This window comes from Denticeps clupeoides, chromosome 18 (genome assembly GCF_900700375.1).
Source record: "Denticeps clupeoides chromosome 18, fDenClu1.1, whole genome shotgun sequence".
Lineage (NCBI taxonomy): Eukaryota > Metazoa > Chordata > Actinopteri > Clupeiformes > Denticipitidae > Denticeps > Denticeps clupeoides.
This window is the reverse complement of record NC_041724.1, coordinates 13,884,061-14,028,239: the sequence shown is the minus strand read 5'-3', so window position 1 is coordinate 14,028,239 and position 144,179 is coordinate 13,884,061. Positions and strand designations below refer to the sequence as shown.

Genomic DNA, 144,179 nt, shown 5'->3' with positions numbered 1-144,179 from the left:
TCTATGGGTGGTTCTACATCAAGAGCCACTTAAACACAAAACAAATGCATTCAAAATTGTTAAGGATTTGATTCTTTCTTGGAGAAAATACACTGCTCACAAATTAAGGGAACACAGAAATAAGACATCCTACATCTGAATGAATGAAATATTCTTATTAAATACTTCTTTACATAGTTGAATGTGCTAACTACAAAATCACACAAAAATTATCGATGAAAATCAAATTTATCAACCCATGAAGCTCTGGATTTGGAGTCACACTCAAAATTAAAGTGGCAAAACAAACTATGGGCTGATGTAATGTCCTTAAAATAAGTAAAAATGAGGCCCAGTAATGAGGCCTTCACGTGCCTCTATGACCTCCCTACAATGACTGGACATGCTCCTGTTTAGGTGACGGATGGTCTCCTGAGGGATCTCCTCCCAGACCTGGTCTAAAGAATCCGCCAACTCCTGCACAGTCTGTGATGCAACGTGGTGTTGGTAGATGAAGCGAGATATGATGTCCCAGATGTGCACATGGGGTCTGAAGATCTCATCTCGGTAGTTAATGGCAGTCAAGCTACATCTGGCGAGCACATGGAGGGTTGTGCGCCCCCCTAAAGAAATGCCACCCCACACCACTACTGACCCACTGCCACACTGGTCATGCTGGAGGATGTTGCAGGCATCAGAATGTTCTCCATGGCGTCTCCAGACTGTCACATGTCACATGTGCTCTGTGTGAACCTGGTTTCATCTGTGAAGAGCACAGGGCGCCAGTGGCGAATTTGCCAATCTTGTTGTTCTTTGGCAAATGCCAAACATGCTGCACAGTGTTGGGCTGTAAGCAAAACCCCAATCTATGGACATCGGGCCCTCATACCACCCTTGTGGAGTCTGTTTCTGACCATTTGAGCAGAGCAGAGAGGCCTGCTGGAGGTCATTTTGCAGGGCTCTGGCAGAGGTCCTCCTGTTCCTCCTTGCACAAAGGTGGAGGTAGCGGTCCTGCTGCTGGGTTGCCCTTCTACTGCCTCCTCCATGTCTTCTGATGTACTGGCCTGTTTCCTGGTAGTGCCTTCATGTTCTGGACTCTACACAAACCTTCTTGCCATAGCTTGCATTGATATACCTAACACTTGAACACTTCCTAACATATCCTAACACTTAAACACTTTTGTTAAAACTGCATATCATATCATGTATGACTGTGTATGTGACAAATAAAATTTGAATTTGATCCTGAACGAGCTGCACTACCTGAGCCACTTATGTCAGTTGTAGACTCCATTTCATGCTACCATGGAGTCTCTTAGCTATTTCACTAAAGCCTTCATTTTAGAAGACAACGTGGGTACCTGCTGAGGCACGTACACAAAACTTGTTGAGTCTTATTAACCTTTCAACAATAGTGGTGAAGCACATTCTACTTTGTAGGGATGTCACATATATTTACATTGAAAGGACTTAATGTTTATTAAGTAAAAGAGAAGTGATTGTCATTGTGATACACTGCAACACAGCACATGTGCACACAACTAAATGTGTCCTTTGCTTTTAACCCATCACCGTTGGTGAGCAGTAGGCAGCCATGAAAGGCGCCTGGGGAGAAGTGTGTGGGGACAGTGCTTTGCTCAGTTGCACCTTGGCGGATCGGAATTCGAGATTCGATATTATGATAAAAATACATTGAAAAGAACAGTTTCATACCTGAATGTGGAAGATACTCTCAACCTGTGAACTGGCAGTGCAATTCTGACTGTCTGATTGCAATTTGACCAAATGTAAAAGTAATGTTTGCATTCTGCAAGCACACTACATAATTTCAAAATTTAAATGTACTAACAGTTATACATGTCATTATCAAAATAGGTGTAGTGTGTGGACTTAGTGTAGAGATTTTTTTAGAAGACAATGTGGGGACATAGTGGGGGAGGTGCAGCACTCTCATCCTGAGTCTTGTGAATCTTTCATAAACATTTGTGATACACAATACTTTATGGGGACTTCACATATATCATGCACATTGCACATTGTGGGGACTTAACGTATATTGTAATTAAAATACATAAAAAAGAGCAGTTTCATACCTGAATGTGGAAGATACTGTCATGCTGTGGACGGTCTGTGCAATGCTGATTGTCTTCAGAGGCACCATCTGATTTGGGGCAGTTACTGGCTTGGTTCATACCCTTTATTGTCTCCTATAATGAACAAAACAGTCAGCCATTAGACCAAACATAAAAGATATGTTGCCATTCTACAACCACACTACATATTTTCAATGTTTAAATGTACTAACAGTTATACATGTCATTAAAATAATTAATTTTGTTACAAAATCCTAATAGATCAAAATAGGTGTAGTGTGTGGACTTAGTGTAGAAATGTTTTTTTAGAAGACAATGTGGGGACATAGTGGGGGAGGTGCAGCACTTCTCATCCTGAGTCTTGTGAATCTTTCATAAACATTTGTGATACACAATACGTCATGGGGACTTCACATATATCATGCACAGTGCACATTGTGGGGACTTAACGTATATGGTAATTAAAATACATAAAAAAAGAGCAGTTTCATACCTGAATGTGGAAGATACTGTCATGCTGTGAACTGTCTGTGCAATGCTGATTGTCTTCAGAGGCACCATCTGATTTGGGGCAGTTACTGACTTGGTTCGTACCCTTTATTGTCTCCTATAATGAACAAAACAGTCAGCCATTAGACCAAACATAAAAGATACGTTGCCATTCTACAACCACACTACATATTTTCAATGTTTAAACGTACTAACAGTTATACATGTCATTAAAATAATTAATTTTGTTACAAAATCCTAATAGATCAAAATAGGTGTAGTGTGTGGACTTAGTGTAGAGATTTTTTTTTAGAAGACAATGTGGGGACATAGTGGGGGAGGTGCAGCACTTCTCATCCTGAGTCTTGTGAATCTTTCATAAACATTTGTGATACACAATACTTTATGGGGACTTCACATATATCATGCACATTGCACATTGTGGGGACTTAACGTATATTGTAATTAAAATACATAAAAAACAGCAGTTTCATACCTGAATGTGGAAGATACTGTCATGCTGTGAACTGTCTGTGCAATGCTGATTGTCTTCAGAGGCACCATCTGATTTGGGGCAGTTACTGGCTTGGTTCATACCCTTTATTGTCTCCTATAATGAACAAAACAGTCAGCCATTAGACCAAACATAAAAGATATGTTGCCATTCTACAACCACACTACATATTTTCAATGTTTTAAATGTACTAACAGTTATACATGTCATTAAAATAATTTATTTTGTTACAAAATCCTAATAGATCAAAATAGGTGTAGTGTGTGGACTTAGTGTAGAGATTTTTTTTTAGAAGACAATGTGGGGACATTGTGGGGGAGGTGCAGCACTTCTCATCCTGAGTCTTGTGAATCTTTCATAAACATTTGTGATACACAATACTTTATGGGGACTTCACATATATCTTGCACATTGCACATTGTGGGGACTTAACGTATATTGTAATTAAAATACATAAAAAAGAGCAGTTTCATACCTGAATGTGGAAGATACTGTCATGCTGTGGACTGTCTGTGCAATGCTGATTGTCTTCAGAGGCACCATCTGATTTGGGGCAGTTACTGGCTTGGTTCATACCCTTTATTGTCTCCTATAATGAACAAAACAGTCAGCCATTAGACCAAACATAAAAGATATGTTGCCATTCTACAACCACACTACATATTTTCAATGTTTTAAATGTACTAACAGTTATACATGTCATTAAAATAATTAATTTTGTTACAAAATCCTAATAGATCAAAATAGGTGTAGTGTGTGGACTTAGTGTAGAGATTTTTTTTTAGAAGACAATGTGGGGACATTGTGGGGGAGGTGCAGCACTTCTCATCCTGAGTCTTGTGAATCTTTCATAAACATTTGTGATACACAATACTTTATGGGGACTTCACATATATCATGCACATTGCACATTGTGGGGACTTAACGTATATTGTAATTAAAATACATAAAAAAGAGCAGTTTCATACCTGAATGTGGAAGATACTGTCATGCTGTGGACTGTCTGTGCAATGCTGATTGTCTTCAGAGGCACCATCTGATTTGGGGCAGTTACTGGCTTGGTTCATACCCTTTATTGTCTCCTATAATGAACAAAACAGTCAGCCATTAGACCAAACATAAAAGATATGTTGCCATTCTACAACCACACTACATATGTTCAATGTTTAAATGTACTAACAGTTATACATGTCATTAAAATAATTAATTTTGTTACAAAATCCTAATAGATCAAAATAGGTGTAGTGTGTGGACTTAGTGTAGAAATTTTTTTTAGAAGACAATGTGGGGACATAGTGGGGGAGGTGCAGCACTTCTCATCCTGAGTCTTGTGAATCTTTCATAAACATTTGTGATACACAATACGTCATGGGGACTTCACATATATCATGCACATTGCACATTGTGGGGACTTAACGTATATGGTAATTAAAATACATAAAAAAAGAGCAGTTTCATACCTGAATGTGGAAGATACTGTCATGCTGTGAACTGTCTGTGCAATGCTGATTGTCTTCAGAGGCACCATCTGATTTGGGGCAGTTACTGGCTTGGTTCGTACCACTTATTGTCTCCTAAAATGAACAAAACAGTCAGCCATTAATCCAAACATAAAAGATACGTTGCCATTCTACAATCACACTACATATTTTCAATGTTTAAATGTACTAAGAGTTGTACATGTGTTACAAAATCCTAATAGATCAAAATAGGTGTAGTGTGTGGACTTAGTATAGAGATTTAATTTTAGAAGACAATGTGGGGACATAGTGGGGGAGGTGCAGCACTTCTCATCCTGAGTCTTGTGAATCTTTCAAAAAGATTTGTGATACACAATAGTTCATGGGGACTTCACATATATCATGCACATTGCACAGTGTGGGGACTTAACGTATATTATATTAAAATTACATTTTAAAAAGAAGTATCATACCTGAATGTGGAAAGTCTCAACCTGTGAACAGTCTGTGGAATGCTGAATGTCTTCAGAGGTACCATCTGATTTGGGGAAGATATTAGCTCTGTCTACACCACTTATTGTCTCCTGGAATGAACAAAACAGCCAACAATTAGACCAAATATGAAAGTTATGTTTGCATAACTTTAAAATGCACACTCTCATTCTAAAAGTATGGATAATATCGGGTAATTAAACAGTAGTTTTATACCTGATTGTTGAGGGTGCAGTTATCCAATGAACTTTGGGTGTAATGTAGATCCTTTTCAGAGGCGTTTTCTGACCTGGGACAGTTACTGGCTCCTTCCATTCCACTTCTTTCTTCCTGAAATTATCAAAGGAATCCCCAATAAGTCCCCAAATACTGGTAAAAGATAAAAAAGCTGAACAGTGTCAGGTTGCAAAAGCATTTTTAAATAAATACAGATGCAGAGAATATGCTTAAGTAGGTATAGTGATGATGCATCTTCAGTGAAATAAACAAAACAACCACAATTCTCTAGATTCAATATTTGTTACAGAATTCGAATGCAGGACCAGGGCTGCAAACATATGAAAAGCCCAGTAAACCAATAACAGTAAAATGGATGCGAGCATGTGTGAATTATTCTGATTGTTAAAACTTTATGAACAAACATAATATTACAATTAATTAATACTAAAATCTTAATTTATATAAATATCAGATTTCAAAATATCTTTTACAATTCTTACCTGATTCCTCCAAGGACAATCAGCATGGCCATAATTATATCTAATCTCGTCTCCAGGTGTTATGTCTTTTAAGGCAAAAAGGCACAAATGAGGCTTTCCTTCCACCATGATTCTTTTCATTTTGCAGTTGGGGTTAATGTGATCATCATTAACCAGTCTTCCAAGGGTGCCATCATCCCTTGCAGCATCAATACTGAATTTGAATAAAGAGAATAGTTATTAAATGCAAAATTATACTATTGTTAGTTTGTATTACTTAATTTTATATTATCAATATAATATATAAATTGTTAAACAATTTTTTGTGATCTTGTGATGACACAACTGATATATGCAGACATTATAAATCTACTTCAAATAGCTGAACAAATAAACATTTTTTTTTTTGTATTTCTGGAAAATATTCAGACCTGAGCAGGAACCATGCATGAGCTGCTATCTTAACTATTAGAAGCCAACTGTAAATAAGTCAATATAGTATGGCATGTTTACAATAAGTACCTTAAATGCTGACAGACAAATGATGAAATAATTCTGTTCCATCAGAAGAAAACAACCATATTACCCACAATCCCTGTGTGTCTGAGCGACGTTATGTAACCCATTTTGACTCCACATCTGACTTGAAAAAATTAATAATACACATTTAAAGCTGTTATGGGCGGTTTAGCGATGATAAATGATCTAAATGCTCCCCATGCTGTGCAACTCCACACAAGACACGAGTTCCCACATGTGGCAACAAAACTAGAATACTAATAAAAAACTAATACTAGTTTTAGCAGCGAGTTTTCAAATATATTTTTTAAATATTTAATACAGTTATACATCAAAACAAAGGAAAATATATAAATCCATTTGTACTCACGTCCAGAATTTTCCATGCCAGATGAAATCGAACATAAATCCTTTTAGGGAGTTGTGGTAAATTCGCCGTCTTCGTTTACTTTCTTCTGGATCGATAAGGTCTCCTCTGTACTCCAGTATGAAATCTCCTTTGAAAATATCTGACTCGGCAAACACTCCCCTGCCTAATTTGTGAATCACAACCCACATTCATACCTACTTTCCCTCATAGTAATTAGTTTAAGATAATATATCTGCTTTGCTCACCTTTATAGGAATTGATGTATTTAACATCAAGCCCTGCTTTATCACGGCAGGTGGTGATGTGAAAAATGGCATTGTTTATTGGGCTTTGTCGCCTCCGAGCCATTTTTCTTAGCACATTATTTCTCTTACTGCTTAGTGAAAACGTCTATGGAAGATATAGTAATAATTGTAATTTTAAATATCCATAAATAACAGAAACTAGCATGTGCTAACTAAGCTAGTACCATTTAACTAGCTAGCATTGTCATAGCTTTTCTTACTAAAACACTTTACTATTGAAAGAAATATTATTTACCCCTAACACAATGTGTATCATAAAAGTATGAATCTTTAAATGATTTTTTTCTTGCAGTTAAAGTTAGCTTACATAGATCTGGATGGTGCTATAGCTCAGCAAACTCAGTCTTGCTAACTGAGGCACTTATTAACAATTAGCTCTCTCATTGGTTTCTGATGGTCCGTGACGTCATCAAGACGAGCCAATAAGAGTTCAGCATTGCTGTACCACGTGTTACTGTGTGTATCTGCAATTGCAATTACCCTCTTCAACCCTAGTTGGCGTGTACACACTGTGAGCAATTCCAGGCACACACATACACAATGCTTTTCAAGAAAATGTCCATCTTGGGGACTTTGGAGATATTAAAGGGGTAGGCTTATTTTGATGAAATATACATGCTAGCATGGTTAACTTTGTGGGGACTTGGTTTTTGGTCCCCACGATGACACACGTCCCCACCTTATTGGTGTGCAGTCAGGTCAATGTCCACATATTGGTAGGTTTACAAACACACACACACACACACACACACACACACACAGTCGTTTGTTTTTATATGTTCTTTTTGAAGATAGCTATGTGGCTGTTATATTACAAAATGTGTCTCTACATTTACAACACTTGTAACAAGACTTTTAACTCTTCCCCTAAGCTTAACATCAGACGCCAGTCTCTTTCAATAATCTTAAATCTTTACATATTTCATAGCGGGGGCAAGAAATGTCAGGTTTTTAACATTATAAGGTGTTTTTGAAATACGTATTTGTGTTGACTAATGCAATGGCACCCAATGTGTGTTGTAATGAGGGTTTTAATACTGAATAAGCTGAGTTGTCTTATATACAAGGTCTGCATACTGTATACAGGGCAGTAGGGCTAATTTGAAACACAGACACAATCTAATATACACACATTATATCTTAGCTACTTCTGATTGGACAGGAGTGGAATCCTAGCCCACTAATTAATCTAGCTAATTCCAGCTCTTTTTATTTATTACAGTGCTGAGGAAACGCTCGATCAGCAACACACTATTTACTTACTGAAACGATTTGCCTTCTACACACATGCAACCATGTACTGTGAGGTTATTGAGCTTCTTACACTGGCTCTACTGAAAGGCAGCAGGGAGACTGGTGAGTTTTGAAATAAGGTGAAATCTAGAAAGCCTAGTAGCAAAGACTACTAGGCTTTTTTTTTTACTTTCAGCATATCCACCTATTCACTGCAGGGCCTGTATAGGATGTACAATAAAACGCCAAATTAGTCCTGAAGGAGCTGTCATGAAAAAGCATTGAATCCATACTGACGTTGGATGCTAGAACCTATTTGCAAACTAAAATGGACTAGTGCATCAGGGGACAGACAAAGCTGATGAAATGGCTTTTGTGATTTGAAGCTGAATCCTCAACCATATGGGTAAACTTCCTTCAACATTGAATTAATAACTTTTGTTAACTGGGATGCTCTGAGAGCATCTGCCAAGAAAAAAAAAAGTGAGACGAGAGGCACAGACAAGGTTGCCAGCAAACAAAAGGCAGGCCCTTCCAGCAGATGCTGCCAAATGTTTGCTTCCTGAGGACCTTCTTCAGCACTTATGGCCAAGAATGGTGAAGGAAGGAACAGTGAGGAGAATGAAAAGAGAGTTGAGGTGAGCAGTAGATAATGATGGACTGGCCATCTGTCACCTTGAAATAGTTTGGGCCGACACACTTTGATTTGGGGTAAAAGCAAAGGAGTAAAATTGACCATAATGCCTGAAAGACATTACATGTCCTGCACTGTGGATATTCCAACATGCCCTGCGCATTGCTGTGACGTACAGTTATACACATCATGCTTTCCCAAAGTGCCACTTATTTCTTTCCATTTTTCTCAATTCCTATGCTACGTCCTGGGGGTGCCAGGGAAGATGGGACATAACATATGATTGTTACATGTGACACAGAAAGTGTGTACTAGGCCTAATGCATTCCAAAAGAAATAAGAATCAAACAGTAATTACATGGAACGACAGGAATAAAGCTATACAATAACAGTAAGATAAACCACCGAAAAATGAAAACACCCAAAACAATAACTCAAAACCTCACAGACCTCACAAAATTCCACAGAAAAGATCAAACAAAAGACAGCTTCAACTCAAACATTTGGCCTCCTAGTAAAAACAGTAACACTAGGCCAAAACTTCAGGCCTCAACCCCAAGGTCAGCACCCAGATAAAATGCACATACCACCCACCAAGGTCCCTCACTCATATCTACACGAACGGGAAGGAGAGGTGTTTTTCCAGTCAAGCGTATCCAGAGCTTCTCCATCCCCTTTTCTGTGACCTTTCACCATCCTTATATACATCAGGCTGGGTGGTGTTGACCTGCAGAGTCGAGCCCAGGAACAAGGAAGTGACGACACTTCAGGAACTTCTTATAAATCTATTTTTTAAGTGAAGAGATTGTGATACACAGCAGCTCAGCACACGGTGCGCACAGTGAAATTTGTCCACTGCATTTATCCCATCACCCTGAGTGAGCAGTAGGCAGCCATGAGAGGCGCCCGGGGAGCAGTGTGTGGGGACGGTTGCAGTTGCACCTCAGTGGCACCTTGGCGGATCGGGAAAATTTCATTAATCCATTTGCACAAGTAGAAACAGAGAAGTGATTAGAAATGTGAAGGCGATCTGCAGTCATACACATATGCAGTCACACACATAAGTCCCCATATTTGTAAGGAAAAATAGTTTGCCTGTGCATCCACTACCAATAGCAGATTAACACAAAACCATCCCAGATAACCACTTCTCACAGTCACTCACAGAACGAAAGCACTGCAGGGCCCGTCCATGGGTGATGACGACGTCTTAAAACTCATTGTCACGGGTGGGCTGGACATGGCATGAAGGAGGACGCATTCGCATGATCACAGGACAGGGGTTTAATACGAACTTCACGAGACAAGGGAACATTGACACGCACAATGACCCGACGGTGAACAGACACGAACAGGATAGTTTTATACAATTATATAAATAGACACCAGGTGAACACGATCAGGGAACATTACACAGGACGAACATGAAACTCCGGTCCGGACCCCGGATCCGGAGTCAACCCCTGCCGGTCCGGATCATGACAGTACTCCCCCCTAAAAGCACTACCACCTGGGAGTGCCCACAAAACGGTCCATGAAAGGGGGGAGAAGTCCATAAGGACGAGTGGCGGTTGTCCTGCACCGGCGGCGTCAGGCCCGGGCCAAAGCACGGCTCGTCCGTGGGGGACCGGCGTCCTGTCCGCCGTCCGCAGGCACCGTCACTCCGGTCAGTCTCCGGTACGCCCCGCTGGAAAGTTTGCCGCCTCCCTCGTCTCGGTTAACGCCGGGAGCACCTGAACTGCGCGACCGGTCTCCTCGACCCCACGGTAGCTTTCGTAGGCCGCCGAGAGTCTGTCACGCTTGGGGAACTGATTAAAAAACCTGACATGGATCATGGCGGGGAACTGGCGATTACCGGAGGTGCGTCGCTGGAATCCGGACGAGACGGCGGCGTCGGGGGACGTCCATTCATGGAACCTTGGACATGGATCTGTGGGGCAGACGTCCTCCCGACCATCCACGGTTCCCTGGATCTCAGCGGGCGTAGATCAGCTGCGTCCGGACCTGCGTCCCTGCCGGTCCGGATCATGACACTCATCTTAAAGCCACAGACGCAGCAGGAAGCAGGTAGCTGTTTTTTCTGCTCAAAATAAATCACCTGGTTACATACAGTAAAGGCCAAAGGTTTGAACACACCTTCTCATTCAATGTGTTTTCTTTATTTTCATGACCATTTACATTGGTAGATTCTCACTGAACTAACACAATGACCTCATTTGGACTAGAATGAGCCCTTATATGGAAGTCCTACAAATGTAAATAATGGATGTTCAGAAGGCTAAAAAAAACAATTCATATGGCGTTCACAGTCTTAGTCTGCACCTTCAAAGGACCAACAGTGGATCTGTAAAGATGATCTGAAAATGACGTCGCTTCAACATGTCTTTTGGCACTGGATCCAATTTCTTGGACCAAAAAAAAACATTGTGTAAAAGTTGAAAATTGGTCTTACTGTAGACTGACAGACACAATTTAGACATGATCTGGACATCCATAAGATATCTAATGTTTAGTGGGACTTCCTTAGGGTGGTCAGACTACATGTTCCACTAGTTTAACCTGTTTTTTCTGCAATCTAAGTTTGTTTTCAATTTGCACTCAATATATGCACTCAATGGACTCAGTAAAGCCAATTATGTATTATTGACTATAGACAAAATTAATTTCAAAGATGACTGACATCTTTCAGTTAGAATTCTCAGTTTGACTTGTATGCTTTTTTAATTTTATTTAAATGCATAAGCTAGCTAACTTGTTGTAATATCAGTTGTTGTAATAACTAGTTGGCTTCCCTGATAAAGTAAAAAACATTCATCGTTTTCTACTCAAATGAGGTCAGTAACCTGATTTGAGTGAGCTGTAAAGTAAACCCTCAGGGACAGATCTCAATCAGAAGTCCTACTTCAATGACACGTTCGAAACGTTCTGATTTGGTTGTATTATAATGGGGACACTGACAGGATTCATTTTTCTGGAATGTTTATTAACATTTTTGATTAATTATTATGATGTGACTTCTTTCAGAACTAAACCAAAATTTCCCAAAATATACAATGCTGCCATGGACATTTCAGCCAGGGAATTTGGGATCGAAAGTTGTTGTGGTTAACCGCAGCCTTATCTTGCTTTTTTTTTTACATTAGCTTGTTTGCTGGGTTTGTGTGTTTAATAATATATCAAGATATAATAATGTAACATGAAATAAAAGCGAAAATAATATTTCTAACGTTTCCTCATGTCCCATCATGACATCCCTCTAATGTCTTAAAAACATTCGACAATGTCCTCCCCAAAGGCGAAGTGAATGGAGAAGGAACGCTACAAAAAGACGTTTGGAGGACATTTAGAGGAAGTTTGATTTGCTGGGTACATCTGTAAGAAAGTTTAATTTAAAATATTTATCACGCTCCCTGTGTTTAGTATGCAATGATACGTCTATCTGGAAATCTGGTTAAAGAGCACGACTCTTTTGGGAAAATTGGGATGAGTTCTACCAAAGCCCTTTGTGGTGAGCGCACTCATTTCGAATGAGCACCAAGGCCTTAATATTGGCCAGCCTGGGTCAAAATGTCAAGGCCATTTTATTTATTTATCTTTTTTTTTTTAAGTCCACAAGTCCAGCTTTGGTGCCTACAGGCACGTAGCACATTGCAGACCACGTGTCCCACCGTCACGTTGATAAAAAAAAAAACCTACAAGCTCAGCGACTGTGACCTTGTGATTGGTATTGACTGTATAGAAACATCCACAGCCGCCTTCAGCGAGACGCGCAGAGCGGAATAAATTAGCCCCAGGTAGGAGGCACCCCACACCACGCGTTTTTTATTACGAAAAAGTAATAAGGTCTGATGTTTAATCACGGACGGCAGAGTGAAACTTTAATGAGCGCAGATCTGTGAGGGTTGAGGTTACCTTCAGCTGGATGGAGGTGAGTCAAGAAGATGCCTGAAAAGTGAAATGATTTCTGATGTTTTCATTGAATATGCAAACAGGAAATAAGCGAGGAAATACAAAAAATATATATATATATACATATGTAGTCCTTTCATTTTTTTAAAACATTCTTCAGTCGGACAGTCGGGAAATTGGTTCTTTGATGCTTTCCTCGTTCTGGAGTGGATTTGCGCTGCTTGGACTAATTAAGATTTCAGAGCCGAGGGAAGGACGGTCTCTTTCCCCACACTCTGTGTTTTTCTTACAAAATGTTTCGAGGTTGCATTTGATTCCCTCTGCTGAGAAATGAGAACTACAAAGCTCTTATTTTTATTTTATCCTCTCTGTTGTTGACATTGTGTTTTTCATACCGTGTCCTACATAAAATAATGGCACACAAACCTGTGCACAAACAATCAAATAAATAAGTTCATGAAACAAATCCATATATATATATATATATATATGTATATGTATGTATGTATGTATGTATGTATGTATGTATGTGTATATATATATATATACACATATGTATATATATATGGGCATAGATTTGGGCCACCAAGTGAAAAGAGAGAGGCAGTTCCCACGTGATGAATGTGTGCTGGGTGGTGTCTCTCTCCAGGGTTCCTGCTCCTCCGACGCCTGCTCAGGACTGGTGATCCTCCGAAAGAGCTCGGGGCACGAAAGCACACAGTTCAGCTTGTGCTGGTCAGATGGCTTGAATGCAGGGTCTCCTTTTATCTGAGCTGGCGCCCGACGCCGCCAGTCCACGGCCGTGGTGCCGGAATGGTGGAGCTGCATACAGGCAGATTTATGCCTCACGAGCAGCTTGATGGACTGATCTTTTTTTAAAAGATGATCTGATTTAGCTTTCGTCGCCAAAGGTCAACACCACCTTTTTTTCTAATTTGTGACAAATGTTCACTTGGACTCAATGATTTGATAAGTGGCCAAAGGTCACTGTGACGTGGCGTTCTCGTGGCTCAAAGGTCACCTCTGGTTTTTGGCATTACGAGTATAATTTCCACAGTAACAGCAGCAGGTATGCGAGGTATGTTACTGTACCCCTTGATATGTCTATGTTGATGTTGCACTTGATCTATAAAGATCTCACAATGCACTTTCTATCTAAAACAAAAAGTTCTGTAAATCATATATATTCTACATGCGAATGTGAGAGCGAACTGGTTTTACCCTACCGCATTCTGTTAAAATCTGCAGTTGAGTAAATGTGCATGAACTTTTTTTTTTTTCTTCTTTCTCACCACCCACCTCTCTGCTGTCCCTGCTGATCCGAAGCGAAAAGACGTACGTGGCCTTCGCTTCGCACTCCTGTCAGGTGTCTCCTCGACAAGAACGCAGAGAAGCAGGTTCTCTTCAGTCTAACGATGATTTATTTAGCCTTTACACCTCCACCAAATAACTTTATTTCTAAGCCCGTAAACATAAATCAATGGCGTTACCCTTTATCTTCCCTGTGCGGTATTGGGCGCGAGGAGGTCAGTTTGTAATATTTCTGCTGTCATTGCTTAATAGGCATTTAATGAAGATGCATGCAAGCCCCTCTGCTTAATAAGACGACAGACTGGTGTTATGTTATTTGGGAGACGTTGTGAAGGTGCCGCTCGACTGGACTGGGTTGGGGGGGTTGTTGAGATGCCAAGCCCCTCATTACAGTGCCGCATCATTTCATTTTCATTTCCCTCATCATCGCTCCAGAGGCCTCCCTTTGCCCGAGCCTGCGCCCGCTGACCTATAGAAGCCCGGCGCGCCCTCGGCAGATCAGACCTGAGCGACAGGCAACGGCCGAGAGTCCATCACGCCAAGCCACCTGCGACACCTCTACAGCGGCGAGGCAAGATAAAGCCATAAATCAGCCGACAGCCGACACGGCCGTACGAGGACGGGTCAGATTAAAGGACGAAACAGAAGCGCATGTGAACTGTGACGACAGCTGGACATTTGTTTTTTGGGGGACCATTACCCACCCCGGTCCCGGCCTCACCTGTGTGACATGGGTGATGTACCGCTCGCCGCATTCGAGACAAATGGTACGTTGCGACTCTGTGACATTGCAGCGGTCCTCGGTGAGAAATGACGTGCCACATCATTAGGGCCGGTGGCCGCGCAGTCTTCTTGACTCATTACGCCGCTTGCCGCGTCTCGCCGTGTTGCCGTGAGCCCCATTGACGTTCATTTCACAAGCAGCGAGATGAAGCGGCTGATATTACCCCGAGAAACCGCTCGCTATCGACCCGTTACTATCGTCCCTTCATTAATTACGACTTTTTTTCTTCCTGCTCATTGGTTTTATTTCGTTATTTGCCTGAGCCCCGCCCCCTCAGCCGCCCACACGTGACTGCTCAGCCCATCTCAGGGCTGCCAATTACCTTCCAGCCCACCTCCATGACCTCAACGGCCGGAGTGTGAAGGAAGAGCCCGCTTCCTGTGAGAGGCGAGGTGGCCGGGCCATCTGCCTCTCCGCCGCCGCCAGGCTAACGGAGCCTACACCTCTACCGGGGACCCATTCCCACCATTTCCCTCGCCTGTTCTCGTCAAGCATCCTTTTTTTCCCCCCCTCCACCGTCTTCTCAGAAGAAACAGAGGAAGGAAGAGTGCTGACCCTAGAGGAAATGAAATCTCCCCTCACCACGCACCTCCGCACGCACACATAAATTACCCCTGAACTCGATTTGCTACTCTCTGCGGCTCAGAAGACCTCATGTGCACAGAATTGCCAAAAGACTTAAGAAAGAAGAAAAAAAAAAAAAACTTTGCGCCCAGGGAGACGCTCGTCTTCTGCAGTTACAATAAAAAAGTGGAAATAATGACATTAAAGCCACAGGATGGTGAGAGTCGATCGGCCCCCTCCTCCCTACCGCGGTGTGCAGAGCTCACGCTGGGCAGAGGCCACCGCCATTGTGTGGAAAAGACACTGAAGCAATTAAACGAGTGAGTGCAAGTGGTCCACAGCGTGAAGCTGGAGGCCTCGCCTCTCTTCTCTCTCTCTCTTCCACTGGTCAAGAGAGAGGGATGTGTGAAGCTCTGACGGGTCACAGAGATCAGGCCGGATTAGCAGCCTTAGTGTCCCAGGACTCCCACAATGACTTCCTTAGGGCCCTGCTTGGCAGGAAATACAGAAAAGAGAAAAGCTAAGTAGCACAACAGAACAGCACAAAGGTTTAAATGAATCTCACAAAGAAGCTCAAATAAGGCCACTGATCCGCACACAAAGCACTGATACATGATATATTTCTGTGTATAATTATTATACAATTAGTCTGGTAATAAGGTTTAGAATTGGTTTCTTGTCCTCTTATACATATATGACATTTATAGGCATTATATGTTGAAAAGATCATTTAAAAGCTGTAGTTATTTGTCCAACATATACATGTAAATAGAATTAAAACAGATCATAATCATAATGCAGATGGGAATACATTAAAAGTGTGACGAGATATCGCACCATGAGATCTCACAATATTTAATGTGGGGAAATTCTGGTCAGGTGTAAAATTGTCTTAAGAAGTAGCATCCAGCAGCAGCAAACATAAAATTCCAGCATCACTTGGCTTTGTGCTCCAAACCTCTGTCAAAGGTTGTACAGATCCTTAAAAAGGCAGAAAGCATGACCACCGTACATGCTTGGTGCAGAGGTGCATAGAGATATAGAGATAAATGGTACATGTTGCACTGCAAACATAGCTAACTGTCAGATAACAACTTTTCGAAAATCTCATTTCGTTCTCATTAACTCAGGACGTCTCGTCGCACCTCTACAATACACTTGACTTGGTTTATACCTGTGAAAGGTAGCAAGGTACATATATAATGCAGAAGTGTTGTCTTCGATAGACACATATATATTTTAATTTTAAGTAATATATATTTACATTCGGAATGCATTTAAACTATTAGTAGACTTTTATTAACATAAATCTTGTGTGTGTGTGTGTGTGTGTGTGTGTGTGTGTGTGTGTGTGTGTGTGTGTGCGTGTGTGTGCTAGGGGGTTGTATTATATGGACTTCGTATTCGGCTGTTCAGCAAAGCTCAACTGCACTGATTTGGGCTTGTTAGCCTGACATTTCGTTCTGAACCAGGCCTGCTAATTGACAACAAGACAACAAAGAAAACATTCATGATAGAATTTGTGGTGTTGGATTCTGTGAGCATGCACACGTTCTTGTTAAAAACACATCTAAAAAAGCGAAACAATCTAATCAAGGCACTTCAGATTAGAAAAGGAGCAGAGAAAGATCTCCAGAGCGCCACAGCACATCAAGGCAAAGAAATATGTGTCCAGAACAATAAAAAGAATGATGCATAAAAGCTAAAATAATAAAAAGAGAAACAGTTCTCTGTATGAGTGTCTAAAAAGTACATGCGGTAGCGCTATCTGAATTGTTTTCGTCCAGAGAAATTACGTCGCGCAGAAAATGGCCCAAACTTTTAAGCCCCTCCACGCCTGTAAGTGGCGCTGTAACTCCCCAGCCTTGTGTCTTGTTTCACGTCTAGTTCTCCTCCGTGGCATGTTAAACTGCCAGAACACATCGTGGTTCTCCAGCAATGTCTCTTCATTAGAAATGTGCACCATGGAGAAGATTTCTTGCAGTTGCTTTATGAGGTTTATCCGCCACTGTTGTGTATGTTACTCGTTCTAGGTCAGGTGAGGCGCTTCGAAGCCGCTTTCAGACCGAACGCGGAATGTGCTATGCTTTGCTCTGAAACTCGTTGTTTCCTATGACTTGTATGGCACAGGATTGGTTTTTGCACATCGCACCACTCGGCGGTCTTGTGTGCAAAGCCCACGGCTCCCTTTGGGTGATGGGTTAAAAGCAGAGGACACATTTCGTTGTGTGCACCATGTGCTGTGCTGCAGTGTATCACGATGACAATCACTTCACTTTTCACTTTAAAAAGGTCTGAAAGGGGCTTTACTTTACATAGCTGAGCTGCCTCGAGTTGAGTTGGTGTTGAGGTGAAACTGAGGACTGAGCTGGTGCTGGTTTTCTGTTGCGGGAATCGGCAGCTTTCACTTTCCCAAGTCATCCGTCAGAAAATAGCCGCTCTGGGGCTCCGTCTCCAGAACTGAGCTGTCACAACCGTCTTCAGCTCATCAAAATATACGTCTATCTCATTTTGAGTGGAAATACACTGATGGAAAAGCTTTGTTGTTTAAACAGAAAGTGAAATGGAAATGCCTTATGCACTGAACTGAAGCCGCTTTGTGCTATAGATGTGTGCTTTTGGCCATCATGCCATATTTTTCATTTACTGAAACATAAGTTCTGCTTCGTCCCTCATGCAATGTGGCATGACAGGAAAATACAAGTGAATCATTTTATTTATTTATAATTAATTTTATTTATTTATTTTTTTAATTCCCATTACATGTTAATTAAAATATAAGCTACCACCTGATGGGAACCGTGCAATAGGCTCCAGATTCCTCATGGCTTCAGGTAAAATGATAAAACGTTATTTAGTAATCAGGCAAAGTCGCCGCTGGCATGTTGATTCCTACGTTTCATTAGTTCTAACTCCTAATGAAACATGTTAGGTACATGAAGCGTAGCTTTAGAATTCACCAGCAGGCCTGTCCTGTCCTGACCATTGTTATAATACCATCATTATGTTATGAGTTATTCTAACATCAAGCTTACACTCAAAACCTACATAGCTATCTTATTTTATTCATCTATTTCTTTTAAGGCAATTAAAGTTTTTTTATAATGTATAATGTATGTTATAATTGACCAAACAGGATTGCAGGCTGCCTCATATCAGTCAGGTCACCTGATCATCTGTTTTAATACATTATGAAATATTTACTCCTTTATTTCATCATCTTTATACATTTATCCACAGACCCTTTAGCACGATGTCCTTCACATGAAAGAGTCTCAGCTGCAGAATTATGCTTTGCTATTTGCGCATAACAGCGAGCGAACGCTGATTTTTTTGTGTCAGCACAATACCTTAACTTTAATTCATTATTAGTCAGGCACAGAGTGACCAATCAGAATCCTCGTAAATTATACGGCCGAAAAATGACCTCTGTTTGAAATGTTTACATCTAATATTTCACCCAATTGACTAATGCGGTTTTTTTTTTCTCTCCAGACAATTACTGCCTGAAGTCCAGACACGGCGCAGCCATAGGCGTGAGTTCTATCCTGTCAGCGCTGTTACTCGGGACGCCCACTCTTCACCCAAACCTGAATAACTTATGGAGATGACTGCGGCTATGGAGCAAATACAACAGCACAATCTGCCTCACATTGAATAAATGTCCAAAAGAAAAAATTGAGCTATTTTTTGCAAACACTGGTCTTACTGACTGGTAATAAAATTAGATTTTCCAATCACTTTTCTTTCCCATCAGCTGAATTTTGACATTTTCTACGTGTGCTAGCCATAAGCCATGGGGGCAGTGGTGGCCTTGTGGGTAAAGAAACGGATCCATTGTTGGTTCGAATCCCGAGCCACCAAGGTGCCGTCCTTTCATGGCTGCCCACTGTTCACCAAGGGTGATGGTTAAAAGCAGAGGACACATTTCGTTGTGTCGCTGTGTGCTGTGCTGCAGTGTTTCACAATGGCAATCACTTCACTTTCTTCAAATGCACATGGATCAAATGATTTCTATTAAAACTAAAACAATTTTACAATTTTTAAAATATAGTAAAAAAATAAACACCGTTTAAATACTATATTCATATACAGGAAAAGAGAAAGAGACAGTCCACTGGTCATTAATCCTCAGCTAGGCATCCTCCTTCCTTAGGCTTACTACCCCCTTTCATGTCTTCCCGGTCGGAGATTGGGAACGCGGTGGGGGACAGCGGATCTTCTGGAATACCAATTGGCCTCACCGGGGGAGGTGGAGCGGCCGATCTTGATTATAGATTTAGTTTCAAATGTCTTTCCATGTCTCCTTCCGCTTTTACTTTTCTCTGTTTTACTGTTGCGCCTTCAAATGCCGTTGATGCCAGAGAAAATCAGCGTTGATGGTGTGAACCGAAATGTTTGGGTCACAACAGAACATACCAAGCAACAAAGTCTCCTACGATGTGCACATGTTCTACATACATGATGAGGAATGAGTGCTAGCAGAGGTTAAATGACCAAAAAAGAACAGAGTATAATTATCTATTTGGGTTTAATCTCTCTGAACTCTGAACTCCATTTCACCTAAAATGTGTCCGACACTCATCTGGTTCTCCGCACGTGATTCTCACCCCTTGAAGCTTGTTGTTGGACTATAAGGTGGACTATATGCAAACTACACTGCCCTGCCGACAGATTTAATTAAGTTGATTTACTACAGTGATTTTATTAAAATGTGAGATTTTAATCTTAAACCATTCAGTTGAGTCATAAAATAATCTGGATATCAGATTATACCTCCCACGATTGTCCAGAGGGGTCAGATTATTGACCTCTGTCGAGCAAATAAAACAGCTCAAGTGACTTGGCAGCGAACGATGTAACACGATTGCTACCAAGCAGGTGTGTGGCCAGGAGAAAGCCACTTGTCTTCCAGAGAAATGAAAGGAGGTCAAGGGGGAAAATCAGGGAAAATAGAAAAGATAATGAAGCGATGCTCCCATCCTGTATACTAGCCTGTGGAGGCACTTTTAGGCTCTGGGGTTTGCTTCAGTCGGTCAGGTCTGGGTTCAGCAATATTATGTGGCAATAAAATAAACATAAGGGCAATTTTCTTGAAAATGAAACCAAAATGCTAAACAATTATATTTGCACTTTATATGCTGTAATACTTAACATCATTTAATTTCAATGCATTTAATAAACTGAAGGTTTTGCAGACATCTGAAACACTGTTACCTCTCACAAAGTAACATGTTTTACTAATTTTGATGAAAATCAAAGTTATTATCATAATCACACATTTGAGGTTCAGTTTACATATGAAAGTGAAAATTTAAAATTAAGTGATTGTCATTGTGAAACACTGCACAGCACACAAGGAAATGTACTTTTAGCCATCACCCTTGGTGTGGGGGGTGGTGCTTTGCTCCGTGGCACCTCGAGTCTCGAACCGGCAACCTTTTGATTTCGGGTCCGTTTCCTTACCCGTTAGGCCACCACTGCCCCATATATGCTATTGTAAAACTGGGGAGAGTAAAAAACTCTCTCTTTCTCTACACACAAAAGCACTGTATTCAAATCACTCCAACTTGATGTTACCTGGCAGAAAGAGGCGTGGCACAATAGAGGTTAAAAGATGAACAGTTTCTAATTTATTAACACCAGTAAATTATTATTGCAGTTACATGTGAATATTGTATGTAAAAAGGTACCAACGTTACAGAGAAAACCGAAATGAAAGACAGGAGGAAAAGATAAAAAAGGACAGCACAGCCTAAACCAAGTTTCAGAGACATCACCTGGTCCAGGAGAAAAATGGGAGGAGAGAAAAAATAAACCCCTTCCCCACATGTGAACAGATCTTTATACACCTGGCCTTCAGGAAGCTGTCACATACCAATCAGAACCTGTTGTTTCTGACGTCACGCCCCCGGTGCCCCCCGTCTGGGGAAGACAAAGATAGTGGGCGGTCCCGACGGCCGGCACCTCACATGTTTGGCTCGGGGGAGGGCCGGCAAATGTTGCAATGCCGTTCGAGGCATGCAAAAACGGAGGTTCTCCAGGCACGGAATCTCCATGCACAACAAAGGCACAGAAATGTCATGGCTCCGCGACGTCCCATCTTACACTATATTCAATTGTGAATCAGGCTTAATTTAAAAATTTGAACAAAGTCCCACGTTTTAACTGTTGACTATCAGCTGTGGTGTAGATTTTAGACCAGTGACGTTGTTCTGTGCATCACGTCCCGTGCATCGCACCATCTTGGTAATTTTAGTTTACATTTAGCATATTGGTATTTCATAAATATTATTTGATTGAAGTTTTGCACACCCAATTTACATTGAAATTGTGTATACAGTACACTAAGACCGACATTTGGTGCTGTCTGACTGCTTATAGAGTTCGCAGACTTGTTTTAACAAGCGAGACTAGTTTTCTGTGTCACGTGCATCACATGGCAAGTTTACAAACTGCTTGTATGGCTTATGTCATAACTTTATTTTGAACTACCCTGTAGTAAAGCACAACGAGTACTACATGCATGTCCCACTTGTTCATAGTTCAGACCACTAGTTATGGGGATAAAGTAACTTTTGTTATCCAAATAACCCATGCATCACATAAAGAATCATCCATACCACCACAAAAGTAGTACAATTATGGACTAGAGTTGAGTCTATATGATTGGTTTGTGTGCTTTGGGCAGTCAAAAAGCTCATCTGGCTGTCACCCCTGGGTTGGGGAACATGGTGTGAGGTAGCCACACAGTTCTTCAACCAGAATTGAGCAGGCAGCAGATTGAATAAAAAAGGGGAATTGGATGGATTTATGTGCCGTCAACATGCGATTTAGCTTCTCAGTTTCGTCACATTGTGGTCAAGGAACAATTTTCAACGACAATTGAGAATCTGTGGCAGCACTTTATGTTTCATATTTCATTTGTTTCAAACTGCATGGCACAGGCATTTTTCTAAATGACAGGATTCATTGTGACTAAACAGTTCAGGAAAGCATCGCATCGGCTTTACCTCTGCTGTGAGGATATTAATTCCACTCAATATTATGTACATTTGCATTGTCCACATGCGTATTTATAGGAGCTTAATGAAGGGTTCACATGCTGTTCTTGCCGAGGACGTTTTAAGGCTTCCGGAAGAGTGCAGGCGCTGGAGAGATTAGCCCGACAGCGGGGCCAGATTGTTGTGCGCCCCCCTAAACTGTCGTTTATTTAACCCAACAGGAGAGCGGTGGGCTCCCGTGCCCACGACTATCGGCTCAGGTAATGAGGACGTTCTCTCCGGCGCTTCACTTCAAACGTGAAAGGGTTCATTTCAAATGCGTCTGAAGGCTGGCGACGGTGCCCGTCCTCAGCCGGTTCCCACGACAACTGAGGTCTGACTTTTCTCTCCTGACGCCTCGCAAGAATAGCTTTGTTGTTACCATGCAGAGGCTGGAGCCGCGGTGCTGCGGAGCAGGTCACACTTATTGGCTGTAATGCAGCGAAGCAGGTTGATAAAGCCACAGCGGCGCAGGGGGAGCGGCGGGGCAGTGGTCAAGCTAAGGGACGACGGCGGGAGATCAATGCCCATCACCGCAGCTTCCCCCTGTCACTCACTGGTCAGTGATTTTCTTTACCCCCCACCCCCACCCCCACCCCAACCAGCCACACCTCCTGTCCCATCTCTCTCTCTCTCTCTCTCTCTCTCTCTCTCTCTATGGGCCATACGTCAGTTCAGCGTCCGGCACCTGCATTCAGAACAGCAACAGTGCCCCCTGTTGGCCAGACACGGCCCACCCCGACGTCTCACGGTCCCTCCTGTGCCCTTTTCCTTTTAACATCGATTCGTACCACCCCCACCCACCCCACCCAGAAGTTGGACCGAGCTCCGGCTCGCCATTACACTCCAGACTCGTTACTCACGCCGAGTCGTCCCGGCAGCTCGGGAGATTCGGCGCGAAATGGCACTTCAGTACGAGCGCCCGGGGAGGGAGGGTCATTATCTGCTCCGATCACAAGGAATGACAAAAGTCGATAGAAACAACCCCTGTTATTTCGGATCTGGGGAGGAAGGGGGTGTGCGTGCGTGTGAGTGAATAAAAAAAATGATTTTTAAAAACCGCTGTGCCCTTCCCCGTCTCGGCGGCCTGGGAGCCGGAAGAGATGCCTGACGGCCATGATGGACGGGAACATCTGGCCGGGCCGCCACTTTTATTTATTCATCTCCCCGTCCCCGGCATCTGTTTAAAAAAGGAGACGGTGACGGAGGGTGTCTCGGAGGCGACGTGGCTAAACGCTCGGCTCCGATGTTGTCGGATCTCTAAACGGACCCGCTAATCTCGTTCAATCGCAGCGTGCGGCGGCGTTCAGCTTCATTTGGAATAATTAGGGCTCAGCGTAAATGCGCCCATAATAACATCAAAGCCGCAGTTTTTCTTTTTCTTTTTTTTTTACCTCCCATGAGTGAACGTACACAGCAGCTGCTTGTCCCTCTTCCAGCGACACCCCAAGATAATTGTTAATTATCGGAACCATTTTTTTTATTTTATTTATTTTTTTACTCTTCATTGTGTGGCAATTTTAATTAGACCACAAAACGTCAGCATCCCTCTCACAAAAGATGAATGTGGTTCGGATAAAATTCCCCCCAAAGTTCCCGAGAAGCTGTCCCTAATTCCACCGAGCGGCTTTGATTTCCCTCCCCGAGTGACGGCGTCAGAGGCCCGGCGTTTACATCCGGAATAAACATGAAAGTGTGTTTCCGATGCACACGCATGCGCCCGGACGTCATTTTCTAATCCAGTAAAGCACGGAGGAGTGTCCACGCCCCATTATTATTACTATTATTTCTGCTGCCCACGTCCCTCCTGCGTGAACGGAGGGCCACGCCCGCCTCACGTGCAGAAAAAGAAATAAATGGCACACTCAGAAATGTATGTATTCCGTGCCGAGTGACATCCCATAATTCACGGCGGTGGCTTGCCGCCGGGCCGCCGGCGTGATTGGCGCGGAGGGGCCGCCGAGCTTTTTACTGCAGTTGCTGGTGATAATCAGGAGTCAGTGATGGAGGTGATGAACGGCTCCCTTTAATAGGTTTTATGAGTTCACCGGCGGCCGCCTTCCGCTGCCGGCATTCATCTCCCTTCGGAAAGGCCACAAATGGCCTTAAATTAATAAGCAGACGGAAGCCGGGCCGAGGAGGATAGGCGGACAGCTCTTTCTTTTTCTGTGTGTGTGTGTGTGTGTGTGTGTGTGTGTTCATCCGGCTGAAACGACACGAGAAGCTTGTGCAAACAGCATGTGGCCATGCATTTGTATGGGCCGCTTTCAGCCCACCCCATGTTTGTCCCTCTGCCCGTGGCAACGGGCGTCAGGTCCGCTGACACATCACACCAGCCCACACCCATCCCGAGTGACAGGCGGCCGCGAACCCACGAACCGGCGAGAGCGCGGCCGTTGTCTTATCTCGGCAGTGCAGGTTTCCAACAGCGTCCTTCTTTTTTCTATATTAGACTCACAGACGTTTACATTTTGACTAAGCGACTTTCACCCGATTGTCTGTGGCGCATTAAAACCTTTGATAAAGGTGGCTAATGGAGAGATTAGTTGTGTCAGAATTGGAAATCTATCATCGTTTTTGATTTGGTAGTGGACTTGGTCTCCAGATGAGTACAACCGAACAACGTCCAATGACCATGAGCTAAGAAACTGAAGTTCCCCTTCAGGAACCTCTCATGCAGTATTCTGTAAAATAATTTGGAAAGTGAAGTGATTGTCATTGTGAAACACTGCAGCACAGCACACGGTGCACGCAACAAAATGTGTCCTCTGATTCTAACCATCACCCTTGGTGAGCAGTGGGCAGCCATGACAGGCGCCCGAGGAGCAGTGTGTGGGGACGGTGCCTTGCTCAGTGGCACCTTGCCGGATTGGGATTCAAACAGACAACCTTCTGAATATGTGGCCACTTCCTTAACCCCCTTAAGCCCAAAGGCGTGGTGATGGAACGCAGTGGTAAATATGCTCTTGTCTCAGCTTTTTTGGAATGAGTTTCACGCATCATATTCAAAATGAGTGAAGATTTGTAAAAAAACTATAAAGTTTTTCAGTTTGATCATCCGATATCTAGTTTTTTTTCTAATGTATTCAATTCAACCGATGTATTCTGTATTTATCTGTTTTACACAACGTCCCAGCATCACTGGGTTTTGGGTTGAAATCATTTCTCTCTGTTGGAATTTCTTTTTTGTTTCAGCCCACAATCTTCTGAAAAGCCATTAAAAACACACGCAGCTGCCAAAATCCTTGTGTTATTGCAGCGATACGCTCAGATGTATTGACAGGAGGGGGTTTGAAAGGACCAGGAGGAAGAAGTAGGTAGCGTGAGAGCTGTCACTCACCTCAGAAATGGATGCTGCATAGCGGGCTCTTTAGCTGCAGAGCAGTCCGTGACCCTGCTGACCCCAGTAAAAGTTTTGACGGCCCCTGAAATGGGCAAGTGAGCATCAGAGCCGGAGCGAGTGGGGGTGATATGGGGATGAAAGGTGTGCTTTTTTTCATCCAGGCAATGCACTCTGCTTTCCTGCAAAAAAAATATTCGAGAACAATTACAGGAAGTAAAAAGAATTCAAGGAGTTCACCCGACCTCCAGACCTCAGGTTGAAGGGCCGATATCATAATTTTATAGGATTTAAAAGCTCTGCTCCTAACATTTTCATATCAGATACAAAGTGAAGTGAAGTGATTGGCATTTCGAAACACTGCAAAACGGCACACAGTGACACAACAAAATGTGTCCCAGGCTTTTAACCATCACCCTTGGTGCGCAGTGGGCAGCCATGACAGGCGCCTGGGGAGCAGTGTGTGTGGGGACGGCACATTGATCAAGGGGACCGCTGTGGCACATTGGTGGTTTGGAATTCGAACTGGCAACCTTCTGATTACGTGTCCGCATCTTCCCCATCTGACCTAATGGGGCAGTGGTTGGCCAAGGTGCCACTGAGGAGCCACATAGCAAAGCACCGTCCCCACACACTGCTCCTCGGGTGCCTGTCATGTCTGCCCACTGCTCACCAAGGGTGATGGTTAAAAGCAGAGGACACATTTCACTGTGTACACCGTGTGCTGTGTATCACAATGACAATTTTCACTCATTTTCACTACTTTGACTTATAAGAAAGATCACAGCTATTGGGGAGGTACAATGTTCATGTAGTGGCTCCTTGTCTATTAGAAATCTTTAAATACCAGATTGGCCAGATTACTTTGAGTTTTCAGAATATGTCTCAGAAAAGCATTGTCCTTTATCATTTAAATTCTTCTAAATGATGTTAACTATGATACTTAGAACCAAGAACCAAGGGGGGGTCACCGCTATTTGGGGTCGTCTTATATTCAGGCCCGTACGGTATGCCCCGCTTGCGAACCATGTGTGCGCCAAGCAAAAATCTTCAGTCTGCTCTCGTTTTTTTTTTTTTTTTTTTTTTTTTGCCGTGTTTGTTTGCTTCTTCTCTGCTGCCGGCGTTCGCCGGTGCACACCGCATACCTGCGCGCCGGAACTTGCTGCACAGCTGTTGAGGAGGGTTATGAATGATTTATTTATTATAGCCAATTAAAGCTCCAGCAACAAGCACACTTCGACGGGAACGTTAAAATCAACACAGAGGCGGCCGAGAAATAAAGAGCTCCGGAAAAGATGGAAGACGACCGGCCCTTTGTAATGAATAAAGTAGTCTTTGCTCTTTCAGCCAGTGGAACGAAAAAAGAAATAAAAAAAGAAATTCCTTTTTCTCGTCTCGACACTTGTCCCTTTCTTCTCCCGTGCAATAAATGTGATTTTAAGTTTCTTTTCAATCCCTGCATCTCGGAAACAGACCTGCGTCAGGCTTGGGTTCCGGGGCACAAATCGATTTGCCTCACTCAGTTGTGTGCCGGTTTAAGGCGTTGTGGGCTGTAGCTTAGCGGCTGGGGAGCCTTGATTGTGTGGCATTTGTGGGGCTCGTGAGGGACTGGCACACTGCGTTGTTTGGGAATGTGGATTCGGGCGCGGCTGGAAATGCTTCACACCTTCCTGATAGGGATGAATGGTGGCCGCCAGGGTCTGTCCACGAGGAAGTGGGGGCAAAAAGAAGAGTGTGAGTGCCACTGTAAACACTGTATTTAATTAATAAAGCAAATTCATGCATAAACCTGGGAGTTGTTTTTTAAGCGATGTATAGAATAAAATATTCAAAAAGCCCGGCCCGAGGTGGCAGAATCCCTATGTCCATTATTAATTTGGAGGCAGTGGTGGCCTAGCGGTTAAGGAAGCGGCCTCGTAATCAGAAGGTTGCCGGTTCGAATCCCGATCGAGTCCCCCGCCTGTCATGGCTGCCCACTGCTCACTCAGGGTGATGGGTTAAATGCAGTGCATCACATGTGACAATCACTTTTAACAAATTTGATGCTTCGTAATGTACCGCTGACTTAAAATGTGTTTTTTAGCGGAAGCACCTTGCACCGAGCTTGCAAAACAGGCCCAAGAAACTTCTGGTGGAACATCACTTCGGATCATCATTTATCATTTCAGATCCAGTTTCACCTGATTATAGTGCTCGTGTAGCACTTTGGGATTTATGTAACTGTTCAGCGCGGCTCAGTCGGATAAGTGTCTGTCTGGAAAACTTACCCAAGTGTGATTTGAAAGTCATTACTAAATTTAAGCCGACGAGCACCCCCGTCCGGGGAGAGGGGTCTGGGGAGGAGATTCATTTCATCCAAAAAAACACACCACAGTCCAGATTCCAGCCCGGCGCATCTGGAAAGATTCCGGCGCGACAGCCCGTCATTGCGGAAGCGCCATTAGCTGGGAGAGTGAAGGCCCCGTCCTCTCTGAGATCTTCCACCCACAGCCAGAGGTGGGGGGGGGAAAACAAAAAAACAAACGATTGTACACGCGCACCTTTCACATTCCGAATGTCAGGAAGTTTCCGAGACGCCGTGGGGCCATTAATCCCTCAGACTATTTATTAAATGTCACTCTTGTCTTGTATGCCATAATAGGCATTTTATTTCTCTCTCTCTTCCTCCGTCTATTTTTTTTTTTTTTTTTTTTTTTTGCTTTAGCGAGCCGTTTGGCAGGACCTCTTTGTCGGCCGCTCAAGCGGAGCATGAAGTGGTAAAGATTTGTCATGTGGCCGCGACGAGAGTGGCCCGCGTGCGCGCGCGGCGCGATGATTTATAGGGCTTATTTCTGAGAGTGGGAAAGTGGAATTAATCATGCTCCCACCTGACGCCGCTGCTCAGATGTGATCGATGACGGCCTGTCGGCGGGAGACAGCGAGCTATCCGTGCCGCCGCTCGTCTATCCGTGCCGCCCCACTATCCCGGCCTGACCAGGATCCCCGCCACCGTCCCGGGCCTGGCCGCAGCCCCGCCCCACTGACCAACAGGAGGTTCGAAACGGGCCGAGATCTTACGACTCTGGGCTTCTTTTGCTCGTGTAAGTTTCAAATCATCCAGGATGACAGACAAGTGTGAGGGAGAGCTGTCAATCATTGGGCTCCTCCCATTTTGAACTAATTCCACACCAAGAAACAGTTAATCGGCAAGCGGTTGGGGTGGTAGTAGCCTAGCGGGTAACACACTCGCCTATGAACCAGAAGACCCAGGTTCAAATCCCACTTACTACCATTGTGTCCCTGAGCAAGACACTTAACCCTAAGTTGCTCCAGGGGGGGACTGTCCCTGTAACTACTGGTTGTAAGTCGCTCTGGATAAGGGCGTCTGGTAAATGCCATAAATGGAAATGTAACGTCCTGCAGAATCTCCACGTTTTGGGCTGCTTTTCAGTTTCATGGCCATATTGAAGAGTCGAATGGGTCGGCTGTGTGGCATGGCGGAGAAATACGACCCCCGCAGTAAAAGCATGCGCCGTTCCGGCCAGCGTTCCAGCCCAGATCATTTCTGTTGCCGCTCACTAAATGCCAGGCTGGTCATTTAGGGCTCTGGCAATAATGTAGACATTAGTGTCGTTTGATTGAAAAATCCTTTATTTCTTTCCTTTCCTGGCGCTTTTAAAATGCTGCGTATGAAAAACAACTCGACGTTGGCGACGCTGCCAGCGCCTCATCCTCTGCCATGCAAAAAAATATATAAATAATCCTGGTCCCGGACAACGGGGTAATTAATACTGATGCTTAGCAGGTCCGTCTCAACGCTCCCCCTCAATCTAATTTTCGTTTCCACAGCAATTTGTAAATGACTGCAAAAAAAAAAAAAAAAATTGACGCATCATTTAACACTGTACGTCCCTGCCACAATACCCATCATCCCCTCGGCATAAATCTCTCGCGGTGGCTCCCTGCTATCTACCCCCTCTCCACCACCACCACCACCACCACCTTCCCCGGCCTCCTCTTCGGCGCTTATCAGCAATTGTGTGCTTTGCACAAAACATTTAGGTGTAATTGTACAGCGGCTAATTTAAATGTCACCGCAGCGAACGCCTTTGCCCACGTTGCACCAGCGCTACATGCCGCTAAGTGGGAAGCATTTGTTTCACGTAGCGCTGCGCTGACATTTAAAAAAAAAAGAAAAAAGAAACGAGGGTGTGGTGATATGTGACTTTTTCGCGCCGTTGAAGTGTCATTTATTTGCGGCCTTAACAATGGGCCTTGCTGGCCCGACCACTCCTCAAACACAAATCCCTTTTTGCTTTCCCCAAGGGGTCTGATGCTTGCCGGGGTTTTCTTGGTCTCGTATGGAATACACACACACACACACACCCACACACACACTTCAGATACACGTCGCCTGTTGTCATCATTCTACATTTCTTCAAATGCATCTGAAAAAGTGGAGTCGTCTTACATTTGTAGTCTTGGCAAAATAATGTACTACCATCTATAGAGGGCGCCAAACGCAATACCTAAAAAGTGTTTTAAGTTGTCCTGAGAAGAGTGAAAGTGATTATTATTGTCATTGTGATGCACAGCAGAGCAGAGCACGCCACACAGTGAGTCCCCATCGCCTTTGGTGAGCTGTGGTCAGCCATGAAACAAGCAGTCTGTGGGGACGGTACCTTGCTCAAGGGCATCAAGTGGTTTGGGATTTGGACCCGCAACCTTCCGATCATGGGGCTGCTTCCTTACCCGCTGGGCCACTGCTACCCCCTTTTTGTTCTTTTGAAAGTACAGAAGGTGAAGAACTATATAGTCTTAGCGTTGTCACCTGTCACCAAGGCTGTCAAAAACAGAGCTGTGCCATAGCGACATTTCAATTGCTTTCCTATGCCACTGGAATATGTATATAGTTCATATCAATTTTGCAGGTTTTCTTCGGTTCCTTTCTGTCAGTTTCAGTCATCATTCTCTATCTGGTCCACATTTAAAAAACACATTCGAAAATCAATTAATACACTCAAAAGGTACCAATTTGTTTGTGTCTAATTTCAGTTGAGTAAAGAATGTTTACATTTAACAGAATGTAGGTGAAATTATTTGTAAAAATGGGGCAGTGGTGTCCAAGCGGTTAAGGAAGTGACCCCGTAATCAGAAGGTTGCCTGTCCGAATCCCAATACATCAAGGTGCCACTGGGGTACCACTGAGCAAAGCTCTGTCCCCACACTCTGCTCCCTGAGCGTCTGTCATGGCTGCCCACTGCTCACTCAGGGTGATAGGTTAAATGCAGAGGACACATTTCACTGTGTTCACCGCGTGCTGTGCTGCTGTGTATCACAATGACAATCACTTCACTTTAATTTACTTTTGGCATAACTTCATTGTTATTAAGCAACTCCTCCTCAGGAAAAATGTTTTATAATTTTCAATTCTCACCTTGAATGAAGCTTTAATATCGAAGCTTTAAGATGCCTTCTTGTCGTGGGGCACAGAAAAAGCCCATTGCAGTCTTGCACAAGCCATGCTGGGTACTGGTGAAAGCAAAGTCTCAGTTGCCCACCTTCCAATAAACAGGATGCTGAATTTACCCAGAATTCTCAAAATTTGAAGTAACATGAACTGAATGACTGTGTTTTACTCAGCTAGAATATTTCTTTTTATTTTGTTATGTAAAAATATCTAGTGTATATTATTTCTATAAATCAAAATTGTTGCCTGAAATTTTACATCACCATACGATTTAATTAACATAATGCAAAATGGAATTAAAAATGAAATGACATGTTGCTGAAATTATGTTTTCACACATCTGGAATGGTGTCAACATTTTATTTACTATCATTCCTCAGTGTCCCATAATGCAAAGCAATAAAGAGAGAGCTGTGAATAGCGAGTAATTTAGTGCAGCGAGTTGGTGGCTTACAGCTAAATAACGGTTAATGTCTGGCCTGAAAATTAATGAGGCATCGCTACCGTCTGAGCACAGCCTCCTGCCACAGTGGAGCCGGGCGCCGCGACCCAACTGCAGCAGGGGCGCTGTCATGTACAGATGACACGTATGACGGATGTAGCCTGACAAAAGCGAGCAGGTAAAAGAAAATACAATTAGCAGCCTCGCTGGATTGTGCCTGTGACCATTTATTTTGGCTGTCTTGCAGCATTCCAGGCTGTGGCTAAGCATTTATGACACTAATTTTGACGTTTTAAAGCCAGTTGTCTGTCTGACATGTACATCTGTTTCACCCAAATGACACCCTCCTCCATCACGTCCATGAAAAGCTCTCAATAACTACAGCGGCGGATCTAGAGATGTCTTTTTTTCATGGGGTGATGGGAGGTTCTAGCAGGGGGGCGGAGGTTAGCGGCCAGAAATTCTGCTTTCCCTTCACTCCGGGTTCAGATACACACATATACATACACAGCGGGCCAAAAAAGTGTCTGGCAGCCACTGTATGTGCAAGTTGTCCTACTTCAAAAGATGAGAGTCATCCGGCCCAACAGCCCATCATTACGGAAGCACCATTAGCTTCCACCACACATGATTCCACCATCAAAGGTACATTTCAACAGTGAGAAAAATTCCATCAAAACCTCATTGTATGATTTTTATAGAATTTCTTGTATAATGTGCAGAAAATAAGTATTTAGCACCTAGAAAAAAGTGAAGATTTTGATCTTCATATACCTGTTACGTCTTCTTTAAGATGCCCTTCTATCCTTCACTCATTACCTGTATTAATTGCCTGTTTGAAGAGGTTATCTGTATAAAAGACACCTGTCCACACCTTCAAACCAACAGACACCAACCTCCACCATGGCCAAGACCAGAGAGCCGTCTTAGGCTGCCAGGAAACCTGCACAAGGCTGGGATGAGCCAATTTACAACAGACAAGCAACTTGGTGAGAAGAGATCAACTGTTTGAGCAATTATTAGAAAATGGAACGACTGACAGTCTCCCTCGACCTGGGGCTCCATGCAAGATCTCACCTTGTGGGGTACAAATGATTTTGAGAACGCTGAGGAGATTCGGACCAGCAACCTTCTGATTAGGGTGCCGCTTCCTTATCCACTAGGCCACCACTGCCCCAACATTATTAAATGTTGACAAAAGGCAAGGTGATGGAACACAGTGGTAAATATGCTCTTGTCTAAGCTTTTTTGGAATGTGTTTCATGCATCAAATGCAAAATGAATGAAGATTTGCAAAAAAATCCTACAAAGTTTATCAGTTTAAACAAATTATATCTTGTCTTTCTAATGTATTCAATTGAATATAGGTTGTAAAGGACTTCCAAACCGATTTTTTTTATTTGATTTACACAACGTCCCAACTTAATTGGACTTTGGGTTGAACTAATTTCTCTGTGTTAGAAATGGAGAGAAGCTTCCTAATCCTAATAGTATTTCATAGGTGGAAGTACGCTGTCCCGGAAATATTTTGGATATGTGCATAATCAGATCAGCATCAGATCACACCCAAAAAATGAAAATTTACTCCATATCTATTGCAATTACGTTTTTCTTTTTTTACATAGTTAATGACATTACTAAATTATTATTATAACAAGAAAAACTAGACGCTTATCATGTTTCATGAGACTCCCGTACTGTATTCCATCAAAAACAATGATGCTTTCGCTTGGGCAAACACCAGGCCCCCCCCCAAAAAAAAAAAAAAAAGATCAACTAAACAGGTGATGGTCGTGCCTGCAGGAGGACAAATAAATACAAATACGAGGTGGGAAGCGGAGGGGGGAAGTCTGCCGACTTTGCTGACAGGTCTCAGCAGGCGTTGGCTGTTGTCCAACGCCAGTGATTCCTTCCAATCAATTTATTGCAGGAAGAAATATCTGACAGGAGATGCTGCAGAGGCGAGGGAAGGGTGGGTGGGGGTGGGGGGGGGTGGGGGGTGGGGGGGGTGGTGGGGGGGGGGGTGTGGACGCAGCGGGGAAGAGAAAGAGAAGGAAACGGAGTCACGTATTGATCACGTCGCGGCTGTAACACACACTCCTCAAGCCGCAAGCTTCCGCTGACAATGACGGCCACAGTTTCTCCCCTCGCTTCTCTTATTTGTTTATTTATTTATTTGCTTATTTATTCATTTATTTACTTATTTATTCATCCTGCGTTTTTTGAGCTAGTCCTAGCTAAGGGTCAGTGGCAGAGGACAAGGCTCCACGCTCTGAAAGCAAAAGAGTCTCGGTGGACCACTAACTGAGGCGGGTCAGAGCGGGCGCCAAGCGTGGGCGTGCACCTACTATGGATCTACAGAGTGCAGTCAAGCCTCAGCGGAGCTATTTGTGACCAGAGAAAGCGAACAAGAGCGAGTAAGGACCTGAAGAAAGAAAGGAAGTCTGCAGAGGAAAAAAGAGGTGTCAGAACAAGATGACAACTCACAAAAGCCTTTCTGCCCGTGTTTGGGACCAGAGTGCTGCTGTACAATGTGAGCAGTACACATAAAAGATCGTTTGTATGAATGGCTGCTGAGAAGGCGGACGTGTAAAGGTCACAGTGATTGTTGAATTTTAAGTCTGCAAAATGAAAGTCTTTTCCCATTTAAGGACTTGCTGGGCATGACCAGCTGCAACGAGCCCATTTCAGTGACTAAATGTTTTGTCCACAAAGTCTTTAAATGTATGCTTCGTGAAAAATCATTTCCATTTAACTGAATTTACCACCGGTGAACTCAAGTCAAGTTGTCAAAGCGTCTCGAGGATGATCAGTGATCATCTTCGTTTTTTACAAATTAAAAAAAATGTCTGAGAGCATATTCCTACGTTGCTGTTATGGACCATTGGACAGTGATGGCCAGAGCCGGCCCATGGCATAGGCAACAGGGGACACCACAGACTGAGGAAGTTAATTAATGTGACTTGATATGAAAAGAACAAGTCAACATAAATGTCCCTGCTTAGCAAAACCTATTAAGTAGTAGTAATAATAATAATAATAATAATAATAATAATAATAATAATAATGCATAACTTTCCATTTTTTTAATTTGTTGTCTTGTTTTTTTCTGTCTAAAATATTACATCATATTTCATTATAGTTATCGTCAAATGACCAGCAGTTACGCTGGTGGTGTCCAGTCATGGGACCTTGGCAGCCTAGGGGTTAAGGAAGCGGCCTTAAAACCGGAGGGTTCGAATCCCGAACTGCCAAGATGCCACTGATTTTTGTACAAGAAATCTATACTGAAGTCGATTTTACGACGGACTGTAATGTAAGCTGTAGTGTAACAAGAGGTGGAGGAAAGTGATGGGGTGTGAATACTTTCACAGCACCTGCTCTGCAGATGACAGTAACTCAGACGAATGCGGGAGCCTCTGCCCCTAAAGGTAATCACAGTCAGACACGGACGTGCTCCGGTCCGGACACCCCGGGGCAGCGCTTTTAATCATGAATACAGGGCGTTATTTATTCATGGCTTGTTTTACGCCACAAGCCGGCATCTTAAAACACGAAGGCCTCCGAGGTGAGTTCTAAACAACTTCAGTCGTTACGGCTTTTATCATTGCTGTGCGCTGTGGCGGGCGAGGTGGACATCACCGGCTGGGTGACCTTGATCCAGAATAAGCCGGGATTGGTAAAATAAAGTCCCGATGAATAGGCAGGGGAGCAATTTTGAAAGAAAAGTGGCCCCTCTCCGCCGGTTCCTACCTAATCACCCACTTTCTTCCCTTCTGTCGCGTCCTGCGTCCGCCCTGTTCCCCCTGTCCACACCAGCCAAAGATGGCAGCGGCGCAGCGGAGCTTGCAGTGGGTCTGGACGCATGGCCTGCTCCCGCACGTCTCAGTCTGAGGACCAGGAGGATAATAATGCCCGGACTGTGGGAGTCGTACATGTCGTGAAAAAATAATTGCTGCTTTTCCAAGAGCGCAACCCTAATTGGCCTCCCTGTTGGTTGTGAAGGTACTTGAAGTGGAGAGAGCGTGTAGCGTGGCGCCATTGGAGCCCCGCTCTTAACGTCTGGGGGATCTTTCACAGCCCTTCAGCCAAACGTTAACCCTCTCCCGCCGCCCCGGGTAATTTGACCGTTTCCAATCTGACCACTCATTACCACAGAGACAGTCACTCTACGGACAAAAGAAAGAGAGCTGCGTTTAAGGCTAAAATGTACGCGCATTTTCGTATAGGCCCCCCCCTCGAAATACTGTAAACTAGACTAGATATCAGCCTAGGGGTTTGATAGCTCCTGGCAGAATATGTTGAGTTCCAAACCAGACTTAATCTGCTTCAGATTATCATTAACAGGCCCTATTATGACTGTGGCAGACTCGATGCAGTGTGGCTTGTATCGAAAACCCATCACAATTAGTGATTACTTAACTACCTGGAGTTGAAGAAAACCTGGTCTAGCTAGATGAAGCTGATTATGCAGTTAGGACAAGCGGGCAAGCTAGTTTGCAGTTACTTTAGGAAGAAGTCTGACTACCTAAAAAAAACTAATAAAACAAAAGCAACAAATGGCCCCTAGTAAAGGCCAGATGTAATAATATTATCGAATGTGATGAGATTAAATAAGTTGAAAACATATGTATAATTATGTACTGCATATAGAAATGTTTCATACCAGCAAACAGCCACTCAAATCAACTTTATTGCAATAAATTCCTTAGAAATATATAGACGAGCTACTGCGGAAACCGAATATTTGATTGTGAATGAAGCAACTTCCTGAATATTTGTTGGATCATCAAGTGCACAAACAAAATGAGCTCGCACACTCTCAAATAATTTTACATGTCGTGTTTATTCGACACATAAGCAGTGTCTCAAAGTTCTTATCCAACAGATGGTTTCATTAAAGAAATGTGGATGCCAATACTGAAAATACGGTTGTTTTCAGGGCTGGCTGGGACAGCATTATTGGATGAATAGTCAGGATGAATAGTTTCTTGTTTGTATTGTCATTAGATAATCTTTTTTTTGCCAATATCTATATATTAAAGTATTTGAATCGCCATGCAGAAGATGTAATTTAATTACTTTACACACTCTTTTTTTACCATGTCTGTAATCTTGTGTTATACTGTATAGTTTTTAAATGTTAAAAAATCAGATGAATGCTCAGAAATATGAGGTTTCTGCTGTCATGTTTAGTTCTGCTCTGTGTTCACTCACATTTAGCCTAGAGGGCATCAGTTTTGTTCTATATGTTCCTGTTGTGCCCAGTGTTCAAGATCTACGCTCCTTACGTTAACTTATCTTACATGGCGTTTTTTTATAAACAGAAGGTTGGAGGTGCATTGGCCTAAAATGAAAAAAGGCTGGTAAAAATATTAACATGACGATAGATGCATGTATACAGTGAGCATGTCTTGTTGTTTTTAAATGATGGACTAATAAGGACTGCAAGTGTTATGGAGTCATAGATCATGTCCCAATAATACACTGAATCCATAATCCTTGCATGTATACAATTTTTTTTTATGCATTCAAGGGCTAGTTTTCCAAAAGCATATGAATGAAATAAAACTACCATCATAACCAGGTCTCGGCTACTGTTGTTTTGTACCCATACCCACTCATTTATTGTGTCATTGTGTGGGAATGTGACACAATGCTGATTCTGATGTTAGTAAAGCAAAAGATGGCTGGTGGCCTTGGAATATGGTTCTGTATCATTTTCAGTATAAACATGTACACAGCCCTTCTCATCTCCCCTGTTCTCTGTGATCTTCAGTCCAGGACCCCTTACCACGGCAGTTATGACCCTATATTGCACTGACACTATTGCACTGACACTAAGGAAACCTTATTTCGCATCACAGTGCACTTTTAAATACCAGAATTCAGGATGACATCAAGACCCCCCTGGACTTGACTCAACTGACAGAATGTTCACAGGTTCTCAGCCCCATCAGCCCAGGTGTTAAGGGCTACAGACAGGACGTGAAGGAAAAGAGATTATACAGCAGCATCACTGTCCGTCCAAACACACCTCCTTCAAATCTCCCTCATCACCCTTACCAGGGTTAAACTGTCTCACTGGTCTCATTCGTCTTCTCTTCCTGGCCCCTGGGTTCAGATTCTGTCTACCGCTAACAGCCAATTTACCAATGCAAGTACATTTGGGCAGGTAATCAATTGTTTCAATTATTGAGGACAGTTTTCCATATCAACCTTTTTTCACTATAATGCAAAAAAAAAAAATGCGGATGAGCCTGTCTTTGTCCTGTCTCCATACGTCCGCCCAGCATCAGGTTCCTTTGGATAAAACCACTGAAGAGTCCAGAGTCACAACTGGTCTTGCTTTACTGCACAGGCCCGCCATTACTTATTTACTGTGCCGCAAAAAAAAAAAGCCGCTGTTTTAACCCAGGCGGTCCGGCCCATCCAAAAGCAATACGGCGTTCAATTTCCCCGCAGCGCCTCGCTGCAATTTCCTATTTGCATTGCACTTTGAAGCTGTTATGAAGTTGTATTGCATTGTTTTCCTGCTTTTGGTCCGACTGGCATTCCGACTTTGATTGAATTGTGACTGAGATTACCAGTCTGAACAACGCTTCCATTGAGTGCTTTTTGATTTATGTAGACGTATAGCCAATTTGATGTTGCAGTTTATTTTTTTTTTACTTTTAATGCTTGCTCCTGTGTGCAAGCATTGTTTAAATATTCAAATGGAGCTCCTGCGAGGCGTGGTTTACATTAATTGGCTTTGTATTGGCGGAAGGAATTGATTGCTTATTACCACGGGGGAAAAAAGTCAATTTTCTGCAGGAAAAGTGGCAGGAATTGGACTAAATGCAATAACCTCACCTCCATCCAGTGTTTCGGAGGTTTAAAAAATGCCTTTTTTTTTATAAACTGGCTGGCGGGACTGAATTCAGAGTTTATTTTCGGTGGCCATTATGGATCTGTGTGCCGAGTTTCCCACCCGCTTGCTGTTGTAACACCACTACCACCACTCTCCCTCTCTCAGTGTGGCAGCAGCATTTTATGATTTACTCAAATTAGATTAAATGCCATTAGCCCGCAGATGATATACGGCCGGCCGCTTATGAAAATCAATCACCGTGATCACTTTCTTAATCCCGCTTTCATTTTTTTTTTCTTTGAGTAGCTCCAGGTGAGCCCTTTCTTGACAAGCCATAGATTTCCCTTCTCAGACGCTCCGCAGAAAATAAAGGCCGCACCCGAGAGAGGTAACGCAATTCTCACACGTGATTGGATTAATCGCACCATCCTCGCAAACCGAAGTCTTATTTAAAAGGCGTTCAGGTTACACGATGTTGCCAGGTGGAGGGGAAATAAAATAAAGGAAATAAATATAAAAACTTCCGCCTCCAGTTGGATGAGGTTGGAGATTTCGTGTCATTTGAAAGGTCAGCGCCCGAGTCTTCTTTGCTGCGGGGGCTTGAAAATGACCCTCCTTATCAAATGTTAATGTCGCCGGCCCCTTACACAGCGCCGGGTTTTCTACGTGCTTTGAAGCAAGCAATTTCATTTGCATGCAAAGCGCCGGGCCTAATTGTGTATTGCTTTTTGCGTAAAGATCCTTCGGTATCCGTCCACTGCATGAAGTAGCGAGCAAGATGTCTGCGGAAAGTCTTTTTTTTTTTTTTACCCCCTCCTTCTGTACTGTCAATACAGACTCTTTCAAAGAGGCTCAAGGCCCCCTGTGGCTTTATGTGGGACCACATTCACGGAGCCGATCAAGGCTCCATCGGGTCAAAGATGTAGGTGGTCGTCTATCAGCCTGAGGCCGCTGCCGATTCGTCCGAGCGAATCGTGAATACCTCTAGCAACTCATGTGGGTTCAATTCAGAGCGTAGAAACACGGGTTTTCGATTGGTACGGGTTTCGCCGATGACTGACTAGTCCCTTAATCGGGGCTCGACCTTTGTCTCGTGCACTGATTGCTGCGAGGGACCACAAGAGGACAAAAGCCGCCTGTCTCTCTGTCGCACTGGTTTATGTCGGGAATAAAACTGAGCATGGATGCAAATTTGACTGTCCTTGAAATGCACGATGAAATAAAAATAATGAAGGCCTTCTAAAACTAAATGCACAGTAAGGGCTGCATGGCCCACTTTGTATTTCTGTGAGGTCCCCAACCTGACAGACAATTATCTCGCCAAGCGCATCATACGTCTCGTCCACCGGGCCCCTGCAGAACGTGCCGAAAACGTTCGCATTTAGACTTCCTGGAGCCACACAGTTGTCCTAAATGCAATGCAGGGTTTTGCCTCGTGCTTACGTGAGAGGATGGCGCCTTAGAGAAGGATGAGCAGGGTGCTGTAAGCTGGGTTTATTCTGCAGGTCACAGTGCCCCCTGCTGTTCACTGTGGGTAGGTGTGAGGTTTTTTTTTTTTTTTTTTTGGTTTGTTTTTTCTTTTCAGTTGTCCTGAGCTCTGACTAATTCATGAAAGCCCTTATGCACAAACGGCCTCCGAAAGGCCACTTCGGTTCTATAAAGTCGCCATCATAATGCAGGGAGGCACAAGTCACATGTCTGGACCGCAAATGACATTACGACGTCGCCACAGTATGGAAATGCCAGAGCTGTGTTTCCCAGACGCTGCGGCGGAGAAATGATGTCGAAATGCCACGCTGCTTCTAATTTTGATGTTCCCCGGAGTGACTCTCCCCGCAGAACCCAAGAAAAGGCCTTGGCCTTTTTATTAGCGTTTTCACAAACACAATGTCTGCGTTTATTTTTCCTCGGAACAGACGGAAAGCGGAAACTGAACAGCTCCCCTCAGACAGGTATGGATTTCTTGTCAGATGGTAAATATCCAGGCCGGAGAAGTGAATCTCCGCCATAATTTATGCAGGAGCTTTCGATCTTAATTGGAAATCATGCGTACGCGGGATTCCTGCCGCAAACTTCTCTCAGGGGTTAGCGAGGTGAAGATGTAACCCTCGATCCACCACTCATGTCCTGAACACAATAAACGCATATACACACACACACACACACACACACACACGCACACAATGAACAGCTTAAACTGACATACCTGACTCTCCTCGATTGCTCCTGTCCCGGAGAATAAATGATCCACGGGCGCATCCGCAGCGGGCCGTCAGAGTTAGCTTGGCGGTGTTGGCTGGTGTTTAAATTGCATTTTGGTAAAAAGGGGCACACTCCTGCTGCACGCGGCCCCGCCTGTCAGCTCGCCTTCACGTACGGAATCCCGACATATCGATCCGGGACCCCAAAGTGGCGTGGTATCCTCCGTGGGCAAAAATACGTTCGAATCGCGGCAGGCCTGATCAATGAGGGGCTTTCAACATTTAACAGGGCGTGTCTGCTTGTGGATGTGTGTGTTTTGTGTGTGTCCTGGTGCCAAGATTGGCATTATGCATACAATAGATGTTTATCTGAGAAATCTGTTCACTTCATCATGAAATCAGAACGTGAAACCCAGTGGTGGTGGCCCAGTGGTTAAAGAAGCCAATGAGGGCCCATCGAGGAAGATGCTGTCCCAAAACACTGCTCCCCGGGTGCCTTTCATGGCTGCTTACTGCTCACTAAGGGTGATGGGTTAAACATTTAGCTGTGTTCACCGTGTGATAAGTGTTGGAAAAAGAAGTGTTATGGCGTCATGTATCATGTCACAACTGTTAAATATTCAACTATGCTATGCTGTGTATCACTAGACCATCACTTTCACATTTCAGTTTTAAAGCAATGGCTTGTTGCTTTGAAGAGCCCTAAATTAGGAAACATTCCTCTTTGTGTACATGTTTTTTTTTTTTTTTTTTTTTTTGTATTTGCCATTTAACCTCACATTTTATTTTATAGCTTTGAGACTAGTTTTTTTCTACAATCCAAGCTACCGTACCGTGGATCACGTAGTGTACATTGTTACATGTTTTCATGTACATTGTTACATTGTTACAAGCAATTTAAAATAAACATAAAATAAAATCATAACATAAAAACATTAAATAAAAAAACACAGTACATGACTCTTCGTGATGCTCCGTACCCTGCTCATGTAAACTGTTATAAACTAATTGAGGTTTCCAGCTGAAAATGTAATTTCCAGATGACCAGTAGAAAGCCACCAGCAGAGGTCACTGTAGTGATGTTCCAGATGTATTAGTGAAAGTAAAGTGATTGCTCAGTGGCACCTCAGTGGCACCTTGGCGCATCGGGATTCAAACCGGCAACCTTATGATTACGGGGCCGCTTCCTTAGCCGCTAGGCCACCACTGCCCCATTATTATTGTTTTTATTGATATTTTTTATTGATGTTTTTATCATTGTAGATGTAATCATAATCATCATTTCACTGCACTCAGTACATTCAAGCATGGACGACAGAACAGTCAGTAACATTGTTGTATAAAGAAGAGTACAAGGCAGCTGGTTACAGTTCACATTTTTAAGATGAATCGTGAGGAAGTAGTTCTTGAGTTTCTGTCAGACTCGATGTCAGAGCCGGGTTCCAGTTTGAGGTAAAATAGACATGGATCTCTGCAGGTGCAGACCATACCAACCTTCTGAATGGCTTCATGTCCAGAGCATCAACATACCGTCACTGCGATTGCATGTTTAGAGCGCTGAAGAAGCTCACATGAGACACGGTGTCTGCCATTATAACACTAATGTGGTACGGCTATTGAGAATACTGGTTGCGGTATGAAGGTTCAATAAAGTTAAAAACACCAGGAGGTCGGGCAGAAACACCACGAAGAACACGCACAGCAAAACCAGTGAAGTGCAGTAGAACCTGGATATTTGAGGCCTTCACTGGGACAGTGGTGTCCGGTGGTTAAGGAACCAGACTCTGAACCAAATGGATCAGATCCCGAACCGTCAAGGTCTGAGGTCCCCTTGAGCAAAGTACTGTCCCCACACACATTTGCTCTCCAAGCGCCATTCATTGCTGCCGACTGCTCACTAAGATGATGGGTTAAATGCAGAGGACACATTTTGTTGTGTCACCATGTGCTGTGCTTCACAATGACAAAAAACTAGCACTTTCAGGGCCATGGCGTAGAAGACCAATGGGGCCATGGGACCATGTGGCCATGTGTATACACGTTCACCACTGGCCTGGTGACGGACGTGTTGACAGAGAGCGAAATCGAGCGCCTGCCTGTCCGGCTCCTGCCGCCTGTCCACAGGCGGTTGTTAACTCTTGATCTGTGGCTCTTCATCCTCTTTATGAGTCGACCCCAGTGCCTCATCCACAGGCAACCTCCCAGTCCTCCCGACCAGCAGACGGAGAGCGTGGAATCCAGGAATCCTCCCGGGAACGTTCCCTTAATCATGCAGGATGAAGCTGCCGCATTGGCCGCATTGGCCGCATTAGCGCTGCATCCAGACGCTTTGGGCTGCCGACGCAGCTCATCAGCATTCTGTGGCACTGAGCCGTTCTCGTGGCAAATTTCGGAATGAAATTGGGGCCACGACCATTCACTGCCCTTAAACCCTCCCACGGCCAGTGGAATATCATTCATTTAACCTTTACTGCACCGGGGCAAATCCAGGTGAGATGCCATAGTCTCTTCTGCTCGCCATGGTGTAACGGGGCTGAGGTTTAGGGACCCCAAAGGGGAGATCCCTTGTTCTGCAGTCACCTGGGAACAAAAGTTCAGGATTTCCTGCCCCTTGCTGGCCAGCTATGGAAAATACTCAACACACAAGACAGAGCGAACCAGAACATAACAGGGACTGTTGTGTGAAAAGTAAATCATCTGCTGAAAAAGGAGCAAGAAGACATGAACAACCCTGAACATCTAAAAACATCTTATTTTATTTCCATTGCTCCTCTCTTGGATGTGTAGGGTGGTAGTAGCCTAGTGGGTAACACACTCGCCTATGAACCAGAAGACCCTGGTTCAAATCCCGCTTACTACCATTCTGTCCCTGAGCAAGACGCTTAACCCTGAGTTGCTCCAGGGGGGGACTGTCCCTGTAACTACTGATTGTAAGACGCTCTGGATGAGGGCGTATGATAAATGCTGTAAATGTAAATGGACCTCCGAATGAAACCTTGTATTCCTGCACCAAGGTGATGCTGATGTTTCCAACAAGACACCCAAAAAGACAGAACCCTTCAGATTTTCAAATTTGACAGCAGATTCCCATTTATGTATTAATATATTTGGGTTATTGACGTTTTGTGGTGTGTTACAGCATCACAGTGGAATTCCATTTTACTTACTGTGATGTATCGAAAGATGTGTTAAGCAGTAAATGTCAAGTGTATTTTTTGCAAGCCCCCATCAATAAAGCTGCTATTGATTCAGAGAGGCGTTTTATTATTTTTTTTCCCCTTTGCCCGCTGACTGTTTTCATGCATGCGTATTAATCTTACTCCAGGTTTTCACGTAGCCGCCATAGATCATTTCAAACTGTGTTCGGCCTGGTAAATAGTCACAGCCCTTTCTGTTGAATTAGCGCCTTTGGGGTCCAGATTTTCTGAGGATTAATGTCCGCTTGCGCCTGAATTAGCAATCAATCGCACAGCTGCCATGTAGGACATGCAACAGCCTAACTGATCGCCTAACTGATGAAATTAGATCCCATTTATTTTCCTCCGGCCGTCCCGGGCGAGGACCGGGGAAAGAAAGAAAAACAAAAAAATGAAATAAAGAGCAGGCGCAGCGAGGACCGAAAATGACAGCAAATGAGAAGTAGGCGTCAGGAGCAGCGTGGGTCCATTTTCATCGCGCCCAGCAAGAGCACGAAAAGGGGGGATAACAACCCACCCCCAACCTGGCTCCACATGCTGCGAGAGCCAGAAAGATTCCTCGTATGTCCGGTCACATACCCGCTCAGGGCCGATGACGCGCCGCCCTCTCGCTGACGGCCACCAGAGATGGAGATGACCCGTCTACCGGATGACCGTGTGTTACGGAGCCCCGTTGTTGTGCTGGGTGACTTGCAAGGTGACAGGCCAGCACTGTCACACTCCCGAGATCCAAATACTCTTGCATCCAGCAGTTGACAAAACTGCTACAGCAATGTCATCACATCACACTGTACTTTTGTAAAAGATTGTTGAGCCAAAAAAAAAAAAGTGAAGTTATTGTCACATGTGATACACAGCAGCACAGCACACAGTGCACACAGTGAAATTTGCCCTCTGCATTTAACCCATCACCCTGAGTGAGCAGTGGGCAGCCATGACAGGCGCCCGGGGAGCAGTGTGTGGGGACTCTGCTTTGCTCAGTGGCACCTCAGTGGCCCCTTGGCGGATAATGAATCCCCATTAACCAATAGGAAGGCTACTTACCCAAAATCTTCTTAGCCAGTCATGACTTCTGCCTTAAAACCAGCTATCTGATGCTACTTTGCTGCTCATTGAGGCCAGAGCTAAACGAATATTTCAGAGAAATGACTTACAAGCGGAGGTCGTTTGCAATGCATTTGTTTTGCCTTGAGCAAAGTCGACCGAGAGGTGACACGATTTAGGTACACAAGGCTAGATGCTGTTCATCCAAATAGTTTCAGCATGAGTTCAAACTAAGGAACAAGCATTGTGCTGAGACTCATTTTAAACTGGGTCCAGGAAACACATTACTGCTTTGCTTTCATAAGAGCACGTGGGACAACATGCAAATCTACAAAACGATAGCTTCATCAGAAGATCATGAAAGTGATGGCAAAGCCGTCAAGGAGCCCTAACCCCCACAATCTGCTCCCCGTGGGCCTTTCATGGCTGCCCACTGCTCACTAAGGACTATGGGTTAAATGCAGAGTCTCACCATGTGCTGTGTATCACAGTGGCTAAACCAATCCCTTCCATAATATGGAGTACAAAAAGGTGTATTCAGTTAGAAGGATTTCTTCAAATCTGAATTGGATTATTAGTCCATCCAACCTGAAGGGTTGACTAGCATTTTATAATTTGCACCATGATGTTCTTGAATTTAACTGTAGTTTGTAGTTACACTGTGTGATTTGAGCCCAGGCACAGTATTGGGAGTAAAGTGGTGAAAACGAAGTGATGTGCAATGTGCAATTAAGAATAAATACTCAAGTTTGTCACATCAGATTGGACTGACTTTGTGATTTCCATTGGTTCCCTAACTATTCCTTTTCAGTGGGCCATGTTTTAACCTTTTTAAATCTTTTTAAGAAATATGGCTGCAAGACCAAATGAGTGAATAGTCATGGTTTGTATCATTACACCTAAAGGGAAAACTGAAATAGGGTCCAATGACACAATCTTGTTCAAAAGTCTTTATTCTTATTACATAATTAACATTTAACACTTTGGGTAAGTAGCCTACAGCCAGAAGACCACGACCCCACTTACTATCATTGTGACCCCGAGTGAGACACCTGACCCTGATAAATGCCAAAAACGAAAATGTAAAATCCTGGTTTATGTGCTGAATTTTTTTTACCTGAAATGTGGTGTTTGAGACAGGTTTGCCAGGACCGAATTAAACTGATTCAAGTTTCCATTTTGAGAGGCTCTGTTTGTACATGTCAGTACTGGCACACCAGTGTCATGTGTACACGAGTCCACTGTTTGCCAAATGAACGGCTCCACATGGCTGATGTCAGTTTCACACAAGGTTTCAGGCAAAGGATGCTCAGAAAGGCTTTGCTGTATGTCTTTTTTTCTAGCATTGTATTGGCTATTGTATAGTATGTTTTATTGTATTGTATTTTTAATTAAGTATGTGGTTGATGCAGGTTCTCTTGTGACTTGCGTGAATATTTGTACATGTCAGTCCTAACACTGTCATGTGTTAGGTTAAAAATGATATTATGTGTAAGCATCGGCTCAGCTAAAAAAAAGCCTGCTGTATTTTTCTTAAATTTCATTTTTGGCAAATGACAGTTGGAATATATTTTGAAAAATGTTTGTTAGGGCTGATGGGAAATAAAACTGACACAATATAATAAAAAGGTACTGTGTCCATTGCACTGCATAAAACATGCCAGATTTCTGCAGTGTGTGTAAGGCTGCATTATGCAAAGATAGGTAGTAAAATCATATTATGTGTCAGGGTTTTTTATATCCTTAATGGATAATGCTCAAGTGCTCATTATGGGATGGTTTATTGGGGAAAATGAACGCATTACAGTGGAGCAGAACTAAATCAGTACATACCAGCTGATGAAGCACATTCGGCGCTAATTGTTATAATTGTCATTTTCATGAGTAGTCATTGAGCTTTATGTCCTGCACTGAACACTTTAATTGTAACACTCATCTGTGTTCTTGAAATGTTTATCTGTATGTTTATGGCTCCCTGGGCTGTTCTCCCTCTAACAAAGAGGAATTCTAACATCTCAGGTTACTCACTGTTTGCCTCTTGATTGCTTTCTGCTTAATTAATTTTTAATAAAAATTAATAAGAAAGCCTCTCTATCAGAGAGCTTAGGTTATTGAAAGGCAGGTTTAAGCAAGGCAACAATTAAAAAACTGACAAATCACCTTTACATTATAATTATTAATGGTCATATGCATAATATGTTTGCATATTTATCATTTATTTGCTTCCAATGTATTTTGACATGCAATAACTCCATGTCCCTCCAGAGGGCGTTTAACCAGCTTTCTGAACCACTGATTATGAAATTGTGCTTCTTAACATTATTGGCAGAGTTCATCTGGTCACAGGCACAGTTTGCAGAGACCAACCAGCACCAAGCTGACTGCTTCACACCCTCATTACATTATATATCATTACATATGTCATGACATTGTATATCATTTGTTAATTAAGTTGGTTGAAAATCAAAGCAGGCAGTTATTTCTGGGATAATATGTCATGCACCTGTGTGTTTGTCCCCATAAACCATGAATGCATATCTTGAATATGTCTATTCAAAATTGAAAATAAGGACAAATTTACAATAAAAAGAGGAGCTTTATATAGTAAATTTTTGGACCAAATGATGAAACTTTTTTTGGCTAGACGGTTTGTCTGCAGTACTCAAGGCGTCCATCTGGTGGGGTCAGATGACTTCACAAAAACTTGTTCTGACCTACTTTTGCTGTCTGGAACATTGTGTTCTCTTCAGCGTCTCCTACTCACATGCAAACAGACGTTCCTGTTTGTTTTGAAGCAGAAACAAGTGCCTTTCAAGCACAAAACTTTCTCGCTCGTGATCAAATATGCATGTATATGCAGACAGAGGTACTGTATAATAAATGATTTTCTGGAATTCCTTCTCTGCTGTGCCAAGCCAGGAAATGTGCCACTTATCAAATGAAGAATGTATTTGTGCAAGTGTGCAGTAAACAAACTACGACCTTTGTCCTGCTGTTGACCCCTCTAACCTGGTACAAATCATAACCGAGCCGCATAACATGAAGGTCAAAGACGAATTAATTACACCAAATTCTTTCACAATCTAGAGCAAATAGTGGAGATGTGTAACTGAGTGACCTGCTTCTGGATCCAAAAAGAATAATCTGAGCCGCTATCATGGGCAACTCTGCCAGGCCCGCGAATCTGTTGAGCCATCAGATGGTTGCGTGCGTGCAGAACGGCGCTTGGAAAACGGTGCGTGCCGAGGCACCGTCTGCACTGGGAACGCGCCAGGAATGACAGTCCTGAGCCGATGAGGACGCACAGAAGCGTGTCATTCTGGAGAGATCATGCATGATCTTTCTGCAGAGAGCGGTGTGAAACAACAGATCAGCGCATTGGGATATCTAACGTCTAGGTCAAGTACCTGGGGTCCACATTGACCCCGGCTCTTCTCTTTTCATCTTATATGTCCTTGTCAAGTGAAATGAATAAAAGCCTTAATAATAACATTCATCAAATAATCACTCACTTTCCATAACCTTCTGTCTAGGGTCGTGGGTGCCGGAGACTATGCCGCGTCCTAGGGCTTAAGAGCAAGAATTCACCTTGAGTGGGATGGCAAGGACATGGCAGGGAGTGTATGCAGGCTTGGAGGTGTGAGGCTGCTGCTCTTATCAAACACAATTTACTTGCTTATTTCTGATGACCGCATAACTACAAATGCGGTGGTGAGAGTAACACACCTGCAACCCTATTATGGATTTTTATTTTTTTTTTTATTATGTTATTGTACACTCCATTTTTTGGCAGTGAAACTGTCACTTAATTTAAACATTATGGGACATTGGGATAAATTGTCTCTGTGCAGCGGTTTTTATTTATTTATTTATTTATTTCTGAATGTGCCTGTTGTGTTGTTAATGTCAGAAATTAAACATAAGGAAAGAACTTCCTGTTCAAGTGGGGTTTTTTTTTGGTAAACCGCAGTAAGAACCCATCATATTGCGCAAGGGGGAGAGATTAAGACTTCAAACATGACCTTCTGGTAGATGGATACACTGCCTGGACCATTATTGAGTGTCGAGATGCGAACTCCTCACCCATGCAAACTTCGTTTAATGCAGAGCATGACGACGGTCATGTGATCACACTTCCCATGGAATCCGCGGAGCGGATGACGCCGTCGTCACACCAACAACAGCCGTGGCACGGTCAGAATAGCGCTTATTACACTGGTCACCAGTATTTCCATTCCTCACATAGCTCTTCTAGGACAGTGGTCCGTTGTCATCATGGATAAGTGCGGGTTTCCAGGAATGAAAGAATGACAACAAACAAATAATGAGCAAAGATTTGTGTTTGTAGAAATTCTACTTTTTTTTTTATTCATTTTTAAAAAAAATTTTAAGTAAGCCTCTGAAGCTAAGGGAAAAATAAAGGAGAGGGCTGCTGCTGTTGGTGTTATTGTGGCCGCGCTCAGAGAGTGGGCAGGCAGGCCTTGAGTTGCCCCCGCGTGTTTTATTTTTGATGCTCGGTGGCGAGAACTACTTCCCTCAGACGGCCAGGGACACAATGTTCTGAACGTCGCTGCTTTCGCTTCTCGCCGAGTGCACGCAAGGCGGTGAGGTTCAGCGGCGTGCAGAGAAGCTCCTTCCTGTGTCACCGCGCTCCGCCGCGTCACGCCAAGAGGCACGCTGAGATCTTTTTACCGGTCGTGTTTCATCGTTTTCCTTCACACTGGGTGCCAGAATCTCCTTTTGCGACACATATGCGCGGCCCTTATGACGACTGCAACGAGTCCATGCTTTTCTTGCATTGCCCAGAATAAATGTCCTTTCAGATGATGCCCCTCCAAAACTAAGACCCCTGCTGAAAACAAATACAAACCCTTAAAGAACCATAAGGACCCTTCTTCAGGTAGGTTGAGCATGCAACAGATGCCAGAACAGAGTTGGCGTTGATTCTTACAGTTTTGAATGGTCCAGTTTAGAAGCAATTGGCCAGTAAACATTGGTCATAATGTTTATGGTTTGAGGGCACCAAGGTGGACTTGACGTTTTTTTTTTTTTTTTTTGGTGATCTGAACCCAATTTCGTGCGCCCCAAGATTCGGGCTAGGGTCACACAATGCATGACCTTTCACCACTGACTGGTCTGCTGGGTCACCATAATAACATCATGTAGCGAAAAAACCATCAACGCTGTAGCTTGACTCAATTTTTACACGCTATTTACGCGCTACAATTCAGCGAGAATCTATGACCACATTCACGAAGGCGGTCAACCGCTAACTTGCCGTTTGTCTTGAAACCGTGTAGTGGGAACCAGGCTGCAGTGAGGTCACCGCCGGGTTGGTCTCACAGATTGAGACGTAAACAAGCGTCGCTGTTGGGATGCCGACGCACGCTGAATGCTTACTACAGACCCGTGGTTCCCCTCCTGGAACGCCACCCACCGCAGACCTGGATCCAGTTTCTGGTCTGCTGTTTTCAAATCTGTCCCAGAACACAGGTTTATATAACTCGCCGCTATATTTACCCTTTAAAATTCCACGATAATTATCCAGCACGCGTGAGGCAAAACATCGTATCAAACGGCCTCGGCCGCAACTTTTCTCTTCATTCTGAACGTTATTTTTGTCTGTTTTAATGAGCGCTGAAGACCTACAGAGATGGAAATGGACTGGAACCTGGAACGTCTTAGCAAATAACACATCAAACAAGGAGGTCAGAACCTCTGGCAGAGTTCCGGATGAAACACGATGTACCTAAACACGCGCGTGCCTTAAAAAGCAGCCCAGCTTCCTTAACTACTGTGCACGGCACAAACACCCACGGCGGCGCCACTGAGCTCACGGTGGGAGTTTGAGGAAACCCTCGTTGTCCTGAGGTGACCTGGAACATTTACGCTTGGGCGCAGACTTCAGCAAAAAGCTGCTGCTCACTTCGCTGGACATGTGCATTACGGTTACGGTGTTCCTTGGCGCTCACACCCTATAAAACAGTATTTTGAGACGAAAAAGCTTAATTTGCAGTAGTTTCTCGGTGCCGAACACAAGCCTGGGTAAACGGGGAGGGTCGCGTCAGGATCCTGCCAGACCATCTGATCAGCTGACCCCTAACCGTAGCAGCCAAAGGCAGAAGAAGATACATATCCCGACTAGTTTAACCCACACCGTAAAACGTTGGGAAAACTTTAACGTTTCAGGCAATTGCAAAGTGTTTTTAAGTTGTCTCAACTTAATGTAGTCTTAATAAAGTCTTTACAACTACGTGAGCGTGAAGTTGAGAATAGTTTAAAATGCTTCACAGCCAATCTTTTTTTCTGAAATGTAGGACTTGTTTCATCATTACTTTTAAAGATGGACTGTTGTTCTGGAGACCCACCAGGCTAGTCAGGGGTGACAGACCGACCAAGGCAGAAAGTTGTGTATTGTGAACTTTTTAAAAACCCTTCATGCATTGTACATTACAGAGTAGGACAACTAATCCCTCCTCCAGAACTCACAAATTCACATTCCCATTCACCCATAGCACACTGACCTAAACAAACAAAATAAATTACTATATTTTTCACATAGCTGTAATTCCAGGGCTATAACAATAATAAAAAATAATGTCAGAGTTCAGATTTCTAGGCCAGCCTCTCTAAGCATTTGTTTCTAAAGTTTCCAAATGAGCGACAGTTTGGTTCCCAGAGACCAGTGTGGCTTCAGTTTCGATCAATGCATGTTCCAGACATTTTTATACATTTTTTTTTATACTTGTTTGGGGATCACCCCTGGAATGCTCCTGCTTGCAGTTCAAAAAGAGAGCAGAACGTTCTCAGAACGGCAGTTTCAGAACGTTTGCTGCTAAAGCGTGGAGCGTGTCAGGTGCATCAGCCGTCTGGCTGGTGTTTGTGCTGTTTTCGCTGTATTCCAGGGCTGGGAGTGCGAGTGCCGGAGCCGAGGAGAACTGGTTGACCTTGCACATGAGGTCGTGTGATCTGCGGAGAGCACGGAGAGAGTTGTGCAATCCTTAAAAAATATGAACAAACACTGGCTGCACAGCATCTCCAGACGGAGTGTGAAATCTGATATTTGTGCAGGCACTCATGTTTTGGCAGCACAAAGGCCTTGGCGCCGTGGAGCACGGTGCGCGCAATGAGACGCCCGTGATTGGTCTTAATACCCGTTTACCTCATATCAATCAACCGGTCAATCAATCAATTTGTATTTATTCCGCACTTGTGCCGACAGTGACGAGGAAAAACTCCCTGAAGGCTAAGAAAGGGGAAGCCATCCTCCTCGGGTCAGCATTAGATTACCCTGGGTTGTTATACCGCATTCTTTTCTTTTTTTTTTTTTGGTTAGCCCTTCATGGATCGTTGTCTTTTTTTATTCTATGCAAAGGACCACGTTCACGTGCCGCTGACTCCGGCGGTGCGTGGCGGCGTACGTGTCTGGCCGCCTGTCCGCCTGCATCGCACACAGCCCTTATTTAATGGTTTTTGAAGGCTCGACTGAAGATTCTGTTTCTTCTGCAGTTCCACTGGTCTCCAGGAAACGTGCACTTTAATCCAAATTGGCTGAGCATCACAATGTATAATGTGTTGAAAATTACTCAGAATGGAATTAGGTGCAAAATACATGTATTTTAAAGAATGCAATTTATCTTGATTAAACAAGCCATGAAAGCATCCCTCTTTAGAATAAAAAAGTTTACTTGCAGTTTAGGTGCAGATACATTACATTTTACATTAATTTTTTTAATGTAATTGTTGTTTTTTGAATGCATTTATTTATTTATTTTTGATGCAAAGTGTGCTACAGTACTCATTTACTACATTATTACCCATTAACAACTTCTGCTTTCTGTTATAAAGCACAGCAAGTTTCTTGTCAGCTGAAGATTGCTGATTGACAGCCGTTACAGACTATCGACTGCATTTCTTTCTGTTTTTATGTCGCCTGAAGTTGCACGTTTGGCCTTTTGAAGAAAGGCACACGCAGAAGTCTGTGTTCAGTCAGATCTTATGCAAATGTCCCCGCAGGGAGAGGCATGCGATGGTGGCGCCGCCCTGGGCTCTGGGGTTCAAAGGTCACGTAAGCTCTTACTCATCCTGCCGTGGCATCGGCATCAGGTGTAGCTTCAGGTTATAGCCTCTGCTTGATAGTTCTTTTTGTAAGAAAAAATCAAGAAAGGAAACAGGGAAAGTAATCCACTTGTCATGGATTACAGTCGAGCTTCCATTCAAAAGATTAGGGTTTAGATATTTCTTCATTTTGGATTAAAACATTCTTCTATATTATCTGGCCATGATATTTTTATCAATTGGTTTTGATGTAAATGACTGTGGTAGCTGAAAACTGCTTTAAATGAATGACATACCTGCATAATTTTAGAAGGGCCCATTATCAGGAACAATTAGTCTGTGGTTTCAATGGAATGCTGTGTGTACTAATGCATGTCTTTCCCTTTAAAAGGTTTATCTGATAATTGACAAAATGCTTTCTAATAATCTTAGTAAAGCTGGAAGGATTTGCACCAGAAGCCATAAAAGTGGCTGCCTGCAGAATAGTTAAGAACCTCATGAATCAGAAAATATGTATTTGACAACATTTTTAAGTCTAACTTGGTTCATGAGTCTTGGTCATTTATTTAAAATGAAAAATAAGAACTTTTCTAATTTACTGATGACTTAAGAACCAGTATCAGGTTCCAGCCTGTAGAGGGTGCTCTTGAGCCTATGATGTTCTGCAGCATCCGGGTAAGTCCCAGCCATTGTTCAAATGCACCTTAGTTAAATGAATCCGGTGGATTTCTGGGAAAACAAGAATGATGTATGAGATGTGTCCCAAAACACAACACAGGCTAAATCCCATAATTAGCTCCGGTGCCTTATGATGAATAAAGACACGGCAGGCGGCAGCTTTGGTTTGGTTTATGGTGCAAGTGGACTTCCGAGAAGGTAAACTGAACTAATGCTGGGATTTGACTGTTCACAGCAGGGTCCCAATTTGGAATTTTTTTCATAAATACTCATGAGTCAAAGCCAGGAGACAATTACGTGTCACAAAGTTTAAAAAAAACAGGTTGAATAGTTTGCGAAATAGTTTGTTGGAATGGGTGTTTATGGGAAAAGATTATTATAATCATGAACCATTTAACCATAATCATCTTTTTCCCATAAACACCCATTCCAATAAGATGACTTCCAATCAGGTGACCTCTATATCCATGTCATAGTTGGAGGGATGCCACAGGGAAAGCACCGTGAACATTGGGCCTGGCACACCAGCCACTTCAAAGCAAAACCCTGCCTGGTCTGTTCCTGGTTGAATTGTCCTCATGCATTATTCATAAAGTGTTTCTTGATTGATTTAATTTCATAAGACTCACCAGCTTGTTCTAATATTTTAAAATGATGGAGTCATTCACAGCATCAGTAGCAGGTTTAAAACTGTACCGAATGAATCTGATCAAATTGCAAATTTCTGCCAAATTATCCACAATTGAAGCTGAGAGGTGATCTAATTAAGCACGTGAGATGTTTTCCTGTGTTTCAATCCTCTGATCATGCCAAACAGATACAAACAGGAAGCAATGTCACTCTTGAGTTGACGGTGGGACATCAACGCCATGCGCGGAAGAAAAAGAGGAAGCTGCGGTGAGCACAAAGTTAACTCAAAATGTTTGGCCGCCCAGTCATGTATTGGGTGTGATGGGAACAGCAACAAGCACGAAGAACCATGTGACCAACTTCTGCTTTTTCGCAGGGGGGGTTTAAAAGCGGCGGAACTATTATTGGTGCTCGGCAGATACCTGCTTGGTCTGTCACCACGGCGGGCTGTCTGCTTTTCTTTAGTCCGATGCCGTCTATTCTTGCTCCGGTTCTAAATGGGGAAGCCGTCCATGCGCACAGCACTTTGTTTATTAGTAATCGGTTGCTTACTGGTGATTTATGTTTTAGTAAGGCCTTCTCAGACTCTTTTTTTTTTTTTTAAGGTTTAGTCCGAATAACATTAACATTCTAAAGTCAGACACATGAATCTTGCATCTGGTCTTATCTGTTGTGTTGTTGTAAAATATTTCAGTTTACTCCAGTCAGACGTGTGAACCATGATTTACTTTATTACGGTGGTGCCTGACAGTGGGGGTATATTGAAGGTGAAGACGATGAGTTGAAAAAAAGACAAACGTACGGCAAATGTAAGGATCTAAGTCACTTTTATTTATGTATGTATTTATTTATTTATTTGTTTGTTTGTTTGTTTGTTTGTTTATTTTTTTATTTTTAATTTTTGTCCCCGATGGCAGTGGCAGTGAAATCCTTTTTTTTTTTTTTTTTCCAAGCTGAATTTAGGAGACTTCCTTCGAAAAGACAGAACTGTTCCAGGGCGGGGAAGGGATGCTTCTGGCTCCATTGCAGCATCATTAGACACACCGAGGTGAAAAGACTGCCAGGTCCCTTCTAATCGTCTGCTGCCCGGAAGTCTGGCTCAACGTCTGACGAGTCCTGACAACTTCACACCGCTGAAGCGTTATTAGAAGTCCCGAGGCCGCGACAGTGAGACGCGTTTGCTGTGCGGTGTCACTCTGTTTTAATGCAGCACGCGCTCCGCCCCCCCCCGGTCCCAACTCCTGTTCGGAATGCCGCCTCTGGCTGCAGGCCTTACATGTGAGGAATAGCGAACGCTGAGCTTAATTACTCTCTCGCTCTGATGTGTTTTTAAGCTCACCTGTCTGGACTCTTATGTAACACACCACCCCCAGACCGGGAGCGGTAACATTGCGCACAGTAACCGAAGGAACATTTGCCGCGGGGCAGCACCTGCCGCTCACAGTGGGTGCACAGACAGGGCTGCTTGTAGGCCTCTCAAGCACCAAATCCAGCTCATTTTTCACCCCCGTCTCAATCTGAATAATCACGGCAGGCAGCGCGAATACATTTTGAAAAGAGCTGAAGGGCCTGACAATGGAAATTAAACCCCTTCATTAGTGGCTATTTTGGGACCTTGGGACCATACCTTCAGGTCAATCTTAATATACAGGCCGACAGGGTCCCTGGTGGTCTAATGTTACCTGAATATTATGATGATGTCTGCCCATGAACCAGAAGACCAGCCAACCTATTACAATCGTTTTTTTTTTACGTTGCCGTGGACAAATTTGACTGTAGGGGGTATCTGTGTTTTTGGTGATCATGCATTTTTGACATTATAGAACAAAACCGAAGACACATGAGGTTATATAATAAACCCAAAAAATTGCAAACAAGGCAAGACACTTTTGAGTCTCTCCAAAGCAGGGATGTATTGCTGTGATTTTCACAATACTTGTTATTTATCCTTAAACAAGACAACTGTCCTGATGATTTATGCTGAACACTTTCTTATCATTCGCTCATGTTAATGAGCATCTCATGAAGCGGATTTTGATGATGACAATAGTGAACAAAGCGGCCATGAAGGTAAAAAAACAGATTCATCAAACATACCTCACTTTCTTATCCAGCACAGGGTAGGGCCATCCAAATTTTTAACTGGTACTGTATATGTTTCCAGTATATGTTCAGAATGTATTTAAAGGGAAAGTGTGTGTCAAGAATGCTGGAATTGTGTGCCTATGTTGGTATGCTCAGAAGCCTGAGGCGTGTTAAATGCATGACTGACAGCTGGAGTATAATTATTTATTAAGGTGAAGGGTTTTTACATCCCGTAGAAAATCCAGTGGGCTGGCACCCCATCCTGGGCGTGTGTGCAGGGTCCCGGGATGAAATGTGGCAGCCATGACTGGTCTAAACTGGACTAAGGAAAGTGAGTGAGTGAGTGAGTGAGTGTACGTTAAAAAAAAGAAAGCTGGAAATGTGTTGTGCATATGAATAAAGTTTTTGGCTTTGCTCCACCCCACCAGCACGTCACCCTCTCTCAGGTCTAGTCAGTGTTTTGGGACGGGGGTACAGTGAAGTGTCCCTGAGTGCACAGTCAGAGGTCATTTGTGAATGGATGACCAGTTTGTTCCAGACACGAAGCACTTGATGCCTGGCCACCAGACCTAATCCTGCGGTTGGGGGGTAATTAGGGGCCGAGGCTCGGTGGTGGAGAGGGGTTGCCGGACCCTGTTGAGAGGTGGGATGGGGGTGGGCTTGGTGTTGGCAGAGGGTTTTAGAAACGTGTGTGTGCATGTGTGCACATGTCCCCCAGTCCAAAAAATCATAAAAGCACAAAAGCAGCTGAATGTGCTTAAGATTTGGGTTATTGTTTTAATAGATTTGTAGTGTACAATTTATATTCCCTGTGTTTAATCCCACAATGGTGCACAATGGTGCTTTTTAATCAGTGGACGAGACAGTGCTCATTCACATCATATCACCAGAAAATATCAGAAAAGCTCAAATGTAAGTGTTTGCTGCAGTACATTAGATTTTGCTCAGCAACCGACAGATTCAACTTTTGTGGTGGCTAAATAACACAAAATGTTCAATAACATATTACATAACATATTAATATTTTAATATTTGGGGGTGAATGTGTTTGAGTGTGAGTCCATTAAAAGCACACACCCCTCCACATGTGCCCCGGGCTTTCCAGGCAGAACGGGCAGGAAGAGTGACAACATCCCCAGCAGAGCTCTTCCAGACAGCAGGGGGTGTGGAGCATGGGTTTCACCTCCTTCCGTCCCTTCCTCTGCCACCTCTGACCCAGCACGTGGATTAACATTTGTCTGGGCGTGCTGGGATTTTCTCTGGAGCGTTCTGAAATAAAAGCGCATAAAACTCTACATGATAGAGCTATAAGACCACTGGGGTCCAATCATCTGTGGATCATCTGCCCTGTGCCAGGAAGTGGAAGGGCGGGGTGTTAAACACGGCTTCCTGTCGAACCAGCGCACATAACGATGATAACTGGCTAAGAGTACTTTCTCTCATGGAATATTCCAAGTTTTTATTGAAATGTTTTTTTTTTTCACCCACAGCTGTCAACCATAAATTATAATCCTTTTTGAGTGAAATTCAAGACCCATGATGTTGGCCTGTCATTGCAGTTAACCCCCACTAGGGGCGGTGTCAGCAACCGGCTACTCTCCCATTGCCTTGACCTAAGGACCTGCGGCCTCATCCTGATATCAGCGAGCATGTAGGTTACACAACAGATTACATGACACCTTTTCTCCGACCTGCATCTTATTACGTCCCCACAGATCACACGTGGCCTTGCTGAAATGCTTTTGTCACCATCAGTGTTTATGTTCAGTGGCACATGGTGCATCTTTGACCTCAGGTCTAAGGTGTGTGTCGACTATGACATTCCGCGTTATGCAATGGAATATTATGCTGCCCAACAGAACATTTAGAGTGTGTGTGTGTGTGTGTGTGTGTGTGTTTTGAACAGATTAGTGTCATGTGCAGTGAGAAATCATCAGCGTTGCTTCATGTGATTACCTCAGTGATGTCTGAACATCAGAAGAGTTTCTGCCCCCGGGTCAGAATTGGGTGTTTGCTTGCTGAGCACATGCCTGCGTTTTTCAAGAACCAAGATTCTTTGTTTGTCACACGCGTAGTTATGCAAGGTGAACACAGTGAAATTCACCCTGTTCTACAAGATCGTCTCAAAAAGAATATAAAATTACCTGCTTGAATATGTGTAATGTTTAAGAAAAGATAAGATAAGATAAACCTTTATTAGTCCCACAAGTGGGAAATTTCACTGGACAGAAGCAGAAGGTAAAAGCATCACAAAAAATAACATAAATATGTATCTGTATATATGTACAAATTTACAATTTAAACAGTTAACAATTTAACAGAATGAATCATATGCGTATAGCTTAGTATAGAAATTATTCCATACCCATGCAGGCTATGGAGTAAATATAGCAGTAAGTATACTGCTATACATGAGCACTGAATCCAGATCCAGGTTACGGCTTCCAGCCCCCATACCAGGACTCCGGGCACAAGGGCGAGAAGCAAGCCCACTAAAGGACAAAACACACCATTCACTCTCACACACACACACACACACACACACCTATTGGCAATTTAGAGTCACCAATCCATCCACCTAATGCTCATGCATAAAACCCTAAAGAACCCAGACCAATGGGAGTATGAGAAGAGCATCCAACCTCCACATGCACAAATCCCGAATCCAAACTCAAAAGCTTGAAAATGTTTTAAACATTTTTTTTTACCTCTGTGTGCTGCAGTGTAACCTTTACGGCCTATGTGGTCCATCAATGTTCCTTCCTGGAACACCTTTTTGTAACTGCTTGCCCTTGCTTAACAGGAACAGCCCACAAGATCTGCTGCCTAGCATCACAATTTGCTCATTGTTATAGTCACAAGTTAAAAGTAGATTTACATTTGACCATTTTTCCACATAAACTTCAAGAAGCAAATGTTCACGTGTCTCCTTGATACCAGCGAGCATGTAGGTTACACAACAGAATACAATTACACATATTTTCTGACCTGCATCTCATTCCGTCTCTCCAGATCACGTGGTCATGTGGTCTTGCTCATATGCTTTTTGGTTCACCGTCAGTGTTTACGTTCAGCGGCCACAAGGTACATCTTCGACCTCAGGTCGAAGTTATGTACAGACTGTACGTGGATGACATTCTGTGTTATGCAACGGAATGGAATAGAACTTTTTACAGTGTGCGTGTCTTTTGAACAGATTTGTGGCATGTGCAGTGAGAAATCATCAGAGTTGCTTCATATGACTTCACGATTACCTCAATGAGGTCTGAACATCAGAAGAGTTTCTGCCCCCAGGTGAGAATTGGGTGTTTCATGCGTAGTTATGCCGTCACACAAGTAACAAAACTGTTAACATGCTACCTGATGTCGCCAGGAACCACTATTCCCACCAGGAAATCTGTGGTCTTAATGTTATGGCTGATTTAATGCTTCTTGGTCAGTGATTCTGTGGCGCCTCGCATCAGCGCGGAGGAAAAGCTATACTGTGTGTTGCAGCAAATAAATAATCACCGTGTCTATTTTTAAATGCTAATGTTATCTCATAGTAGCATGCCAGCGGGTTGTCCATTAGGGAGAGGCACGGCCTGGGTGTGCCATCAGAGCAGCGATTAAAAGACCCCCCCGGACGGATATATATATTTTTTTTTTTTCAGACACCAGACCATATTGGGCAGCGTTCTGTAAATAGGTTCTCGTGGTTGCTGTTTACTGTACTTAAAACACAGTGTGATCTTTGCACTTTCGAAAAAAAAAAAAAAATCACATAAGGAGCCACAAGGCGTAAGAGGTTTATTTATTTACGTGTGCATGGTTGCTGGGCAACCACAGCGTTGTCACACGTTGAACCCGCGATAACGCCAGCCAGCACGTACAGTGAAGAAAGATCAACAGCGCGCCCAACGAGAAATTCCTTCTTCAGGGCTAATTCCGGATCCTTCGGTCACTATGACGCTGCACTTATTGTGTCTGGGCGGCTGGCTGAGGAGTTCCTTAAAAGGAAATGAAGTAAACATTGATGCGCCGGTGTCTCATGGTCCAATGAATTGCTTATGTTGCACGCGATATTGTTACACTGGAGAAAAATCATTGCACAGAAATAATCGCGCGCACAATATTGAGGTTAAAGTGTATGCGCCCGATCGATCTTCTAAACTGTTTGCGCAGGATTCATGATGGCGGAGTAACATGTGAAGCCTATCTGTGTTCTCACTCGCTAGTGTAAACAAGAGCGGCTGCCAAAGTCCTGACCTGCAGGCTACAGGCTGATGGGTGATCGTCACGTAGGCCACCGCTTACAAGCACACAATAATAATCACAATACGTTTCAACGACGCTTATGCTGTATTGCACGCTGGGAGAATTTTGGCATTTGTGTCCAAAACACAGAGAAAGTGCATGAGCATTTTATTTGTTAATTCTGTAAACCCATTCTTCCATTTCTATGTACCAGTTCAGGTTAATGGCAATTTTGCTCGTTCCAACAGGTCTAGATTTACATTTACAGCATTTATCAGTCGCCCTTATCCAAAACGAGTAGTTACAGGGTCAAGGAAAGTGTCCCTGGAGCAACTCAGGGATAAGTGTCTTGCTCAGGGACACAATGGTAGTAAGTGGGATTTGAATAAATAAACACAAACCGAGTGGTGACATCCCCACCTCCCTGACCCATGTAGCCCAGCGTGTAGCTCTCCTCACCTGCTGTCACTTTACCTGACTGTATTCACTCTGCCCTTGTGTGCCGCATCCCTCATGCTTATGTATATTAAAGGCCCCTGTTTGTTCTCGTGTCCCTCCTCGTGCACGCTACGGTGCCAACCGGGCCTGGGTTGTGGCAGTCTGCTTCACTCCCAGAGCTCGGACGAAATTATACTGCCTTTCGTAGACAACCCTTTCGTGAAGCTCCAACGTCATGGCCGCAAGGGGCAATGCGCATATATCATTTAATGAAATAAATAAAGCTGTTGATAATAATAATTCTTTTTTTTTTTTTCCCTATGGCAGCAGCTTAAACATGCATGAGAATGAGTGCGAGTATGTAGTGGAGTTTGGGGTACATTTGTAACGAGTCTAGTCAGTGGGCTGTCACACGTCTTGTCGGAGTGGGTGTGACTCTGGAGTATCTGTTACGTGTAGGTGGAGTGTGTGTGTGTGTGTGTGTGTGTGTGTGCGAGTTCACACAGTGTGAGTGTGGGTGTGTTCCCCGTGTGAGTGAAACTTTCCTTTCCCCATTCCTCACTTCTTTTCCCCAAGCAGATTCCTGTATGTTGTTGATTCTTATTGGTTTGTGACAGGTACTAATTTGCTGCATTTATAATTATAAATGTATATTTTTATACATTAATTTGGTTCTGTGATGTTTTACTTTCCATCATGAATTAGTTATGATTATTTTTACTCTCCCAAAAGACATATATTATTTCAGCTTGTTCTATGCTGATGCCTGTTGGTGGAATTCTAGTTAATCTGGTTGACTGGTGAAGCACATTTCTTGCGTCCATATAGATTTGATTGTAGGGAAACTCAGATTGACGACCACTCGTTTCTCTGTCCAGTTCTGGCACAGACTTATGGGAAAAACAAAAAATTCCTAAGGCACTTCCCCCTCATCCCAAGTTGAAGGGCTTTATCTTGAAGCTCTGCTGGGCTCTGTTCTTTATGACAAGACTCTTTTTATTAAGGTGACGTGTGACTGTTTGTCGCAAGACAGTTTTGATTCAACATTTGAGAGCATAGATCTACGACACTGCTCTGTGTTGTGTCTGTCTAGTACGTGTCCTGTGCATAATGTTACGTCCTTAGATCTAGGGCCATAGTGATTTGTGTTATTTGTATGTTCATTTCTGCTGTGTGTGTGTATGTGTGTGTGTGTGTGTATTTCTATTTCAAGCTGATTGAGGGGAGGGGCTTTCTGATAGCTGACTCCGCTCCGCCACCCTGTGACGTCCTCGTACAGGCAGACGGGAAGTTAAATTGTTAGATATTCTGTTCTGTTGCCAGCTGTGGTGTTCTCTCCCACCGGTGTATGTGTGTTGTGTTGTGTTCCTCCTGTTGTATTGATGTTGTACTTAGCGCTGTTTGGCATTTGATGGTTTGACTCCCCTACTGTCTAAATAAATGCACTGTTATTGCCATTTGGTTCAATTTTAGGGTGTAACCCAGCCAACAAAGCAATGTTTTTGTAATGTTCATAAAACAAATTGTGAAATGAAGAAAAATGTTGAGTTTTTTGTTCTCCATACAAACATACAATAGTTTTTCCATTGAAATTTTTGCTAAATATCACTGTACCCAAACTTTCTATGGAAATTTTTCTTATTTTCTTTTCACAATGTTAGTGTACAGAGTTAATAGATGCATGCTTACTGTTGCCTTTAAGAGTTTGACTGAGCCGCCGTAACTAAGATAAGGAACTGGAAGAACCAGTCGTTCAGAGCAACTTTCTTCTCATTGGTAATCTTTCCCACTTCAATATATAGTTCAATTTTTGGGTCCTTATTGTAACTGTATTTCTGAATCTATCAACCACGATGGCCAGTAAACGTGATAGAGTTGGAGTTTTTATTCTTCAGTAGGACTCATCTGTTTTTTTTCATCCTGTCTTCAGATGGTGATCGCTGCTTGAGTTTTGTTAATGACCCACGTGTGGCACAGCATCATCATGCATAACCTCACGGTGACCGACTTTAAACAAACCTGCAAAAAAGTGTTAATATTGAAGAATGAAAAGTTTAACTGTGGGAATTGAAGACTATTCACCATGGGAAGTTCCACTACTGAACCGTCTGTAGACTGCAGGCCAAAGATCACAACTCCTTCTCCACCTGCCTTCCAAGCTGGTAGCCTGCTGGACCTCCTTCAGAACTCCCCTTGTGTATTCTCCAGAGCTGGAGGTTCACCATGTAAAAGGGAAAATACAGTTTAGACCACGGGAGCCGCTAACTTCTAGTAGTAATATGTACTGACGTCCATTAGTGACGTTTTCTTTGCTCCGACAGGGGACAGTGGGCCAGGATGGGAGGGACCACAGAATGTGCTGTTCCCCTCACTCAGCTGTCCCATTAAAAAGAAGGGCCCTTCCACTGTGCTGACTCAGCAACCACATTAGTGGAAAAGTCTCATCTTTTCCAACATGTTAAGAAGGTAGAATTGAGTGTGTGTGTGTGTGTGTGTGTGTGTGTGTGTGTGCACTCCTGACAGTTCAAGTGTAAGGATTGTGGATTGATTGGCCAGAAGATTTTTTTTAAAAAAAAGTGCTCTGCGCTGCGGTACATTTGTTGCATAATGACCATCATAAATGAACAAATTCGCTCTCCTGGCAAAAACACATGGCAACTGATCCCAAATTCATCTGCGAAATGAATAAACTTTTGCGTTCACTTACGCAATCTGGGCTGATAAAAACAAACAAACATATTCCACTTGGAGTGATTTATTATTTAACATGGGTGGGTAGAATGTCATTGTGCTAAAACTGTGAAAAATATCCAAAATATCCACTTTTCAAGTGCATTTTTGAAATTAGGAGCGTTTAAATTTCAGACAGTGGTCCAGACTGATCGATGGGTAAGACGTGCAGGGCTTTAAGATCACTTAAGTGTGTGTCCCACTGGCTCTGCTGCTCGGCTTGGCTCATATCTTGCCGCAGTCCTTTGGCTGGGCGCGCGCCAGTGACCGTACTCTGAACTTGCATCTGGAGCAAAAGTGCTGCCAAAGATAGCTGAGGCGGTTGCTTTCCTTTTCGCCAAAGCTTCTGACCTACTCTGAAGCTGAGGTGCCAGCAAGCCCCGCCCACACCACTTTCCCAGCTTTTTTTTCCAAGCTCCATTGACTCAGGGACTGGTTTTTATGAGGCTTCCTGTTCAGCTCACACATGTGAAAGCTGACTGCAGCACTTTTCCTTTGGGGACTTTTCCTTTAGTTGCGTTGTTACGTGGTCTCTCCCTGTTTGCTCTGTCACTTCCCATTATAGAATAAAGTGAAAAGTCCAAGAAGACAGTAGCTGGATGTCCATTACATAGTTGCACAAAACCCAAGTGACAAAACATAGTTGCAAAATGAGTGCTTCAATTAAGTGATGCTATGGAGTAAAAATGCGTTCTATTTTAAAATGTCTGTGGACACAAAAAATTTGTTTTTGCAGTCTTGCAAAATAAAGTAATTTTCTGGATTCGCCTTCAATGCCATTTTAGGTATATTTGTGTTTAATTTTCTTTTTTCATTTTGACTGTTAAACACAGCTTTGGAAAAACATACGGAATACGTAATTTAATTAATTAATCACAAAATGGGCTTAAAGGGTGCTCAGCTAAACATATGTATGAAATCAATTTCTTCTATGAAATGAAAATTTTCTTCTACTATGTGACTGAAAGTTATGATAAAGACAATGAAATCCGCCTTAGTCTTAGTCAGCAGTGAGATGGATTTTGTGTTTCTGTCATGTATACTACTCATGAGTGTAAAAACAGTGCACCGTGGCATCTTTTAAAAATAATCCTGCGGTCTATGTGTGTGACATAATTTGGAGCACAAGAAACCATGCTCAATGACATGATTCGTGCGTCTGAAAATGTCATCCTCACATGTGATGACTCAAATTATTAGATGTCTCAAATGATCATGAAGTCTTCAGCTTTTAAAACATATTTAATATATTATTTTATAGAATTAAATAGAAATACAAATTTTCCAAAAATTACATACAGATTGATATTTCTTTAAAGATAACACGTAACGAATCATAAAAGACACGGTCAAATCAAACAAAATCAATCTTAATCTGAACTCAAATATCTTTGTTTTGTAATATGGCATCATGAAAAATGTTCACTCATGAACAAAACTGCCGTGAAATATGCAGCCGAATTTTAATGGAGCCATGAAAGTTTTAGGTGTTGTGAAAGATGTCAGATGTGGTTTGAGTCGACCAGATCAAACGCACTCACTGGTGTAACTGATCCCAATCCTCAGTCACTGCGGTGCATGTTCTGCTGCTAAATTGACTTTTATTCATTTAGTTGGCTGGCCGGTGCCTAGAGACGGGCAGAGTGAAGACATGCGAGTGTGCAGGAATCGTTGTGTGTGATGGTAATACAGTGAGAACATAATTATCCAAATTCCAGTGGTGGCTGAACATAGACAAAATAAGCTGTTAAACTGTGAAATTGCAGACCACACCAGAAGACTCATTTTAATTTCACCTAAGAAAAATATGTTTATCGCTCATACCCTTATTATGCAGGGTACTGCTTGAATGCTGCTGCGGCAAAACGTTTTTTTTTTTTCCCAGTGTTAAAGATTTGCTCAGATCTTAAAGAGCTCTGTATGCGGTATTATTACCACATGTGAACCAGAAAATCTCCTGGCAGGACTCCCTTCAACAAATTTAGCAGTTCTGCGTTCAATAATTCTATTTAAAGCTCTGTGGTCTTCAATGTGCGTGTGTGTGTGTGTGTGTGTGTGTGTGTGTGTGTGTATATATATATGACCTCTACGGAGAATGGTTGTATCAGGCTGTGGTAAAACACACCCAGATGTGAACAGATGGGAACAGGTGACAGGTCACCTAGTGGGGTAGAACCCTGGTTCAAACCCCACTTACTACCATTGTGTCCCTGAGCAAGACAATTAACCCTGAGTGGCTCAAGTGGGACTGTCCCTGTAACTACAGATTGTAGGTCACTCTAGATAAGGGCGTCCATGCTGGTTGATAGACATGCTACCATAAGGAGGTCCCTGATTTGTTGCGGTGATCCTCAGGACACGGACCATCCATCAGTAGTAAACACCCTGGTGTCTGTGGCCTCAGCAGACCTCAATTCGTTCTATTTATAGGCGGGATCATTTTGACTTGCTGTGCCGTCCGGGACGGACGCTAATTGGTTAAAGTAATGAAGGCTGATTTATCTGCTGGGTAACATGAGTGCCCCTGACCTATTGTCAGGCTACGTTTTCACCATGTGACATTACACGTGTCCTTGAAACAAGAAAATTAAGTTTTAAAAAATTACAGTATGTTCTGACACTGGAAACAACGCTGTAAAGAAATCCCAAAATCCAATCTTGTCTCTACATACTCACAATCGCAAAATAACAAATGCGATTTTATTTAGACAATCACATATATTTCAAAGAAGTGAACTTTTGCTCTGATGACAGCCAAAGTGGCTGGTCCTCCAACTGTCCTGAATGAGTTACTCATGTTAATGAACAGCTCGTGAAGCCGCTGCTGATGATGACAGACTAAATAAGTTTCCCGTTTTAGATTCTTCAAAATAGCTTCCATCGCCGCCTCCACGGTCTTCTTAGAGAAGGTGTGGTGAAACTCCTGACGGATGGTCTAAATCGAGTATTTCCTCAAAGCGTAGGCCTAGACTGATGGCTGCCAAAGAAAATCCTCTTTATCTATCTAATCTTTAATAATACCAATAGCGAGGCATATGAAATCTACATTAGTTGAAAAATAAGCCAAACTAGCATATACCTAAAGGTAAATTCAGATTTTGCCTGCTAATTTTGGTGTGTTGGCATAGCAATATGAATTAGCAACTTCTATTTTTAATGTCTTAGCAATTTTATGGGTTTTCAGGGGAGTAGCGTAGTAGTCGTAGTAGTAATCGTGGTAAAAAAAGGACGTCAAGCGTTACCTCAATGTTCCACGATTGCTGCGCTGGAAAGTCTAAATTAGCTCCACATGATATAAATATCTGTCTTCCTCATGGAATATGTGGCACAGCGGGAATAACGGGCGTTTCGAGAGCCGTGGGACGGGAAAAGCACGTGGCTCTTTCCACGTCGGCTACAGGGGGATCCCTCAGCAGCGCCTCGTGTGAAGGCCGCATTATTTCGGGTGTTTTCGTTCTGTTTTCCTTAGAGACCGCAGCGCTGCGTCACCAGCACAAGGTTCACCACATCACGCCCTGCTCCAGAGGACGGGAGACGGGCCCGGACAGCCTCCGGCCCCACTTATCACCGGGACGACTTTCGGTTTCAGGTCCCCGCTGATAAGCCAAAAACAAACGGCGGGGGGAGACGGGGGGACTTTCCAAAAACCGTCTCACATAACAGGCGCGTGTGACTTGCTTCTACTGAAGATGGAGTTTGTTGTTTGCCCAGCCCTTAATATGTCAGAAGTGTCAGGTGATGGGCGCGAACAGCGCCGCGACTGTTTACTTTTTAATGTTCCTCCCCCAGAGCCCCGCCCACATGCATCTTGAATGAGGTGATTATGAGGCCGTATGAAAAATGAATGAATTTGCCCAGACAGCTGCCCCGCGACTGGGCGGGGCGGGTGGTGATGTAACGCTCTCAGATTAGCCACGGAGGAGTGTGCGGCAATGACGCGCCGTGTTTTGGGCCTTTTTCCACGTTCTTCTGCTCACAGCCCGACCAGACACAGTGAATTCAAACCACCGTGTTTCTGCAAACGTCGCATCAGACCCACCGTGGGACCCAGGGCGGCCACGTCGGAAACCTTCACCGAGGCGTATAAAACAGAGGTTCTGAAGTACCAGCTAAGATGAGCAACAACAATAATGTTGATCCAGGTGGTGGCTTTCCATGACCGTGCTGCAGCGGGCGTGGCGCGGCGGTGGCATGAGATCCGCGGCAGCCAATGTGTGACGAGGTGTCTCCAGTAGCTGTGAGAGGGAGGAGTCGAGCCCTGAAGAGAAACACACCGAAGGCCATGTGGTCCATCTTGTCCACATGGACAAGTGATTGTCACAGCAGCACAGCATACGGTGCACACAGTGAAATTTGCCCTCTGCATTTAACCCATCACCCTGAGTGAGCAGTGGGCAGCCATGACAGGCGCCCGGGGAGCAGTGTGTGGGGACGGTGCTTTGCTCAGTGGCACCTCAGTGGCACCTTGGCGGATCGGGAATCGAACCGGCAACCTTCTGATTACAGGGCCGCTTCCTTAATCGCTAGGCCACCACTACCCCTGTACAGCATGCGCACCAAACGGAACGTTCTGTAAGGGACCAGACGGCGGGACCAGAGGTTCTGACATGTTATGATGCCTGCATGTAGGGAGCGAGCGTGTGAAACACGAGAGGCTGGTCCTCACCCCACCGCCTGCGTCACCGCCACTTCCTGCGCCGCTGCTTCCTCTCCTCACTGTTTACACACGCGCACGCTCGGCTGCCGCGGAGACGGTAACCCGGCAACGCAGGAGTGGCAGAAAACACTCCGGCCCGGCGGAAGATATGAAGGTTTCTCGGGGCAGCTGGGGACACGGGGCCGGTTGTGAGCTCTGCACAGGATTTCCTGAATCAGCAGTAAAGCAGCTCGCACAAGTTACAGCTGCACACAGCTACACCAGTAACAAAGCTGAGAAAGAAAGTGAAGTGATTTTAACCATCACCCTTGGTGAGCAGTGGGCAGCCATGACAGGCAGTGTGTGGGGACGGCGCTTTGCTCAGTGGCACCTTGGCGGAACTGGATTTGAAGCGGCAACTTTCTGATTATAGGACCGCTTCCTTAACCGCTAGGCCACCACAGCCCCAGGATTTAGATGCACTGATGATCATGGACATGAACGTCATGGTGAACTTAGTGGTTTGGGAGCAATCTTTGGAATATTCTATAGTCATCTTTTAACCATAATTATTCAATAGGTGCTAAGGCCATTTCATAAGCTTGATGTTTATTTGTTTGTCATGTGTTTGGGATCATTGTCCTGTTTGAACCACCAACACGCTGATTTGAGGTGATCTTGAATGACTTTGAGGGGGTCCTGAAGACAGTGTTACTGATCCCAGTTCATGGCAGACATGGTGGTTCCTGCATTTACATTGCCATTTACGGAATTTATCAGATTTATTTACGCAATTTATCAGACTTACTACCGACTTACAATCAGTAGTTACAAGGACAGTCCTCCTGGAGAGCTTCAGGGTTAAGCGTGCTGCTCAGGGATACAATGGTAGAAGGTGTGGTTTGATTCTGAGAGTTCTGGTTCATAGGATACTACCACCCGTTAGATCATTCTTGAACTTACCAAACAACTTCCACTCAGCTGTGGAAGACCCTTTGGTTCTTCATCAAAGTACAAGTGAGTGCTACATACAAGTTAGACCGAAACAACATTTTCCCAGAACCAGGTGCTACGTGTAACATTTAAAAAAAGTTGTCTACTGACATAAAGTGTACATGTGTGACATAGACAAACCAGACTAGATAAAGTGCCAATATGGGACGGAGGCAGTGCAAGAATAACATTAAAGGAAAACAAAACATGGGGACAGCAAAGACGACAGACAGCGTTAAACCAGTGAAATGAGTCTGATGTAAGGTGCCAAGCAGAAATAATGTAATTAATTCTTTTTGAATTGGAACAATGCAATAATATATGACCTCTTCTGTGTTTAGAATATATCGCATGAGTGTGTGTGTGTGTGTGTGTGTGTGTTTTTCAGACCAGTCCCTGAGTGATCAGGTGTCCAATGGCTTGTTGACAGAAGCTGTTTTGCCAATCTGAGTGAAGACTTTGTAATGCAAAGCACCACTGAATGTAGTAAAGTAATAAGACCACTGTCGTTTAGACTAATAGGCTGTCAATGCACCACTATGATCAAAGGGGTGCTTTTAATAGCAGGTCCCAGTACCCGCATTCATCTGGTCTTTCATTTGCCACCTACTTGGGTGCTTATAGCCTCCATCCTCTGTTTGTGTAATCTGGGGTAATAAAATGTTACTATAACGAGGCTATTTGCCGCGTACCTCCTACAGGCCAATTATACTGCAGATAACCATGAAGCTAAGCAGCTCATTACACCAACAGTGGTGGATTTTCAGTAGTTTTTTCTTGTGTGTGTGGTGAGGAGGCTGTCTTATAGTTATGTATGGCATTTATCAGACACCCTTATCCAGAGCAACTTACAATCAGCAGTTGCAGGGACAGTCCCCCTAGAGACACTCATGGTAGTAAGTGTGGTTTGAACCCGGGACTTTGTGGTCTTCTGGTTCATAGGTGACCGTCTTACCCACTAGACTTGTTTAGACATGCTACATGCGTTTAGTCTTGCTTCTGAAGCAATTTCTGTCCACAAGGAAGGTCTTAGCAGCAACCTGAGCAGAAACGAATCAGGGTCGGATGGTGAAGGTCGAGGGACGCACTGCATCCTGACAGCTGCTCGCTCGGGCCGCTTCAAAGCAGCCGCGGCTCTGGCGGCGACGTTGCTGCACATGTGCGGCGCGCGTTCTTCATAACTCAGAGACGGGGCGCGAAGGGAAGCTATGCCCTCTGTTTAACCTGTCAGCATCACAAAAAACATCAAGATCAATGGAGCTCAGCCAGGCTGACAGTGCCATTGTTTCATACGGCTCCTGGGCATCCTCCACCGTGTGATTTATGTCAAATGTAATTACTAAGTAACCCGGTTGTGTTTTTGAATGAAACCTTTTGAAAAATGGCCAAGACAGATATGCTAATGTGTTAATTGTTTGTCATCACTGAGATGGGCTTGACTGTGGCATGCCATGCTAGAGTCAATCCTACAAACAGCATGCAAGCAAGCACTCTCATCTGTTAAGAGGAATTATTTTAATAAATAAAAGACATCAATGTGTATTCTGTCTTCAGAATTGTTCAAATTATAAAAAAACATTTGTCAATTATGTATTTCTAATTCTAGAAAACATCTGTTTTTTTTTTTTTTTTGTTAGAATTTAATAATAAATCTGCCCAATCCCATTTTGCCTCAAATCGGCTGGGTTGTGTTTGAAATGGATGAGCTGCATGCTGAGTGAAAAACAAACAGCTGCACTTAGAGTTTGACCTTCTCGCATGCATGGGGTCGTGACCTACATAAATTGGGCACCTCTCAATTAGAGCAACAGCTGATCAAAGTGACCTGTGGTGTCCAACTCCGCAGACAAGTCAGGAGGTGGTCAGCCAGTTCCACAGAAAACAAAAGGGCCTTTGGCAGTCTGGCCACGCTGCTTTATGAAGCGGCACAGTAGTTCTTTCTTCACCTAAAAAGTGATTTAGAAGTCATCAGCTTTCATGGGCTTATCAGATAGACATTTATGTGCAAGTTTATTTTTTGGACTTTCTAATGTAAACGGAGAATATATCATACAATATTTTGTGCACCGCAAGACAGGTGAGTTCTCAGGTAACTTTTACCTTAAAGGGCCCCTATCATAAAAAATTCCCTTTGTGAGATTATTTAACATTAATATGAGTTCCTCTAGACTGTCTAGGCTCGAAATTACGATAGGTGTAAAGAACAACAGCTCAGACGGTTAGATCTGGAATTTGTCTCCTTATGTCGTCATTAGCGGAAAGTTTACCTCCCGTTTCTCATGTTATTTCCCCCGAGAGAATTTGCAGTTGCTTGGTAATTGGATGTAAAAATGAGCACAAACGTATTTTTTTTAGTTCTATCATGCGAGACTGTGAAGAACCAATGGGTTGATTTTATTCTTTTCGGGAAAAACGCAGACACAACTTTCTGTCTGCACTAAGCATTGTGTTTGGTGAGTGGTGCTGATGATGTAATTTATATAGGCCGCTCTCTACCTTGTCCCGCCTCTCTCCTCCTCATTAGCATTTAAAGCTACAGACACCGAAAGGACGCGTTCTGGGGTAATCTCATTGTGGGACCGGCACAAAGTGGCTGTAATTCTGCACCAAGGCTGAATTTCAGAAATAGACTTCAGATACAGTGTTAGGGTACCACTAAGACCCCAACGAAATAAAAGCAAAAAATATACATTTTCATGTCAGGGGACCTTTAATTAGATTATTGAGCTACACGATCATTGTTAAGAACTTCCAGGTGAAGCTGCATACTTCCTCTGACTCCAACAGCCACATGTCCTTCTGAGCAACTCTGGAAAAAATCGATGCTCACAAAGCAGGAGAGCAACTCAAAGCATCACAATGCAACTTCATAATGTGAAAAATTGGCATTTAACAGGAACGTAGCAGTCAAGTGGAGGTCTGCGAGACCAAGATAACTTCCTGAAAGAACGGCTGAGTAGATTGCTATAACAGTCAACTGCTTAAGATCTTCAGGAAGATTACTAGCCAACGTTTACTAGCATAACTAGCTGTGGTTTCTGTTCTACTGTGAAGAAACATACAAATATGGTCTTCATTTCAGTTACAATGTGCATAGTAACTTTTTACTAATGAAGTTTTAGTGGAAATGTAATCCTCTCCAACTATTAAGGTGAAGGTGGATCGATCACGATTTGGCCTTGTGCTGCAGTCAGGGAATTAGAGAACTTTCCAAGAAAATCTAGAGGTGAACATCAGACACCAGGAGGGGTCCTACTACAAAGCTGATGATATGAAACACATTCACTTTATGGTCTACTATGGAGTACCTCATGATGCGCAAGCTGAAGGCCTTGCCAGTGCCCCACCTGTGCTTCACTGAAGATCTGAGGATGGGTCTCAAAAGGGCGTCGCCAGCAAGATGGCTCAAGAATCTAGCAGAATCAAAATCAGGATCATTTTGTACTGAAAGAAATCTGTCATCTTTAACTTCATGCTTTCTGCAGATGAGCTCATCTTAAGCTCGATGAACTAGTCACAGTAACAGACATTTTAAGCATTTTTTTGCAGTATTTGATAGATGGATAAACATGGGTTTTTGTTAAATTCTGTGTCAGTGCAATGACCATACAGATTAATCAGCTAAGGTCACGACTGGCCAGACTGCCAGTGCTCTTCATTTTGAGGGGTTTTCCTGAGGTCTGGCTGTGTCTTCAAAGCAGACTGAACGGAGTGACGTAAATTCATGACCTGCAGGACTCTTTCCAAGTCTCGCGTTTCCAGAAAACAGGAAGTTTGGTGTAACAATCGACAATAAAATGATTTAAAAAATGACATGAAAATGGAAACAAATATAGATTGTGAAAAAAATATCTAGAAGTTTGTTTACAACAACAACAACAACAGCCGTTGAGTTATCTGTAGCCAGACTTTATCTGCCGCGCATAAATACCGGTCAGTGACTCTGATATGTTGCCTACCACAGGTTTTGACAGAACCCCGGAGAAGCGTTGCAGCAACATTTTCCACCTCTCAACACAGACATAGCTGAGAGAAAGCCAAGATTGAGTCCTTGTGGAGTCAGACGCTGACAAAATCCCCACAGGCCATGAAATGCAGGCTGTGTGTTCACCAACGGCCGTTCAGGCTCACTGATCCTTTCGGCTGTAGCCAGTGAAGGCTGCTTAAACTTGGAACAAGACTGGACATTTTGTGAAATTTACCATCATTAGTTACAGAGACAGTCCCCCTGGGATTAAATGTCAGGGTTAAGTGCTAGGTGTCTTGCTCTGGGACATAAAAGTAGTGAGTGGGGTTTGAGCCTGTGACTCTTTGGTCTTCTGGTTCATAGGCAAGTGTCTTAAGTACTAAAGCTACTACCACCCTACTACTATGGTCTAGGAGCAAAGAAAAAACTTACAGACTGTTAACAGACCCACGGTTCTGGACAGACACTTTACAAACCACAAACACACTCCTGCAGAACCAGCTGCAGGGCAGGGTTACGTTCCCATAACCAGTTCAGTATCATGAGGCTGCCTGAAGCTACTGACCATCCCTGGGACAAGAGCCAAAGTGTGCATGGTGACAATGGAAACTTGAAAAAAAAAAGGAAGTGCAATCTGTGAATAAGCTGCTCGCCTTTGAAATGAAGTATGTGAGGTGGACTTTTCTTTCCATTTGAGACACAAGAAGCTCGTAAGAGACAACAACTACTTGGCGCTGTAAGGTAGAATGTCATCTATACTGTGGGTGTAATGTATACTGTGTAATCCAATCCAAGGGCTTCTAGGAAACAAACAGCATGTACTTCGTCCTCCTCTTCACCCCTGCACCGATTTTTGCAGGGTTCTTGGGGGTCTTCTGAACTGCTCGAAGCTTGAGACTCCGAATTCAGAAAGGGTAACAAGGTGGCCCTGAGAACAGCGAGGGCCTAACTGTCTTGAGCCATTAGAGCAGCTAAGTGTTCACACGGGCAGAAAATTCACAGCCACTTCCAGGCCAGCGGAGACACGGCGCATGTGGCAGGGCTATCCAGGCCGTCACAAACTACAGGACGAAAACCTCCGCCTGTGACAGTGACCCCTTCCCAACCAGATGCGCTGAATGACTCGACACACAGAACAATGTGAACGCAGGGAAATCCAAGTCTCCTCCCAGTGATCAGGTGCTGTGTCTAACCACTTTCCAGAGTTAACTCACGACAGGCTGCTGGACCAGACCACATCCCTGGAATATGCTCAGAGAATGTGCAGACCAGCTGGCAGATGTTCTCACCGACATTTTCAATATCTCACTGAGCACCGCTGTCATTCCAACGTGTCGTTCCAATGTGCATATGTGTCAATAAGGACACATACGCACAAACGCTGTTCATAGACTTTCAGCATTTAACACCATTGTTCCTCAGCACCTGGTCAAGAAACTGAACCTGCTGGGCCTGAACACCTCCCTCTGCAGACCGAGAACAGCATCTCCAGCACCACCACACTGAGCACTGGAGCTCCTCAGTTCAATGCTGTTCACCCTACTGACCCTCGACTGTGCAGAGATTCACAGCTCCAACCACATCATCAAGTTCACCGATGACTGGACTGTGGTTGGTCTCATCAGCAAGGATGATGAGTCAGCATACAGAGAAGAGGTGCAATGACTGATGGACTGATGTAGTGTCTTTACTTCCTGCAAAGGCTGAGGAAAGCCCATCTCCCACCCCCCCATACTCACTAACTTCTATAGAGGGACTATTGAGAGCAATCTCACCAGCTGCATCACTGTCTGGTTTGGGAACTGCACCTTATTGAACCGCAAGACCCTACAATGGATAGTGAGGACAGCTGAGAAGATCATCAGAGCCTCGCTTCCATTCGTAACGGTCATTTACCACACACACTGTATCAGGAAAGCCACCAGCATTGTGAAGGATTCTACACACCCATCACATGCTCTCTTCACCCTCCTGCCAAAAAGGTAACTAAGCGTTCGAGGCCTCAATGCCAGAGAATGCACCAGCCTCATCCCACAGACAGGCCATCAGACACCTGAACGCTCAGGGACTTTCCCCTTTGGACTGATACACACACACTCCCTCTGCTCTGTTGAGTAATATTAATTATTATTGCACCGTTCCATTTTGCACAGCAGTATTTGCACATTTTTACTTCGCACATTTTTTTATTAATTTCACTAGCTTGGTGCTGTTTGTCTCATTGTTGTCTACATGTTTGTTTGTTAAATGTTACTCTTGCACTGCCTGTGTCCCCTGTTTGCACTTCATGTAGCCCGGTTTGTCAGCATGTATCTGAAATGACAATAATACTCAACTTTAACTTCTAAAAACTGCACTGCAACAGCACTTCTGATTAGTGTTCACTGTGCAAGTGTTAACTATCAAAAATACCCAAACCCAACTGCTCATAAAGTGAGGTGGCCCCGGCCCAATCCTACTTCTAGCCTTTTACAAGACAATTAAGACGATTCACTAGGTCGGCTGAAATGAAAGAGGAACTACCTGTGAGAAAGTAACAGACGCATTTTGTTGTTATTTAGAAAAACCTTCCAACAAGTCATTATGCATTGCAGCTGCACACCGCAGATTTACGATGATTTTATAACATCCATGTGCAACGATGCTGAAAATAGTACTGAGAACATATAATCGTTCTGGCTCAAGTGTTCAACCATCTTAGAATGGAACCATTTGGGCCATTTTGACTGCCCAGCATTTCCCTAATCCTAAATCTAAATTTAGCTTGTACCATGTATCTGATACTTAAAGGTCCCCTGACATAATTATATTTTTGCTTTTATATAGTTCTTAGTGGTTCCCTAATACTGTATCTGAAGTCTCTTTCCAAAATTCAGCCTTGGTGCAGCCACTTCTAGCCAGCCTCAACAATGATATTTCCCTAGGATGTGGGTTTGGTGTCTCTAGCCTTAAATGGTAATGAGGAGGAGAGCGGCATACAGGCCATTTGCGAAAATCATGTCATCAACGCCATTCACTAAACAGAGATTTTGGCCAGACAGAACGTGGTGTAACCTTTCCCCTTATGACAACATAAGGGTTCTGCATTTACATTTACATTTACAGCATTTATCAGACGCCCTTATCCAGAGCGACTTACAATCAGTATTTACAGGGACAGTCCCCCTGGAGCAACTCAGGGTTAAGTGTCTTGCTCAGGGACACAGTGGTAGTAAGTGGGATTCGAACCCGGGTCTTCTGGTTCATAGGCGAGTGTTTTACCCACTAGGCTACTACCATCCTAAGGGGAGAGATTCCAGATCCAATTGTGTGAGCTGCAACTCTCTGATCGGTGAATTAGATTTGCCAAAGCACACTTTGCAATTTCTAGCCACTGCAGGACCATAGACAGACCAGGGGAACTTGTGTTAATGTTAAAAAACTCACAAAGTGAAATTTTCTGATCAGGGGAAACGAAAAATGAATTCATTACTCTTTCTCTAATCTACCAGACTGCATGAAATTCCACATGGGAGCTCGGTATTGTCAATTTTTTTTTATTTTAAAAATAAAAAAGAGAATTTGTGGATTTGGAGTCCAGTCTCAGCTTTTTGCTCTCAGCATATTGCATTAAGTCTCTTCTGACTTCTTTGGTATCCTCCCGCTGGATTGATAGGTGACTCTAAATTGACCATAGTGAATGCACACACAACCCTGACATGGATTAAGCGATTATGGATGATGAGTGGTCTATATGAATATTTACAGCCTAGTTTTTAAATATAAATATGAATAACGTGAGTTGTAGTTTAATGTCTATAAGGGGGAAGCTTTCTGAACCTGAAAGCATTTGAAGCATGCATGCGGTTAAATTTGATCAGATTCTGTTTCTCATTTCCACTTCTTTCAAGCTGTACTTCCCAGAAATCATTTCTTCCTCAAATAATCTGCTAAATAGTTTCTAAATAATTGTTTTTTGTTTGTATCACCTGATCAAATGCTTATCATGATAACAGAAATATGTCACAGCATGTATGATGAACCAATTGATCTCATTGGTCATTAGTTTTCATTGCTGTTTGTAAAATGAGCAGGATTGGTAAATCTGGCAACCCATGCCCTTTCAGTTAAGAACTGACAAAGGTAAAGAAGAATTCCAGGGAATATTTGGCAATGGCCGGCATGTTTTGGATTGGTTCAGTTTGAACATAGCTTCCCGTCACCATCTCTACTAAACTGAGCTAATACCTCGCTCCCTCTTTTCACTGCAGAACCATTTAATGACTGCCTGCCATAGACTTAGTGTCCCCAGAAATAGAGGTTGTGCACAGGAAGTTGTTAATTAGGAACATTTAACATCCCACCCACTCCTCCTCCCTCTGAGAGCAAACATTCGTGTTTGTCTCCAGGTAGGTTATAGTTAGTCTTCTGTGGAGAGGGTGTGGTAATTTGGGAAGTTTTTAAAGGAATCAAGGGTATTCATGCTGCAAATTACTTGAATTTTGGCGACAGCAGGAATCTGTATGTTGTATTTGCTGTATTTAATCCGGGAAACACCCATTGTGTTTTACACCGTGCTTATTTCAACCAGACATTCTTTGTTCAGAGATGACAGGCAACAGCTACATGTCCTGCTGGCTTTAAAAACACCAGCCTAGGATGTCCTTAGTTCACCCCCATCCATAAAGTGAAAGGGAAGTGAAAGGGAAGTGATTGTGAAACACTGCAGCACAGCACACGGTGACACAGCGAAATGTATCCTCTTTTAACCATCACCCTTGGTGAGCAGTGGGCAGCCATGACAGGCGCCCAGGGAGCGGCGTGTGGGGACGGCGCTTTGATCAGTGGCACCTCAGTGGCTCGGGATTCGAACCGGCCACTTCCTTAACGGCTAGGCCACCACTGCCCCTGAGGGAGCAGGGTATTTATGTACCCGTTAAAGAGCTGAGAGACGGCCCTCTCCAAAGGGACTTAGTATCGTCTGTCACCAGACGTTCCCCGGCTGGGAAAAAGAACCCTGGGCTTTATTTGCCAAATGCTGGCTGTGACATGAAATGCAGCAGGCCTGGGCAGGGACCTTACTAAATGTTCCCACCTCCTGTCTGCTGACTTTTTTGTTCAATGCAAGACTTGTGCATGAGTAAAATTAAAAATGAGTTCAGTTCCAAATGTGAATGAGACATTTTTCTGGCGTTTTATATAGTTAAAAAGGTGAAAATAAATGCGTGAGCTTATGTTATTTATACCCTGGGTTCTTGTGAACCAGTAGCAATTTTTCCATCATGTTTCCTTCCAAACCCAAATATATATAGATATACATGCGCTCAGAGCAGACATTAGCTCTCCTCCGGTAACATAGGTGCCGCCGATGACTCACCCAACGCTGACTCAAAAATGTTCCTCCATCTCTCTCTCTATCACTCAGTCTATTTACATAATTTCATTCCCTCCTCACTCTGTTGCCCCGGCGACGGCGACTTACACCAAATAAACACGAGAGGCTGGCAACCCGGCGTGGGCGGGCGCTGGTGAGTTATTGGGTATGGGGAACGACGGGCATGAAGAAGAAGGACAGTGAGTTGGATTTTTCCCAGAGCCTTCACCTCCGGGGGTTGGGGGGGTGTTGGGTGAACTGGGTCAGGCCCTGAGCACAGATGCAAATCCAGCTAAGAACAGATGTGTGTGTCACAGGAGGAATTAGCCTGTGATCAACACTTTCCCACACACAAGTGACCCTCCCTGCTGAGCGCTGTCACGAGGCCCCGGGCTTGGGATCACCCTCAAACTTATTCATAGCCATATGCTCTGAAAAAGCATTTTAAGAGAATGTGAAATTGGACAGATTAATAAAAAAGGCCACTGTGAGCTAAAATTAGACAAATCTTCTTCTTATTTCAATCTATGGACTTCAGGAGACCAGATGAACTTACTTTAGGAGGATCTTAGGGATGTTTTCAGTTTAAAGCCAGTGAAAGCACGATATCTGCTACCTCAGGGCTGGCACGACTACTTCGCCCTGTAAGCTCAGCCCTACCCGTTGCGTCATCTGAGAGTGTGAGTCGACAAGCCCGTTCTGTAATGTCCAAATTTCTCACTGAAATCACCGGTGCAGTGAAACTGATGAGCCGCGGATTTAATTAATCATACACATCAAGTCGAGTCTGAATGGGGGCATTTTTTTAGAGACGTTAATTAAGATGTGGCACGTTAGATATGTTCATCTATCATCCATCGGAATTCCTTCATAAATGCACTGATCATCAAACTGGATTTTTGGTTGGTAGCAGACAAAGTCCTGGGACGTCTACAGAGACAGGACCTTGTGCTCAGTGTTGCCAGATTGGATGGATTGAAATTGAAATATTGGGGGAAAAGGCTGGTCAAGAATAGATATTGAGAATCCAAATCTTATTTTAGAGTGATAAGTAATCACAGCAGTTAAATACTTACAAGATGGCTTTGGTAGTTTGGATGGCATATTTCTAGATGACTTCATCATCGTGAGCTTCTCCCATTTTAAACCTATAGAGTTCATTTACACACCAAAAACTAAGACCCCAAAGTCAGAGGTTAAAACCCCACTTACTAATATTACATACCTAAAGAAGACACAAAGAAGTCTCCAGGTGGACTATCTCTGTAATGACTGATAATATTTAATGCTGTAAATATTAATGTAACCTTAAGCTGACATTAGCGATCATGCCCCCATGTGTTTAGTATGTTGATGCGATTTGTAAATGGGTCTCAACGCGTACAAAACAACTTAAGTTTGAAAGTCCTCCACTGGCCATCCATAGCCAAGTTCTATTTACTGATACTCGATGCCGAGTGACTTTTGAGACTGTACCAAAGCACTTGAATTATTATGCACCGTCCTGACCACTGTGTTCCACAGTGGAATGTTGTCTGTCATTGCCAACCCTACTCACAAGGCAATTCCACTGTAGACTGTTCACATCTCTGGTTTCCCAAAGTTACTACAGGCTACAAACCAGAACATATAGCAGAATTTTTAACCTATAGCAGAATTTTTAATTAGTTCATGAACTCCATGCACTGTATCCTCGATTTGTTGAACATATTCTGTAAACCCGGGTCCGTAAAAAGGCCTCAAGATTGGGATCTATTTATCAGTTGAAAAAAAAAAACATTGTGCATGTTACAGTACATATGACGTACAGCCAATTTTACAGATCAACAGGCTTGCAGTGTCACATGTGACCAAGTGTACAAATTCTGGGCAATCACAGTGGCCATGCCACCACTGAATTCAGTCCAAGACCTCCTCCATTAATCCTCACTGATGTCAGAAACTAAGATGCTAATTTTGCTTTTCGTGACTTGGGCCTTGCTGAGCACACATTTATCTTCCTTTCATTTATATACATGTTTTTTATATTTATTATGTCATGCAGCTGCAATTTACAAGCTGAAAAAATTAGGGTGAGAGTGCAGAATTCCTCTTAAACCTACATTGGAGATTTATTGGACATTTATACACTGTTCATCATGAGACTTTAATAAATGTTGAAACACTGACTGTGTTTAGTGTTTGGGGCATACTCCATAAAAAGTGTTGGTTTCAGCACATGAGTTGTGACCTTTACTGCTGTTAGAAGATAATCCTGCAAAAATGTCAGAAAAATTCAGCAATCTGCTTAAATCCGTCATATGCATAATACTGCCGTGTGAAGCCTGTTGACCTGTTTTTTTTTTTTTTTTTTTTTTAAGATCATTCCTGACGTCATGAGAATGGAATGCATGCTCAGAAATAAATCCGTAAATTGATGCAATTTGCTGTTCTTGCAAATTGGGGCGTGAAAAGGCATAAAAATAAATCAGTTGTAGTGAACCTTTTAGATTTTACACTAGCAGTGAAGCAATGCATGAGCGATGTTTTTGGCGAGGCCACCGCGCTGCGGCAGTGAAGTGGTCCGTTCACTGTCCCATGGGAACGGCGCACCACGTACCAGTGGGGAATCCAGATGTCTGCTGAGCAGAGCACAGAGGCCAGGGGGTTGCAAAATCGTAACGCAGTGAGGGCGAGCACGGCCTGCGGTGTGAGAATACGGCGCGGCCGGACCCCCTGGTGATGCCTCGCAGGCATGTGTGCCGCTCAGATCGGGTGGGCCAGCTGCACGTGACCGGTCAGAACTGACAAGCGAGAACTAAGGCCACTTTAGTTGCCGTTAGGAAAGCGTGACTGTGGTCCAGGGTGGAGTGGGGTTGACGGGGTCGTCGCACTTCCTTTTGAAACAGTTCCTTTGAACGCTCAGGCTAGACCCCATTCGACATTCGACTTTTAGCCAGCCAAGGAGCCCTGGCAGTCAGCAGGAAATTTGCATGTGTTGGTACGGCTGGATAACATACCTGATCACAGACGTTGTCAGTTTATATTAACTCATTCAAATATAATACTTGATTATTGGTTCATTAGTTGCCATTTGTCTCCATTTGTTGAAAAACATGTATATAGACATAAAAGCTTAATAAAGACATCATACAAAAAATATTGCAGATAATTGTTTGCTGGGGCTTTGGAAGTAATAAAAAATGAAAGTGAAAGTTTTTGTCATTGTGATACAGAGGAAGCGCAGCGCATGGTGCACACAACCAAATGTGTCCTCTGCTTTTAACCCATCACCCTTGGAAAGCAGTGGGCAGCCATGACAGGCGCCCGGGGAGCAGTGTGTGGGGACAGTACCTTGCTGGAACCTTGGCGGTTCAACCCACCACTGCCACCACTGTTAGGAGGAACACTACCAGCAGTACTGGTTGTCCAGATCAGCAGCCTTCTGATGTTAGAAGGGGACTTCTTCAGCCCCACTGAAGACAGCTGGATCCTCGTTGGAGTTTTTTTTGCCTGGTGTGGAGAGGTGAAGGAGTTTGTCTGGTAGGGAGGGGTCCTTGGGTCATGACTGTGGACGGGGCTTTTTGAGACTAAATCTTGTGTGTGAGTGTCTCAGTTGTCGGCAGTAAGTTCACTAAACCCAAATCTGTTGACTTGAAACAAGAGCTTGTGCAACCAGATGAATGTTTTTTTGAAGGATAAACCTCAGTTTATGCTTTGGTTTACATAAATACATTTCTAATCCAGATGTAATATTTTCATTCAGCAATTTGACAGTTTCAGCTCATCTCCTAATTTCTGAGGCTTACCTCTGACTAGAATGGTGTGGATGCTGATATTCATCAGTCAGTCGTTGACATTAAGCAACTTGGTTTCATGACTTTTTCATTTATCCTCAGTCAGGTAATGACTGATGTCTTGTCAGTGTAGGTCACACTTTAGTTTAGCACGCAAAATGAGAAAACATTGAAAGACGCAAAAATGCAAGTATCTTTTAACACAAACCTGTATCATGTTGTTGATAAATGTCTGTTTTTTTTTTGTATTATTTTTACTACCATTGTGTCCCTGAGCAAGACACTTAACCCTAAGTTGCTCCAGGGAGGGACTGTCCCTGTAACTACTGATTGTAAGTCGCTCTGGATAAGGGTGTCTGATAAATGCTGTAAATGTAAAATTTTATGAAACCAGCTCATTTTTCACTCAGTCATCAAACGTCATGTCATTTTTTGGTTGCATTTATATTTATATTTCAGCTGGTTACTAAAGTTACAGAAACAAATTAATTCTCTTATGGCATTGCACATGGTGACAAAACAAAATGTGTCCTCAGCTTTTAACCCACCACCTTTAGTGAGCAGTGGGCAGCCATGACATGTGTCCCGGGAGCAGTGTGTGGGGACGGTATTCAAGGGGACCTAAGTGGCACTTAGATGGATAGAGATTTGAACTCGCAACCTTCCAATTAAGAGTCCACCTCCTCACCCACTAAACCATCACTGCCCCATCATTTCACAACACTGTAAAATCGCAGATACCTTTCTCATCTGCATTTTAAAGCTCACCAACTAGCCAATCGAGAACCATGTATAAATATGCTGATATTATTCAAGAAGCAGTGAAAAAAAAACTACTGTTCACTATCGTAGAACGTGCAACAGGCAAGGAACATAACTTTGGGTCTATTATTGGGGCCGCCGGGGAATACCAGAACACTAACCACTAGCACGACAATGCATTTAGGAAGCCCATGACGGGACAAATGTTTAATCACCTCAAAAAACTTGACGCCCTTCAAAAAAGAGCGATTGGGTAACACCAAGTATTCGACAAAGGGATGAGTATCATTACCAGATGATTAAACAATTATCAATTTATTAATGAGAATTAAGGGAGTATAACTATGTATAACTCACACAACTGAGCAGTTTATGCTGTGCTCCTCAGCTTCCTTTTTTTTTTCATCAGTAAGAACATGAGAGCACCCAAGAGATCTCTCAAATGTCTCAGCCCTTTCACTGAAACAAGACAAGAATATTGAATATATTTTTGCCATCAAGTTTAAATTTGTTGCACTTGGGCTTTATGGCGGGAAGGGGCACCTGCTCAGCCTTTGATGGGTGGTCATAATGTTATGGCAGTGTGGTGTACATAAAACAGTGTGGTGTCTCACTGACACCTGGAAAAAGACAAACTAATTCTCAGACAAACAGTACTTGCCAAGACTTGTTCTCACAACCTTTGAATAGGCCCCCGCCGTGATGGTTCTTGTTGTCGAGCACGGCGCCCTGGGGTGGCAGATTGCCCCTGCGGTGGGCCTGGATATGCGCTTAACTCAGCCGAGGCCTGGGGAGATCCAGGCTGCCGTGCGGACAACCTCCTCTCACGCTGGGTTGACTGATTATGTAACTCGCTGCCGCTCTCTTCCACCCCTTCCTTCCTCGCCGCTCGCCAGCAACCCCATTGGCTGGGCGCGGGGGATGGGGGGCATTAGCATATTTGGTCCAGAATGGGGCTGTGCGTTTTTTTTAAGGAGGCCGTGCAGTTGCGAGGGATTCTGCTGAGTGGTGGATTATTGAAGTCCAGGGCGCTATTTTCTTTTGCACCACAGCTGAATCTAGGTTTAAGCACAGGTTTTAGTGTCCACTTGGTTTAATTATTTGGAAAATATCTAGTGTGAGCTCTTGCAGATGTCATAAATGCCGAATAAGACTGCAAAGTCTATTTTCTGGTCTCCGAGCCAGCATAAAGCCAACAGATGCAAATGTTCATCTTCCTGTGTCATATTATGCTTTGGATCCGGACCAAGTATGAATTTTCCAACAAATTTGTACGTGTTACATAAGTCATAGAGCTCCAGATTTGGCTAAAAGAATCATGGGATAGGATTTCACCGCTTCATAAAGTCCATATTTGGAACACAGCAGAAGCAGTTTTGTAGCCTCTAATATTCACCCAGATTTTAATAAACATTAAGGACCACCAAAGAGGTTGTGAGCCTTTTGTGGGAGTTTTCGTAACAGCCTTTAAAAAGCCTATTGGGAACATATATTTATATAACCCTCTTTAACTATTCTAACTTCACTATGCGGAGGGATAATAAAACTGCAGGGTTGCTGTGTCAGCTTCAAATGGCAGCTGCTCGCCTCCTGCCAAATAATGTACCCCGCAGAAGTACAAAGATAACCCTACTATCAGAGAGCAAAGTCTGTAACCAGCAATGCTACAACTGGATGAGACCAGGAAAAAAAAGAAAAAAAAAAAGGTTTTACCTGACCATGGACAGTAAAATCATGTTTACAGAAGTAAAGGCAACATCAGATTAAAAGTGGTGTCAGATAATAAAAAAAAAATCAGAACAAGTAAATGACAATAATAAACTCTGATTAAAATTCATGTGGGTGAGATTGAAACAAAGAAATGCATGACAGCCTGGTAAGATTTTATTAATATAAAATCACTGCTCTATGAATTTTTCTGTGCCATAGACCCCAATGTTCACAGATAAAGTTACACATGTATATCATGAATTTCATCATAAACAAAAATGAATGTAACACAACCTCACTCACATTTTGTGACATGGCAACTGATTGCCAATTTTTTTTTTTACATTGTACTTCAACATCCATCTTTAGTTGCTGCTTATCACACCAGTGTATATGATTATTTTGCATAAAATAGTAAAGAATGCATTAATATAATAATATAGATAATATAATTATATTATAATATAATTATAATAATGTTATTATAAACAATGGCATTATTAGACTCCAGTAATATGATCCTTTCAAAGGCCATCACATTTTCTAATTTTGTCATCTTTTGTTCAGTGAAATACTGTTTTCTCCAACTCAACTCTTAGCCAACAGTAATACCTCAGATGTAGCCAAACCAGTGACTGGCTCTGTAATCCAGAGTAAATCTCATCAAACGCCTGGGAACAATGCAGTGCATTATGCTGTGTTTGTTCTGCATTCAGCTTAGAGGTCAGAAATAAATTCAAAATTCTCCTCCGACTGGTTCAGTGAAAAATTTTGCTCAGTGAAAGATACTGTAGAGGTTGTAACTTTTAATACGTAGGTTCCATTTTAGACAAAAATGCACTTGTTGTGAACTCTAAAGACCATTCTAAGATGATAAAATTAATGTTGTTTTGCAGTTCAATTTTTGCACGTCACCAAAGACCATCCAGCATCCATTGCTGCAGTCCCAGTAAAATCCATGGATTTCCAGGGAAAACAAACAATGTGCCACTCAAAAAAATAGCCTCTCCTCTGCCAATAACAACCGACCCTCTGTCAATGTTTGGGGATTGATCAGTCAAAGACACAGAACATGATGGTGGCATGAGTCCCATTTTTGTTTTTTTTTAACTTAATTTCAGTTACAAATGTGAAAAGGTTGATCACATCATATGGGGGGCTTGTGGAGCACAAGGAACATTTTCACCGGAAAGGAGAACGGGCGCTACTGCAGCCGTCGCAGCAGCCATCCAACTGGGACAGCATGTACGGCATGAGATGAATCAGTCACGCCTTCGGACTGGCCAAACACGTGCACATCTGCAGAGGTTCACTGCAGGAAGAGTCTGCCGAGTCTCGACCCTTCAATCCCCACCGCACTGCGTTGTCAATTTATTACAAAAAACTCATACAGTTGTGTGTGTGTGTGTGTGTGTGTGTGTGTGTGTGTGTGTGTATATATATATATATATATATATATGTGTGTGTGTGTGTGTGTGTGTGTGTGTGTGTGTGTGTGTGTGTGTATACATATATATATATATATATATATATAGAGAGAGAGAGAGAGAGAGAGAGAGAGAGAGAGAGTGAGAGAGAGAGAGCTAGATTTTTGTAATAAATCCAACTGTATGAATCAAATGTTACAACAAAAGTGAGCGCTTCTGCTTTTGGGAGACGATCCTTGGTCGGATCTTTTCTGTGGTATGCTGGTGCTGCAGGTTTATTATGTATTTAATTAGTCTTCACTGGATAATCATGGATTACGTGTGTAAAAGAAAGCAGTCGCTTAGGCTTGTTAAAGTTCTAGCAAAGACTCAGCCTGATGAAAAGTAAATAGTCACATCAAACTGTGACAGTTGCGTTGCGCGCCTGGATCCAGGTTAATTACAGTCCCCTGTCTAGCACTGGAGGAACAATGGGTCAGGGAGGTCAGGCGGCGTTGTGCTGGAAGCCGATCAAAACCAGGATTAAACATCTACCGGAGTCCAGCAGTCAGACGCAGGCTCACCGAGCAGCGGCTGATAACGAATGTAATTACAAACCAACGCCAGTAGCAGGCATGTCGGCGACATCTGTCAGGGTTAAGCATGCTGTCGAGGGTGACGAGTCCCTTTACAGAGATTGGCTGCTGGCTTTAATATGTCCCCTGGGTGCTTCACTTGCATACCTGCACATGCATACCTGCACTCTTGTGTGTAATGGGGAGGGGGGGCATATGTACAGTAGGGTGGTAGTAGCCTAGTGGGTAAGACACTCGCCTGTGAACCAGGAGACCCAGGTTCAAATCCCACTTACTACCATTGTGTCCCTGAGCAAGACACTTAACCCTAAATTGCTCCAGGGAGACTGTCCCTGTAACTACTGATTGTAAGTCGCTCTGGATAAGGGCGTCTGATAAATGCTAAATGTAAATGTAAATGTATCCGCTGCAGTGATTATTGTGGGCCATTTCGTTTTATCAGTGGGCCCTTAATAAGGCCCATTAGCTGCCGAGGTTTCGCTGGCAGATAGCAACGTGCTGTGGTGCCTGCACAGCTGCCATAAATGGACGGGGTTTGAGATGATCATTTTTTTAAATGCATTCATCCAGGAGCTTTTTGCATATTGTCATGCAAATTCTGGCTTCTGGCTAGCTGCACCCAGCGACTGGTTTGTAAGGGTGCCACAGCTCTTGTATGCATCTGTACACATATTGTGACACAGTAATAGTATTTAGGAGGTTTTTTAAAAATATTTAAATATGGGTTTAAATCTATCACATGACTCCAGGTGCCACGGTGGTATCATCTGGTAGCGGCATTTTTTATTTTCAGTGATAGCCTTGATCATGGACAAACCCTGGGCTACTTCAGTGCCCCGGCGCATGTACAGTGTTTGCATGTATGTGTGTGTTCTTGTGCAGAATGCCCGGACTGAGGACAGAGAGGGGCGGTCAGGACCTTAGCGTGTGTACTCAGCCTGTCATTTGGACTCTGCGCAGCAGCTGGGAATGCTGTTTGGTTGCCCTTGCCCATGTGCGCCCCGTCGCAAGCCTTCTCGCTCTCTTTCTCGCTCTCGCTCTCTCTCTCTCTGCTTCACGTCGTGCAGTGCGCTCTACTCCAAGTTCATCCGTTTCACATAGCGCATATAAAAAACGTATTTTCCCCTCCTTCAATGTCACCTGCAACCTGCGCAGGTCAAGAGAGTTCAGCTAACACGAAAATAAAATGTACCTTACTGTTAGTTGGTTGCACAAGCGTGCACGCCCTCACACGAATGCGCTGTTGAAGGAGCAGCATTCAGTCTTCTTGGCTCGGAGTCTATCAGCAGAGCACATCTTGCCAGTATTTGCCCACTCATCATTGCAAAAATGTTTCAGGCCTGTCAGATTGCGAGGCCACCCCACTGATTTTGTTTTAGACCTAGTTCTGCGCTCTGGGTCGGCCATTTCAAATCTTGAATTTTTTTGAGTTGAGTTGGAAATATGCTTGAAATGCGAATTTAGTCTCCATCTTTAGATTTATAGAAAAACCTGTGAAGGTTTAAGTGGCAAAAGTGACTGGCATTTGCAACTGTTTATAATTCCCTCCACCTTTTCTACAGCCCCAGTTCCAGCTGAAGAAAAGCTACCCCAGAGGAGGCTATCTCCACTACCATGGTGTACTTTTGTGGATGCAAAGTTTTGTTTTTGCACCAGATATAGTTATTTGTTGCCAAAACGTTCAACCTTCTTCTCATCAGACTTTTTAAATGCTTTAAATTCTAATTATTTTAAAAAATGTTCCTAATTATAGCCAAGCCTGGATGTTTTTCATTGAGGGCTTTCATAGATGTAAGTTCTATTGTCCTTTCATAATTTATTTTTTCCTAGGCAATGTCACTATTGTTCAATTTTTTTCCACTTCTCCATGGTTTCCCCTGTGCTGTGGAAATGTTTTGTACACCTCTCCTCACTGATCCCCTTCAACAATGAGATCCATTTGATGCTTTGTAAGCTCTGTGAACTTAGTAGCAACTGAGTAAATGTGAGGAAAGTCCTACTAGGACAGCTGAACTTTACTTGGGGTTAATCGGAGTCTCTTTAACTGATGGCAGATGTTTACTCAAGAAGACAGAATTCTCTCATTTCAACATTAATAGTTTAGTATTAGTTTAATGGTGTTTTTTACTAAATTGTGTCGATCACATTATGGGTGTGAAAAATTTTAACATAAAGATTGTATTTGTTGAAATGCATGATTTAGTAGTGAATATATGTCAATATGTTTTGCTGTATGTTCTTTTCGAGCTTCTGGTAGACAGTAACATGTCACTTGTAATTAGTTCAGATGAAGGTAGAGACACTAAAAACAACCCAGTTTTTTGACCGAGTTAGAGGTGCCGGTGTGATTTACTTTTGTATTTGTTTAAATAAATTTCATAAAGATCTGGACTCAAAAGGTGGCACAACTGAACGAAATCGAGTGCCACATCAGTAACCAGACCTAAGAACGAGTGAAATAGGACGTTACTTCTGATTACACTTACTTTGGAACAGGAGAAATTATTTGGAACTATCTGTGTATTTTCAACTGTTTGAAAGTATTTGTGAATAAGTGAGTGTGGAAGTTCAAAAATAAGAACAGAATTTCCACCCGTAGCCATGCCAACCGTAATACATTTAATGAACGTCTACAAACACTCTCAGATGCTTCGCAAACATGCCAAGTTAAAATTGCGATTAGGTGGAATATTTTACATTTTTGAAATAAGTCTTTTGAAAATAGTTAGAAACTTATCAAAGGTATTTGTAGACAAACGAATCATTTGCAAAAGAATTCCGTTTGCTGTATGTTGCTGCGTGTGTGCAATACACTTTTTTGCGCTGAAACAAGCCGCACACAGCAAGCTGTGGGTTTCTATAAGCAGCGTGCCAGTGGATTCTATCTGAAATATTCCACCTCTTCATGAGTCTATGATTATTCGGCTGAAAAAAAAGGTGTGGCACATGGGTGCGGGCCTCAGTGTTGGCCTGAAGTTTCAGAAACAGGAAAATGGAAGCTCCAGCCGCCATGAACCTCCTGGCTCATTTCGACAACATGGGTAGACATTGGCAGAGTCAGAATAAAAAATCTGTGGCACAAGTAACAGAATAACTTTACAGATGAGATTTTGCTAAATTGGATTGCTTTTAATGAAACGAATAAATAGTAAATCTTATTGCTCTTTAAATCCATGAACAATATTATGTTAGCACATTGTTGTGTGATATGATGTTATAATATATGATTCAAATGTATTGATTGAAATGCGTTCTGCCAGTTTTAATATACAGGGCCTGCAAATGGAGACACTTGTTTTCAGGGCCCATTGCCTCTGCATGCAAATCACATTCGAAAGACGTTTGTTGTGTGTTCAGGAAAAGGGTGTGTGCACCACCACGAGCGAGCTAGATCTGCAACTAGTGAACCCGCGGATCTTATACAGCTGTGTATAAATAATAACCAAACCAAGGTTGCACATAATTTTTAACATGGCCTGTCGTATCCTGGTGGGCTTCTGATGGGATATCCATCATCTAACCCATGTAAAAAAGAAAAAAGAAAAACAGTACATGCTGCCGAGAACACGTTGTTCTTGTCACACAAACATGTAAAATAAAGCTCTTCCCTACCCATCATTTGCACAGGACACTGATCAATTATTATTTATTGCTGCTCATTATATATATATATATTATTGGCTTTTGAACTCATGCTGAACGAAGGTGTGGTCCAACAAAAATGTTACAAGGACCCATAATTAAATATCATTTGGGCACAGAAAGTTCCCGGGTTCTTTTCTCATGTGTGACCTTGTGTTTACAGTTGCGCTCTTATGTAACTATATTACAGACAGTACAATTTCACCATATTTATAGATGGAAGAGAACATTTTTACGACTACAAATGCTGAATACCAGCAACTATGAAAGTTGTTAATGCACTTCATGATTGCAGACTGACAAATTCCGAATGAAAACGCAAGCATTGTTATACTGATCAGAAGTTCTTTTTGGCATGCAGATGTCTTCTGTTATTACTGAACATCTGCAGCCAAGAAGGACTGAACAGTCATGCGCAGTTGCATATTTCAGATGGCGGCGCCCAATCATTTCTGGATATTTTTATAGTAACGTTTGGCTGAACGTTTCGGGATCCGAGGGCCTTGAGAACAACACTGCTGTTATTTTGTTATGACACAGGGTTCCTTGGACACTATTTTCCATTTGGCTACGGCTGAACGTCCTCATTACCGCCGCCAGCTCAGTGGAAGGAGAAGGGAATGTACGTTCCATGGTTACTGAAATTGTCTTTGCATGACGGACCAAAAAAAAAACAGAGACACACCACAGAATTTCAGTTTTAAAGCCTAATAATATAGCCTGTCTGATGAGTAAAATCCATCATCTAAATTGTTCAAACTGTTTAATTAGATTCATGACATGTGTTGGCTGACGATTGTCATAAATGTCATTATTGTCTGACCAAGAGATGTCATGTAGAAGGAGAATATGAGGGGAGGGGATTTCTGATGGATGTCGCAATATATCAGTGTAAGAATCATTATTTAAATTGAGCGATTAGTACCGGCGGTTGAAGTACATTGTAACCCAAGCCGTCACAAGCCGCTTTTTTTCCCATCGAATATTGCACTAAAATGGCATAATATACACCTTGTGCTTGTGTTGTAATATTTCCCTTTTACAAGAAGTTCACTTCTTTTCATTTTGAATTTCTCAACATCTCTTGCCACCCGTGAATTTTGCTGAGCATTTCGCAAAAACAGGATCTTTCCTCATGCCATGCATGCGTGGGAAAACAGCAGTTTATTAAACCAGCAGGTTATTTATGTCACCTAAATCATTTGTGAGGAAGGGGCAGACCAAAACAGGAAAACGCTCTTATTTGACTGTGTGTCCACTTGCGCGTGGTCTTTAAATAGACATTTGAATCGAAAGGGAGAAGTCAGACAAGCATTTTACATTTCAACGTCCAGTGCAGTAAAGGCAGGATGGCGGAATCTTGTAGTGTGGTGTGACTGGCAAACCATCAGGCGGATCAACGCCATGCTTCCCAAATCATACCTGGAGCACAGAACAAAACATAACCAAAGGAAATCAAGTATTACTGAAATTTGCATAATCCCTTCTATAACTTTGATATAGATAATACTTAATATAGATAATACTTTAACAATAATACCATTTATCTGAGTGGGGGTTCACCACCAAAGGTTTTGATTCCTGTCAGCAATTTTTTTTGTTCAATGGCAACAATTTTCCGGATGAAACGGGCATGTGTTCTAGTAAACAGAGCATAACGTGACTTTTGCATTTACAAAAACAGAGTGATAATGTGTAGGGGTTGCTTCCCATGTTTCCCAGTCATTCCTCATCCAGGGTCAAAGAAAGGAAAGGATGGTGGCCATATCCAAAACAGCAGCAGTAAAAAAAGAACGCTTACATAACCTCGAAGCCCGTGTGGCGTAATGACAAATGTCTTTACAGTTTACAGACACCCCCCTATGGTGTTCAATGGTGGATGCATAAAACCCTTTTTTTGGACCCAGTGTCTGTATTCAGTGTCTTAATAAATATGCATATTAATTCTTTAAATTCCACCAAAAGTCTAAAAAGAAATAAAAGTTAAAAAAGTAAAACTCATCACCCAGTCAGTCTGGTCTGAATTAGATCACTCAAACACATTTGTAGCGATTTTCTTTCTTCATGGTTCCATAAGTTATAACCTCAGCAGCCTTTTTATCCCGGGCTGTCAAAGTTGAGACCGCCGGGGCCCCCGCTCACAAGAACCGGTTCCCCGTTACATAAAAAACTAGTTAAAAACCAGAACATCCGCCATGCTGGGAGCAGAAATGCCCACACGGTTCATTTGACAGCATTACCGTCACTTTAATGCCGTCTCCCAGAGGCGCCTTGTCAATCTCCAACTGCTCCGGGGTTCCCTGGCAATTCAGAGTTATGTAAGGCCCATGTGTTCGGTGCAACCGTACACCGCTACGATGGGGCATGAATTGTTTTCGGGAGCCCTTTCAGAATCAAAGGTCACGCTGTAATGAATACGCATGGTGCAGGCCAGGGTTCGAACAACCCAGAGCGTGGAAACACTGTTATGGGGTAATGTTAGCCAAACAGCGGTGATATTTGAAGTCGGCGCTCGAAGTATTGCGGCATTGTGCCGATCCACGCCCGTAGCCACGCTCTGCGGGAAGAGTGAAGTGCGTTGCATAATTTATGCGATGAGCAGAAAGTGTATCTTTGGCGTATCCGGGGGCTGGGAAAAAGGCCGGCAGACAGAGGAGGCTCTTTGTATCCAGGCCGTGCCGGCAAGTCTGTGAACTGTCACGGACGGCAACACAAATGTCTCGGGAACACAAACTGTCCCACTGAAATGGATCGCGTGTATTTATATACGGACGGGACAAATGACGCAGGACAGACAAATCTGTTACCGTGCGTGTACGGCTGCAGGCGTCGACATCTCCGAGAATGAATATCTTGTTGGAACTTTGGTGTGACCCCCCCCCCATCCCAAACAAGCACTCAGCGGGTGATTTATCAACGCAGGACGAGTGATTAAAATGGAGGAGAGGCGCGGGTGTCCACGCAAGCACTCATGGTGAGCGCAGGTAAAAGGGGCAGTGGTAATCAGAAGGTTGTCGGTTCGAATCCCGATCCGCCAAGGTGCCACTGAGGTGCCACTGAGCAAAGCACCGTCCCCCCACACTGCTCCCCGGGCGCCTGTCATGGCTGCCCACTGCTCACCAAGGGTGATGGGTTAAAAGCAGAGGACAAATTTCACTGTGTGCACCGTGTGCTGTGCTGCTGTGACAATCACTTCACGTTTAATTAAAAATGAAATGTAATTTAGCAGGTAAGGAAGCGGACCACTGGTGCCACTGAGCAAAGCACCGTCCCCACACGCTGGCTGCCCACTGCTCACCAAGGGTGATGTCCATCACAATGACAATCACTTTCACAAAATGCTGAGGTGCCTTGGCTGTTCGACGTGTGCAGTAAGAGAGCGATTAATTATTATCTCCATCGTCACTACATGCTGTGCATCAGCAAACTAGGGGTCCATTATCCAATCGTGGTTAAGTTCCCATCGATTTACTCAGTTTTTGCAATGGAGAACTTGTCTTTTGAAGTTGCCTTTTGGGTCCAGGACTAGAAAGTGAGAACGGGACACTGAGCCGGTGTCTCCCCTGCTGCACCCTGATGCAGAGCGATGCACGTAGCTGCTGTTGGGTCGTACGCGTTCGTGCTGCAGAACTGACTGTCTGCCTTCAATCAACAACGTGTATTTCTTATTTAGCCCCAAATCACATCCAGTATGGCTCAATAGGCTTTGACAGTCCCCGCCCCCCTCACACACACACACTTTGACCCTTTTCTGCACACAAGCAAAAACTCAGTCCTTTTTTAACTGTGCTTTTACTCAAAATTGGGTGGCGGCGGGTAAGCCACGGTCAACCAGAAGACCACAAGGCCACAGGTTCAAACCCCACTTACTACCATTGTGTCCCTGAGCAAGACACTTAACCCGAGTGTCTCCGGGGGGGGGGTGACTGTCCCTGTAACTACCGATTGTAAGTCGCTCTGGATGTGGGCGTCTGACAAATGCCGTAAAATGTGAATCCGGATTGTTTTTATTTTGTTGCCTTTACAGGTTATCACCGGGTGGCTTTTACGCAGCGTCTCAGTATCTTTTCAAGGGGTCTTGTGTTTAGATACGGCATCTCGTGCGCGGTGTAATAACAGACGTCCTTCCTGGTAAAAAAAAAAAAAAAACGTATTATGTCTGAACAGGATGCACCTAAAACAACGGGACAATGGCACCCGTGTTGTGGCGCACAATGACTTTCCATTATGGCGCGCTTGGGGGATATTTTTCGAATCGATGCCATGTCTGTGCCTCGCCGACGCCGTGGTACAATGCGTCTGTTTACGCGAACCGAGGGGAGAACAGACGCGCTGACCGGCCGGCGGACGAAAGAATCTCCGCCGTTTACGGCCCCCTTGCATGCGAACCCGGGCGCGCGCGGCCTAGCCACCCCGCCTACGCCACGCTCAGCCGAAACAGATGTTTAGTTGTATAACAGCCCGTCCCCATCTGCCCACGAGAGCCCGGCCATTGATTCTGCACCTATCAGTGCAGACAGGTCCCGTCGGGAGAAAGCGAGGGTGGTGTCACCGCGGTCTGCACTGAGGGGGCTGACAGTGATCGCTACGAACTGGACGTGGTACTCCGTTCGGAACATGCAAACGTCCCTAACTCTGTGACGGCGCCGGGAGGCATTTGTTCGTACAGGACGTTTTAGAACGCGGATAGTCCCTCAACAAAAGTTGCCAGATGACCTTAAAATGTCAAAAAGTCTTCAGCATTCCCATGTTGCAAAAGAAAATCGGCGGGAGACCTGATACTCTGTTTACGTCCTCTCGCTAGCGTGGTCTGGCACTGACTCTGGGCGTGGTCGGCGTACTACTTCCCTCCGGGGTGCAACCAAAGGCGGCTCCGATTTCACGGCAGCCACCAGAGCACAGAGGGATCCCGTCCCCGAAGAGAGCTGTGGTTATCCCAGGCAGAATCCAATTTATCTTCAAAGCTTCTGTTCTTTGGTCTTCGGCGGGTTGGACGAGTGCGCTACACGGTCAACACGAGAGTAAACATGTCAGGGTTGCAAACACTCATCTAAGGAAACTTCAAAAGTGCTTAAAACAGATGCAAGCAACTGGTTTGTTGAAATTATAATGTAATCTCAAATGACAAAACTAGTCTTAAGAGTCACTGTATCCTTTCCAAGAATTTTTGGAAAAAGTGTCCAAACCCTCCATTCAAGCACGCAAATCGTATAATAGCATTTATAATAAATCCTTCTGATAATACCAAGTCAAAAACGCTGGCCTGCAGTGGGTGTGAAGATATATGCCATCATGCACCAATGTAAACACCAACAGTAACCCAAAATCTGCAAATTTCATCGAGCCTGGGAGAAATACTTTAGTTCACTGCAGTGAAAAGTCAGCTAAGCTGTATTAAAAACAGAAATTAATAAAAGTCAAAGCACCAGAGTCTAGTGTAAATATACGGTTTTATTGCAATGTGCCTCTTGCAATCAGATCATTTAAAAAAAAAAAAAAAAAAAACAGTAACACATGGTCCTGGTTGGCTTGTGAGTGCGACAAATCTTTGGTAAGTTAGACACACACACACACACACAAAAAAAAATAAAAAATCATGCCAAAAGGTTGGCATGATGGTCGACAGGTCATCTAAATGCTCACCTCCACCTCAAAAACACACCTTGTTTACAGACAGATGTACAGAATTTACAGAAATACTGTATACAGATTGCCCCTTTTTTTTAAAAATTATAGATTTATACACCCATTGCTCACTTAACAAAAGTGATTTTTGTTCAGTTTCGTCATACAAGACAAAAATATAACGTCTATTTCCCCTGTAAGCAGCAGCAGCAGCAGCAGCATAAGCTTAAGAACGGTTACAAAAAGAGAAACGTGCACGGTGGAGGCACTGGGTGATCTACTGCTGGCCTAATCCGCTCCTACACCCCCTCCCCCCCTTCGGGAGCGCCGGGATTCACACGTGGCCTTTCCAGACTCAAGGAAAAGGTTGTGGACAGTCAGTCAGAGAGGAGCTAGTCATGTGACCACCCCTCCCAAAAAAAAAAAAAATTAAAAACCACAAATCGACACTACACTTGCTTGGAGCGCTGGGGAGACAGGGGTGGGGGGGGTTGTGGTTCAGGCTTGGCGATGCCACGGCTGCATCTGCGTGGACGCAGGTCTCCGGGCCAGCCCGGTCAGGTGAGCTCACGTCTCCTCGTCCTCACTGGATAAGGAAGGAAGGCAAGGCTTGGACCCCCCCCCCAGGGCCCAACAGGCAAAAGATGGAGGGGGGGTTAGCTACTGTCCCGCGGTAACGTCTGGCATCTAGAACTCTCTTTTGCCCTTGTTAGTCCGAAGAGAACGCCGGATATTACACGTACGGGCTATGCCAACTAGAACACAGTCTTAGCTTGTTATATTTCGCTTTCATTTCATGTGTACAGCCAGTCGCAGGCTCGGAAGTAGCGTGCTGGACTCAGCGGAGGTCCGTTTTCAGGCGTGGGTCGTGGCTCTGCCCGCCCCTGGACAGAGCCACTTACACAGCAGAGCCCGCGCCGTACTGGCTGTGCTGCTCGGCGGAGCCGGCCATCGTCTGGTTGTCCAGGGGCAGGCGCGACTGGAACTTCTCCAGCTGCTCAGGGCTGGCGAGGTTCTTCAGCAGGCTGTTCTCGCGCTCCAGCTGGTTGTTCTTCTCCGCCAGCTCCTTGATTTGCTCCTTGAGGATCTCCACCTCCTCCCTGACGGCGTACATCAGGTGGTTCTTCACGAGGTCCTGGAGGGGCACCGTGCAAAAAAAAGCGGTTAAGACGTTGTCGCCACCCGCGGTGCACAGCTTTAAAGAAACCTCCAGCAGGTGCATATCTGCAGCATGGAGGGATGCTCACCATCGCCTGTTCGATCTTGTTGTCGATGGCAACCACGCTAGCACCTGAGGCGCTGCAAAGGGAAACGGAATCAAATAAGCAACTGCAACATAAAAAGAAAATAAAAGCATCTCTACAGCCCAAATAGCAAATAAGTGCATTATGATTATGACGCAGGGTGGCTGTAGCCTAGTGGGTAACACACTCGCCTACGGACCAGAAGACCGAGGTTCAAATCCCACTTATGACCATTGTGTCCCTGAGCAAGACACTTAACCCTAAATTTCTCCAGTGGGCACTGTCCCTGTAACTACTGATTGTAAGTTTCTCTGGATAAGGGCGTCTGGTTAATGCAGTCAAATGTAAAAGCTCAACAGCCTCGGTGCATATGCAGACTTGACAGAACCAACAACAGCAAAAGCAGCGGCTTTTCGGCCATTATTTAAAGCACAATCCCGCAGAGTAGATAAAAGCGAAAAAAACAACTCCGGACGAAGCGCTTTACTACCTGTTGTCGAGTTTAACGGAGACCACGTCTCCCCCCAGTAACGAGGAGAAGAAGGAAATGGAGAAGTTGTGCAGCTGGTACACCGCTACTTCCATCGGCGTTTTAAGCATCTCCGTGCTCATGTTAAGGACCAGGCTCGTGTGGAGGATGCTTCTCGCCACGTTTGCGGCCGGCGGTGGGTGCTTGTTTCGGGGTGAGAAAGCCGGGGAGGTGCCGGTGTGTCGTCGGACTGTGGCGACGCTTCGAGTGAAACGCTGTCGGCGGAGTGCGGCTATTTCTGCCGCGCCGCGCCTTTTATCGGCGACGCCGCGTGGGCGGGGTTTACGGCGCGGGCGCGTGACGTCAGCGCGGCGCGGCGCTGCGCGCGCTGCCCCCGTGCCCCCAGTCTGAACTCCCGGAGAGAACCGCGGTGAAAAACACGCGGTGAAATACACTCAGAATGTACGAAGCTGGATCTCCTGCGACTCGCAACACACACGTATTAATTCATAATGTTTTAATCAATTAATCGATTTAATGTCGACTAACTTACTAAGAAATATTGATCCAACTATTGTGATTGTGAAACTGTGAAATGTTGCAAGCCTGCAGCAGACACGGTGTCGATAGTTGCTTGTACTTTTTGTGTTGTTGTGTTTTTTTTTTTTTTTTTTGCTTGCACTTATTTTATATACCGGGGCTAGGTTCACTGAAAGTATTTAGATTCCATCAGATTTGATTTCGGTCCGCAGTCGCCCTCTATTGGTGGACGCCAGTATTGTCTCGTTGAAATGTGTGCGGTGGTGGTGGGGGTGCAATCAAAAAACAGATCTTTTTATTCCTAATGCACGCTTGTGCATTTACGACTAGCAGGAGGAAGACATTTCTTCATGAAAAAATCCCCATGTAAACTTTTATATGTGCGCCCATTAATGTGCTGGTGCAGTGTTATGACTTTGCTTACTGTTACATTCCAGACGTCTTTAAAAAATGTGTCTGGTTTCTAAAATGATCATCCTGATTCATTACACCGAGGTGCACAGAACACACACAGCGCACTGCAGCAAACCGGAAAATCCGGAGAGTTTGTTCGAGAAATGATTTTGCATGAGCGGGAAAGGTGTGATGTCTTTAAACAAGTCTTTTTTCCCAACCGAGACCTTTTTAACATCTGTGCACATCTTGTACTGACGGTGCCAAAATTACAGGGTTGTGAAAAGAACAGTTTGTTCCAATTTTTAATTTTACAATTTATTTTGTTTTTTTTTACAAAAAGTTGATCAGCCTGAAAACATATGCACCCACATTTTCTGGCCATTTGTTGTTTTTGCTGAGCCTTATCTCCGTGCCTCTCTGATAAATTCGGTAAACTGCCCCTTTGTCAGACCTGCCCATGTGTCCTACATCTTCGAGTTGTGAAAGTGTCTGTGTTTGTTCAGCTAGGTGCCGATGTCATGTGACCACAGCTACTGTTTACAGATCTGTCCTCTCACTTTTGGCCCAGCTTAGCCGAGTTCTCCAAAAAAGCGTGTCTGAACGACAAACACATCAGATGGATTTACATCAGCCGTGGCCCGAAGATCCATATAGCGACGCTGTCAGCTTTTACTGCTGCTTTTACAGAGATGGAGATAACATATATCAATACAGGTCTGTTTTTGTTTGTGCAACCAGCACATGAGGGTCATGTAGGAATGTTGCATGATTAGGGGCCTGGCGGTTAAGGAAGCGGACCCGTAATCGGAAGGTTGCCGGCTCGAATCCCGATCCGCCAAGGTGCCACTGACTGCTCCACACGCTGCTCCCCGGGCGCCTGTCATGGCTGCCCACTGCTCACCAAGGGTGACGGGTTAAAAGCAGAGGACACATTTCGTTGTGTGCATGTGTGCTGTGCTGCAGTGTTTCACAATGACAATCGCTTCACTTTCACTTACAGATCATGTCCACACATGCCACTGGCAGATTCTGAATTCCGTGTCAAGTGTTCATCGATTTTTCGCTTATTTTGACATTTTTTTTTGTTAGATTAATTGTAAAAGATTGGGGACTATTGATCCATGCGGGACACGAGTGTTACTTTGGAACCTCACGCTGAGTTACCACACAGTGTTTGGCTGTTTAGGTGGCCGGGCTGAAAGGATCAATAATAATTTGCACCATCGTGCTCAGACTGTATTAGGAGCGCAGCTGCAGATGCTGTCTTGCTCTTGTAATTATGGACATTTTCTGAAAACTTTGTCCTCAAAGGCGGGGATTTGCACGCTTCAGTGTGCATTTTTATCAACAGAACGTGTCATTTCTTTGTGCTGTGACTTGCTGTTACGCCGCGGGAAGATTTCATGTGTTTGGTCGTCACTCAGGCTGATGCAACTGCTTAAGTTTACTGCGCTTTTACCAGGAACCAAGAGAGAATACAGTTTTTGCCCATGCACAACTTTTACTGGCAGCGGGTGGTAAGATTGCATCTGTACCCTCTAACCCTAACCCTAACCTTTTATCTAAAAAAAAAAAAAAAAAACAAGTCTATTAAGTATGAATTATGTTTAATTATTAATTCACTGATTACCGCTCGGGTCCCAAGGTTCATATGCGGTAAGCGGAAAGATACACATGTGTGGAACATTATTTGGAAAAGCTCGGGAGTCTGCCCTCTATGGTGATCTTCCTGCTTCTTCGTCCTCGTCATAGATAGAGAGATTGTTCATTCAGAGGCGGAACACAAAGAGCCCACAGTGGGTCGCGTCCCTCCCCGTATCTCGCCAAGACATCGGGCGACGTCTCCTGCAAACTCCTTCCCCATCAAGCAACACATTCAACTAAACAGATCATCAAAATTTCGTCTGACCTACTTCTTAAAAGTACAATACGTTCTTTTTTTTTTTTTTTCTTTCCCCATTGGCGCCATAATCAATAATATTTATCGTTTCTATGGTGCAATCTGTTATCTCCTGTTCGTGTGAACGAACTAATCTAAACGGAGATAAGGAACGAGGAGGCATTAATCATGACAGATTCAATTAGCGCTGACATCTGTTGAGACACGATTGGTTAATTGCAAACCGCATGCATGAAATGTGGTGCTTTTTCGACACCTTGTGCAATGCCACCGGTTCCGCGACATGGGGTTATCCGCACCCTCAAACATGCTTCATCGAACCCTCAGACATGCTTCATTCCCCCCCTTCCCAATGTTAATGGCTAACTGCTAACCTAGTGACTGGATCCAGCAGCCAAAGTCCCCCGGCAAACTTACCGCCGCTCCCGCTTCATAAAGAGGCTGGGTGAGTAGGGTGGCTGGTAGCTCATGGCCGCATGGGAGTCTAGGCTGCCCCCCCGGCGGACTTCTCTAGACTGCATGGGCACGCTGAAACGTTCTCGTCATCGCTGTTATCACATGGCTTCTCTCTCTCTCTCTCTCTCTCTCTCTGCCTCTGTCCCTGGCACAGAGGCTGGCACGACGGAGGGGTTCCACGCTCGCGTTGGCCCTTACTGTCATTGGCTTCAATGTCCTTATTATCAGGAAATGCTTGGAATAAACCAATTGCCAACCAATGGACTGATATGCACAATAACGGTAATATTTTGGGCCAGATTTACAGTCATGCTTTCCACTGGCACGACCCTGCTTCTGCACTATTGCTGCGGGATATTCTCGTGTCTGACGCCCACGTCTCCGAACTGTATTAAGTGACAGGCACCTTTGTTGGGTGTTCTGCTATAGGCCATTAATCAGCCATGTTCAGGGAACAAGAGATGACTGATGTGAAATTCCATCCATGGAATTAAAGGCAATTACGCTATTAAGAAAACATGGATTAAAGTGGGGGCATGAAACCTGACATGGAATTTCAGGGATCCTCTGGTCTTTCTGCCTAATCCCTTAAAGACGCCTTAAGTCCCATGTTTGGGTGTGTTGGGGAGTCGTGGCTTTGCTCTCAAAGGAAGGAGGGTTCGTCTGTGGACTAATGAGCCGAAATGTTTGTTTCTTGTCTTTTGTTTCGTGAAAAAAAACCCTGCAGAACCCAGTCCAAACACAAAGAACCTGAGCTGATCTCGGTCTGACACACATTCGCTTTCACCTTTTCACCTGGTTTCATGCTCAATATCCCCTCCATGCTTGGCACCAGACAAGCACAAATCCTTTCAGTTTTCCTTTTCACTGGCATGACTAAACTTGAACATGCCAGTAGGCCGCTAATCCTCCTTCTCTTTTTTTTTGTTTTTCAGGAAGTGCAGCAATGTTTGAATTTTTTTTTTTTATTATTATTATTTTAATTATTAAAAAAAAAAAAAAAATTTGCATTAAAAAATTACGGTGCTATAATGGCAATAGTTTTGCAAGACTTTATTGTATCTTACCTTGCAAGAATTCTTGAATGTCACTGACAAAAGTGTGCAAAAGTGTGATGATGTACTGTGTTGCCAGATTCAAGGAAAATGGCTGTTTTAAGTAGGTATCCAGTTCTACTTTAATCATGCTACAGTTTACAGTCACCGTATTTAAAGACAAAAGACGCTTTTTGTGTTTTTTTTTCCGAATACCATTTTTGGCTCCACCCTTTACAGCCTCAGCTGTAAACCTGTATAGGTGTATAAAGGGTACAGTGGTGCACTACAACACTCACCATGCAGTGCAACACATTTCAGGTCACCTGCAGAGCCCGTAAAATTTGATCTGGTTCATCTGCACTTGTTCATTTTTATCTTATTTTTTTTCTTTTTACAATGCAGACTTCCCAGGCCATAACCCTCATGATTATCTGATCAGACCAGTGAGACGGTTATGTAAGGAGCTCTATTTGAATAGTTACAAAACAGTGACGGATGATATATAGTCTGTGCTTGGAGGCTGAGTGTGCGGTGGTGGGAGAGTCGGCGTGCCAGGGCACACAGGAGAGGCCAGGGGGCTTGAGGGTTATGTAACGCTCCCACTCCCCATGTGCTGGCTGTTTATGAGTTCTGGAATAGGTGTTCCCTTTCACTGCCCCAGTTTATAAATTCTCCGTGTAAAAATTTCCTTGTTAAATAAAAAGAGATTTTTATAGAGATATAAATGTAAAAAAAAAAAAAAAGCTGTACAAAAATACATTTCTGCATGTCTTCGACTGACCTTATGTGCCTGTTATTACCCAAAACACAGCCCAGATTTTCATGTGTATATGTTGCAACTATGTCTGGTCTTGGATCAGCAGGATTATAGAGGACATCAATGAGAAACATGCCTTAAAGGAACCCCTATGACCTGATTTAGACCAATATCTGTTCTTCATGGTAGTTTATGGAACCGTTGATCATTGAACTGTAGTTCTTAATTCATGTGACCAACACATTAAGTAGGCCTGAGCGGAAGCAATGCTGTCCCCTTAAGGACTGAGAATTGTGGTACGGGTGTTCATCAATGCATCAATAGCTCCTGTTGCTGCACCAGAGACGTCTGACCGAAGCGCTAAACAGGACAGACTTTCCATGGCTGACAGGAAGATGTTTAGCCACGGATGTGACCACTGTTGTGTCATCAGTGTGTCAGGTGATGGTAAGGCCTGGTCACCTTGACTTGCAATACATTTTCCAACAAGTGGCAACAAGTGCCCATATTGCACGACCTGTATGTTTGGTCTCAATAAGTCCTTCTGACTTGACCTAGTGGTGAGCTACCGGTTAAGGAAGCGGCCCCGTAATCAGTCTCAACTCCTGGTCCGCCAAGGTATCACTGAGGTGCCACTGAGCAAAGCACCGTCCCCACACACTGCTCCCCGGGCGCCTGTCATGGCTGCTCACTGCTCACCAAGGGTGATGGTTAAAGGCAGAGGACACATTTCGTTGTGTCACCGTGTGCTGTGCTGCAGTGTTTCACAATGACGATCACTTCATTTTTTAGTGACCATGGGGCCCTCATTGAGTTGCCTTCATGAAGAAACTCCAGCCCCCCTGTGGAATTGTGAATTTGGTGTTTGGGTTTTTTTGATTGAGGCAATATCCTTTCCTAACTGCATCCATCCAAGGACAGACAAGAACTGAGAGCGCTAAGTGGGGACCCGGCCATAAATTATCACTACTAGCTGCTCAGATCAAATTAGCCTGTGTCTGCTCTAACCGCAAATCAACGTAAATCAACTCAGGCCCACGCTGTCTGCTGTGGCCCCTGCTGGGACCAACAAACTCTCCAACAAACTGATGAGACCAGAGGATCGAGTGCAGGCCATCCACTGCATTTAAACGGAAAATTCTGCAACTGCACTAAGACCACAGAACAGAACAACGAGTTCTTGGTTTGATCTGTTCTGGCACTTTTCGCTTTGTTTCTGGAGAAGTTGTCGGGGTGAAGTGGTTTCCTCCCTTGCTGGAGAACACAGTGAGGAACACAGAGTCTGCTAATTGGCCTCTATCGTCCCTGCCCGGGTGGCAGCAGATTAAAGTGGGCGGTGGAGTTTGACTGCATTTTTGACTGAGACCAGGCCTTTCCTGAAGGGCCAGGGCTTTGCTGCCAGCGGTTCCGCTGTATCTCCACCTCGCCCATGTGTGGACGTACCAGAGTGGCACGCTTTGTTTCTAGTTTAATTTCAGTGCAATGTTTCTTTAAATTAATGTGTAAAGTATATAATTGTGAGGTATATCTTTAATGATTGCACTATGGGGATCTGTGTGAAATGGCATTTCAAGACACTGTGTGTCCAGTTGTACTGACAATGAACCTCTATTGACCCTTTGGCTTTGGTTTTCATTTTGGCAACATCAGCATAATGAATTAATCATTTCAAACTTTGAGGACATAAAAGCCATAATTGGCAACATTACGTTACATTTCTGTGTGTGGGGACAGTACTTTGCTCAGTGGCACCTCAGTGGCACCTTGGTGGATCGGGATTCGAACCGGCAACATTCTGATTACTGCTTCCACTAGGCCACCACTGCCACTTAAAAAGCAATCAGCACGTACATGGGTGTGAACAAGTGATTGATTAATTTTCAACTGAATTAAAAATTAAACATTTAAACTATAATAGTTTAATTCTGCATTGCCCTACATTGTCATTTAAAAAAGGGAAATTCTATAATTCTGCCTCAATGAAGCAGGAAAATAATTTCTCAGGGAAAACAGTTCTTTAGTTAGTTTTCTCTCTTGCATGAAATTTTCTCAAAAATGATTGAATGAATGGGCTTGTTTTGTGTTTATGAGAGCATATGCAAAACAGGCACTTTTACATTAACATAAGAAAGTCTGGCCCTGCAGGTTGGATTGAACATCGGTTCATTCATTTATCATTTGTTGATGTGCTACTGTTGTTCTTTTTTACTGTGGGAAAGTACGTCAGCTCTCGTCTCAGAAATCCAAAGTCCATAACTTTACTGTCTTATTGTGTTTGTGTTCCTTGGCCCTGTTTTACTGTCTTGCACGCTGCTCTGCGTTCTTCAGGAGGTAATAAAAGCGTGATAATGATAGTGTCAATGGAGTGTGTGTGTGTGGGTTTGCATGCGTCGGTTGACGTTCTTTGCGTTTGAAAAATGCGTTTTGTTTTTTAAAATGTCTCCATGCATGCAGAGGCCCAGATAAATCGGCAGGTTTAGCTCGTCTTGACGTCAGTGTCCTCATTCGAAGGTGGCCGTGCAAGAGCCAGCGCGTGCAGGCGAGGAGAACGAGGAGAAGATCACGGCCACTGATTCGCTTATCGGTGTTCCAATCTGAAAGTTTCATTCTTCAGTTGGTTCCCATTGCCAAGCAGATGTGAACTGACGAGGGGTCAGAACAGGTAACAGGGAACAGCAGAACTCATCTACAGAACCAACATGTGTGGGAACTTTTCACTACCTGCTCCATGCAGTTTAACTTTGTTAATTTACTATGTATTATGAATCAATTTTCAAAAAAATTATATAATCACTGATGCACCACTTGTTGCATTTATGATCGATATAACAAATAGGTTGGCATCAAAATTCAAATACTGATAAATGGAGAAAAACAACAAGCAAAACTAAATGTGTGGCTCCTGTATCAAGAAATAGCGGCACTATTGAAGGGACATTGCTGGAGGTCAGATGTTGAACTGTGGGATGTCGACCACACTGCACGGATCAATCTGGGTTTTTACATCCTGGCAGTCGTGAGACTCCATACGACCCTTTCCTTTTTCTTTAAAAAGTGTTTTAAAAGTGTTTGAGTGACAGGTTGGGCGAATTTAGTACCTAGGCAGCCTAATATGGAGGTTCCATGTTCCCTGTATGACATGAAACGCCACATCCACATCTTGATCTAATTAATTGCTATTACAGAGAAACCTACATTCATTTTTTTTATCTTATTTATTATCTATCTCAAAATAACATCATGAGCCCTTACAGTTGATACCACATAAATGTATACAAGCAGAAAGACAAATTGTTCCTAGCAGCTGGCATAGAATTGGTTCTATTTTGTCTCGAGGACACAATGCAATACACGTTCGATATTGCTGATTTTAGAACTTAGAACAATGTTTCAACCCCCCTCCACACCTGTAAGAGGCGCTGTAACTCGTTTTGCCTTGTTTTGTGTCCAGTTGTCCTCTGTGGTGTGTTAAACTGCCAGAACATGTCTCCAGCCTTGGATTTCCTGAAGTTGCTTTATGAGGTTCTGTTGTATGTATGACACGTTCGGGGCTACAGATCATGGTTGGGCTGATACGTCAGGGACGCAGAAATCAAGCCGAACTTTCAGACCGAACGCGGTCTGATGCTTTGATATGAAACGTATTATTTTCTACGGCTCGCCGTGTTCAAAGTTCACGCCTGTTTTGCGCCGAGCACTTTCACAAAAAAAAAAAAAAAAGCCGCTCCGCCGTCCACACGGAGACGTTTCACAAAATAACAGTTCTGGATTCAGAAAATTCAGAAATTGTACCACTTCAGAGAGAAACGTTTCCATGTGGACGAGGCCTTAAATGAGTGTATGTGTTTGTGTGTGTTTATGCTGAGTCACAGTTTTTTAATTTCATTTCACTCATATTTAACCGTTTTTGTCCGCCTGGCAGGCAGCAATAAGCACAGGCACCTTTTTTAAATGCAGCTTTGTCATTATCCCACATAATCCCAAATCCCATTAAACAAGGAGGATTTATGACTAGCTGTGGCAAATAGCAGATTAAATGCACTAATGCCTGATAGAGCTAATGTGATACTGTTTACTACGGTGTCGCATTTTTAATTTATTTTTTTTTCATACATCGTGCAAAAAAAAATGAGACCCCGCAGCCATCAAACCCCCAACCTCAGACTGTAAAACGGAGCGGCGGGGACCTATAGTGCTCACTCCACAGCCGAATGTGCCACAAAAGATTTCCTGTTGCAGGTGCTGTTGGTGTTTTGTAATCCATGAGCTGGAAAAAAGCTTTGTGTGTGTGTGTGTGTGTGTGTGTGTGTCTGTGTTTATGTGTGACAGGGGCACAATTATATCTAAACCACAGGGGAAGAGTACAGCTGGGCTTCCCAAAAGCTGGGATTAATCCAGGCAGAGGAGGGGGGGGGTATGAAGACCAGGCGACCCTGCCAGCTGTTTCGCTTAAAATCATTTTTTAAAAAAAAAGCAAACAGAGCCTGTAATGTTAATCATCGGAACACGGCGGAACTGAGGCGTTCTCACCCTGCTGTCAATCAGCACATCCCCACCACCTCGCCGCAGTCTGGTCCCGAGCTGTTCTGGGCACGGCCGATCTGGCATTGTTCGCCGGTGCCCGGAGGGGGGTAATGCGACGCCAGACGAGGCGAGGCCAGGCGAGGCGGGGCGTTCTCCGGCTCTGTTTACTCGCCAGCGACGCGTTGTGTTTGTTCTGTCTACACGCCTGTACAGCGGCACTCTGCCCTGCCTTTATTCTATCAACAGACTGTGTCCTCAGGCCACCCTGATACCCCCCAACACACACACACAGGCATACACACCATGTTTACCATATTTTTGGTTGAAACCTATTATAATAAGTGTGCAACATGTGTATAATAAAAGTTCATGACGTTATTTTCCAATCCTAAACTTAACATAACAGTGTATCTTATGGGGACCAAAAAATTTAATTAAAAAGCATTGCGTTTTCTTACATGGGGGTGTGTGTACTTTAAGATACAAATATAACATATACACAAACACACACGTACATATGCATGCATAAGTAAGCATGCACACACTGCCTTACACACACACACACATGCAAAAATGTATGCTGGCCCTCAAATACAGATCAACACACACCTAAAATAGAAATGACACACACACACACACACACACACACGTCTCATGTCTGTAACAGAGGGTGATAGCAGCTATCCCCACAAACACTTCAAACAGCCCCCGTGTGTAAACACTGCACAGGGTTTCCTGGGCAGGGCAAGTCATCTGTGCGCCGGACGGCCCCTGACCGCGTGACCCCTCACAAGGACGGGCAGGAAGCTGAGCCGGAGGAGGCTTCTCTGGAGGGGTCACAGCCGACCAAAACCAACACGCCCCTTTCTAACGTCCAGGTCGGGCCGGAGCCCGCTAATGAACGAGCGTGACAAGGCGCTCCCGCCGCCGACGTGGGTGAAACAGAGAGGGAGCAGAGGGGAAAAAAAAAAAAAAAGAAAAAAAGAAAGGAGGAAGAGAAAGAGGGAGGGGAGAACTCTCACAGCTGCTGTTCTGCTGTGTTTCCTCTGATAGAGGACTTGGCTGTACTCCCAGTTCTTTAGGTAAACGGCTCAAAACACTCGTGTTTTTTTTTGCTAATGAAGAACAAAGAAATCAGAGGAATACTGCGGCGTCATTACATGCAAATTAACGCACATCCATTGAAATAAATGTTTTTGAGGTACCGTTGGAGAAAATGAAGGCCTTTGCAGGAATTAAAAAAGTTAAAGTTTCGCAATTTTTTTTGCCGCACAAGTCGCTGCCTGATCTATGCAAGCTGTCCAATCAGCGCACATGCTAAAACAAATACAAAAATGTATATTACATTTAAAGACACATAACTCAGACGTACGTGGGCACACAGGGTTAAACAATAACGCTATTCAAATTTTCTAATAAACTAATTCTTGTGTTTGTGGGCAAATTCAGACCCTTTTTTTTTTTTTTTCTTTGACCCTTTTAATGACGTCTGCCGTCTTCATACATCATCTGTAATGCACATAATGCATGGTGCCATGTAATTCGGAGAACATGCTGACACGAAGGAAACTCATGAGCTCCTTATGAGTGGATCAGGGGATTACGGGGCAGACACCTTGCACCAGACCCGAAGAGGCCTGGCGGCCTGGAAAACATCACAGATCCAACGCCTGGACGGCCCGAGTAAACCCGAGAGGGTGTCTCTGTGCCAAGGTGCCACTGAGGTGCCGTCCCCACACTCTGCTCCCCGGGCGCCTGTCATGGCTGCCCACTGCTCACCAAGGGTGACGGGTTAAAAGCAGAGGACACATTTCGTTGTGTCGCCGTGCGCTGTGCTGCAGTGTTTCACAATGACAATCACTTCACTTTCGCTGACATGCATGTGATGCCACCAGGAGACAGAATTATGTAGCAGGCACAGAGAGGCTGGGTCAGTTTGGAAGTCTGCATGCAGGAGTAAAGATTCAGTGGGACGAACACGTTTGTGTCCATTTAAAATGTCCGCTTATAGCCTGAACTAAAACAGTGATTAAACACGGGGACCGTGGCTTTCACCCTTTCACTGGGCATCCCTCCCAGAACCTCAGGACAGTAACGCGGGACAGATGATGCGCACATGCATTGTGTCAAACCCGAAATTACGTCTCATCGCGCTCTCTGTAGGCTGTTATTAGATGGAAATAACTCCCTCTAATCACCACATTGCTAAGGCAGCCATAGGTTCCAAACACACCAGATTTTATTACGCTCATGCACGTGAGGCGCGAGTGCAAACATGGCCGCCAACTCTCACGCATGCCGTCAAACCTGTCAGACAGGAGGGGGACAGAACTGTCCATTATGGCGCACGCACGTCAGGCCATGGCAAGAGGCGGGATTAATGGCGGGCATCCTGACACTGATGCAGGTTTCCCTCGCAGTGTCACTTCACCCAACACAGCATCCCAGCAGATCCCCAGTGGTGATAGGTCTGGGACACTGGGCATTATCAAGCACTGATCAAAAACGATTTGTCATACTGGGGGGTATTAATAAATACATTGAATACATCAAAAAGTATCTGTTTTAGAAAAACGATGAAAATATGTGAACACATCATTCATGCAGGTGTGAGGTGTGAACCTGCTGAAGCTAAAATCCTGTTGTTTTTTTTATGTGACTTTGAAAGAACAGGGTTCCTCTTAGCATTTTCATGCACATCACACTTAATTAAGGACTTGTGAACCATAAATTCTGGACCATAGAGTGCACCTATAGATAGGCCACAACTTCCAAATCCCAAAAGAAATAAGCTACACTTGTCACAGGTGTCCGGGTTGAAACATGAAATATTGACGGAGAAAGATGCTACATGAAATATTTTATAAACCTTTCATTAAAGCGCAAAAAAGCGCAAAATGGCTGATCTGAAGAGTGAGTGTGCCGAAACAGTTTCATTGGTCCACTGTGACCTGTTGGGTAATTTCTTCAGTCTGATATGACGAGGTTCAATGTGTAGTTTGTCTATAAGAATCCATAAATTTGCCACATTTTGTAAAAGCCGCAGTTCTCAAAGCGCGTGAAATAATTAGCGGCTTATAATTCACGGTAAATGGTGAGATTTGCTGCTTCCTGGGAAATCCCATAAAAAAAAAAAAAACCTCAAAAGTTTGTCCTGGCTACTTAAACCACATGCAGAACCTTTTGCAGAGCTGCAGGTTCTTGGCTCTGCTGGGCCGCAATCTGTGTAATGTTTGCTGAGAAGGTGATCTTCACGTTTTAAATGCTAATCCTGAAACGCCTCGCGTCCGGTTTGATGGAAACGAAAGGTCTCACACCCCCATGGCTTGGCAGAAGACGGCGCCTGTGTCTCACTGCCGTGTTCCCGCTGTAAGAATGGACATCACGGGAGCCTGCTTTTGCCTTGCATAACAGATGTCTGCAGGGGGAGGTGTGACATTCCTGTGTCGACGGTTGTGGGTGAAGATTCGACACCCCGGTTTTTACATGTCTTTTGTCCGACGGCAACGTGTGAAGTATCAGCCGTCAGGACCGCCCACCCTCTTTGTCTTCCCCAAATGGGAGGCACCGGGGGCAACAGGTTCTGATTGGTCAGTGACAACTTCCTGTAGGCCAGTGACAACTTCCTGTAGGCCAGGGGTATAAAAGTCTGCTCACATGTGGAAAAAGGGACCTCTGAGCTATCTTGCTCAGGAGGTTTTCCATCGGAAGCCGGAAGGCTTCTGAGACTTTATCTCCCCCTCTCTTTCTCTTCTCCCTCTTTACTCTTTCTTCTCATGTTTATTTTTTCTGCAACCTTGGTACCTTTTTACATTCAATATTCACATGTAACTACAATAATTATTTACCGGTGTTAATAAATTAGAAACTGTACATTTCTAACCTCTACTGTGCCATGCCTCTTTCTGCCAGGTAACATCAAATTGGAGTGGTTGAATACAGTGCTTTGTGTGGAGGGAGAAAGAGTTTTTTTCTACACACTCTATTCTCTTCTCCCACACCACATGGTCTTCATTGATTTTACACCGCTCTCAGAAATGGCGCGCGCAACGTGTTAGCCGGGCCTGCCGACCGTGAGTCACCCCGTTGGACGTCGCCGCGGAAAGAATGTGCCCGGCAGCCGACTCTCAGCGTGGAGACTCGTTGGCAGCGGCCAATCAGACGGACACCGCGGCAAGGGACGCAGGAATACGGCTCCCTCTGCGAAGTTTGCAGCCGCCGCTCGCTTTTTTTTGCCGCTGGGCGGCGGCCAGACGCGATCGCGGACGGGCAGAGCTTGGCAGAGCTTGGCAGGAGACCTCAAAACGAAGGTCTGTTGTCGCCACGAAACATCAAGTGCTGGTGCAATTAGAGACTGACCCAGAAAATGCCGACTCATTAGCGCGCCAACGGTTCTCCCATAAATCCACGCCCCTTCTTCCCCCCATTTTCCCACAGTAAACACTCCTGGGAGGAATGTGCGTGGAGAAGGGGCTGGAACGGCACGGCATCTTACGGTAACTTGTGTTCTTCTGGTGGCCGCTGCCGAAAAAAACAAGGCAAATCAGAACCATGTGGGCGAGCAGTGAAATGTCCCCAAGGCCACTGGCATTGCGAAGTCCCACACAATCCGACGCCCTCGTGGCTCTGGGGAAATGTCTGTTTGCCCAACGTTTCTTACCCCACAGAACAGAAATTTATCTGGTCAAACCAAGCACAACTTTACACGCTATTCATGAGACTTGTTCGCTAGTGTGATGTCATTTCATAACTAGTCGAAACGCAAAACAGCAAGAACACGCGGCATGTTTTTAAAATGGGAGGAGCCAGGTGACGTGAAAGAGATCTTCATAAGACAGAAACATGAAAGAAAGCTGTTTACTGCAATAGGGCTCGCTTGTGTGGAATAAAAGCTCTGTGATCTGTGATCAGAACGACATGTGCAACTCAAAATGCTAAAGGATGAGGACCTTGACCAAAACGGCACTGGAGCACTGGAGATTAGATTTAGCCATTGGGATGCTAAGAGGACACAAGGCATTTTTATAGGCACGGGTTTGATAGGGTTAATTACAGATCTCTCCTCAAAACCAACCCTGGTCAGCAGGCGCCAGGTCTGACTATACATTGCTTGGCCTTGATATGAAAAGAGGAAAGAGCTGAAGGAGGCTGTGGCCACCACCGCCAACAGCTACTTTTGTTATCTTAATGGAAGCCATTTGCCGGGTTGACGCAGATAAGTGTGTGTGGGCCAGAGCAGTAACGCCGCTGTCAGCACTCGGTCCTTCAAAGGTCTCCTGCTCCTCAATGGCGGCGTGGAGAAGCATAGAGTAAATGATTCTCCTAAAGCTTATGTGCCAGAATATCTGCAGCACCGATCTGAAGGTCAAGTTACGGGCCTGCATCCAACCTAGAGTGTTGGTAAAACAGAGCGGCATGAACGGCATGATTTCTGCAACTGTGATTGATTCACATAACTCTGCCAGTTGTGGTCTTGCATTTTCGACAGTTTCTGTGTAGATTATAAGGGTTGCCAGGTACACTGTAAACACTGATTAGTGGCACAATTTTCCAGAGGCTCTTACTTATGTTGAAGTGTATATATATATCATTTCCTCTAATAATCTCTGGAAAGTTACACCACTAATTGATGTTCACAGTGTGATTATTTTGAAATGATTATGTATGTGTTTATTTTATTTTCATGACCATTTACGTTGGTAGATTCTCACTGAAGGCATCAGAACTATGAATGAACACATGTGGAGTTATGTACTTAACAAAAAGTGGAGATCTGGCCTCCACAGTCACCGGACCTGAACCCAGTCGAGATGGTTTGGGGTGAGCTGGACCACAGAGTGAAGGCAAAGGGGCCAACAAGTGTTAAACACCTCAGGGAACTCCTTCAAGAATGTTGGAAAACCATTTCAGGTGACGACCTCTAGAAGCTCATCGAGATGAAGCTCATCAAAGCAGTAATCAGAGCAAAGAAACTAGAATATAAAACATGTTTTCAGTTATTTCACCTATTTTTGTTAAGTACATAACTCCACATGTGTTCATTCATAGTTTTTATGCCTTCAGTTAGAATCTACCAATGTAAATGGTCATGAAAATAAAGAAAACACATTGCATGAGAAGGTGTGTGCAAACTTTTGGCCTGTACTGTATATATACAAAAATATTACAAACAATTGAAATCAATAAACTAATTAGTAATTTCCAGCTTTGTAATGTTTTTAGTCAGCCATTCTTGGTGCTATTTTATGGATGGCTGTGATGGCTGTGATCTTCTCACATCAATGCTGTTAATGAATTTCCATGGCATTGCAATGCTAATTAATTCATGCTTACAGAACCCTGATCAATGGGATCTTTTTTTGGCCACTTCAAACCATCGTGGCAGGTCGAGGAAACTTTGCCACCCTTTTCAAATGATTTTTTTATTAGGGCAGCGTGATTTATTGTGTGCCGTGTTGTCTCACCAGAATGCCGCCTCTTGCCTGCACGTCAGGTGTCTGACTGGTTTAAAGCCTCAGCCTCGTTGCACCCCCAGGGAGGGTTTGGCAATGGCGTCTTCGGCACGTTTCTGCAGCTTTGCTGTCTCTCCGCTGATGGCAGTCGGTCTATGCGGAGCGCCCTCCGGTATAAACACTGCACTGTTTCATTTTTTTGGTTTTTCTGGTGCCACGTCATGAGCTACTGTCACCGCTCATATTCTGCAGAACCGGAATGTCCTCTGGTCTAATCCCCCGGGGAACGTAATGGCCGCCTTGCTCGAAACCCATCATCGAGAGCTGCGGGTAACTCGATCTCGCCCTTTTCTCTCTCTCTCTCTCTCTCGCCCAAATTGTTTAATTGTGTCGCAATCCCCGTCTTGGCCCTCGCTTTTCGGTCCCAGGCCAGAGTAGGACGTCCTGGGCTTTGTTCTGGAAGGTGACGGTATGGACAGCCCCCGAGACATAGACCACGGCCGGGTGAGGGAAAAGCTCCGCCGTACCTGCCACGACCCAGAACCGCGGTTCTCCATGCAGTACTTGGCTCTCGCGCGCTCCGTGGCGTCGAGTCAAGACCCCACCCCACCCCCACCCCACCGCCCCCAATTGGAAAACAATGGCGTTATTGAACGGGTCGATTAAAGGGACGTTCCGTGGACATGGCGGCCTGAATGGGCCGTGGCAGTCTGGCCCAGTGTCATTCAGCTGGAACAACAGGCCGAGTCTGACAAGTTGGAGACGCAGCCGAGAGCCCCGGGCGAGTTGCCCCAGACGCCGCACGGTGTGGAAATGTGCGAGGCATGCCCCGAGTTTGCGTAGGAATGTGCTTTTGCACGTTCTGAGGCTTGCAGAACATCAGGGGCGTGTCAGTGCCAGTTGACAATGGGTTTGAACTCTAGGCAGGTGCTGTCAGATGTGTGTCAAATGTAAAGCTGTCAAGGGAGGGAAAACAGAACGTCCTTTCTCTTCCCTCCGCTACATTCGTATATCATTTGTGGCCTGAGAGCTACTGAAATCCCATCACCTCCTACTGACCCGGCTGGGCCCTCCTCACACTAGCAGCTAATTCAAGCAAAACGGATTCCTGCTTCCTCACGTCACACGAGAGGTCTTCCTCAGCACTACAACCCTCCTCCCCCTCACCTTTCCTGAAACGTTATTTAAAGGAACATGCCGGCAGTCGCCCCGTGACCCCAGGCGCATTTACATAACGGAGCCTGGCCCGGCTACCCAGCGGGATCGAGGGGATCTCGCTCACGTATTTACACTCAGCGAGGGCTTCCCCACGCCGCAGCCGGGTTTGGGTGGCTGTAAAGACCTATCATAGATCCCCGCTCCGCATCGCTTGATTACGGCCCTGCGCTGGCAGCGCATGTGACGTCTGGGACGACTTTTCTTGGCTCACGTTGCCTCCCCCTCTCTCGCACAGGAGACGTTTGTGAACGCGCGCTTTTTGTGCTCGCTGTGTGTGCATGTGCGGCTGTTGCATGCGAGCAGGCGCGTCTTCGTGTTTGCGCAGGACTCTGCATTAGTCTGATTCCGGCCGGGGGTTTATTGTCTGGGAGGACACCACGTTAAACATAGCGCATGTTAGGTGTGTGTTAATGCCAGTCAAATCTTCAGTAACAGTGCTGACCATTTTTCTGCATGTTCGGTTTTTGTGATGCCCAATAATGGCACTGGGTGGAGCATATTTTCCCCCCAAATGACATAATTTTTTTTTTGCCTTTATATCGGCCTTAGTGGTCCTCTAATACTGTATATGAAGTCTCTTTTCCAAATTCTGCCTATAATGATGGGATGGTAGTAGCCTAGGGGTACGACACTCGCCTATGAACCAGAAGACCCAGGTTCAAATACCACTTACTACCATTGTGTCCCTGAGCAAGACACTTAACCCTGAGTTGCTCCAGGGGGACTGTCCCCTGTAACTACTAATTGGATAAGGGCGTCTGATAAATGCTGTAAATGTTAATGTAAATTTCAGGACTTTAAATGCTAATGTGAAGAGAAGTTGAGGGGGCAATCGTGTAACATCATCCACACCTCTCACCACCCACAATGTTTGGTGCAGCCATGAAGTCGTGAGGACGTAAGGGGAGAAATTTCAGATCAGACCGTCTCTACATTCTCAGCAAAACACAATGGCCAAATCGCCATTTGTTGCCACTAGGGAAACAGGCTAGGGGAACTATTAATGTTAATAGCATTAATGTTAAACAATCATTTTCAGGATAGGGGACCTTTATGTAGTCACAGCAGTAAAGTTTTTTTATGTATTTCTTTGGATGATCCTGGGCGGAAACCATGACATATCTGGCAACACTGCTTGCACTAAGTGGGTACAAATCATCCAGAAAGAAGAAATTAGGAAGGTGTGTTACGGCTGTCAATCATAGCCACAGGCTTGGCCTAGTCTACACTCAGAAAATATAAAAATGCCACTAAATTTATCAGTGTTAGAAATATTGACAGGCGAACAAGAAATCCTGGCTGGTTAATTGGCTGATAATTAGCTGATCCTAGATAAGTAGTCATCAGACGTGTGTACCTGTTCACTTCTGTAAAGAGAGACTGCAGATCTTAGCAAATAGACCCCAGCCATTAGGCCTATTATAGCCCCTGTGTGTAAAATAGGCCCCCGTGTGTCTGTTTGATGGGTAACCACGTCTGCTGCTGCATGCCTCTGAACAGCAGGCCACACGTGTACTTGTGTGTGTGTGTGTGTGTGTGTGTCGATGCACGTACTTGTCATTGCGCGTCCCGCCGTCTGAGTCTCCGTGAGCGTGCTGGAGGTCATTCTTCCGCGCCTCGCTGCTGCAGAGAGAGTTCAGACGGAAGCTGAGTTTCCAGGACTGGGAGGGGGGGGGGACAGAGTGTTCCTGGCCGTGGTCCGCTGGCAGCGTGGCTCGGGGAGTGAGAGGAGAGTCCAGCTGCTCCGGCTCAGCCCACTTTCGCTTCCCGAACGTTTATTTTCGGTTATGGGAACGTTAGGCGCAGACTTTCACGTGCACATTTAATCTTGAAGCCTAATCCCGTTCACTTTGATTGTCAGCAGTAAAGGGAATCTGCTCCTGGAGAACAGCCCGCGCAGTAAACAACGGGTCACGGAGTTCCCCCACCGGCCCAGGCTCAGACGCCCTCGGCCCCCCTGACATACACTCCCGTCTGATCCGTATTAAACAGACACGCCTGCCTTGACATTGAGATATCAAACACACCCACGCCCCCACACATAATCCGTTCACACTTCCAGAGGCTTTGCTGGGCCAGATCCCGATCTGGAGACTCAAAGCTGGCCTTGAAAGGGAGGACTGTCCGTCTCTCACCTTGCGAACATGGACGCCTACCCAGGTCACACACGGACGTATTCACCGGCGCGTATTAGCGGTGAGGACTATAACCTCTCGCTGCCACATACGCTCGGGCCGATAATCCGGATTAAACTTTAACAGAGACGGACTTGCGAGGGACGCGCTAAGAGGAGGAGGCTGGCGAGCCTTTTAATCAGCACTTTATGATCAGGGGGACAGATAAAAACATATCCACGATCCCGGCAATAAATCTGCTGACTATACGTGGCACCTTCATCTGCTATCGTCGCGGCGGCGGTTATGAAACGTTCATTTACTATAAATAACCTGTTTATTTACACTGATCGCTTGGAGAGCAATATTAGACCATGACTATCGACGATGCGCGGTTCATCTTGATCACGTCCATGCTGTTTGACCGTTTTGTACAGGAACGGGCCCTTTTAACTGTGACCTGAGCTCGGTGACACTCGCCCCGGCTGAGCATAGCTTCCACCATTAATCGTTTGAGCCTCCGGTGACCTTTTGCTGCCGGCTTCCATAACTTCAATAACAGTAATAAATGTTAATAAATGTTAAATGGGGCGTGGCTCACCTGTGGAAGAAGAGCAGGATGGACAGCAGGGTCTGGTCGATGTTGCTGTTGCAGATGCCCTCGTTGAGGAGGAAGCAGGGGTCCCGGACCACCGACTCCAGCGAGTCCTGCCGCATGATGTTGTTCAGCTTGTCGGTGTTGAGGTTCTGGAAGAGGAGCTGCTCGCGGAGCTGCCGGAAGGGGCTGCTGGCGGTGGGGCTGAGGCTGTCGGGCAGGTAGCCGCTGGCCAGGTCCATGCAGCAGCTGCAGCAGTCCAGGCCGATGGGGGAGCGGCAGTCCTCGTCCGTCATGGCAGGGCTGGCAGGTACCCGGCCGGTATTGGGATGCGGGAGAGGCTCGGCCCTGGATGAAGAGTCCCGGGAGCTGTCAGGCTCTGGCGGAGGAGCGGGAGAGGCTCGGCCCTGGATGAAGAGTCCCGGGAGCTGTCAGGCTCTGGCGGAGGAGCGGGAGAGGCTCGGCCCTGGATGAAGAGTCCCGGGAGCTGTCAGGCTCTGGCGTTTCTCGCTACGCTGAGTGACCTATTCTCTCAACCACACACACACACATGCACTCATTCAACTTATCACACACACACACACACACACCCTTCCTCCGGCTTTTCCACGTACCTCTGAAACTTTCTCACTTTCTCTCCCTCTGTCTCGCTTGGTCTTGCTCGGTCTCTCTCTCTTTTCTCTCGTCCTCACTGCGCTTTTTTCCCTCTCTTTAACGTGTGTGAGAGGCGTGCGCTGTCAGGGAGGAGGCCGAAGGGGGCGGGGAAAGGCACGGGATTGGGCAGCGGCCCGACTCGCTTCCTCTCTCTCTCTTTGTGTCTCTTTCTCAAGCTCTGTCTCTCGGCCTCCAGAGGGAGAGAGAGAGAGAAAGAGAGAGACGGCGATCACAAACCTCACACGAGGCTGAACCTGACTGGCAGTTTGTTAAATCGAGAAGCCAGTGGAATTTGCTCATTGTGGGTGATCCCTTGTACTTGTGATGTTACGGTGATAAGCAAAGGTCAAAATGAAAATTGTAAATAAATATGTAATTTTAGTAAAATCTGAGAATTTTTGTACAATTTCAATTCATGACAATTAACAGACTTTTCTTTTCTTCTTTTATTATACGTTTTGCACACCAATTATGGAATTGAAATCTCTTATGCATGATCAAATAAAGCAACATTATTCATATTTTAGAAGAAGTGCATTACAAGTGATAAAGTGAAGTGATACACAGCAGCACAGCAGCACAGTGCACACGGTGAGATGTGTCCTCTGCATTTAACCATCACCCTTAGTGAGCAGTGGGCAGCCATGACAGGCACCCGGGGAGCAGTGTGTGGGGACGGTGCTTTGCTCAGTGGCACCTCACTGGCACCTTGGCAGATCGGGATTCGAACCGGCAACCTTCTGATTACGGGGCCGCTTCCTTAACCGCTAGGCCACCACTGCCCCAGTCAGCAGTCCTGAAAAATATCACATGTTGAGCATTTTTATGAAAATGATCCTTATGATGATGATTTTTCACTACAGTAATAAATAGATCTGAATGGAAAGTGTATTCATAATGTAAGGTTTTCCCAATGATAGGAGAACACATACGTGTGTATTGCTGGTATGTGGCTTGATGTAGGTGGAATTTTACAGTGGCATGTGTACTTCTGGGCTCCCTTGTTTTCAAAGCCTGACACCATGAAGAGTTAAGTGAGCAAAAGATGAACTGATCACCTAGAGGCATAAAGTCAAAGGTGACATGTACTTTCAGCATGTTATGCAAGATGTGTGCGTAGTTTTTTTGTACAGTTTTGTAGAGTGGAGAATTATGGGGGGAAAAAATGTTACCTTTCTTGAAATATTAATGTGCAATTTGTCAGCTTTAACTTTATGCCACGTGTTAAGCAACGAGTGTGTGCATTGTTCAGTAGCGGCTCACTCTTACTGGGAATGCACGGTGCACTGGTTACATAACAGTGCTGCGCTCTCTCTTCTGCTCTGTTTGCTTCTGGTCGAAGATGAGAAATGCTGTGGTTTTGTTAGCATTGTGCATGCAGAAGCCCATAAGAGGAGCCTGGATTCACTGGTCACTGCCGCAGGCCACCTGCCACCAGCTCCTCAAACTGTAAATGACTATTTGGGGCCTCTTTGATGGATTCTGTGGTCAGGTTTGACGGGGCTTTTCGTCAACACATTGAGGCGCAAATGCAATTTTGTTCATAATTTGGTTATATGAACAGCAATTGTGGTTTTAATTTTGTGTATCCAGTTGGAACCACACACATTCAAAACCCCATTTCCATTTTAATCCAACGCTAAAAGAGAATCCAACATAACAGTGCCTGTCTGGACAATGGAAGGCTATGGGTCATTGTGGTAGGACTGCTTTTGCTGATGATCGCTGAATTGTGATGGTTTTATCGAGTGTGTAATGCTGTCACACCACATCAGGCCGATTTGCACAAGCCACCAGTTCTGAAACGATGGTGATAAATCAATAGAATGCTGACCTCTGTTGGTGAGTGTGTGACAGTTTTTTTTCCCATGCCCTGGTCTGAGAAAAGGCATAGGGGTAGGACCACAGTTTTAGACTGTATTGTCATAAAAATATTGTGACCGCTTTCAAGAGTGAAAGTGAAGTGACTGTTAGACAGCACAGAGCACACAATGAAAAGTGTCTTCTGCTTTTAAGCCATCACCCTTGGTGAGCAGGTGATTTGCTAGGGATTCGAACCGGCAACCTTCTGAGTACAGGGCTGTTTCCTTAACCGCTAGGCTACCACTTCACTGTTAGGCCACCACTGAGTATGTCATTTGAAGGAGAATTGGTAAGTTAATCATTTGCAATGTAAACTTAAACTGGTCAATTTCAGTCACTGAAAACATTCAGTTTTTAAATATTGAATATTTTTTTCCACATTTTTTCAGCTATCATCTTAGATTGCAGATCCTGTCCTCGCTGATGTGGACTTGGTGCAGGTGGACCATTGACCTTCATGACAAGACAATCCGGACTCATGACAATAAATAGGGGTAGAATCTTAAGAGGATACAAAACACAGGCTCACCCTTGAAGTACTAGAAGAACATTAAAATGACTAATTTGCAGTCAAAGTAGCTCATGACCTAAAAAAATTACAAAAGTAATCATGATATCACAATAGCAATAATGTTAAGTCTTTTGTATGGTGACAAATGTAACTTACTGGCAGTTTGGGCCCCTGACAAGAGAGTAGAAATAACCTGTCCCACAAGCAGGTGCTGTGGGTGGAGGTGTCTGGCATCCATGATGATGGATTCAGTTCTTGGTGGGTGCTGCAGAGGGTTTGGAGATCAGCGGGCAGTTTGCCTACTTTCCCATAACGGAAACCAGTTATTCTGAGGTGAATTCCTTCAGGAAGGAGGGCTTGTCAACTGTTCACTATTTCATTCATTAAATCCCAAACCACTCAACCAGACCCCTTTACCAGTGGAGTTTGACTGGTCTGGTTGAGTTACATAACACAGGTGTCAGTGAGCCAATAGAGGCTACAACCTTTGACCCCACAGATCTTATGCAACATTAATGGTGATGCTTCCATCGTATTCAAACACTTACCTTCTTATGTGATTTATGCTAAAAACTGGATTAGTGGATTGAACTGAAATGGCACCCACACTCCTCATAGGTCTCATGTGCAAGTATCCACCAGATATATTGTGTTACAGACCATTCCATCTCCGGTATGGCTCCACCTCTGTTGTCTGTAAACACTGGGCTTTTAGGACGCTGCACGCAGCGCAATTCCTGTGGCCAGTGCGACGTTTCTAAAATTGTGTTCTCATATTAGGTTTTATAAATAGTTCTTGTCCATAACCTGCATAGCTTGTCGTGCCAGACTAATGCAAACACTAATGTCAGAGATCAGTGGGACCGCGCATACCTCTCAAACACCCGGAGCTGTGAAACAATGGAAAGGTAAAAACGCTGCATTCTTTCATCCTGATTGTCAAGAGCTGTGGATTGTGCTTCGACTGAGTGGACACAGTAGAACACAGAGCCTGTTATTTTCGGCCTAAAAACAGAACGTTGACATGCTGTTTTTGAAGCAACGGGAGATGCGAGCAGAGTGAAATGTAATGGAGGATTTCTCATACTCCATCTTAGCTGCAAGTTGGAGACGAGACACAATAAATACAGCTTTGCCAGTGTGGTTCTCTATCACAACTTTTTCTGGCACAGAAAGGAGGAGGAGGACCCAGGTGCGGATAAATGCCTCAACTTTTATGTTCTGAAGAGCCAAATTCACACACACCAGCTTGGGACAATGGGGAATCGGAAACGGGGAAAGGGAAGGTTCATTCTCTCACGGGGATCACACCTTCCAATCCCTTCCACCAAACCTAAAAAAAATAATAATAATATTAAAACTGAAAAACAGAACTCCAGAGTGACACCTCTCTGACCCGGAACGTGACAACCTTAACGCAAAACCCTGGAGTCGCACCGACTCTGACCAATTCGAGACGTCTGTCAGGCTCATATGGTAACACCATATCTAATTAGGGCTGGAATGAGGACTCTTTGGCAGACCTTCCTCCAGGACAAGGCTCCGGAACCCGGAGCTCTGGTGTGGGGAATCAAGGGGGCGTGGCACCCGGGGGGGTAGTAACACACTCGCCGATGAACCAAAAGACCCAGGTCTTCAAATCCCACTTATTACCATTGTGTCCCTGAGCAAGACACTTAACCCTAAGTTGCTCCAGGGGGGGACTCTCCCTGTAACTACTGATTGTAAGACGCTCTGGATAAGGGCGTCTGATAAATGCTGTAAATGTAAATGGCACGCTATCAGCACCGTTCTTGGGTGTGTCCTGTTGGGTGAGTTCAAAATATTCTCTGCTGCGACGGCCAGGCAAATGATTTTGGAAGCTTTGATGATAATGTAGAAGAGGTTTGAGACAACTTTGAGTCAGACTCCAGCTAGTTCCAAAATGAAGATGAGCCTCAGCACCATGAGCGCCTCAACATGAAGCTGACCATGGTGGGAACGATACAGAAAAACAAGTCTGAGCTCCCACCCAAACTGCTGAATACAAAGAACAGGCCTGTCCGGTCTTCCAAGTCTGTGTACATGACTGACACATCCCTGGACTCCTACGTGTCAAAAAAAAGGCAAGAATGTGGTACTAATGAGTGCACAGGGACGGGAGAATCTGTTGCCAGGAGCATCAAAAGCCAGAGATAATCATGTATTATAATGGCACAAAAGGCGATGTGGATAACATGGACAAGCTGGTGACTACCTACAGCTGCAAAAGGACCCTGCGATGGCCACTGGTGATATTCTTTGATGTACTGGACTTCTCAGAGTACGCCGCCTTTGTCATCTGGATGGCACTGAGCGCAGAGTGGAATGCAGGGAAACTCTATAGGAGACCTCAAATCCAACATCTTTTGAAAACCCCAGCCTCTATAGAAGTCATGAAGAAGATCCATGAGGATAATGCTGATGCCCCACCCACCCAACCTACAGAACTTCAGAGCCTGAAGTAAGTGTGTGATATTCTAGGTTGTGGCCACCAGAAACAAAAAGAAAAGCTGTGAAGTATTTGGACCAAGTTAGACCGAAATTATTAGATATGTCAGGATGGCTGGACATGACGAGGAAGCAGGATGCACGACGTCACAGGGCTGTCCTGCACTGGCGGCTTCAGGCCAAGTCCAAAACACGGCTCATCCGTGGGGGACCGGCATCCTGTCCAGCGTCCGCAAGCGCCAGGTCACTCTGTCAGTCTCCGGCTCGCGCCGCTGGGAAGTACGCCTCTCTCCTCGTCTCGGTTAACCGACTGGGTCTGAAGCCGCCAGCCGGAAATGATAAAAACATGGCATCTTGGCGGGGAACTGCCGATTACCGGAGGTGCGTCGCTGGAATCCGGACGAGACGGCCGCGTCGGGGGGAAGTTCATACCTGGAATCTTGGAACACCACCAGACAGGGGCAGGCATCCTTGACCGTCCGGACTCGGGACCCGGAGTAACCCATGCCGGACTGGATCATGACAAGACCCCTTTTATGAATTTAGACAACACTCTCCATAAAAATGACCATATTTTGGAAACAGATACTCTATAAAATAACAATGTCCATTAAGTTTAATTAGGATATTTATTGATTAAAAGACAAGGGCAAAAATGAGAAATCCCAAACTATTAGCTCCCTGGCCAATTAATGGTCGACAGCGTACCCTTTCTGAGCCCCAACTGACACCAGCATCTTAGAGTAGTTCTAGGTTGGCACAGGTCTCGTGTAGGATTTTGGACATTTTTTGGAGGATTTTTTTTTCTGGCTCATCCAAATCGCATGGTTTCTGAACATGGACAATCACTTTGAGCAAATGTGATCTAACAAAGGTAAAGGGTAAATATTAACTATTACATATGCAGTTTATACTGCATGCAAATAAGATGGTGATATTCTTAATTCAGGGCATTGGTGGCGAAACAGGTAAGGAAGTGGACTCGTAATCAAAAGGTTGTGGGATCAAATCCCAACCCGCCAAGGCGCCACGGAGGTCCCCCTGAGCAAAGTACCGTCCCCACACACCGCTCCCCGTGTCCACTGCAGAGGACACATTTTGTTGTGTCACGTGATACACTGCAGTCTATCACACTTCACTTTCACTTGAAGATGTGCATAACACATATTTATGGGCTCTGGCCGGAACATTCCTGTAATGGCATGTGGCCATAGGCCCGCCAGGTGACGCCATAACCCTGTCTTGTGTTACGTTATACCTAGTGTGTCTCATTTGGCTAAATCGACCTGTTGGGGCCTATCCTCACTGTTCTGTGAGCTCAGTACAGTCTTTATATAGTTGTCTGTGAAGATTCTCAGTCATCCAGGTGAACTTGTCTGAAAGTGGAGACATGGCAAGTGGACTTTCTTTCTTTAAGGTAGAGATGTTTCAATCTGCATCCACAGAACTTTGTCAATCTGGACAAATCTGGACAGATTGACAAAGTTCTGTGGATGCATAATGAAACGTCTCTACCTTAAAAAAAGAAAGTCCAGTTGCCATGACTTTCAGACTCTTTATATAGTTCAAAGTTTTGCTTTTCTTCCTGCCATATTGAAGTACCTTTGTGAGTTTTCAGTTGGCCTTCACACATTTTCACTTCACAAATAAACACAAGACGTTGTGCACCTGCGCCTCCTGCTTTTTCCATTTAATGACACTTCCGCATCTTCAATTTTCTTCTCCTGAAGCCATTATTTTGTTGAATCCAATGTACACTTGAAATCATTGTCTTATTGAAAAGGTAAATTCTGCTTCAACATTCATCAAATGTCTGGAGGTTTTTGGCCAGAAGTGACTGAAGTGTCTCATCAGGCCAAAACCCATACTTTTGAGAGACTGTATATGTATTTTTTTATAATTTTAGGTGACCCTGGATTTACATTTATGACATATAATCAGTAGTTACAGGATAAGTCCACAAGCAGCTCAGAGTTAAATGTCTTGCTCAGGGACACAATGGTAGTAAGTGGGATTTGAACCTGGGTCTTCTGCTTCATAGGTGAGTGTGTTACCCACTAGGCCCTTGTCCTGGAGGAACATCTCCCAGGAAGTTTTTGTTCCAACCCTCATATCTTCACAATCTGCCCCAATCATTGTTAGTCTATTAAGTAACACCATATCTAATTAGGGCTGGAATGAGGACTCTTTGGCAGACCTTCCTCCAGGACAAGGCTTGGAAAATGCTGCACAAGGCTACTACCATGGATGCTCTTGAAGTCTTATTTTGGTTTTTCAGTTAAATTGTACAGAAATTGTTCAGGTTTGGGGTCACATTCCAGGCGATCCGCTGTGGCAGCCCCAAACAGGAGCAGCTGAAGGATGGAGGGTTACAGTTCTAACAGATGACTATCAGATGGAATCAGCAGATGGCTTGTTTGGCCAAGGCAGCAAGGGCCAAACAGGGAAATTTGTGGAGGTGATCCATGTCACATGATCATTCTGCAGCAGGATGCTCTCCCGGAGAGATTTACCATCCACGTGCTGGTAAAATCTTGACTTGGAGCTTGAAGTAGACATTTAGCCTGGACAAATATTGACACTGTGTTTGATGCCTAAATATTGTTCCAAATTTCTAACTTTTAAATGTATACAAAACACATATTTTATGATTCTTTAGATAAATTCATATTGTCCTTAATGCAGTATTTGAATTCTTGCTTGTTTTCATCTCATTCTCAGTTCAGAGAACTGGATTCTGTTCTCCTCAGTGAGGTGTTACCACAGTGTTTGGGGGTTCAATAAAAAAAGGACAAACATACAATGCCCAAGCCATATATTTCATTTTCGTCTAACTAAACCATTCCTTCACATGCCATTTGAATAGTGGGCCCCCTTCCAGCTATAAAATAATATATTTTGCGATAAAAATGTATGTTAAATTTAGAATCTAAAAATGGATACTATTGGATTAATAGTGATTGATGCCCCTAATACTAACGCCGCTGGTTCTAATTTCATTAGAAGTTTTAGGCTGGAAATAATTGCCTCCTGGATCCTTTAATTCTGCTGAATCCGACTCTCTTGTCTCATAATAGAAGTAATTCTGGAATTATAAAGGATTAATTTTGTGAACATTTATCAGTGAACACAAAATATGTAAATGTTCAGGTTCTAAACAGAAATGATTAGGGTCATTTGGTCATTTGTTGCACTAATCCAGGTTATTAGAAAGATATAAAACAACATACATGCGCACGTGTGAAAGTGGGTCAGCAGGGCTGTGACATCTGCGGTTTCATCAGTAGTGCCAGCCTGCCGGGTCACCATGCGTCTGCCCAGTGCCAGCTCATACAGCTCAAACAAACACTCATCCCCACTCCTCCCTCCCTCCACCCATCGCATTCCGCGCCCTCTGTCCACCCTTTGCGCTCATCCAGCCATCGTGCACGCCCAGGACAAAGTCTGCTCCCCGCCTACATCGCGGGAACACTGTGGTCCCGCCGAGCTGCCAGCGTCACCGCTGAGCAGTCAATTAATCCATCAGGTTCTCGCTCTGCTGGGGCCAGAGCTGTTTGTGAAAAGGAAAAGAAACAGGCAGAGGGCCCACGGGTGAAACAATGCACTGATAAAGCCATTGGTCTGAGACTTCTGACATCCGCTGTCTGTGTGAATTTTATCTCTGGCTCGGTGTGGTGCGGGTGGATTTTAAAGCAGGCCATTGAGGATGTAAGAGTACAGAAAGAAAGACCATTTTGATTTGATTTTGCACAATGTCAAAATAAACCATTTACATTTACATTATTTATCAGACACCCTTATCCAGAGCAACTTACAATCAGTAGTTACAGGGACAGTCCCCCCCTGGAGACACTCAGGGTTAAGTGTCTTGCTCAGGGACACAATGGTAGTAAGTGGGATTTGAACCTGGGTCTTCTGGTTCATAGGCGAACGTGTTACCCACTAGGCTACTAGCACCCTACACTTATTATTCCCACTATATTCATACTCACAGGACTCACTCAGGGTGGTACACTCACACCATCCACTCTCACACTCGTGCCTATGGACAAATTAGAGTCGCCTAATTGGTGGCAGGAGGAAACTGGAGAACCCAGAGGAAATCAGCATCAACACAGGGAGAGCATATAATAACTTAGTCCTTTGAGTAAGATCCTAGATTCAGATTTGCTGACAAAAGCCATAAAAGCCACAATAAAGCTGTGTTGCATTAGTGTTACTGGAGGGTTTTCCGGGTGGGACAGCAGATTCCAAAATTGTAGATTCATTTTCTTCAGATTGTTCTCTATGTTTTTTGTTAGGCTGTTTTGTCTATAATAAACTGTGTGTTTTAATCGTATGAGTTACATTATTGTGATTAATGTTTTGTTTATGTTCATGAAGTACCTTATTAAAGTGGTTAACCTATTGAATGAATAATCCTGTGGTGGGGTGGCATTCTGCCCTGGGTGAGTCCCCACTCTGCACCCAATGTGCTGGGATGGGCTCCAGCAACCATGACCCTGATAGTGAATGACAATGATAAAGTGAGTGAATGAAAAAAAAAAAAATCATCAGGATAACTCATAAGTAGTAGAAATTGTTAATATGGCAACATGTCATGGCTCTAAAAATTGTTTTCTGCTGTTCATAGCTGAATCTTTGCTGCCCTCTTCTGGAAGAGAAGAAAAGTGCACTTTGAATCTCCAAAAATGCAAATACCTGCAGTTATATCCATAATCAGTTACTTAAGAAGACATTGTTTGCATATTGTTCATTATTGTAATTGTACAGATCAATGCATTGATCTCAAAATTTTTTTAACAATAATTCATATTTTATGTGAGACAAGTTTATTAAAACTTAAAAAAAAATATATACATTGAAGGATAACTACCATACAAAAAAGGGTAGATTTATTAATTAAATAAAAATGTCATTACAGATTATAATCTTGGTCACTAAATGACGTATCATCATTTAGTGACGCCTAAAGGCCTGCAGCTTGGCTAAATGAACTGTTTGCAACGACTAGCGGCTTCCAGATAAAGAAACGCTATTCTTTGAAAACATGGAAGCAGGTAAAATTTAAATTAAAACTGGTCGATGTGCTGTTTATTGTCTATCATTAATATTCACATAGCATAATGGGCCAAACCATATCTGATAAGGAGGCTGACCTGCATTTCTTCCGGGAAAAGCGAGCAAATGCTGAATATCCACACATGATCCACTACATTACCGTGACATCACATATTCTCCAAGGGTGGAAAATAAATTATTCTGAAACATACTCCCTTATTTTGTGGTGATGATGACTTTCGAAGTCCTCAACAACTCACTGATGCCGATATCACATTTGGTGAACTTTACATCATTTAGACAGCCTGCTCTGAACATGAAATAGACAACAACATGACCACCATGTGAGCAGTTACAAGGCAGCTTCCATACAAATCTATGGGATGTGTTCTCATTGTCCAAATCCATATTGATTAGCAGCTAACCCTGATTTCTAGGACAGGGTCAGCTAGGCTGTGCCACTGATGCTACCACCTCGTGGCAGGATTAGTAATGGACTGTTTGATGCAGTTTGAGGGTGTGGAGGGCATTCCAGAGGGAAGGTAAAGCAGCTGTGGAAGCCCTTCAGCCCCAGGTCCAAATCTTGGTCCTGAATGGGGGTTTGCATCAGTGCACCTGAGGCTCTGGGTGGAGCTGGAAGGGTGGAGGAGGTCTGAAAGGCAGAGGTGGAAAGAGTACTGAAAAAATGTAATTAAGTAAAATTATCTTTACTTTTCTTAAATTCAACTCAAGTAAAAGTAAAAGTACCCATCTAAAAATCTACTTGAGTAAAAGTAAAAAAATACTAAAATTAAAATTTACTTTGAGTAAAAGGTAGTAAAAGTAAAACATTATTATACATAACATATAGGTGGTATAATGTTCAACCTATGTTCAAACCACCCAATCAAACATTTTTAGGCACAGTTGGCCACAAATTCTGAATTGTATGGTCAAACTCAAAAAATTCAATAAAAAGAGAAAATAAAGCCAAAATCAAAGTATCCATCATCAACAAATTTGTTCTTTCTAAAGCAAACAGTTGTATATTGGCTGTTTTTACAGACAAATGAGCACACTGACTGCTTATATAAGGCTCTTGTTTAGTATGATCAATGTAATGTATGGAACACGCAGCTAAAAAGCATATACAGTGGATCTGGAAAGTATTCATAGCACATCATGTTTTCCACATTTAGTTATATTGCAACCTTATTCCAAAATGTATTAAAACCTTATTTTGGCAAATGTATTAAAAGAAAGCACAGGTACATAACTATTCACAGCTTTTGCCCTGAAACTCAGACAACCTGGATGTCCATGGCCCTCTTGACGGTTCATCTTTCAGCAGGGCAATGACCTAAAACACACATTCAAAATATCAAAGGAGTGGCTTCAGGACAACTCTGAATGTCCTTGAGCGGCATAGCCACTTGAATCCAATTGAACATCTCTGGAGAGATTTTAAAATGGCTGTGCACCAACAAGGTGCTGCAAAGAGGAATGGGTGAAACTGGCGAAAGATAGGTGTGCCAAGTATTGAGCAAAGGCTGTGAATACATGTGATGTACATGTGTTTTCTAAGTTTTTCTTTTTTTTTTTAATAAATTTGCCAAAACCTCAAGTTTGTGAGGAAAAACTGGATTTAATCCATTTTGGAATAAGGCTGTAACATAACCAAATGTGAAAAAAAACGAATTTGCTGTGAATAGTTTCTGGATGCGCTCTATAGGCTATTCTACTTCGTACCGCTTGCTTTCAGGCTGCATGTGGTAGCTGTAAAAGGTTTAGGATATGGACGCTTATTCATTGCTTGTGTAAGTGATGCATGGAGAATTATTGTTGGGGTCAACAACCTTTTTGGAGGATTTAATCTCAAGTAGCAGAATAAAGAATTCCCGGATACCTTTCCATTGGTTGTTGTGTTGCGTTCTGCCCAGTTTTAGTACTGCTATTTTCTGATTGGCTGTTGCGTAGGAATGTTCTTTTTTTTTTTGATTGGCTGGTAATTGACCGGCTTTAGGACCTGGCAGGTTTTTCATAGTGAGGAGCTGCGGTCCATGGCCTGCAGGCGGGCAGCAGACATGCTGTAGTTTAGTGAGTGTTGTGAAGGGCAGGGATGGGTGGAGAAATGTTGTGGAGATTAAAGAAAGCTGTTTTAATTGTTAGATTGACATGAGGTTGAAAGGAGAGGGTGGGGTCAACCATGATTCCAAGTAGGCGGATATGGTTGCAGGGAATGATGTAGGACCCTTCATTAGTAAGTGACAAGTTCTAGATGAGAAGACATGGTGTTCTGCTGCCCTGCCCTGGGTGGGTCCCTGCTCTGTCCCTGTGGTGATGGACAGCCTGGTAAGGATAAAGAGATTTTTGGGGGCCATTGATCTTTTTGGAAAGGCAGTTCACTGAAACCATAGTTAACGACCTCTCTGTGGAGGTCAAGTTAGTGATTGACAGCTTTGTTTCCTAATGGGGATGCCCTCTGACCTTATTTTGCTTCAGTGGACAGTCCTGTGGAGGCAGAATGGCGTCAGGTGTTGCGATACAGGAATATCCCACATTTCATGAAAGTCTTCATTACCTTTCGTCCTGCCTATGAACCAAGATGCAGTTTTTACCAACCCAACGTTTCACTCCAATGTTTTGAGTGACTGACTTCAGCCTAGACCATTAATGATCACTCGGGCCTTGTCCAGATACATAAGAAGTGCTTAAAGCTAATTTCCAATACTGGTGGGCTGGTGATCCTGACTAGAAGCAGTTATGGAAAATTAAGGAATGAATGCTGGTTTTAAAAAATGTATGGCCTTTACCAACCGTACAGCTAAAACAACTGGTTGAACAAGACCTATCAAGTGTGAATTTAGTGCATTGACATTCAGCCAGGATTAAAACGTACTGAGAGGGTTTAGACACAAGTTTTGTTCAAAGGAAACAGAGAATCGGCTTTGATTAAGGCACCTGTTGTGTATGTTCTTACCTTACACTTTAACAACCAGTCACTTATATTTTGAGGATTGCTATTGTTTTCTTTAATAAAGTTGTGCATGATCAGTGCAATCTGGCATATAGTGTACATGCAATGGTCTAGATCACACACACACACACAAATAAATAAATAAAGTATGAAATTCAATCTGGTCATAAAAAGTTAAAGTTTGATGTGTCTAGTATGAGCCACGTTTAAATCTCTGATATGTTGAGATGCCAGAGGAAACGCTAGAGGGCGACATTCCTCACTTTTTTCTTTTTCATTTATTCACTGAATTCATGTGTGAAGAATGGCATCTGCCAATTGTATGCCAATTATCCCAACATGGCTCATTACCCTCCTCGGACCAGTCCACATTTTTCTATCATTCTTTCATCTGTGATGTTTTTAACTCGAGGCATTTCAGGCCTAATCAAGCAAGTTAAGTCCAGTTGCGCGTGTAAGAGATGCTTTATGTGTTCCAGGCACAGAGTTCACACAAGTCCTCCGCTGGTCTCTGTAGCTCCATTGCTGGCTGGTGGTTTTATTTAGGCAGCGCTATTGTCCCCCAGAAAGTTCCCCAAGGCAGTCATTATTTATCCTACCATCTTTAATCGAGTCTCTGAGGCAAGGGCCCCTTTTTAAAATTGCAATAAGGTGGGTTTACCGAGTATAAGACACGATCGTGATGCTTTTTCCCCTTTTACTAGTTTTTTTCATAGCCGTTCGGTGTCCAAGACATGTTTGTTTTTCCACTGCAAAAAAAAAAGAGAGACCTAGCATTCTTGGCATTCTGGCCTCATTGCGAAGGATTCACTGTGCGATGTAAAATGCCACTTTCGCAGACATGGGAAAGACACACTGCCTGTGTGTGTGACAAGTTTCCGAGGATGCATGCAACGCCGTGAGAACCGTGCCGAAGTTCCTCTGGTTTCCAAGCGAGGTCATTTCCCAACAGACAGGGAACTGGGTCCGCAGTGTCTATTTATGTTGGGTGTCCGCTCCGGGGATGTGTTCTCTCCCCCACTGTGTCCCCACTGGGTCCAGAAACGTTAACCTGAGGACAGTAGGTTTCTGGGAAAGCAACATCACAGGGTTGCCATGGAGCCGCTGAGGATTTCAGACATTTTTATTTTTCATCGGTTCTGAGATCGTTTCTGCCACGTTCGTAAAAAACCCGGCGGGGGTAATTCGACTCTCATTAGGAAAGGTGAAGGAGGCAACGTTTCTTCTCATTTCTTTATATAATGAAGAGCAGCTTTAACACAGCTGTGGATCCGAACCCAGAACTCGGCTCCGGATTAATGAATCCCCTCTGGAGGGGTTGCACACACTCGGCATCGTTGCTCCTGTCAAATTACATTACGGCTCCGCACTCACACCGGCAGGTGTTTTGACATCCAACCTGTTTTCCAGCCTGTGCTTGGGGAGGGACTCGACATGCAGTGTTTTTCCTCTTTATGTATAAATCATGTCAGCTGTATATGAGGAAAATGAGTGCAGGGTTTTTTTATGCAGCACTTGGGGAATCTCCATTATGAAACATGACTAATTGATGGCATTATCCCTGAAACAGGCTTTCAAAAGTATAGACAGATTGACAAAGCCGATGTGGGCCTTTGAATTATCTATTTGGTAATAAATAAATGAACTACATTGTAAAGTGGGATTTATGAATAAATACTGCCCTTCTGCATGTTTTCCGGGTGCTAAAACGGCTTTAGTCCACCTTCTGCATGCAAAACCAAACTCCATGTGCCAGTCCATCGTGTTTATCATAAAGGATTTAAAAAGGGATGGAGGCACGCAACATGCGTGTTATTGGGCCTGCAGGCTGCAGTATAATCTGTGTGTGTGCGATGATCATGTGACTTTATGCTTTTATTCTTATAGTGGAAGTGAATTTATTTATCATTGTGCTACACAGCACATGGTGCACAGCACAGCAGGCAACCATGAACGGCGCCAGGGAGCACGGTGGGGACGGCACCTTACTGAAGGGGACCTCAGTGGCACCTTGATGGTTGGTGGATTCGAACCCACAACCTTCAGGTTACGAAGGCCTTATTTTAGTTACGTAAGGCCATGCACATTAAAAGCACATTATAAAATAATCTGATAACACAGTATATAAGATATTGAGTCCATTAGAATTGAATTCTACAAAAATGTTCATAAGGTTCATGTTTGTATTACAAATATTAGTTATATATTTTTTATAACTTTTTCTTATTTTTCAGTGTACATAGAAAATATCACAGTGGTTTCAATTAGCAGTAAAAAAGTGTTTGTAAATCGCATACCCAAAAACAGCCTCCATCCCTCCCCAGGTAAGAAACCTAAATAGGTGATGCAGAGATGCCAAATGGATCTTAATTTGTGGAGTGACAGTCGCCCCACTGGTATCATGGGTTGGTATTCCTCAGCAAACCTCTTGGTGAATGTCACATTCAGGACTTTTAATTGCCTTCATTTTAAGTCCAAGACGTTGTGTTTCACTCATACGCTTTTTTCTGAAGGTGTCTCAAGACAACCTGAAGTAAGGAAACAATCACGTAGAGCAAGTGTTGCTTCAGCTCATGTGTGACATCCTGTGGTGAATGGTGTGTCTGAACATCTTTCTTTCTCTCTCTCTTTCTCTGTGTGTTTGTGTGTGTGTGTGTGTGTGTGTGTGTGTGTTTGTGTGTGTGATCCATGCAGGATTGCAGCTAATCAGCCCATGATTGCACTCCTACCACTCCATAATGTGATTGGTAGCCTGGAGTTGGCCGAAGGATGGTGGCTGTTGTGAGAGTTGTGAGGAGCAGAGTTGTGAGGAGCAGAGGTGAAGCAGAACAAAGAACCAATCGACTGACCAGAACAATAACAACAGAGGAGAAGGAAGGAAGGAAGGAAAGAGCAAGGGGATCCTGGGGATGTGATGGTCTGCAGGGTGGTCATTTGTCCCTTTCTATTAGCAAAGCGACTGTTTGGTCCTTTTTACAGCCATTTTTTGCTTTTGTATTGTAAACGAAGCGATAAATGTACCCGCTTTTTCTGGTCATCCTCTCTCCTACTAATGTGTAACCTAAACCTAGAGCAGGGTGTGACACATGGAAGCATGTTTGTTAGATTCGTAAAAACAGATCTGATCTGATTAGTGATTTAAAGGAGTAACGAGCAAATTCGGTGTTGTCAGTGTTGAGACTGCTGAGATGAACTATTGGGGATGGACTATTGGTTCAAATGAGTTCTTGAATGCTAATTATACACGTCTAGATTTCCTGTGAGTGTTAGACATAACAATGCAGTAATAATATAACTTTTACATAGCAGATATGCGGTGTATATGTATAGTCATTTGGCAACACATGTTTGGGGTCAGTACAGCTTGCTAATTCTAGAAAATGTTTCAGAAAAAATGGCTGTTATTTAGACCTTGTAAATGACACTGATGAAACTGTGTGATGGTGTGAAGACACTCAATCTGTTATGTAAAACAGCATTTCGTTATAAGCAGATTGTGAAATCTGTTGGCTGAACATTTCTTTCTGCCTCAAAGTTTCATGCTCAAAGATGGAGAATGGAAAGACACAAAAACAAATTGATGTTTTTTTTTCTATTATGTATTCCTCAACTCATTATGAAATAGAGCAGCTGGCAGAATTATCATTGAGTTTAACATAAAATGTCATCATTATAAAAAGCAGAGATTCATTAACACAAGCAATAGTCCCTCTTTTGACTTCACACAGACTAATTTCAAAGAGCACTCAAGATGATATGCAATTGATGCATCTCTGATCTTCCATGAATAGAAACAGAACATTTTAAAAATAAATAAACTGACATTGAAAATAATGTTTCGCTCAAATATCAAACTATCACTATTTTTGAAGTCAATTTGTTGAGGTACAGTGGAAAGTATTCACAGTGCACACACCAAAATGGATTAAATGACAACGTGAAATAAAGTTTACTTGAGATTTTGGCAAAAAAAAAAAAAGAGAGAAAAGTGAAAGTGAAGTGATTGTGAAACACTACAGCACGCAAAACGAAATGTGTCCTCTGATTTTAACCCATTTTTAACCCTTGGTGAGCAGTGGGCTGCCATGACAGGCGCCCGGGGAGCAGCGTGTGGGGACGATGCTTTGCTCAGTGGCACCTCAGTGGCTCGGGATTCGAACCGGTAACTTTCTGATTTCAAGGCCACTTCCTTAACCGCTGGGCCACCACTGCCCCATGTACATTAAAACACATGTACATAAGCATTCACAGCCTTTGCTATGTAGAGCAGATGCATCCCGTTTCCCTGGATCATCCTTGAGATGTTTCAGTCCACCCGTGGAAAAAAAGACATCTAATTGGACATGATTTGGAACGTCACACAGCTGCTCAGGACAAAAAGCTGAAAATCAAGCGATGTAAGTAAACGTTTTAGTTTCCTTTCCCGTGATTCTCAGTTGTATCTATGCCAAAGTATTGTGACATTAAATTTTTTTTTCTTTTGCTTTGACTTTCCTATGGGATGAGGCAGTGGATTGCCAAAAAAGACGTTCAAGGTCTTTAACACAGAGAAGAAACATATTGTGTCATCATTGTGTTGTCATCCAAAGAACATCTAGAATGATATAACTAGGGCAAAGAGTAGCTCTACCATCACTGTGGCCTATTAAGAGCGAGAGCGTGGAAGGTTGTCAAGCTTTTGCAACAGCCATTCACCACAACGTTTGTGCTTGGTAGTTCTTAGTAGTCTTGCATTTCAAAATCCAGCAGTGAAGTAAGCAAGCTCTTTTTTTTCATTCTTTCTTGGTTATGTCTTAGTTTATGTCTGTTTGAAGAACTCCTGTGCCTCAAGAGGGCGTATTTATACCATGGATTTTTTTAATGTGTGTCATTTAGTATAGGCTTGCTAATTATCTGGTCATTTTTTTTTGTCTCTTTCAGCCTATAAGCCATTTCTTGTACTTGAAACATTCATCAAGCCTGCAAATGTGAAATGTAAGGGAAGATATGAATATAGAACAAAATGCATAGCGCTTTAAATTGAAATAAATATCAAATAACTGTGAGCAGTTATTGGGTAGCATCGCCACACTCTGCCAGGGCACCAAATGGGCCATATTTTAATACCCCGCAGGCTTTGATGTGGACATACGTCTAAAGGCAAAGCTGTCTCTTGCCTCAGCAGCCTCTCACAATGATATTTAACCTATTCCTGCCTTCTCAAAATCTCAGGCAGAATATGGACGTTGAAGATACATGCAGAGAGTGGCTCACCATCTGCTCATGGCCCAATGGGAGCAGGTTTGGAGATCCTCATCACTGGCTGCAAAGTTCTGGGCTGTTTTCTGTATAAAAAAAAAAAAAAAAAAGCTCTCCCCAGTTCTATTTTGACCTTGGTGATGCAGAAATAGCTTCCATCTATGTCAGCGTTCTCTGTTTTTTATTGATTTGTTCATTTACTTTCTGCTGTTGGAAATGGACTGACAGCTGACTACTCTGACCTCAGCATCAAGATGTCGATTTTATTTTGCTCAAGGGAAGGCTGAGATATGGAATGTTCCCACTGTGTGGCCTTTGCTGGCCGTACCTCCTCTTTGTGATATGAAGTGAAACACTCTTTGTTGGGTTTTTTTTAGTTTTTTGCCTGGGCCCACACAGTAGTGTGTGATGTCGACAGGTAAAAAGTTCAAGTTCAAGTGATCCATGCTGCTCCACGCCCACAACCTGAAATCGCACCATAGGAGTAAAAAGCCTCCCTATTCCCAGGGCCACCATGACAAAGAGAGGCCTTTGTGTGTGACCTGGTCTACCCTGGTCGCACATGTCTTGCCATTACCAGCTGGAAGCTGCCATTCCTTGGAGGTGCCCTTAATGTGAAAATGTTTGACCATTGTTCCTTTATGTAAGAAAAGCCGCTTCTGGGAACTGTATGAAAAGAATGATGTTCATGGTTCTGCTAATCAGAAGAAGCGTGAACTAAAAATGTGCAACGTTTAACTCTGTTGACAGTGCAAACGAATCCCCTGGAAATGTGGGACTTTTGGAGACAAAGAATCGTGTTTGGGGCTCAGATTACGTTCTGCCGATGCCGTGTGATGAGTGGCTTTAAATATCTCTCACACTGACACATTTCAGCAAAATCCCTTTCCCCATGAAGACTGATTTTCGACATCAGAGAAACGTCACCCACCATAATTGCTCCATATTTCATGCGGCGGACGCCTTCCAGCCTCCCACGGCTGCCTAATGAGTTGGCTGTCATAAATCTGGGGCATAGAAATTAGTTTTTATTCTCCTACTATATGCCGGCTATTCTTTAGCATAGCCCTCTAGGGGCTCATTGTACAAACATCATCAGTTGCCAAATTAATGATCAGTCAAATCTACTGAGCTGGTGGCTATGATTTTCTCTCCGCTGAAATGTGCTACTTCATTTCATTTACCGCGGCAGTCTTGTTTCCAGAAAAGCAGAGAGCAGCGTGCTGCGCTGCGAGGACGGTAATTATTTATGAGGAAATTAAGTTTTGCTCCGAGGCACAGAGAGCAGCCTCCAGCTCCAGCGGCAAGTGACTGTGTGAAAATCACAGCATCACCCCTTCCTGGCTGGCCACCTGTGCATAGTAGCGTTGCAGTTTCTGGTAACTTCTCATTAAATAATGGATGTGCAGCACGGATGATTATTATTCATTAGGCTGAAATCTGTTGGCAATTATTTGGCTTCGCTCTTGCTTTGCTAATGCACTGAAACTGTATGAAGACCGATCTGTGACTGAATTTCACATACAAATGTACAAATGACTGCTCTTAACTTGAAACTTAGCTTAAAATACAAGAGTTGAAATAAAGTTTATCTGAAACAATGGTGAGACATTGATGTATTTCTCTTCACTAAAATGTCTTAATGTGAGTAAAATGAATTAGTACAAAACAAAAATTTGCAACTTGAAAGCAAACCTAAACTTAAATTACTAACCTAAACTAAAATGTAAAAAATTAGCATATCCAATTGAAGCCAGTGCCAAAATATAAAGACACGGTTTTTAAATTGGCACTAGTGTACAGTAAAGTTGAGCTGTAATTTTTCGAACTCGACAGCTCGACCTGAGCCGGGACAGAATCCGACCCAACCTGAGTCTGATCTAGCCCAACAAGCCCAACTTTGCTGCATCCACTTATTCTAATAGTCAACAAGTAAATATTGATGCCATGCCAACATGAAATGTAGTTCTTGTCCAAACATAACACCAGTGCAGGGTATGTCTGCTGAGATGCTGAGACAATGCACATTGTCATTGCACATTTTGACTTGAATTTTAGCTCAAGTTCATTCAGACATTTACTGTGACAAAATTACTCATTTATACCTTCTGCTGACAAAAACTGAAATAAGAAATAAAAATTCGAAAACTCAGCAAACAGTGCTCACACATGGTAAAAATGCAAAAATCATGTGCAAGCACATATTCAACACCAGTAAAATCTCTAAAAGAAATATCAGTTCTGTCAGCATCCTGCACCCCTGTTCTCTGATCCCACCAACCCATTCAAAAGCTCTGCTCCATGTCTGTCACGGCCTAATTCTACCACCTTACCTCCAGAGTCAACCTGCACACTATTAAATGCAGACGACCTCGCTTTTTGTAGCACTGACTCACAAGCTGGCCATCCAGGACCTCAATTTAAGACCTGAACAATGACGTTCAATGGTGTTACTTCTAATCTAACAAAGACCCCTCCCTGGCACAGAATGTTCGGCGGCTGCTTGGTCATCTGACTACTGCTGCAATAAAGGACCTGAATAGAAAGTCCTGAACTTCCTAGGACCTGATGACATGAGTAGATGGTATATTAAGCGTGAATGATGATGACCAATGCAGGCGACTCACTGGGAGATTTGACAGTGCTGCATAAATGACACCTCATGGCCCTGTTGGGGGCGGTGGTGGCCTAGCGGTAAAGGAAGCGGTCCCGTTCGAATCCTGGTCCGCCAAGGTGCCCGCTGAGCAATGCACCGTCCCCACACACTGCTCCCCAGGTGCCTGTCATGGCTGCCCACTGCTCACCAGTTAAATGCAGAGGACAAATTTTGTCGTGTCACCGTGTGCTGTGCTGTGTTACACAATGATAATTACTTCACTTTCACAATTTCACAAAAATGAGTCCTGAGAACAAAAGGTGTACACTTTTATAGAAACACCAGTTTCATTTAGACAGTTATTCACAAATAACAGTTTTTGGTATTTAATGATGCTTTTCTTAAGGGACAGTGGTAGCCTAGGAAGTGGCCCCCATAACAGAAGGTTGTCAGTTTGAATCCTGAACTGCCAAGGTGCCACTGAGGTGCCACTGAGCAAAGCATCGTCCCCACACTGCTCCCTGGGCGCCTGTCATGGCTGCCCACTGCTCACCAAGGGTGATGGTTAAAAGCAGAGGACACATTTCGTTGTGTGACAATCACTTAATTTTCACTTCACTGTCATAGTCCTGTGGTATGCTATCATTATTCAAACTGATATTCTAGTTGTGAATTAGGTTAAGAAAGAGGTTATACTCCTGCTGCATGCAGGATTATGGATAAAGTCGCTGTTCGTATTCAGGGAATGTCGGTGGACAGATGTAGCATGGGCCAAGTGACAATCATGTACATTTGAGAGGGGATTCATTTTGTTTCACTTTTGCAGTGTGTGCCATGATGACCTTGATTTTACAGTGTCAGAGATGACAATTAATGTCAATATTAACGAAACTTCATGCATGTGCAATACAATCCATATTTAAAGGTAATACTTCTCTTAGATACTGGTGGCAAAACTACATCCAGCAGGCTGTTGTCTGGTTGACGTTTGTGGAATATGTCCAGAGGCATTCTTTGGTTTCTACTGCAAATTTGCATATTGGGGAAAGTAACAGGGCTTCTTAAGGTTTCTTCATCTGATTTTTAGATGCCAAGTGCTGACAGAGTCCTGTGCTGAGCTTCTTTTAATTCTTGTTAACAGTATTTATAATATTTGCTTTCAAAGTGTTCACATTTTCTAGTGGCAACCCTGCATACAACTACACACAAAATGTAACTGTACTTACTCTGCAATCCCAACACAGATTGTGAGGCACAAGGTCAGCATCAGTTGAGTGCCACAATCATGTCACAATTAAGCCTAATCTGGATAGTGATTATCTGAAAGTTAATTTTGGAATATTTGTCATTTGATGAATAGATCATTTAAATTTGCAGTTCAAATGGTTTTAGACTATTTTGTACAACTGAGTTCTTATTATTTGTGGATAAAATATGGCCTTTAAGATGAAAAAGAAATTCACAGTCTTCCTTTAAAAAAGGCTCTTAAAAATATCAACGCAGTCACGATAACACCATAAAATGCCTCACCGCCCGGTGTGTTGTCACTGAACTCATCTCTGCGAGAATAGTTTTTCTACAAACACCTTACGTAATGCTGCAACTGATTTGGATGCGGGCTGAAGGTGGCAGTTGCTCCGACGGGGGACATGCAGACAACCCATATGCCCTCTTGCACTCCTGAAGAGGGGCCGGATTGTACCGGTGCCTGGCCCGCTCATTTAAATGGCTGGGGGGGGATGAATAATGCAACCGTGCGTGCAGACAGGTTGTGTGATAGAATAACTCGGTGCTGTAGACGTCCTCACTGGTGGGGGGGTTGTAGACGACTTCGCTCTGTGCATAGCATGTTACGTTGGATTATATGGAGGCAACAACATAATACAGGCACGATCCTATACACAGGCTTAGATTAAACTAAACAACTAACTAAAAAAAAATAAAGGAAGGTCTTACTCGAAGGTCATTGTTTGGGGTGAAAGTAATACTCTGTAACCTTTTGTGGAAAATGAATCAGTTCTGGATGACTCCCGTCACAGAAGGTATGTGCGCATAGTGATAAGTTCTGAGGGCCACGAGGTTTGACAGAAACAAAGAGTGCAGCCTTATGAAACGAACCCGACGGACTGCTAGGTTTCCAGCTTCCTGAGGGAATGCAAATTTAATGTCCTCCCTCAGCCCCGTGGCATTTTCTGGTGCCCAGGAAGCGAGTCTGTCTCAAGGTCGAGGCTTCGGAGAATGGAATTCACCGGTCATTAGTTCCTACGTCTTTCTTCACCGGTCCTGGCATGTGCAATCAGACCGGGATTCTCCCCGTTTCCGAGGACTGTCCTCGAGGAGACAGGCTACCGAGTCCTGCCTTGAGTCCTGTCCTCCTCTCGTTGGCCTCCGAGGACAGGCATTTCAGTTTCAGGTCTAATTTCGGTGGTCGCCCTTTGTGGCTGAGCTCCCAGAGTTAATCTGTGTCAGCCCTTCATTGGCATACAGATGAACGTATTCAGGAATTTGTGTAGATGCCAGGCTTGGGATGTATTGGTGGTTGGAGTACACTCCTGGAAATTATTCATAAGTTTGACATCCTTTCTGATTGTCTTGCCCTAATCAGGCTGTTTAGTTATAGTAAAGTTTTATAGGGAGTTTTAAATGCTTCCTGGGTGCATGTGGAAGGGCGGAGCTCAGAATGTACCAAGGTGCCGTTGAGGAGGTCATAGGTGAAGAGGTAAAATCATTTCAAAATGTATGTTTGTGCAATTGAAATGTTCATTAGTTTATCATTTGATGAATGCACAATATGATATATTGTGAACTGTTTTTGTAAAGATAATTAATTTATTGTCTCTCATAAATGTCTTGGTCCAGGACCATAATGGAGTCAAGAGAAGAGTTTTATTGATGATTTTTAGAGGTTGACTTACGTTTTTATTATTTATATTTTAATACTCTGCCTTCGAACTGCAACCACTTTGTGTCTCCATCCCTGCCGTCAGCTGTCCTGCACAGGGGATCTCATGTTCCCCCTTACACTGATGAAATAAATGGGCATTATAATAAAACAAGGCCTTAATGATCTAAGTTTTGAAGATTTTTCACTTTTGCATTTTATAGAAAAAGGGGTTGTGAGGTGACCAAGTATACATGATTGTATAGGTTGGATATTTGGAGAGATATAGTATCCAAACCATTTGAATCCATAACACTATAAATGTAAGGAAATCACATATTGAGGGCATTGTGAGGATTTGCATTAATTGATAGAGAACTATTTGGTAGTTATTTGTGCCTTGAAGAGAAACTAAAGTGTGTAAATATTTCTCTCACCCACAATCTTTAATGAAGCTTTTTAATGATTGACAGCTTTCAAGTATAAATCTTCCAAGATGGTTTTAACCCAAGTTTATCATCATGTCATATGTCTAAAAAAACAATTAAAGTGCAGGTTCATGTTGAGTTATGTAAATTCTTCGACCCTACACTAAAGTAAAAACTCGATTTAATACATGAAAAATAATGTACTGTACATGTACAAAATGAACATTGATATTTTATGACACCCTACTATTATATGGGTTAAAAATGTGCATATGGTTCTGAATAGCAATGTCGTTCCTCCTCTATTAAACATGGTCTTTCCTGACTGCAGTGCTTTTGCAGTCAGTGCCTCGTTCCTCAGTTATCAGTTTCTGGTACAATTCTGAAGAGCAAAGTAAGACAGTTGGACTGCTGGGTAAAATGCCGGACTGTCACTTTGAAGCCTGATAACGTCTACCTTCTGCATTCACAATGGGGCGTCCTGGTTGTTTCTTGAGTGTCAGAGATTACATGACAAGATTACATAAGGGACTGTAACGTGACATTGGCACATTTGGATATGCTGAAGCTTTCATATTTTGTGCATTTCAAGTCTTTATATTTTGTGTCAATCAGATGCCTGGAGCTTCTGCCATTAGATGGATGGTGCTTGAGGTGTTCTGCATGGATTCCACTCATCCTTCGATCATGCCCTGTCACTCCACCGTAACAGCCTGACATCAGTGGAAAAAGAAGAGCCTGAGGGAAACGGATTGCACCCTTCATGTTTTTAATGCTGTCAAACCCTGCCTGTCAGAATGTTCATGTTGTTCATTAGAGACGTTCTGAGATTTTTTTTCCCCTGTAAAAGTACCAAGACTTTCATGAGATTAATTGTGTTGTGTTTCAAGGCAGAACAAGACTGAATCATCCACACACTAAATATAATTGCTAAAAGGATTTGGGAGTGATGAGATTTGGTTCTAAGTTTGTCACATTATACAGCTTTATTTTATCCACATTCTATATGTGTATATATATATATATATATGTGTGTGTGTGTGTGTGTGTGTGTGTGTGTGTGTGTGTGTGTGTGTGGATAAATAAAAGCTGTAAAATGTGACAAACATATATATATGTATATATATATAATTAAAGAAAACAGAATAAGGGAGAAAGTAAAATAGAATACAATAAAAGGAGAGTAAGGCTAATAAAATTGTGCATTGTGCCTAGATGACCAGTGTAACAGTAACAGATTGCAGTAAACAACAGTGGACATTCAGATGGTTGGGGTGTAAGGTGTGAGGTGTGGTTTCATGTCCTCATTCAGCATCCTTGTGGCTTGGGGACAGAAGTGCTTCCTGAGTATTTCAGTCCTGGCCATGATGCTTCGGAGTATTTTACCCTATTTGAGGTGCATGTGTGGCTACTGTAAATTGCTAATGCACTGTGCAAAAAAATTTAAGGTCTAGAAGAAAGTTTTTGATGAGCTGCTGTACAATGGAACGTTCTGTACCCTACCAGCACACAATTTTGAAACAAGATGGATCAGTCAGGGCCACTAATTCCTTCAATGGCCACATGCAGCAGCTGG

General features: G+C 43.8%; 2 protein-coding genes and 2 long non-coding RNA genes across 5 annotated transcripts in view; 1 reads left to right on the top strand and 3 right to left on the bottom strand.

Moving 5' to 3' along the window:
* The window catches only part of LOC114768605 (uncharacterized), a 2,585-nt gene extending 449 nt beyond the window's left edge, over positions 1-2,136 (bottom strand). The window contains exons 1-2 of the long non-coding RNA XR_003743076.1: positions 2,073-2,136; positions 1-28 (exon numbers count right to left, since the gene is read on the bottom strand). The exon at positions 1-28 is cut by the window's left edge and continues 77 nt beyond it. This is a non-coding gene — a long non-coding RNA (uncharacterized LOC114768605). The remainder of the gene's footprint in view (positions 29-2,072) is intronic.
* Positions 2,137-54,324: 52,188 nt separating this feature from the next.
* Positions 54,325-56,374, top strand: LOC114767757 (uncharacterized). 2 transcript variants are annotated; one of them, XR_003742976.1, is made up of 3 exons: positions 54,325-54,556; positions 54,984-55,098; positions 55,243-56,374. It is a non-coding gene; the product is annotated as an uncharacterized LOC114767757 (long non-coding RNA). The 2 variants fall into 2 exon arrangements; XR_003742977.1 differs by lacking the exon at positions 54,325-54,556 and adding an exon at positions 54,764-54,858.
* A 754-nt stretch (positions 56,375-57,128) lies between these two features.
* Positions 57,129-118,640, bottom strand: LOC114767754 (uncharacterized). Its single transcript, XM_028959448.1, has 5 exons — positions 118,561-118,640; positions 117,953-118,353; positions 116,792-116,860; positions 63,131-63,258; positions 57,129-57,643 (listed from the first exon to the last, which is right to left on the bottom strand). Exons 2-5 carry the CDS (start codon positions 118,240-118,242, stop codon positions 57,438-57,440), a joined length of 693 nt encoding a protein of 230 aa, XP_028815281.1. The 5' UTR covers positions 118,243-118,353; positions 118,561-118,640; the 3' UTR covers positions 57,129-57,437.
* Positions 96,345-99,699, bottom strand: tsc22d3 (TSC22 domain family, member 3). Its single transcript, XM_028959449.1, has 3 exons — positions 97,979-99,699; positions 97,492-97,543; positions 96,345-97,379 (listed from the first exon to the last, which is right to left on the bottom strand). The coding sequence occupies exons 1-3, from the start codon at positions 98,098-98,100 to the stop codon at positions 97,143-97,145; spliced, it is 411 nt and encodes a 136-aa protein (XP_028815282.1). The 5' UTR covers positions 98,101-99,699; the 3' UTR covers positions 96,345-97,142.
* Positions 118,641-144,179: the final 25,539 nt, after the last annotated feature.

Coding starts and splice junctions, on each gene's coding strand:
- LOC114767754 (XM_028959448.1), bottom strand. CDS start 118,242: ATGACGGACGAGGACTGCCGCTCCCCCATCGGCCTGGACTGCTGCAGC. Junction 63,259..116,791: donor GGCGGGACGCGCAATGACAA/GTACGTGCATCG, acceptor GTGAACCTCCAG/CTCTGGAGAATACACAAGGG. Junction 57,644..63,130: donor CAGTAGTGGAACTTCCCATG/GTGAATAGTCTT, acceptor CTTTTATTTCAG/AACGCTCCAGAGAAAATCCC.
- tsc22d3 (XM_028959449.1), bottom strand. CDS start 98,100: ATGAGCACGGAGATGCTTAAAACGCCGATGGAAGTAGCGGTGTACCAG. Junction 97,544..97,978: donor TCCGTTAAACTCGACAACAG/GTAGTAAAGCGC, acceptor TTCCCTTTGCAG/CGCCTCAGGTGCTAGCGTGG. Junction 97,380..97,491: donor ACAAGATCGAACAGGCGATG/GTGAGCATCCCT, acceptor GTGCCCCTCCAG/GACCTCGTGAAGAACCACCT.